We start from the raw sequence: 144179 nt of genomic DNA, 5'->3' as shown, positions 1-144179 counted from the left end.
CCAGCAACTCCTGTATTTTAATTCCAGTCTTGACAGTGACTCCTCTGTGGCCTAGGGGAAGTCAATTCACTTCTCTCTACCTCCATTTCTGTACAATAGGGATAATAATTCCAACTTCATGGGATATTCAGAATTAATTTGATAATATTTGTAAAGAACTTTGAAGGTGGAGAGATTCAGTGTTGATAAAGAGAGGCTATAGTAATGGCCAGACTCAATCTGAATTTAAATCCCTATTCTGCCTGATTTGGAACAGGGACTTGAATGCGGGTCTTACGCATCCCCATGAGTGTTCTAACCACCAGCCCTTTGGGTGTTCCAGGGTGGGGCTCTCCCAGTCTCTGCCTTTGGAGCAGTTCTACTTTGCATTAAATAATTAACTATTAATTGGCCAGAGAGAGAGAGAAAGGGAGTGTGTGGTTCTATCGCCTGTTGGGTAGGGCACTGATGTGGGAGAGAGTCCAGTTGAAGTCCTGGCTCCAAGAAATATTGAATTCCGTATTTATAAAAAGAGGAACAGCTGCAAAAGGAGAAAGAAAGAGACTGACCCAGAATACCCAAGAGGTTAGGGCACTCACCTGGCATGCAGGAGACTTGGCTTTAAGTCCTGCTCTAAATCAGGCAGTGGAAGGATTTGAACTTGGGTCTCCCATATCCCAACTGAGGGCCTAATCACTGGCCGATTGAGTATCCTGGAGACACATGCCTGCCTGAATCTGAAAAATTCCAGACCTGCTTCCCTCAGGCTGTCTTTTCCTGTAAGTGTGCCCTGAGGGTTCCACATAGCTGCTTAGTGAGGGGTGGCATCAGAACTCGGGTGGTTTTGCATATGCCTACCTGTGGAAACTTAGGTGCAGTGGGGACTTTAGATACCTACAGGGTTAGGCAGCAGCTGACCAGTGGGTTTTGAGAATGTCTGTGGCACCTAGGTGTTGGACTAAGGCACCTAAAGACACTGGTAAGGCACCTACGATGTAACTTTGTACATCTAGCCCCTTATGGCTTCCACCTCTCCCCACTCCAGCAGGCACATGATATTTTATACAAACAGCCTAATGCTGTAATCTCAAATATCTCCAATAAGTTTGGTCCCACAAAGAAGTATTGTTAGAGATATTTAGTGTAGGGAGTGAGATGTACATTCTCTGTTGAACCCAACACCATATCAGTAACAGCTTTAATTTAAATTTACTGGGAGTGTTATAATGCACAACCTGTTGTGAAAGCAAGTTCCAGCATGCAAAATGAACAAAGAGGCTGTGTATAAAGCTTTCTAGGAACTGCACAAGCCACTTTGGTTGGTACCATTTGGTTTCCACAGCCAGGGTCAGAACCATTTAGCCAAAAACTTACCCAAGGGAACCTCAGGGATAGCAAAGAAAATTCCCTGCTCAGAGGCATAGGATATTTCAGTAATGTCCCACAACTTAGAATGGTTTTCTGCCTGTCTAACCTGCAGTGTACCATGTGCTCAAGGAAAGGGAACAAATTCCAAGCATTCAGGAGGCCTGGGTCAAGGATACAAATTGGGCATTTAGGAGGTTAGTTTGAGAAGACTATTGGCAATGAGGTAGGGAGTAGGAGAAAGTGACATCGGAGATTTAGGCAGGACCAGAATTGTTCAGGAGTTTAGGAAGGACATTATGAAGGAAGGAGATTGAAAGGAAGAATAAGCAAGAATTCAGATGTCTACAGTATGGTACATTTTATTCTGTAGATTGAGTGGATTTGGGGGAATATAATGAAAATTGGGAAAGTTGTTATTATTTATTTATTATTATAGCAACTGAAGGCTTCAACCAGCTAGGTGGTATATGAACACATAGCAGGAGACAGCCTCTGTTCTTACAAGCTTATATCCTAACTAGGCAAGACATAAAAAGTAACTGAGATAAAAAACAAACGAACAAAAAAAGGCAGGCATATTGAGTTAGATTTCTTGTTCCTAAAATTAGATACTTATCTTACATCTGTGCTTTCAGGTGCAATACTTTACCCATGATAGCCAACATTTTTTTACACGTTTCAGGTAAACTTTTAATTTTTACAAAGTTTGATTAAAGTATGGGAAAGGTATTTCTGCAAAAGGACATGCAGGAAAAAGTGAGTAACTTGATTATGCTCCAGCATCTCCTGCCTTTCATATGCCATTGATGGGATGCCATTCACACTGCACATTTCATGGAAGTCTGCACCCCTTTTGCTTAGAAGAAATTTCCCGGAGAAAGGAACTTCTCTCATCAGAAAGAAGTTTGATCCATCTTTGCAAAATACAGTAGAGCTATGCCAATTTATACCAGCTCAGGTCTGGCCTTTCGCCAAAAGGTCGTTTCTGAACCTACTGCTGATGGAGGTGTCCCGGAGTCCCCAGGCGATGCTCTGGAACTGCTCCCTGCGAAGCCAGGCAGGACTCTGAGGAAGTCTCCTTTCTGTGAGCAGCCTGTCTGCAGGACACACAGCTCACACAGCTTCCACCTTCCTGGGTCTGACCTCAGAGCATTCAGCATCCTCTGCCCCTCCGTGCGCTTCCCACAGCGAGTCCACCCAGGCGGGGTCCTGGGGAAGCCAGAGGGTCCTGCCCCCCAACTCCGCAGTCAGACGGGACTCTCAGCCAGCCAGTAAAACAGAGGTTTATTAGACGACAGGAACATGGTCTAACACAGAGCTTGTAGGTGCAGAGAACAGGACCCCTCAGCTGAGTCCATTTTGGGGGGCAGAGAGCCAAACAACCACGTCTGCACTTCACTCCATGTCCCAGGCAGCCCCAAACTGAAACTCCCTCCAGCCCCTCCTCCTCTGGGCTTTGTCCCTTTCCCGGGCCAGGAGGTCACCTGATTCCTTTGTTCTCCAACCCTTTAGCTCTCACCTTGCAGGGGGGAAGGGCCCAGGCCATCAGTTGCCAGGAAACAGGGTGTTGGCCATTCTCTGTGTCCAGACCTCTGCACACACCTGCCCTCTAGGGCTCTGCAACGATCATACACCCTTATCCCACCACCTAGATACTTAAGAACTGCATAGGGGAAACTGAGGCACCCCCACACTATGCAGAGGAAACTAAGAACAGTCCCACTTCGTCACAGGAGGCTCTCTTGCTGAGAAAAGACAGTCAGTCAGCCACCCCTGGGCAACTGCAGCTACTTCATTATTTGTGATTACTGTACACTGTTTGCACTGGGATTGAATGGGTATAACTGAGAGCAGCATGTGGCCTTCCCAGCCTGCTGCTGGAGTTTCTGAACTGGTTTCTTTGCTTTGCTTCAATGCTGGTTTAAAGTTCAGAGGAAGAATTTTGGGTCAAGACATTTTCCAGTGACTAATAACGTTGAGTGCCTCTGTTTTGGGAGCCCAGCTGGAGATACCTTATAAAGGGACCCGATTTTCAGAAAGTGCAAAGCACCCACTCTCTGAAAATTATGGTCCTTTATAAGAAGTCTCAAGTTGAGCACTCAAAAACTGAGGCAGTCAGAACTACTAGTCACTTCTGAAAATCTTCGCTTTTTTAGTGTTAGGGTTTTTATTTATTTTATTTATTTATTTATTTATTTATTTATTATTTTATTAAATCTTCATTTTAAAAAATAATAAAACAAAAAAGAATCACAGAAAACTTCATCTGCTGATTAAACCAATATCAGAGCCAGGTAGATACCAGTTTCCATTCTCTGACTTCAGGCCCTTCCCATCATTATCTGTGTTTCAGATTTTATTCTATATAGATTCTTATACTGCCCTCCTCACCATAGTATCTGAGTGCATTAAACAACATGACTGACATCTCTCTCTCATCCTCTCCTCAGGAGGTGTGCAGTGTAGTGTTTTGTTTTGGTAGGGTTTTGTTTTTAAATGTACGCAGATAATGACTTCACCAGCAGGAGTCCCAACGTGGATAATTGTAATTTAAATCTTTCCTTTGAAATACATTTCATGGTTGTTTGCATTGAGAACTTCTCTCCATGTGAATTTTTGAGGTATGTTGATGAAGGGTGCAGTTGCCTTATATTATTTAATGCAAGATAAATTTTCTATTGCTTCCTTCGCTCCTTGTTGGTACAAGTTTCCCTACTGCACAGACCCACATTTATGGCATTTGCTGGACTTTCCAAGGAATTTCCCCCTCCCCGCCGTAAATTTTGTTGTTTTGCCAATAGGTAATCCAGCTGAGTATGAAATGCACCTATTGTGAAGATTTCTTAATAAGATTCTTCTTCGTTTAGACTGTGGATGAAATTTGTCCCAGTGAAGAGAGCCAGCAGAAGACCTGTCCTCCACTTACGCTCTTAGGACTTAATTATGACATAAGTTGTGCATAGGCCTTCTTCTGGTTCTCTGCACAGAGGTGCATTTCATGCTGTGTGACTAAATTTTTAAGCAAATAGATGTTTACGAATTAACAGGTTACTCACTGAACAATGATCATATCTCATGTTTCAGGCTGTTGCATGTCATTTGTGGATTCAATAGTATGACATGGATGCAACAGCAGATGGATGTAATAATATGAGCCTGACACTGGATAGTAGTCACAGCCCAGGGTTTATGCAAAATCTAGGGAAGTATGTTGAGTACACCAGAAAGATACAGTACAATACTTCCCCCTAGTGAGTAGAAGCATAATGCAAGGGTGGGGATCTCATTTCCCACAGTTTACATTCCAAGAGAAGTCTAAAATGCTTTTATTATAGCTATGCATATTCTCCCCATCCCAGATTTTGCATCAGTGCTGGGTTGTGACTATCCAGTGTCAGGCTCATATTGTCATAGCAAGCATGAATATCTGATTTGCTACACCAGGACAGACCGTTGGGTGATCCCGTCTGGGGTCTGTTCTGGCAATGGCCAACACCTAATGTTTCAGAGAAAGGCAAAATATATTCACCAGTAGTTCAGTGCTGCACATGGGGCAAACAATTCTGTCTTGTCTCTTAGAATGACCCCTTTCTTTGTGTGTAACACTGCAAATATTGCTAATCATAAAATGATTCAGGTCCTTTTAAAACTCCGTCTTCAGTATCTGACTCTGCCTTCTTGAGGCTTTGAACTCTGTAGGCTCATCATAGGCTGAGTAAAGAATATTTTCACCTGTTATAGACTTGCCTGCTGTTAATTTAATCTAGTAACCTCTCCTGTACCTGTCTTGCCTTTGGATGACAAAATACTATAGAAAGAAGTTGAAGTCAGTTTTCACTATATTGCATCTTCCTCAGTTTTAAATGTCTCATTTGAGCCATATTTAAGACATCCCCTTTGCAGGTTGAATTATCCTAGTTTTCAAGGTCTCTCCTGTATCTCTAATCATCTTCGGTGTCCTTCTCTAGGGAGGTAGGATAATTTTGTGGCGAGGCACACAAATGAGAGTTAGGAGACCTCAGTTTGTATTCTCAGTTCTGGCACAGGCTTTCTGAATAATCTTGGGTAAGTTTCCCTTCTCCATTTTCCCATCTGCAAAATGGGGATGGTAATACCTACCTACCTCACAAGGGTGCTGCAGGGCTAAATGCATTAGTGCTTGTGAAATGCTTTGAGATCCTTAGATGGAAGTCACTGTAGAAGTACAAAATATTATTAAATTTACAGTTAAATATGAGGTCAACAAAACTGGATTTCGTAAACCTAATAATAGTGTAACTGTCTTTCACAGTATTTTCCATATGATCTCTGTTGTAATACACCCAGGCATATTCTTTGTTTCCTTAACTGCTACTGAAACATATTTACTGACAATCCACGGCGATTCCTAAATATTTTCCCTCTGTTCAGAACCACTCAGCATGTACAGTATGTGATGTTTGGACTCTTAGACTAGTTGCAATACCCTTTGAATCACTATCCTCCATAGTTATTAATTGAAAAACTTAGTTCATCAGCAAACTTCACCAGCTCTCTTTTCGCTTACTCTTTCAGATCATAATAATTAAAGCTGGTTCCCAGAATTCTGTTAACTTTTATCATCATGCTAGAATGCACAGCCACAGCTGATAGTCAACAGGTCTCTGTTCTCTTCTGATGTGTGTGGTATCTTGAGGGATTGTGTGTTGTCTGTGTGATCAAGAAACCATTTTACAATGCCATCAGTGGCGTTCTCTGTAGGTACATTTTATTTCCTGATTGTACTGTGCGAAGTAGCAGTCTTCACTCAAATAAATTTATTTTTATGTTCATTGTTTGGTATTTCTGGCAAATGCAACTAAGAAGTGGTGCTTTGGGCCAACGTAGATGATGCAGAATGTTAGAACTCCACAGCTGAATTATGCCATGTACCTAAAATAACCACTTTTAGAGGAATCCTATGCTTTAGTGCTTATAGGTGTCTTCTGTAAAGCAACAGCGACCCCCTCTGGGTATCATCCGATGAAGTGAGCTGTAGCTCACGAAAGCTTATGCTCAAATAAATTGGTTAGTCTCTAAGGTGCCACAAGTCCTCCTTTTCTTTTTGTGAATACAGACTAATACGGCTGTTACTCTGAAACCCCTCTGGGTAGATAAGATTCTTCCCTGCATCTCACAGAGGAGTTAATTGGCTCATTAGGTATTTGTTCCGTTCTAGTGAGTTGACAGCTGGTATGGTAAAAATCAGTTCTACCCAAAGAGTTAACTTGAAAGAGCTGGACCTGTGTTGCATACATTAAAAGGTCATTTAGGGTATGTCTACACTGGGGAAAAAAAAAAAAAAAGAAAAGAAAGGGAGTGTTCTTAACTTGGGTTAGCTAACTCAGGTTAAAATAACAGAGAAGAAATAGCAACTTGGCTTTTAACTTGGCTTAGCAGCTTGAGTTCAACCTGAGGCTTTCACTTGAGCTGTTAATCTGAGTTAAAAATGAAGTTACTGTCATCTTCACTGCTTTTTTAACCCAGTTAGCCAACCCAAGTCAAGAACGCATCTTTTGTTTTGTATTGTTTTTTTCAGTGAAGACATACTCTTATCCATCCAACTTTGTATTACAGATTTTCAAAAGTGATTTTCCACAGGTGATGCCTGTTGGTGACATCCTAGTGCACCTAAATGTGAAAGTGTAAACTCAGGAGCCTGGTCATCTGCCTCGATGGGTAAGAAAAATTTGTAACTCCTTGAAACTCTGATCACTCAGTGAGAGCTACTATGGGCACTAATCATAATTGCTCTTCCAGGCCACCAGTGAAAATTGTGTGGCTCAGGATTTTATGCAAACAAACCTTGTAAGGTATCGCAATGTTTCTGGCTATTTCCTCCAAATATTTTTCTTCTCTGATTTATGCTAAAGAAAATATTCTGGAGAGGAGAGAGGGTGGATCTGAACTCTAAGCCTAGGGTGCTCTGCATCTCCCAGAGAGAAGGAGCTCCAGGACAATGGTCTGACAAAGTAGAGCTGGTTTCTGTGGGAAGCTAAAAGTGGAATTGTAGGGTCAAATGCACCATGTTCTGGTATTACTTGTTGGTGAAAGGTTTTGGGATTCCTAGTACACCTAAATTACCACCTTCCATACCATCAATATTATCCAGCGCGCCACCTGGTCTAATAGTGGCAAGAGTCTGAATGCTTGTGGTTAAGGCACTGAATAAGAGCTCAGTTGTTGGCTCTGCCATAGAACTTCTCTGTGTATTTGTGAATGATCCAGTCAGGGGTGGTCAGATATTTTGCTCGAAGGAATTGAGGAGGAGCCAGCTCAGGTGTTTTACAAATTTGCAGGCAAAAATAGGTGTGTGCTTCTTAGAAAGTCAGGTTATCATAGCAATTACTGCAAGAATTTAAATCAAACATGGTTTAGGCTGATTGATTTTTGGAAAGTAATCTACTGTTTACTGTGATACAGCACCTACATACCACGGTGCTGGCTGCTTCAGAAACGCTAGATGGACAGACAGACAGATTTGGTAGATGACAACTGACATATATATATTTTTTTGTAAAGCATATATATATATATTTGCTTTACAAAAAAATTAAGTGAATTTAGTGCTGGTAAAAGATGCTATGTTGACTGCTGTGCTGACGAAAGCCCTCTATCCACAGAATAGCTTCAGCATGGGCAACAGCAGCACAAGCCGAGAGACATCTTGTGGTTATCCTTTTGGTCCTTTATCGCTCTGTTGAGACTGCCTATACTGGTACCATATGTGGGGGTGGTTTTGTGTTGCAGACACCTGGCAAAGAACTAGACAAAGACAAATTAACTTCAGAGAGGCCTCTGGACAGCTGTCAGGTGGTAACACCTTCTGGTTACTGACCTGAACAAGGTTGAAACTGGAAATCTGGAGGTAAGAACGCTTTTCTAAAATCCCATTGCCAGTCCCCTGAACCATCCACTTTGCTCTGAGTGGTCATCATACTTGTGTTTGTGGATCACCTGTTGCATTGGGTATCAGCTCGCTTATCTTATATATGCAGAACATCAACTAGGCAGGCCCTCATGATTTATAAAATCTCTCCCTGATAAAACATTGTTATATTAATACAATATGTACTTGGGTAGGCCATGGGTTAGGGTGCCCATCTGGGAAGTGGAAGACCCCAGGTACAGTCCCCCTGCTCGAGGAGAGAAACACATGTTCAAATCCTTTCTCTCCTTCTGGTAGAGAGGGGGAATTGAACCTTGGTCTCCCACATCCCTTGCTCTAACCACTGGGCTAAAAGTGATAAGCTATGCACCACCATCTTGTGTGGCTAGATTTTGAATGGCATCTGACCCAATCAGCAGCCTCTGAGCACACTGACCGGATTGGACCCCTCCCACGATTTAGGTGGCTAAAGGTCTATCTTCCCCTGGTTTGTAAATCGCTCTGGGGCTTGGGCAGGGGGAGACTGTCGTCTGGATGCCTAGAGAAAGAAACATAGGCACCTAGGGAAATTTTACCGTGAAAACTCAAGTTGAGCCCTGTGTGGATCCACAATTTATATCCATGGATTTGCAGGAATTTAGGTGTCTGGGAATTAAGTTGCTTCACACAGCACTGCGTATTGAGAGTCACAGTGAGGATGAGGACTGGAAACTAATGGAACAAATGGATGAAGCAGTAGAGGAGAAGAAAAATTAATATACAGAGAAATATTTTCTTTAATCGGTAATTGCCATGTTCCCTTCAGACCTGCTTTGCAGGGAGCTATAACTGCTACATAAGAGTTTGCTCATGCACAAGGGAACACAGGAAAAACACCCTTTTTTTGTGTGTGTTGAATGATTTAAAGCTCATTTGAGTATAATATTTGCAAACTGACAGTGTTCAGACATCCACAGATTGTTCATCACTCAAATGAAATCACCTTTCAGATGCTGAATCAGGTGCTGGTACAAAAGTGAGAAATGAAGCATTGCCAGAATAAATTGACATATGAAATAATGTTGGTGTCTTCCATGTGACCCTCTGGGATGCATGGAAAAGAACACAAAGTAACTATGTTCTCCTGGCAGCTGGAAGCAGGATACCATGGAGGGTGAATACTAACTCATTCTCCCTTATTGTCAGGAGAGGAAGTTAAAAGAACATTTGTTGGTGGGAAAATGTGCTTTGTGGCAGTAAGTGGATGAATGTAGTTAAGGGGTAAATAATTCAAGATTAAATATGAGATATATTCAAGGCAGGATTGGACAACTAGGGACCTACTCCATCTCCCAATTAAACTCCGCTGGCTTTCATTGAAATTAGATTATTACTCAGGAACAAAGCCCAATTGTTCTAAGCATTGTACATATAGTAAAAAAACCCAATCCTTGCCTGGGATTGCAATCTAAATACATAAGATAAAGGGTAGAGGGGCAGAGAGATCCACAGTGATAGAACAGGACAAGGGCAGAGACAAAAACAGATCCCTGGTGTCCCAGTTCCTAGTCCACTGGACTATATTGCTGTAAAATGTCAGTATGGAGTTACTCCTGAGCCAGGGAAGGGCAACATTGATAACCTGCTCTGTTCTCCCCACCAACTCATTGATGATTTATGAAGATTTCATTTTTTAGCTTTTTCCTTTGTGACTTTTAAAACGAAACCAAGACATTGGAGTCCATATTTTGTCATATTTCTCACTTTGATTTCAAAGTCCATACTCTAGCAATCCATCACTAGATGGTGCTATGAATTCAATCAAAGGAAACCTATTAGAAATAAAATGACTATATGTACTTTGGACACATTGAAATAGGAACACTAGTTCTGCAGGGAGTGTTAAGATTCAGATGAGAAAGGAACCTTTTTCTTTTTCTTTGGAAGAGTAAAAATAACAGGGTGGCCCAAACAGGGGGTGTATAACCGCCAGGGGACAGGGACCATCTTTTTGTATGGGCACAATGCCTAGCATAGTGGGGCCCTGACTGATCCCTGGTTGGAGCCGCTCGGTGCTCCTGCAACATAAATTAAAAATACTATAATAATGGTAGTAATAGCACTCAGTGTTGCCACCTCAGGCATTCAAAAATCATGAGTCAAATATCATGAGATTGGCTTTTCTTTCATACATTAGGGGCTCATCTTATTAGCCTGCATGGGTTTTCTTTAGGCCTGCATGGGTTTTCTTTAGGGGTCATGTTTAAAGCTGTTCTCCATAACCATGAGAGCTAAAAACTTTGAAAACCCCACAACCTCCACCTCCTCAGATTCTCACATACTAACACAATTCTAGGAGCTGGGGGATTTAAGAAAAACACCAAATATTGTGGGAGTTGTGATAGAATTGCAGGAGATGGTAACGTCGGTTGCCTACAGGATATGCCTAATTCCATGAAAAACTGAGTAGGTCTTTGATAGGATTGATTGAATGACTAATTTCAGGTGTCCATTTCTTTCTGAAGGAAAGGCTGTCTAGTCAGTGTTCTTTCCAATGGTATTTTCTTGTTCTTTCCCCAGTATTGTTGTAAAGTGTCCACCAGTCTACTGTAGTGCAGAAATAGCATTTTCACTGATATCCATTGTACAATTTGAGAAACAAACTTGAACTGATTTTTTTTTACATTTCTGCAATATTTGGCTTAGTGGCTCTTCACGGGATGTGATCAGAATTGGAAGTGGAGAGGGAAAATGTATTCTGAGAAATGTTGTGATAGTACTTCATGGATATTGGTCACAACACCAGGCCCCAGTTCTACGTAAAGTAATCCAGTTGGTGTATTAAAAGACAATAGGTGAAAAAAGTGAATACTGCAGAGGACATAGGCTTATCTGGAGAAGGTTTTGAACTGTAAATAAATGTCTCTGTAGTATCTTGCTATAAATATAATTGTCACTCTTATTTCTAACATCTTTGCATTTCTTAATCTCCAAATTGAATTATTCTGCCTCCTGGGATTTCAAAATATTTTTTTCAAATGCATCAATTGGGGGTTAGGACCCTCACTTCCATTTGAAAATCCACCCTTTCTTTAGCGGCAGCCTGAAGTAGTAGTTACTAGGGTGAATTTCACCTCTGTGAAGAAGCTCAGCACATGGCTTATGCATCACTTAAACCCTCAAAATGTGATTTAAGTGGGACTTAAGTAATACATCAGCATTTTGCTGGTTCTCTACTGAGGGTGAACTTCACTCTAATACTGCAGAATGAGGGTAAGTATTTTCTGTTAGTGTAATAAAACTCAAATGTATCTAATGTCTCATTCTACACTGACAGTTGCAAATAACTTACTTTGGCATTTCTACCCAAACATTTACTAAAGTAGGTGACTGTTTCCCAGGGATAAAAACATAACATCTTGCTAAATACTAAGCCTGCTATTTTGTGAATTCCTCTTTAGACCAGATATTTTATCTGATGATTTAAAAATAAATAAAATTTAAAAATGACTCTGTTCAGTAGCTATTATAATGAGATTGAATGGCTGGCAGTCAATCAAATTGCTTGAATTCTCCAGCCCCTCTTATAACATTCCTTTCCCACCTTGTAACTCGTATTCCAGGGGTGACAGATGGAACAATTCTCCTGTGCTTACATTGAATAGTAGTTGCTCCACAAGTTATTTCCATAGGAAGCGTGGTGGAGAAAGGGACTACTCCATGAGTAAAGGTGGCAGAGTTGGGCCCAAAGTAATGGAGTGGAACCAAGTGTAATATTAACTTTTTTCTGGCATTTTCTTAATTCTTTCTTTGCCTCCCATTTCATCTTGCCCTGGAAGGCTACAAAATTCCTGATAATCTATTTCCTCCACGTTTCTAGAGGCTTTATCTCAAATGAGACTAGTACACAAGGTATTCAGGGCCATAATGTAACCCTCTGTTGTATTTCATCTCACTTATCCTATTTGGTCGGCTCTTTCTAGCCCTGATTCAGCAAAGCACTGAAGCATGTGATTTTCAATGACAGTTAAGCACAAGCTTAAAGTTAAGGATGTGCTTAAGGCTTAGATCCTCAAAGATATTTTGATGTCTAACTCCCATTAAAACCAATGGGAATTAGGGTCCTAAATACCTTTGAGGATCAGGACATAAATTCTTCGGTGAAATGGGACCACGATAAACTCCTTTTTATGGTAGTTTAATATTCAATATGGTTTCCTGATGCAGCTGCCTGTCAGTTAATGTCAGCCATACACATGAAATAATCCTGATTGGGCCCCAGTCCTGCAAATACTTCTGTATGTGAATAATTTAACAAATGTGAGTACACAACCTATAGGTCCAATTCCATTTTATCAAGCACACAGTAAGATCAAAGCAGAGCCAATAATTCACTACAGGATTGCATATATGGTGGCCTATTGGCATGGCACCATTCATTGGGTTGAGATAACATTGAGATGGGAATGGCATAAGTAAGCATATTTAAGAAGCCATAGAAGCTTTATCGCCGAACTCCTGTACTTAACAAAGGTCAATGGTTTTGGATCATGCCTACAATGCATAAACCATAATCTTACTTGTTGACATTGAAGGCCATTGAAGAGTAGCTTAAACCAAGGTGATGATGATTGGTCCTTGTAGTTGAAAATTAGCATAGCTTTTTAAATGTTTGTACCTAGGGCTGGTAGTATATCATGATTCTGCAGCTGTAGAAAATGCTGCAGGATACCACAGGCTCTGTATACGCAATACTACAGAAAGTCTCCTACCAATATCTGTATCTTTCATTGATTCCCTGCTACCAATGGGTAGAATCTCCAGAAACTTGCTTCCAATACCCCTAGAGAATGTTGACTTCAAAACGTTATCTGCACACTGCATAGCAGAGAATTCAGACAAAGTCCACCTTAGACATTGCTCCGAAATATGAGAGAGAGACAGAAGTTAAGAATTTTTTTTTCATTTGACAAATGGGAACAGCTACATGTAGTTATCCTTAAATTTGCTTTAAAAATGTACATAAAATTCCAGTAAATGCAATAAAATATTAAGGTGAACCACATAATAATAACACTCCTATTAACTGAAACTGAGCTACATAACTTTTAGCTGTTTGCTTATTTAAAGTTAATAATTAAAGCAATCAATATGCGAGGAAAAGGAACTAAAGTTCCTAAATCCATCTCTCTTCTCCTGAACAAATATAATGAAAGTCATGGGGAACAATGGCCTGCAATCTGAGGTTAGGTTTCACAGACTTTTTCCCACACTTTATATTTTACTCTTGATTAAGTCAGGGGGAAGACTCCCATTGAAGCTAATGGGCACTGGGTCAGGCCTATGAAAGTAGAGCAAAGGGGAAAACAAACTCATTTTGACTAGATTTCAGAGTGGTAGCCGTGGTGGTCTGTATCAGCAAAAAGAACAAGGAGTACTAGTGGCACCTTAGAGATGAACAAATTTGTTCGTTTCTAAGGTGCCACAAGTACTCATTCTTTTGACTAGATTGTGACTTTTAGGCACAGCCCATAGAAAGGGGCAGTGATTTTGCCCCCTACCCCCAGCACCAGAAGTCAATGCATCTCAAAGATGCTGCCCTGAGATACAATTCCTCAAGGTTTCCCCTTTTGCACTGAGATTAGGGAAAGTAATTTTCTGTCGCCCTTGAAAATGTGTATGATACTCCCTCCTGCATGTGCAGTCAGCCACAGTTCCATCTACTCCAGAGGTTGGCAACCTGCGGCACGCGTGTCAAAGGTGGCACGCAAGCTGATTGTTACTGGCACACTGCTGCCAGTCAGGGTCCCAGCCGCTGGCCCCACTCAGCCTGCTGTCTGCCTGGGTGAACAGAACCCCAGGCCGGCAGCGGGCTGAACGGGGCCGGCAGCCGGGACCCCGGCTGTCAGGAGCTGGCGGACGGATCCCCAGACCGGTGGTGGGCTGAGCCACTCAGCCTGCTGCCGGTCTGCGGTTCTGGCCGCCGGCCCCTTGCCAGCTGGGGTCCCATCCGCTGACCCCGCTCAGCCAGCTGCCGGCCTGGGTGAATGGAACCCCAGGCCAGCAGCGGGCTGAGCCGGGCTGGTGGCCAGGACCCCGGCTGTCAGGAGCTGGCGGATGGAACCCCAGACCGGTGGCGGGCTGAGCCGCTCAGCCTGCTGCTGGTCTGGGGTTCCGGCCACCGGCCCCTTGCCAGCCGGGGTCCCGGCCGTCAGCCCCGCTCAGCCTGCTGCCGGCCTGGGATACCATCCGCTGGCTCCGCTCACCTCGCTGCTGGTCTCGGTTTCTAGCCACCTGGCCCCCTACCACCCAGGGTCTGGGCCTCCGGCCCTGCTCAGCCCTCCTGCTGGCTTGGGGTACCGGCAGCCAGCCCAGGGCTCTGCTCCTGGCCTGGGCCCAGCGCTCTGCAGCCATTATCAAAAATTACACTAAAACTCTGTATATTACAGTAAATGTTAAAAAATGTATAATGTTAATAAATACATAGGTTTCATGAAACAAAGTAGTTGTACTTCCGTGCCTGTGCTTAATTTGTGTTTTCGATGATTTACCTTCTAAAAAATCTTGCATGTCTCACACCCCCAGAAAGGGCATCTCGCACCCCAGGTTACGAACCACTGCACAAAACTGATAAGATCTGCATTTTAATTTAATTTTAAATGAAGCTTCTTAAACATTTTAAAAACCTTGTTTACTTTACATATAACAATAGTTTAGTTATATAATACAGACTTATAGAGCGAGACCTTCTAAAAACGTTAAAATGTAGTACCGGCACGTGAAACCTGAAATTATAGTGAATAAATGAAGACTCGGCACACCACTTCTGAAAGGTTGCCGAATCCTGATCTACTCTCTGCCCAGTTGCTCGGGCTGGGGCAGGAGGAGAGGGGGAACATCTAGGATGTAGCCCTTGCATTCTCCTGAGAGCCAAGATCCCCATGGCCATGCTGAGAGCTGTGAGAATGGGGGTGGGAGAGACGACTTTTCAGTCCCTCTCACTCCCCTGTATGGCTGTGTATGGCCACAGCACAATATTACCGTTAGATAAATCTGTAATGCTTATTGTGGGCCTGCCCAGTTCCCTAATTTCTACTGGCCATCTCTGATAGTTTATCATATTCTAAGATACAAAGAAAAAGCTTACCCTGGGCATGCACTAAAATCTTTATTGCCAGCATAGAAAAAGGTCCGCGGCTGCTATTATTATAATTTTTATATTAGTTGTCCCCCAGCTGAGATTAGAAACCAGGGCCTTATCTGCTGAATCAGCCTGATTCTAGTAGTCAGGTAATAATAATAATACTTAGGCCCTATGTAGCGCTTATAAATAGTAAATCTCAAGCTTTTTATAAAGGAGGTCAGTGTCATTTATTCCCATTTTACAGAGGTACTGTTCTGTTTACCAAAAATTTTAAACCAGAAACTTCATATAGTTCTGGTTGAACTCTAGATAGGATGCTCTGTTTTGGATATGCTATGATTTCCCACAGACACAAATGGCCCTGTTATCCTGGAGGATGAGGCTCATTACATATGAGATTAAGACTGCGTTGATACATACTTGGCCAAACTATTCCAGTTTAGTAATACATTGAATATCTACATTACCCTGAAAACCATCTGCATACATTTTCACGGAGGATACTAAGCCACTTTATTTGTTCAAGGTTGTGCTTTTTTTAATAAGTAATTGTGACATCTGGTATTTATATAAAAATAAGGAAGTAAACCCTATTAATCAATAAGGCTGAGAAACTTATTCAATTCTTTTGTAGCAGAATAAACTAACCCCTGAAAGTTTTGTGTATGCAAAGCTCAGTTATAATGGGGGCATTAACAACAAAGCTCATACCTACTTTTAAGACCAGGGACCAAATTTATTTCATATATAATACCATTACAACAATGGTGGGATGTGTAAGGGGACTTTATGGGGCAAGAGAGGGATGAATTACACAGGGCTCCTGATTAGGGCTGCAATCCACTATGACATTTAAACACACACTTAACTTTAAGCATAGGAATACTACCATTGATTTCAATGGGACTGCTCACCTGCTGAGAATTTAACGTGTCCTTAAGTGTTTTGCTGGACTGGGGTTAGTGGAGAAACACCAGGCCTGAGTGAAATTATGATTTATTAATTAGTTACAGTGTTTTGAAAATATGAAATGCTAAGCATTATGCTTAGTAGTCAGTTATCCTTATGATTGCTTTAGAATGAGGGTCTCTTTTTGGTAGGGAAAGAGAAAGGCTGAGCTTAGCAGCAGGCAGTAACCACAAACTAAAGAAGATATAACCATCATCAGCTTAGCCTGACAGCCTTTGCAGATGTCTATAAAGCATTTGCTAGAAATAGTAACATTTAGAACTTGAACAGTATTTTGCACATTCAAAGTTATGTTGCGACATCAACTAATTAATCCTCACACCCCTGAACCCCCCACACTTTCTTATGTATGATAAGACTTTTTTTTAATGGAAAATATTCTACACACAGTACATACAGCAAGTAGAATACAAGATCTATAATGTAGTGCACATCCCTCTTCAGATAGAGTCCAGGAGTGCAGCTGCACCCAATGCAATGTGTGCCAACTGGAAATATAATTTATAGGACAAATTTGGAAGCCTTTTCTATTAAGTAGGCAAGTTTTACAGAGATATATTTATTGGTTATATTAAGAGATGTTTACTTTGATTGTTTTTCTCTACATATCGTATAATTTGCTTGATCCACAGATACGTGGTTATGTCACCTTTTGAGGTTTAAACTCTAAGACCAAACCAGTTTAACTTGGTGATTGTTTAAATTGGTTTTTTGCCACATTTTTTTTCTGAACAATCTGTTCCCATGAAAATGCCAGCATCTCCCCATTACTATAAGTTAATGCTGCATTAACATAAATCATTCCCTGTCTTTCAGAGTCTGGCCTGGATTCTTCTACATGAAATATAAATCTTCATGAAACTCTTCTTTGTAATTTGCACAGCCAAACAAATTCCAGTACCACTTCCTTGTGCCGCAGTTGTTTTCATGTAAACCATACTTTTAAAACACTTCTTTCATTCTTCAATGGCATATCTCCATCAACAAGTGCTTAAATCCTCCTAAGCACTTCAGGTACCTACAGAAATGTACACGCCGAGCAACTCAAAGAAAGGATGTCTAAAACATAGGATCATATTGGTGCTCCATTGGAAAACAGGAATCAATTGATGGGAATACCCTTAAGAAAAAGATTATAACAATTCTCACCAAAAAAGTTAAACATATCTCCCCTAAAGACAGGGCTTCTTGTAAAATATGTCCAGACATATCCTCAAGTGGAATAAATCAGCATAGCTGCATTGGCTTCCAAACAGTTACACTAGCCAGCCGGACGCAAATTATGCATGTGGTGTACACCTACAATAGATTGTACAGCATACTCCAAAAATACTCAATTGAGCATCGAGGACCAGGGTTTAAAGATGCTGCAGTTTAGCAAGGTGTTTAACTTCACCAAAGGCGAGTTTGTATAGGGAAATGAGAGAATGCAAAAACACAGGTGTTACTTGAAATTAACTCCTCTTTATCCAGGGTCAAGGGGCTAATTGAAGTCTAACTTGAGCAAGGAGTTCACAAAAATGATTAAATATTTACCCAGTAAAAGAAATCCAGGTCTGCAGAATAAATATGCAGTTCTCTCTCTGTTATCATTCCAGTAATTCCATAACAATAACTTAAAGCAGAAGGGGCACAAAAAATCTGGTACACACCTGAGCAAAGCAGAGAGAGACTTACTGTCTGTAATTCTCCATAGGAGTATGACCCTCTTGAAGTATCATGATTATTTCTCAGTCCTTCGGGTCCCTTTTTTCCAATGCACTTTTAAAATCTTCAGTTGTACTTAGATGGTTTTCCATTTCAGTGAAAATGTTTGAGGTTTCAATTTTGTTTTCCTATTCTGCATTGGAATGAAACCAAGATCTTCTGAAACAGTTCACAAAAAACTGGAGGGGGAGGCTGGCGAGGCACTGAGTTATGGGAGACCCAGGTTCAAGTTCTTTTTCTGCCTGATTAATCTCTCTCTCTTTCTGGTTTTGACCAGAAATTCCCTCCCTGGACCCGAGAAACCTTCCTGACAACAATTTTGCCAAAACTGATATGTTTCCACAAAAAGGTTCGGTTTTGACATATTGGCAGCTCCCAGAAGCAGTGGCATGTCACCCCTCTGGCTCCTATGTGGAGGTGCAGCCAGGCAGCTCTGCACACTGCCCCATCTGCAGGCATATCCCTGGCCACAGTTCCTGGCCAATGGGAGCTGCGGGGGCAGCGCTTGCAGCGGGGGTAGCGTGCGGAGCCCCCTGGCTGCCCCTATGTATAGGAGCCAGAGGGGGGACATGTTGCTGCTTCCAGGATCTGCGCAGAGTGGGGCAAGCCCCCGACCCCACTCCCCAACTGGAGCGCTGGAGCAGGGCAAGCGCCAGACCCCGCTCCCCGGTGGAAGCTCGAGGGCCAGATTAAAACATCTGGAGGGCCGGATGCGGCCCCCGGGCTGTAGTTTGCCCACCCCTGCTCTAGTGGGATCACAGTTATTTTGGTATATAGGTGCCTTATAGCAGTAAAGCTTATTTCCCTTCCTGTACAGGAGGAAGCTATACCAGTATAAGCACATTTATACTGGCATAACTTCAGCCTCTTTATATTGGTATAGTTAAAGCAGTACAACTTTTGAGCATAGGCAAGGCTGAAGTGAACTTATCATATAAGACTTATGCTATATCTACACTGCCGACACAGTTATGTCAGTCGGGTGGGAAGAGCTATGATCCTTGATTGACCTAGTGGTGCTGGCAGAAGTCCCTTGTCTAGACACAATTATACTGGCTAAACTGCACTTTTACTGGTATAGCTTTTTTCTGTCGGGGGAGAGATTTACTATACTGGTACAACAAACAACTTTGCCAGTACAAGCTGCATACATATTAGGAGCGCTTTGTTGGGATGGTATATCAGTATTCCTAAACTGGTGCTAGACTGGTTCTCCTAGGGTAGGCATCGTGCCAGTGTCTTTATCAGCAAGACTCAGTGATCTTATCGTCTCATTTAGCGACAAAGTGGTGCCGGTTTTGCAATGTTGAATGTTTGGGGACTATTTGATCAGGCATGACTCTCTTTCTCTTTGTAGTATCATTGCAAAACCCTGACAATTAACCTGTAAAATGGGAAGAAATTCTTTATGCAGTCTTTCAAAGCAAATATTTGAATAATCTTTGTAATACTTCAGAAAAGGAGGGTTTGAAGCGTCTTTTAGCTCCTTTTGTTTGCTGTACTTTTACCAGTGTGCAGGATTTATTTTTCCTCTTTTAAAGAATTCTGTTGGAAGCTCCGACAATATCACACAAACAAACTGCAGGTGCATTAGTAACCCAGTAAACCACAACAACCAGAGACCTGGGCTGGAGATAATATCCATGGATTAAACACATCAGGTGACAGTGAAGCCTTTTCATCTTGAATAAAGGACAGCTATTTGTTTAGCGTCGTAAGCTGGACATTTCATTGATCAAAAGCAAAGGAAAAACTTCTGTGCTCGGCAGATTAAACTTTAAACGCAGCTGAGAAATCTTCCTGAATTCACAGTGGCTTTTATAGTCCCCTAGTATTGTGCATAATTATATGCAAATAAGAAGAAGAATGACTCCTTCCACACTGAAATTTCACCAAAAAACAGTTATCATTTAAGCCCAGCATCTTTATTTATTATGCGTCCTGTGTTAGCTGCTTGGCCATCTTGGAGGAAGCGGAATCAAAAGGCTGCTGTCTCTGGGTGCTGGCAGACACCCCCTCCCACCAGGAGAAGAAAACCCTATTGTTATGGAACAGGGTCACCCCTACATGGTTCTGTTTCACGCAGGAGTAGATTTACCATGAAACAAACCATTTGGTGGCACGGGGCTCCCAACAACGGGGGGCCCCCAAAATGCAGAACAAATCTCTGACAACCTGCCCCCCAGTCCCAACTGGCGACACAGCAGGGCTCAGGCAGGCAGGCTTCCTGCATGCCGTGGCTGGTGGCCCCACACCGCTCCCGGAAGCGGCCAGCTGCTGGCACGTCTCTGTGCGCCCCTGGCTGCGGGGGGGGAGGCGGCTCTGTGCACCCCTCACCCTGATACAATCGCTAATACCAGGAACAATAACTCTGCAGAGCTGTAACCTGCATTTGCTGGCTTGTTTGTTCTTCCCAGGGAGAGAAGGGCTTGACACTGTGAGATGGACTGTGCCATATTCTGTTGCTTAATAAGAGCACTTCTCTGTCTCTCAGTTTACAAACTGAAAACAAAAGCACATGTGATACCATCACCTGGCTTTCTTCCAAAACCTGTAGTTCCTTAAAATGTCAGCATGGCATAGCCACTTTCTTTAGAAACTGCTGTAAGCATTTACTCTGCATGTTCCAGGGAACACCATAGTCCCCACACCAAAAGGTGTTTTACGGTGAATAGTACCCACAGAGTTTCCTTTATTTAGATCACCCCATTCTGCAGAAAAAACTCACAGGAGAAGAAAAGGAGGACTTGTGGCACCTTAGAGACAAACATATTTATTTGAGCGTAAGCTTTCGTGAGCTACAGGTCACTTCATCGGATGCACTAACAAATTTATTTGAGCATAAGCTTTCGTGAGCTACACACTGAATGCCTCCGATGAAGTGAACTGTAGCTCACGAAAGCTTATGCTCAAATAAATTTGTTAGTCTCTAAGGTGCCACAAGTACTTCTTTTCTTTTTGCGGATACAGACTAACACAGCTGCGACTCTGAAACCTGTCACAGGAGGAGGTTAGTCTAAGAGAGGAAGGATTATCGCTAAGCTGGTCTCAGCCTTTTCTGTTTAAAGCTTGACTCTTCTAAGTGCTCTAAAGGCAGATTCCTTTGAAATTTTGTGTGTCTTGTGAGGGGGTACAGGGTTTTGTTAATTGTCCAGATTTGGAGCCATTTGACCCAAGGGGTTTCCGAGGTACAGCCCTGGGGGAAAAAACAGCTGTTCTTAAAGTTGACAGAATCTGGTGGTCTTTTTTTGCTCACAGATAGAGATCAAACCAGGGCTCCGATCATCACATCAGAGAGTCCAGTGCTCGAGGTTTATCCCCAACAGAGAAAAGGGCATCCACCGGCTCTTTGGGGGGAAATAAATTAAAATGTTATTTCAAAAAGATTTTGCTTCTCCAGGTAGGCACATTGCAAGCCTCACCTGCTTATTCTCATGTCTCACTGATCATACTCAGCATGCTTGGACAGAAGAATTAAAAGGTTTGTTAGCCTTCAGAGTTTCACACCAGTTGGATAGCTCAAGGGAATATGCAGTAGTCCTTTGAACATAACCAAGCCAGTTTCAGTTTTGAGCCCCACCTGGAGCAGAAATGTGGAAAAGGTTGGATGGCATATGGCTAAAATCTGGCTCTGTCCATTTTTTCCCCTTTGGGTAAAATGGTACTGGGTGGTAGGGAAGGTGAAAGGGTTTGGCTCAGGTGTGGGTGAGTGGCAGAGGGACTGGGGGAGAATAGGTGCAGGGGCACCTGTCAGCCCCACATTCTCTCCTGTGCATGTGTGCCAGGATCTAGGGGGTGGAGCGGGTGAGCCCCCTTCCCCGCCCCCAGCAAGCTGGGATGTGGGGTCCCTATCCCTTCTGGTGTCTGAGCCTCACTCCCTGCACCCAATGTGCATGCCAAGATCTGGGGGGTCCTCTCCCAGCCGTTCATGTGTGCTTGGATCTGGGGGTCCCTGAACCACCACTTGCTCTCCTGTATGTGCGAGGATCTGCCTATGCATGGGAGTCTGACTTCCTCTATCTGACCACCCTCCTGGGATCCAGGTTTGGGGCTGGGGGGAGGCTGGCCTGACTGGAGGAGTCATAGCCCCTTTCCCTCCCCTCCCGCCGCCCCCTCCCCCCCCCGCCCAAGCTAGCCAGGATCTGGGGATGCCCTGCCGCTGTGGGCAGGGAGCTTAGAACACACATGCTTGGAGCACTGCATCAAGAACACACTGCTGACATTAGAGTGAGGAGTTGAGAACTGGCATGTTTGACATATATAGAAACTCTCCTGCACTGCAGAGGGGGGGAAGGGAACACCCACTAACATGAATGTAGCAGTTCACACATCTCAGAGCTATTGTTTCAGGCTGTATTCCTCTTCATCAGGTATTCTCTTTCCAATGACATCTCATTGAGCATTAACTCTCTCTGAGCATTAACTCTGCATTTCCTAAAAGAAAAGGACGACTTGTGGCACCTTAGAGACTAACCAATTTATTTGAGCATAAGCTTTCGTGAGCTACAGCTCACTTCATCGGATGCATCGTAGCTCACAAAAGCTCATGCTCAAATAAATTGGTTAGTCTCTAAGGTGCCACAAGTACTCCTTTTCTTTTTGCGAATACAGACTAACGCAGCTGCTACTCTGAAATCTGCATTTCCTGGTTTTCAGAAGTTTGAGTTGTGCTGAACTCGGCGTTCTGGGAGGGTACAAGCTAACACTGGGCAATCTTACCTCTAGGATAACAAAGTTTTTTTCCATTAATAGTCCTATAGTTGAGGCATTGGACTGTGATTCAAGAAATTGGGTTGATATCCTGGCTCTGCCACATAATCCTGGCTCTGTCATCATGTGTGATATTGGGCATATTGCTTAAACTCCATGTCTCTGTTTCCCATCTGTAAAATGGGAATAGTAATGGGGACAATGCTTCCTATCTCCCATTCTTGTTTATTTGGATTGTAATCTATTTAGGTAGAGACTTATTATTTGTATGTATAGCGTCTAACAAAACAGGGGGGCCTTGAGCTTGGCTGTGGCTGCTAGATAGCACTATGAGACAAATAATAGTTTACATTAACCCTTTCGTTTCTGGGGACTATGCCTGTTTTAACTGTATGAATGACCAAGACTCCAGGATGTATCTGGTATGTACAGCTGCACTGAACAAGCAGGTTTCCTGGAGGGAGTTAGAAGAGGTGTGTGAAACAAACAAAAAAAATTAGGCACTGGGAGTGTAAAAAGGTGTTCTGTTTAGCCTTTTATATTCCAAGAACAAGGAGCCTTTGAATGAAAATAAAAGATTATACATGTACAGTTAATGAAATACAATGAATAATTAGCCCATGGAACTCATTGCTACAAGATATCACTGAGCCCAGAAGCTTGGTAGGATTCAAAAACCAATTAGCCAATTATATGGATAATAGGTCCGTGGTCACATTACGTGGGATATTAACCCTCATGGTTAGGGTTGCCAACTTTGGTTGGATGAATTCCTGGAGGTTTCATCAGATGATATTATCTTTAATTAAAGATTCATAGAATCATAGAAGATTAGGGTTGGAAGAGACCTCAGGAGGTCATCTAGTCCAACCCCCTGCTCAGAGCAGGACCAACCCCAACTAAATCATCCCAGCCAAGGCTTTGTCAAGCCAGGCCTTAAAAACCTGTAAGGATGGAGATTCCACCGCCTCCCTAGGTAACCCCTTCCAGAGCTTCACTACCCTCCTTGTGAAATAGTGTTTCCTAATATCCAACCTAGACCTCCCGCACTGCAACCTGAGACCATTACTCCTGTTTTCTGTCATCTGCCACCACTCAGAACAGCCGAGCTCAATCCTCTTTGGAACCCCCTTCAGGTAATTGAAGGCTGCTATCAATCTTTCATCTTCCTTCTAATCATTTGTCAATGCGGGAGACTCCAGGGCAACCCTACTCCTGGTTCAAGCCATAATCCAACCATTAACTGCTTGAAGTTAAGAGGAAACTTCTCCCATCTCCTTTTTTGTCCACTACTGGGTTTTTTGTGCCTCCCTCTGAAGCAGGCGATATTGGCCACTGATAGAGACAGGCCGCTGGACTAGAAGGGGCACTGGTCTGACCTGGTTTGGCATTTCCTATGCCCTATTTTGAGGCTTTAAGTGGGGCCTGGCCTAGTATATCTTGTCCACATCCTTTGCGCGGGGATATGTCACCCAGGATGAGGAGACACAAGAGGGTACCAATGTGCCTGAAGGAAAGGGTCGTGGCACAGTCTAACTACAGCGACCACGTTGTCTGTGTACACAGGTTGCGTGCTTGTCACTGGTTCCCTTGTGATGCCTACAGCATTGCATATATTAAAGGTACTGACATCCATTTCCACCCAATGCCCGCATGAGTCACTGCAGGCCTCATTGCCTTCCTCCTCTTCTACCCTAGCTCACTTACCAGACATGTTTTTCTGCTCTCTTCCAGCCTGCTCCTCTTCTCACGTTTATGTCTCTCTCTCTGGCCACAGCTGTTCTGTTATCTGATGGGCAAAGAGCCAGCCTTGTGGCTCTTGACAGTTACAGAGGGTGGATTAGCAGTGAAACAATATTATTTTGGGGGCGGGGGAAAGCACCCTTCTTTAAACCACAGCTAGGGGTGATGTGAATTATTATTAAATAATATGCAGATGGGGTACATGCATGATGACAAAGTACTTCATGCTAATGGAGAGGAAGGTATAAGCCTCTCTCATGGGATCTTAACCTCCACTGGGACTTTTGCTCCGAAATCACTTAGCACTTTGGTAAACCCTGCACTACATTACTTTGTGGACCTGATTCTCAGTTACACTGTACCGCTCTGGTATCATGAGAAGGGTCTTAAACTGGGCAGAACCAGACCCTGGAGACCCCTTCCTGCACAGAGGGCCTCTCCAGCCTTTGTATACAGGTGGTGTTAGGGCTCTGTGTTAGCTGTGTTCCTACCCCTTGGCATAATGGGTGTGAGACTAGAATGTGCTGCACTGAAGCTATTCTCTGCTCCTCATTAGGGCCATAAGGACGCAGAACATAAATTAGAGCAGTGCTGGGGTTGCTGTTGCTTACAGCAGGGCCTGGGAATACAGAATGGGGAAAATGCAAAGGTGACTTAAAGCTGCATGTACACGCGTGTGCACACACACCCAGAGTCCCTGCCCAAATCTTTAACCTAGCTAATCCCTGTGACCCCCAATCCGCAGAGGTTGCACACCATGGGAAGTTCCACCTGGAGTAATCTGACAGTGGTCATAACGATCCCTGATTGGCCTTGAGCCTATATAAGCTCAGGGGGAGTACCAGGAAGTGTCCCGGCAACAGTGTGGATTCCTAACTAGTAGCTGTGATTGCCTTGCTCCTGAATGTCTGGTACTGGCTTTTGCTATGACTTGGGTTCTCCCTCCCGATCGACCCCTGGAATCCCAACACGGACCATGATACCTGGTATCCACCCTTGGCCTGATTTCTGACACTCTCTGGCTTTGACCCTTGGCTTGGCTCCTGACTCTGGCTTGTCCGTCCGCTTGGCTCTTGACCCTGATGCTGGCTCTCACTTCTGGCTGCCAAGTTCCTGCCATGAGCTGCTTCCTGGGGATTTTATGAGTACTGGTTTTCAGCACATTTCCTGCTGCTGCTGTCCCCTGAGTAGATCATGATGTTGTAATGTGAATTGCAATGACCAATAAGGGCCAAATTCCAAGCCCATCTATTTTAATGGAAATGTTCCAGTTGCCTTTAGAATCATAGAATCATAGAAGATTAGGGTTGGAAGAGACCTCAGGAGGTCATCTAGTCCAATCCCCTGCTCAAAGCTGGACCAATACCAACTAAATTATCCCAGCCAGGGCTCTGTCAAGCAGGGCCTTAAAAACCTCTAAGGTTGGAGATTCCACTACCTCCCTAGGTAACATATTCCAGTGCTTCACCACCCTCCTAGTGAAATAGTGTTTCCTAATATCCAACCTAGACTTCCCCCACTGCAACTTGAGACCATTGCTCTTGTTCTGTCATCTGCCATCACTGATAAAAGCCTAGCTCCATCCTCTTTGGACCCCCACCCCCTTCAGGTAGTTGAAGGCTGTTATCAAATCCCTCCTCACTCTTCTCTTCTGCAGACTAAATAACCCCAGTTCCTTCAGCCTCTCCTCGTAAGTTATGTGCCCCAGCCCCCAATCATTTTCGTTGCCCTCCACTGGACTCTCTCCAATTTGTCCAAATCCCTTCTGTAGTGGGGGGACCAAAACTGGACACAATACTCCAGGTGTGGCCTCACCAGTGCTGAATAGAGGGGAATAATCACTTCCCTCGATCTGCTGGCAATGCTCCTACTAATACAGCCCAATATGCCGTTGGCCTTCTTGGCAACAAGGGCACACTGTTGACTCATATCCAGCTTCTCATCCACTGTAATCTGCAGGTCTTTTTCTGCAGAACAGCTACTTAGCCAGTTGGTCACCATGTAGCAGTGCACGGGATTCTTCCTTCCTAAGTGCAGGGACTCTGCACTTGTCCTTGTTGAACCTCATCAGATTTCTTTTGGCCCAATCCTCCACTTTGTCTAGGTCACTCTGGACCCTATCCCTACCCTCCAGTGTATCTACCTCTCCCCACAGCTTACTGTCATCTGCAAACTTACTAGAGGCTCATTCCAAGCCCAGTAAGGCGCTTGCATTATTCAGTATTGCCAGCCACAATCATTCAAAAATCGTGTATCAGAACTCAAAAGATCTTTTCCAAATAGTAAATTTGGGGTTCTTATAATTTGCTTTCTGGTTTTTGACCCTTTAGCTTGCACTCACTTAATGTTTTTCAAGCTTTTCTCTGCAACCACGAGAGCTAGAAACTTTCATTTAAAAAGAAAAGTAGGCTGAGAATCTCACATAATCACATGACTCCAGGAGCTGGGGCTTTCAGAAAAATGTCCAAATAGCACAAGTCATGAGCATTGGCCACACTGATTACATGGCTTTTCAAACAATGTGGTTAAGCTGAAGGGCAGGAACGATTCCAAAGGGTCTGGCCCAGATGGAATCAAACAGTGATGCCCAAGGTATATGTTGACCTTTTGTTCAGGAGCGGTGAATTTCACATAGAGAGGAAAATGTCAAAAATCTGACATTGCAATTACCCACAAAGCTGTGCTGTCCTGAAATATTTAACTGTTTGTGTTTTTATGGAGGGACAAGGAGATCCTAGCTGAGGCCGTGGTGGATGTTACAGTTTACAAATTGAGTTATTAGCAAGCTTTCAGGCACAGCGAGATCAGAAGATATTTCAAACATATGTCCACAGTAAGTCATGATAGATTGTGCTGCATTAGGCCATTTACGCCTTGAGTGCATCGTGAGGTTAGACAAATTCAACCAGTCAGGAATATGTTACTGCAGGGGTTTAGTGAGGCCTAATTAAATAACATTTTTACACTGGGATTGCCCAACTCCTACTCACAATCACTGGGGCTGGCATTCCAATTCCCTTAGGCATCTTTAAAAATCTTAGCCTTAAAGCTCCAAATAGGGGTGAAGAGTCAAAGCCGGTCAGTGGGTGGTCAGTGACTAGAATTTAGGAGTTCTAGGCTTGTTCCTGTCAGCCCTAGGCTCATTTCACACTATTGTTTCCAGTGAGTTTCTTCACGGAATTTATTGTGTTTTCATGGAAGCTCTGTACATTTTAAAACTAGTGGATTTTTGTAAAAACAACGAAAATCCCAAGAACTTTAGAACAAATCCTTTTTGCAGTAGCCAGAATATTTGCCCCCCAAGACAAACACACAAACAAAAACCTAATCAGAGCAGAGCTTGCTATAACTAGAGAAGTGAGAGAAACATATGATTCCATGAAGTTCAGCAGGAACCTCGCAACACCAGTCTAATCAACCTACAAGTTTTTCAGGTGCTGTGGTGATGGGAAGATTGGTAAAACACAACCTTAAATTAACGTTTTGTCCAGCTGTAGTGCCAAGTATTAGCATTACCACAGATTTAATTTACTGAACACTATATGTAGCATAAAAGGGAATAAAACAAAAACACCCCCCTTATTCGTAGGTGATGCTCTATAGCAATTGCAGCTGTTTGGGTGGACACAACAGACAGATGGCGCTCTATAGCTGCTTTTCCCTCCATCATTGACAGGACGAGCACAGAAGAACACCATGTGTCTGGTGCTATCCCTTGCTGTTTTTTGTAAACCTTACTTTTCTGAAATATTCTTATCTACTACATCCCCCTTAACTGAGAGGACCGTCCTAAGTGGTCAAGACACAGTCATTTCTGGTCATTACAGGTGGTAGAGTGCAGAATGCTTCCAATGGCCAAGAGTTAAAGGTAATTAGAGATACAGTCTGCTAGTTGGATCATACAGTGGGAATAAAATGCACACCAATAAAGAGGCTTTGCATAGCTACATTTGTATGATAGCTTAGCCTGCATGTAGCTACACTCCTTGTTTGACCGCAGACAATACACTAAAACCAATCCAGCAAAGTACTCAAGCATGTGCTTAATTTCATGCACATAGGTAGAGTCCCACTGACATCACTGAGAATATTTGCATGCTTAAAATTAAGCATGTACTTAAGTGCTTTACTGGATTAACATTTAGCGCCTTGCAGGAATGACCCCTTAACTAGAGATGGGTGACATTTTTTCAACCTCAATTCTGTCAGTGAAAAATGCAGATTCAATTACACCAAAATAGTTTGTGAATTTGTGTCAATTTTGCTAAATTGTTTTGCTTGGAAAAAATCTTTAAAAATTCCAAAAATTCAAAACATTTTGTTTTGACATTTTTGAAATGAAACATTTTGGCTTTTTACTTGAAATGACTTTTCATTTAGAAATTTCCTTTAATCTTATCTTTAAAAATGAAACAAAAAATGCTTGAAATCAAAACTAAATGTTTCATATCAAACAAAATGGGCTTCAGTATTGCTTAATATTACAGCTGTTTGAAAAATTTTCCGTGGAACAGTTTTTCATCTAAATCTAAATGCCTCACGGGAATGAGTCTATTTTGACAAAGTTTTCAATGGGAAATTGTCAACGTTTCATATAGATAATGTTGAAACATTTCAACTTTATTTTGTTCATTACATTTTTACCTTTAGGTCATTGTATATAATCTTAACATATTATGGAAGTTGGAAAAAATGAATCAAAATGATAGTCATCACTGATAAGCAGGAGAAATTTCTGGCACTGTTGCAGTCCAAAAATACCAGGTTGCCTTCCTGTTTCTGATATGTTGGTTCCCACTTGTGTGCACATCTATATACTTCTCTTAAACTTTCTTTCTGTGGGGTAATGCATTACTGCTCCCTGCTGTATTACAGATTTTGCTGGATCCTTTGTTTCTACCTTTTCCCCTACCCCTTTGGTGCATGCTATGGATCAGTTAGAGACACCAACTTTGGATCTGATTTTTTTCATTGTTCAGGAACGATGCAGACTAATTAGGATCATAAGACAGGTGGGCCTGAGCCATGCTGTTCAGATCTAAATCCAAACTGTCCCAGACTTTGTATGGTTCAGATCTGGAGTTCCAGGCTGACCCTATCTCTAGTACTTACCCCTGGTAATGCTGGCACACTTTAAATGTTTTCTGTTTCTCTCTGTCCCTGTCACTGAATGGGGAGGACGGAGGAGTCTGTCCCCCTAAAGAAAACGCAAACAAGAGTGTGTGTCCTCTTCTCTGTAGTGCAGGCTCAGTCTGAAGACCTCCCCTTATCTGCAGAGCAGACAGCTGAGACTCTTTGCCACACTGTAAAACATTAGATTGAGCCATGAAAGTCTGGTAAAGGCTGGTTTTGTTTTATCTGTGTTCCTCAGCTGATATCAAGTCAAAAAGCATTATGGGAAATGACATGGGAGTCTGAGATACCTACAGTTTAAATCTGATAGTATGTGCTGTGCCCTGGCATAATCTTGAGGCATTGGAGGGTGATATTAGATCAAATTCTGTGCTGCTCCATCAATCTCAGTGGGGTTTTCCTCATTTCCACCAGCACAGAATTTAGCCTGTTGTATATGTGCAAAATCTAGCGTTGGGCACAGAATTCCAAAGAACCTCTTGGCTTGCAGTGTGGGCATGTGTGGTGTTGCAACGGGAGCGTAGACTGTTAAGGAGGATTCCAGCCCTCAGTCTCGGTGCATTGTTGCAGTGCTGAGAACCAGGTTAAGCAAGAAGACATGCACAGAAAATATATGATCTATCAGCTGAATGCTTTCTGTAGCTTTCTCTGTAGCATCAGTGACACTTTATTCAGAGTTGTGATATATAGATGAACGTGTTGGGTTAGTCATCAAGCCATGTGTACCTCCATTTGGTATTTTTACATTTCTGTGCAGCACACTTGAACTGTAAGAGAACCTAGGCTCTGAGCCCTCGTTACCTGCAATTGGTAAAGCATGAATGATTATGCCATTGTTTAATGTGTAATCCAAACTGTGCTGGGCACTACCCAGTATGGAAATTCTGCCCTTCTGTAAATATCAGAGCAACTTAAAAGTCTTTCTTTGGAAATCACCTGGCTTGGTGTAATCTTAAAAACACAACGGACTCTTTAATGTTCAGTTTTCGATCTTTCAAATACTTACTATTTCAGTTACAAACAAAGTCTAATACAAACGTGAAGAACACACACTAGTTCTGTGATAAGAAAAGGAGTACTTGTGGCACCTTAGAGACTAACAAATTTATCTGAGCATAAGCTTTCGTGGGCTACAGCCCACTTCATCGGCTGCATGCAGTGGTATGACTCAAAGGGGAATTAATGACACAGAAGCTGTGTGCCAGCTGAGCCCCTGGTGTTGTGGTGACAATGAAACTTTACCTTGGCCTAGACTGGTGAATTTTCATGAAAAATACCTGTTTATTGTCCAATGCCGGAAAAGCAAAACCAACAACACTATGTGGTGACACAGCAATTCCATGTGGAGGTGGCGGGGGCTGGAGGAAGTGAAAGTGCTCCAGAGTCAAATATGGCTCAGTCAGCCTGTCATTTGATGTGGCTTGACATCACCAACACCTTATTTCACACACAACATCAAACTCCTGTTAGATGGTAACAACTGTACTCACTTCATGAGTGAGGGCTTAAATCAGATTTAAGTGGTACGCAGGGTTTGGGCCGGCCCTCTGCACAGAGGTGAATTGCATACATTCTGGCATTAGAAGAGCAAGCCTTCATCCTCAGGACCATTTCTCTCCCCCTACAGAGTAGTTATAGTATATGATTTACTACAGCTGTTATCTCATTCTCCAAAAGTATGAACTAACAATCCAGATTACATTTTCACTGAGATGCATGTCGTTTGCATACCCATCTCCAGTTAATGTTACTGGGTGTTGGGTACAACTCCATATGGAATTACAAAGGACCTTTTAGAAATCTATAGTCTCATGATTAATGCCAGTATTTTTTTCAAGTCTTCCTTTCTGTATTGGTAGAAAATGTCCTGCAGGAAAACAGTCCTGCATTAGTCCTCTGAAGACTGACCAGCTGAATCCTAATGTCTTTTCCACCTCTAGTTTTTGAGATTCTGTTAAATCTGATCAGCCAGTGATACTGGCAGCTGCAAATGAGTGCTGGAGCCTAGCTGGAGTCTTGGTGTCATTGCAGAATCAATACCTCTGGTAATACTATAGTTCCTCTGATCTGAGGCTTTCCACTGTCAAGAGCAGACAAATCTTATTACAAAAAGCCACTGTATGTGGAATAACATAGTGTATGATTCATTTCCACGGGTTGCAAAAGCAAGTAGTGACTGGGAAAGAGAGAAGAAAATTTAACAAAGGGGAGAAATGGTCAAATGTCTACTTTAGAATGTTGTATCTATGTTTTCTCATCAACACTTAGGCCGTGATTGTCAAAGCTGCATAGGGGATTTGAATGTACAATCCTGATTAATTGTAATGGAAATTGGGTGTCCAAATCCCTTAGCTTTGAAAGTCTCAGCCGTAAGGCTGTGCTGGTTACGAGAATTTCTGCTGTCATAGGGTGGCTGGCCTCACTAAATGAAGTAGGTCCAGCTGCCCTGTGCCAGAGGAGTTGCTCCCATGAGGCCAATTCATGAAGTGGGACAGCACCTGGGGGCTATAAAGGATCAGGGGAAAGCCAGTCAGAGAGATAGACCTAATGAATCAGAGCCAGACAGGAAAGGGTGGGTGAGAGCTGCCTGGCAGTGAGGAAGAGAGCGGTGAGAGCTGCTAGAGATAGCATGTGTGGTGCCTGGTAGAAGGCAGGAGAATGGTAAGAGGGGTTTGCTAGCTGGCATCCCCAAGTCAGAAAAGACCCAGGGCGAGAGGGCTGTGGGGAGGAGGAGCAGCTTGGGGAGATGCTTGCAGATTCCAAGCCAGAGCCAAGGGCCTTAGTGGGATGAAGGCAGGGAAGCAGTGGAAGATCCTCACCGCTGAAGTCTCCAGGGTTGGAGAGCTGGAGCCAGAGAAACAATGGGAGGCCAGGGGCAGTGAGGGATGCTTACCTGGCAAGGAGGCTCCCCAGCAGACAGGCTGTGAGGAGTCTCCCTGGGAAGAATGGGGTTGCGCTCCATTTGGAAGCATTGGTGTGGCTGACCTAGTACAGGAACAGGACAGGACTGACAGAGTCCAGGAGCGGTTGAAGGCACCAATGTGTGATATATGGGGTATTGTGGGATGAGACGTTGAGTGATCTTAATGACTGCAGCAGTGGGGCGAGAAATGGATTATATGCTTGCCACTCTTATTATGGATTGCTTTGAACTATAGTCTGGCAATAAACTATGTTGATGGACCAGAGGATAAACGTGCATAGATTTACTGGGGACTGGGGAAACTGAGTCAGATGTGCCTGTTGTGGTGTGGCCTGCTGCTTGAGGGTGCTCCAGGCAGGTGCTGCCCTGTGACACTGGCATTGTAGGAGCTCCTGCAAGCACTGAGGTTGAAATGCAACTTCTGTTTATAAACTTTTCCTATTTTCATTTGTTCATACCTTTCTCAGAAATTGTCTTGTAGCTTGAAATTTTCCATGCTTGAGCTCTGCCCAGATGTGACTTTTAAAAAGTGTCAACAAAATCCTTTCAATCACTTTTGAGTTCTAGGTAGTTCAAGGGAAAAAATAAACTTGGCTCATTGAGACTTAAACCACAGATTTGATACACTTTTATCCTAAGTACCAAAGGCTATATAGACTGTACTATAACTTACTGTATTTAAAGTTGTATAATAAATTCCAGCGCACACTATATTTTGTATTCATTGACACGTAATGTATAACAATATAAAACAGACCATGTTTTAAGTCAGAAACACAGTGGAGCACAGCTAAGGTTGAGCTTTCAACATTAACTGCATTTTCTGATTTCTCACTCCTTTCTCCACTTTGCCATTTCCAGCAAAACTAGTTGGTTTGTTGTTGTTTTTGCATGGGATGTCTTTGCTTGTAATGCCATGGTTATTGCCAGATAATCCAGTGCCTCTGGCTGGAAATCAACATCAAAATGCTAATGCATGTTCGCTGCTTGGCTCACTTCCATGCAATCAGGTCTTTTGGACGCTTTTTCTATGTTATGCTTATTATTTTGGGAATCGAGCCAATGGGTGTTTTAATGAATTCAAATTTATTTTTTTAAGGTTGCATTTCTTCATTTCTTTATTGTACTCCATGCAGCAAAGACAGCCCTGCTATATATATTACATAGAAATGCAGCACATTGTAATGTATATTATAATGCTATACATTACATAGTTTGGGGGGTTAAAAATTGGGAAATATCGGGAACTGCATCACTTTCCTTCCTAGCTTTCCATAAAAGCCCCTTCAGTCTCACAGAAAAGTATTGATTCTGCCTTTTGTGGCTCAAAGAAAAGAGCTGTTCTGATGCCAGCATGAACATTGGCTAATCAGAAAAGATTTTTGCAGCCGTCCATTACTAACTAGATAAAGAGCAGCCAGGATAATGAAGCACAGGAGAAGTGCACTCAGACCAATCATGCAGCCTATGAAATACCTGGTCACTGGCTACCAGAGCAGATGTCATAGTTCCAGTGTCACGCCTGAGCCTGGTTCATCTTTCTTGTTTTAAGTACGCTTTCTCCAATGAGACAGGGTGCCTAGTGATTTTTGAGTGCCTACCTTAAGTTACCTTGAAGGAGCCTGATTTTTCGGTAAGTGTGGCTCACCCTTTCTCTTGGAATAATGTCCCTTTGAGGTATCTTGAGTTGGGTACTGGAAATCACTAATCACTTTTGTAAAAGATTGGCCTGTATTTTGAAGCCTTCTGTAGTGAACTCATACAGAAATACACCTTGTGTATTCCTCCTTATCATTGAAATTTCTCTTCAACAATGGAAAAAATTAAGCGTAGAAAGAAGAATATCCATTGTACCATTGCACCTGTGCTCTCCATATCTCATGCTGGGGCTTCTACCATAAAAGAGGATAATGAATTTTAGATGACATAGAATCGTAGGACTGGAAGGGACCTTGAGAGGTCATCTGGTCCAGTCCCCTGCACTCATGGCAGGACTAAGTATTATTTAGACTATCCCTAACAGGTGTTTGTCTAACCTGCTCTTAAAAATCTCCAATGATGGAGATTCCACAACCTCCCTAGGCAATTTATTCCAGTGCTTCACCACCCTGACAGTTAGGAAGTTTTTCCTAATGTCCAACCTAAATCACTCTTGCTGCAATTTAAGTCCATCGCTTCTTGCCACATCTATAATGACAATCATTTATTGGTTCATAACAGTAGATATACCTGTTACCCCTATATCCAGGGGGTAGTTCCAGATTGTCCCATGAGTAAGGATGGAATATTGGCTTCAGGAATTTGCCTAATGACCTAAATATTGAAGGCGAGTATTTGAATAATAGTAGTGATAATTTAGTAGCTATTCTACAATAATGACTACAAAATGAAATTATGATAATTATTTATTATAGTGTTTAGAAGCCTCAACTAGGTCAGAACCCCAGGGTGCTAAGGTGCTATAGAAATCTGTGTTATATGACAGTCCCTGCCCCAAAGAGAACTAAAATTAAATTATTTCTGAGAGCCAGACTAGTTGCTGCAACAAGAGGACTGTTGGTCCCTGCAGCCTTTGCATGGCACACTTTAAATATTGTTCTGATGCTAGTTAAAATGGCATAAGGTGGAATAATGCGAGGAAACACATTAATCTAAAAAGGCAAAGTATGCAAAGCCATTGACAGGAAATGAACAGGAAACTAAGAAGAATGTCAAATATAAAGGTAATGAAGTTACTTAATTGGCATTAGCACCATAATCCTCAGGCATAATAATATAAAGGCAGTCTATGCACCTGCAGTTCTTACAATGAAAATATCACACAATGAGGAATCCACTCAGGAAAAGAAAAGATCAGAGAGTTTCTTGCAACTGATTCCCACAAAAGGAAAGCCCCTAAGTTTCCAGGGAACTGACAATATTTATCAAATAAATTCTGTGAAGCAGGAGTAAAAAATATACTCTTATCTCACTACATTGTGATGTGAGAGTGTCTGAAAGTATGCAGTGTACGAGGAAGTATAAATAATTAGATGTTAACACAACTTTTCAACCGAGGACATCCCTGTTGATTAAAAGCAAAATCCCCTTGAAAATAAATGCTGCTGAATGGTGTTTAGAAAGTCCAATTACTGTCTTAATACTGACATGACTGTCATACAGATAGCCCCAAAGTAGTTCTATATGTTAAATGTCAGAGATCCTATAATTACAACATTTAATTCAGAATTTTTTTGATAAATATCAAACCCAGGTCTCCCATATACTCTGTGGAATCTAGTCAGAATTAAGACAAATGCAGACACACCTGAACATAACCCCTAATAGTGAATTGTAAACATCTTCAGCTATTAACTACAGATCCTAAATGTTATGCCCAATTCTGTGAACTAAGCATGCACTTCACCTCTGTGCAAATATACCGGGTATGTCTTGGGAAGGCCCTCTGCACAAGGGCAAATTTCATCCCAAACAGTATATCATAGCTTTAAATAGATCCCCTCCCTACATCAGGAGAGGAATGCAATATAAGATTAAGGAATCCTGCTTTAGAAACCATCGAAACTAAGACTGTCCATTTCAATTAGGATTATTAAAAGTAAAATAGTAGCAGCATGTGCTATACATACCATGTGACTCAAATGCTGATAACAAACCATCGTCTTTGTATACAAATGTTTCCTTTAACCCCTGTCTATTACATACCTAATTCATACTGGAAGGTCTTTTATACACATTATATACTTTTAATTTCAATATTTATCAGGGTTAAATAAGAGGTTTACAGTTAGATATATTTCTAAAAATGCAGATCAACGAGTATTTTCTCAAATCATCCCTTATAGCAGAGTATCATAAACATAATGGGCCTGGAAATGCATTGGTTTAACTGAGAGCAGAATGTAATCAAGTTGAAGATGTTTCAGGCAGAATGGGCAACCGTTTTTATATCAACATTCAGCTATACCTGTTCTTTTCTTAGCTTCCTTGTAAAATGGATTACTCTAAATCCTTACCGGATGTACAGTATCCTCTCCAGGATTTTGGAAAACAAAAGAGAATGTCTCTAAGTTAATTTTTTGAAGTTGTTCCATGGTTTCAGTGCCTAATTCAGAGCAATAGGGCTCATTGTTTTCCCCTGCAGCAAGGTTGGCAAAGGTAGGGAGACTAACGAGTATGCCTGGGGGGTTATGAACTACAAATCTGCGTCTTCCATAGAAGAGCCTGATTCGTTACAATTGCAAACTCCATTTCCACTGCATTCTCAGATAATTTACTTGTAAAAAGCCTTTTTCTGTGCAAAGTAGATGTTGTTCTTTGCAGCAAGCCATGGTTTGGTGCTCTAACAGGCTGTTATCCTATGCCTCCCGTGTGTTGTGAGACACTGAGGCCAAAAGGCTAAAGGAGTGCCTGTAACCATTTGGGAAGTGCACAGATAGCCAAACAACACACTTACTGGAGTGTCTTATTGCAACTGGGGTGAAATTCACCCCATCTGCTGAAGGCCAGTACAAGACACTGTTTAAGTCCCACTTAAATACTATTTATATCTGACTGTCCTCTGTTCCTTACATTATCCTGGGACCGGTCGATGGTCTTTCCCGTCTCATTCTCTTTATGTTCTTTCCCCTTTTGTTCTGGTTTGTAACAAATTCCTAGAATGGCTTTGCTTCCCACTCTGTTTTTAGCCAAGAGGTTGGGTTCTCTTGGATGCACTTGTATGGCTCTCACTGAAAACAATAGGGGCCATGCTAAATGCAGCTGAAGGAAGAATTTTTGGCCCTTAATGATTCTGTTCCATCCTAAGCTTCCTGAATAAGAAGTTACTAAAAGAAAGGGGAAGCTGTCATTTTTATGTTGGATCTTGGTCATAGATTTCCATTGCCCGATATAGATGTACCCCTCTACTACCACATTCTGTATCAACAATCCAACAGCATGAACTATCTTGGTATCATTGCACTGTCCCCATACAGGAGCTGTCTGGGTGGTATTGCAATAGCTGTCTTAGTGTTATTGTAATAGTAATGTACATCCTTTGACCTAAGACTTGCTGTTGATCTGCTCACTGATTGCCATAAGGGATACTGTACATTGGGAGGAACTTATGACAGCTGCAGTTAATTAAAGTGTAATTTTTTCAGTCGAGATCAGTCAGTCACCAATTATCCTGACAGTCATGTTCTCAGGCTCTTATTCTTTATTTAATTTTAGGATAAGCAGTTTGCAGCTCAGGAAATATGAGGCTATACTAGCTCCTTCAAGGCAAAAATGTACAGAGAAGAAAGCCGGTGGCTTCTGTGCAGTAGATAAAGGTTGAATCCTCTCCCTGCTTATGTGAAACGGATGGTGGCATGCAACAGGTCAGAGATCAGTGGGAGCAGATGGATTAAGCTGTGCAGATCGCAGGACAAATGCACCACGTGCTTGCTCCTCCATGGAGCTTCAGCCCTGTGACAGTGGCAGCATGGTCATCTCAATGACATACTGCCAGCAGTGCCCTGTCTGTTCCTACACACAATCACCCACTGTCTGAGATCCCACAAGTTACTGGGTACCATAAGGTACTATGTCTCTTGGCTGCACCCCCCAATCATGCCCCACAAAGAATGTGGCGCTCGAAATGTACAATGATGCCGTAGAGTGACTGCTGTCAGCTAGTCATTGTGTTGAAGATTATATCAAATAAAAGAGAATTTTGGAAGAGAAACTGTAAAGATTTGTGTGAAACCAGGGAAGGGGCATATAGGGGGCACTGTAAGTGCAGACTGGCATTAAGAAATCAGTGGGCAGCCAGGATCTGAGGGATTAAACAGGGATTAGAGAACTGGCAGTGTCTGTGACGGGCCTAGAAGCCAGGCGATGTGTCACTGACTTTGTGGTGTCTTTCTTTAGAAGGGGCACTCTATGAGTTTTCAATGATATATAAGAAAGGTCACACTGGATGGTGCTGCTGACGAACTTGAGGGAAGACACATAGGCACAGGGCAATGCCATCTCAGCTAGAACATGGATGAGTGCTTGTGGGCCCGGTCCTAAGTCTCTCAGTGAACATGATCCCACAAACACCTGCCCTTCCCTGTGAGTCATTTTCCAGGGCTGACAGTGTCGTCAGCTCTGGCAGGCAGGTGCGGCTTTGGGCTGCAGTTCTGATTGCTGCCACTTGAATACACAGCATTTTTTTAAAATAAACAATTTAGGAGAGGGGTCCAAGGACAAAGAAGAATCCAGGTGTGGGTAGGGGCAGGAAACAAGCCAATAATCTCTCCAAACATAAACAGCTGGACCCTAGGATGGTAAGAGAAGAGTCCACTCTGCATTACGTTCTTATGCCAACCTTTAATAGCACATTCAGCTGAAGAGAAATACAATAGACTGATAGAAATGGGAACTCAGTGCAGCTTACTGGACCTTTCTAATGTGCCTTAAACCCACGTCAGTTGTTTTTCACCACATCACTCAATGCATCCTCTTAACATTTTGAACCTAAGTGGAGTAAAAAGGGAACCTACACCTTGATCTTATAAGGGACTGAGCAATAGGAATTGACAGTGCTCCAAACTTTTCAAGATCAGGTCTTTAAGCAGAACTACTCCTTGTAATGCGTGCTCAACATCTGGAATATAAATGATTAGTGACAGTCATTGAAACAGAGTATACATGAGTTCAAGAAACTTGGTGGGCTGGAAGGCCTTTTCCTAAAGTTTCTAAAGTTTCCTATTCCTTGGGGAACAACTCTAGTAGTATATATATATAGAGAGAGAGAGCCATGTGGACAAGACAAGCAAGGCTAGATTTAGGGGGAAAGAAAACCCCAGCTAAATTGCCTTGAGCCAGTCAATGGACTCTGAATCAGCAGTGTTCAGCTTGAGACGACCTCCAGGGATCCCAGCACAAAAAAAGCAACCATCCAGCATTTATGCAGCATCCTCCACAGTACCACGTGGCCCAGAACCTGTTAAACTGGCTCTAAAGGCAGTGGGGGAGACCAAAGCCAGGTAGCCATTCATGTGGCATACTCTCCCAGTGTGTCTGCCACAGCGAGCTGATAGTGTCATCAGCTGGATGGAAAGTGTGCAGCACTATCCAGAAAGGATTTCTATGATGCAGGCAGTAGTGGGGTGCATGCATCCCATATATCCCTGAACAGTGGTAAGCTTGGCATTTGGTGTACCTTGTTGATCAGCTTATTGGCTAGGATTGGTAACCATACAAAGTTCTGTTGGCTTCAGTGTGCCTGTGATAATTCTCATGGTATGATTAACCTATGTATCTACTAGTCTAGTGTGCGCAGAGTTTAACTAAACTGGGGCACTGTATTTGCCAGCTGAATAGCAGAGAGCAAACCCCCAACTACCCAATGTTTGTGCATTGGTTCCCCAGCTAGACCTATCCATTTGTTCAGGAGACAGTGTCTTCTCTTGATCTTTTGAGCTACTGTAGTGAGATATATTAGTTTTGGATTGTGTGCCAACCGCTTGACCATTCAATAAAACGTTAAGCTGAAGTTGGCTCTGAGCATGGTATAAGTGAAAGCATGTTGACACTGTCTTTGATACACTTGGTTTCAGTTTCCTTTTCTTGCAGTTGTCACCCATGGCAGCCATATCGCTGTTCAGATCTCTTCAACCTTCCATAAGTCACAATCCCTTAAGGCCAAGCAAATATCATCAGGATACAATGCAGCTATGTTCTAGTCATGTACCCTGTGATTACCCTAGGAGGACTAAAACTGCAGCCAGCAGTTGGAATCTATTGGATCATGGTTACAGTGAACATAGACAAGGAGTCTCGTGAAAGTGTCTTCCTATGGTAAATTACTTTATCCATGGTAGACCTGGAGACAGTGAGACTCCATCCACCAATGATTAGGTTTTTAGTCTTTTTCAAGAAATTTAAGAAAGGGGAAAAAAAAGGGAAATCTGTATCCTCAAAGGTATGTTAAACAACAGGCATGGGAAATGTAATGTTAAGGTTTATACCATCCTAACCTCTTTCGTCACAATTTGCTTAGATAACAACACATGTAGTGACATACTGAACTCTGAGATCCAAACACCAGGATAGCAAGTGGCTTCGCTCGTCATTTGGCCTTGTCCTGTTTTCCTCTTATGCATGACTGCCTTACTGGTACTTGAGCCTTTGCATATGTACATTTTATTATCAAACAGTCACAATGTCTTGAAGCAGAAGATCATAGTAATTAGAGAGGGGAAAGATTTTTTAGGTGATGTAGTCCATTTACCCCCTTGGGCCATTTTAGGACTTTTCCCTATAGTACACTTTCTGGAGGAGACTTTCAAAGGCTGGGAGGCATTTGTGCCTTTGCAAATGTTCCCCTATGTGCTTTCTCCAGTCTATTTTTAATAATCTGACTATCCAAACCCAGAGCATGTTAATGGGGCTGTGGAAGGAGACCAGCAGGTGGCAGCTTCATCTAGGAAAATAGAAATACAATTAATAATATGTTTGTAAACATTAACTGTAGAAGTTTGTGTTTAAATATGGCTTTTCCCTCTGCTCTACTGTGCTCTTGAACACTTCTTGTGCCAGTGCTTCACTGATCCTTGCTAAATGGATATTCTGCATAATTGTCAGTCAGGGCCTAATACTTCCATTGGAGTCAGTGGACAAACCCTCATTGATGTCAATGGTGCAGCATCAGACCTTAAATCATTACTAGGGCCTCGATTCAGCAAGGAACTTAAGCACCTGCCTAACTTTAAGCATGTGAGTAGTGCCACTTAAATCAATGGGATCACTTGTACGTTTAAAACCAAGCATGTACTAAATTGAGGCCTCGGAACCCTTTTTTTTTTTTTTTTTAACTTCAGCGGGCTTTCGATCAGGCCCTAATTTCCAAAAGGCAATTGAAATTGTAACATTTCCCCTAAATGCAACCACTTTTCAAATAGACATTTTTTATGGTCATTTCTTTTACGGTGCAGATCCTGGATTGTACTCGCAACAATAACCGCAGAAAAATTGGCACTCTGAAGCTTTTCTGCTCACTGATTATTTTTTTATGCCACCAATGTCCCTTTGCTGAATGGGTTAAAATAATGTTTTGTATCCTATTAATAAAAAAATGGACTGCACAGAGAATTTCAATTAAAGGGTGTAAAACACTGTGAGAAAAAAGATTTAAGTTTTACAGAGATGAATCCAACTGTTAGACCCCTGCTAATCTGTGGATATCTGTGGCCCATGTTTGCGGATCGCAGATTGGACCGAGATTCATGTTTTGTATCCATGTAGGGCTCTACCAACTGTGATTATTTATCCTAGGTAGGAAGAAAAACATAATTAGAGCTGTGTCAGTTTCAGAATACTTTGTCCTTTTTGCTACCAATATATTGACCTCAAGGATTTCTTCAGTTCTGTTCCAGACTCACCCACAGACGTAGTGCATTTAATCTGGGCTTTTAATTTAAACTCATTGTTAGTGGGGACATTGTTAATGGTAACATAGGAATTGCTATATCGGATGATCCAGACCCAAGCTCCATCTAGTCTCTCACAGTGGCCAGCACCAGTTGCTTCAGAGGAGATGCAAGAGATCCTGCAGAAGGCAGTTACGGGATAACCTGCTCCCAACAGTGGCTCAACTTTTAGATACAGACCTCCCAGGCGCAGTCCCTGTGGATGACCCATCAAGGGGTCTTGTTGCACAAGGATGACAAAGGAGAAGCTGCAACCCCTCCTCAAGGTTTCATTCAGTTTAAATAAGGCACTGAGTGGCTGCTTAATCAATAGTTCAGCCAAGATCTGCATGTGACTAAGCTGTTCAATGGACACCCCTGCCTCCTCCCTTGTGTCTGGGTTACAAGCCTCCAAGGACTTCAGAGCCAACCCTACCTTAATGATTGACTCGAAGGTATATACGGGGAAACCATGGAAAAGTTCATACAGCCTTAATCAGTGTTAACTTTCTGGTGGATCCTCCATGACACTTCACACTCCACCCCACCCAGCCCCTGATCCTCTCTCTTCTGTCTCATATACACTCTTGCCCAGCTGCAGATCTCTGATTTCAGAGGGTCTCTGTCCTCAGGATGGCTTGGAAGCAGCTGAGTCGCTCCTTACATGCAACCGGGGACAGAATTCTCAGTATGCATCATCTCAAGGGACATGCTAGGTGCTTGTGGTTCTGTCAGTATTTCCCGAGGGGCAGCAGCTCGTTTTCTGAGACATTCCTTGTAGGAGCCACGACAAGATGCATGTTAATTCTGAGCAAGTAAGAAACAGCCCTCTAAGGAACATGGGTGGTATCTGGAAGAACAAACCATTGCATTTCCTGTTAGCAGAACATCAGGTACCTACTCAAAACGTTTTAGTTTGGAGAAGTGCCAGTTACTGTATTTCCTATTTAAACCTGATCTAACATAATTCAGCACTGGTAACCAGGATGGGCATGTGTGTGAATGTGAAAAGGGACTGTGTACATGCCTGGTTCACACAGCTATAGTGACAGTTCAGGCATGTTTCTTGGATGAATGCAACTTGTGTATGCATGGTTAATTCTTCATTAATGTGGGTTGTTTCCACTGTACCAGTTGCACATAGGTTCATTTGTTATTAAGAAAACACCACTCTGGGACTTTCCTTAGCCTGCATCCAGCCCTATGAAGTATTTTTCACAAAGTGGTTTTCACTCAAAATTCATATGAACAGTAGGATGAATTTTGGATGAAAACCACTTTGTTTTCATGTAACGTATAGTCCTCTTACTTTCATGTCTTAATTGTTCTACTTGTATGCTACAAAAAAAGTCCACACCTGTTAAAAACATATTACAACAGCTACCCCACTGAGTGACATAAGTTACACCGACCTAAGCACTGGTGTGGACAGTGCTATATCAGTGGGAGAGATTCTCCCACTGACATAGCTGCCGCTGCTTGTTGGAGGTGCATGAATTAAATCAACCTGAAAACTGTCTAGTGTAGCCATAGCCTGAAGAGTTGCTTTTCCTTGGAAATTGTACCAAGGGGGCCTGATTTCTCTGTTGCAGTACTGTGGCTTTTCTGCATGTACCATGGCAAAAGCAAACTCATTTGAAAGACTCTAGGGGTAACCTTGCATGAACATTTCTAATTTTAATGCATCTTGCTTTACAACAGTTTCTGCAAGAAAGTCCCACAGCTCATAGAATCATAAAAAGAAAAGGAGGACTTGTGGCACCTTGGAGACTAACCAATTTATTTGAGCATAAGCTTTCGTGAGCTACAGCTCACTTGTAGCTCACGAAAGCTTATGCTCAAATAAATTGGTTAGTCTCTAAGGTGCCACAAGTCCTCCTTTTCTTTTTGCGAATACAGACTAACACGGCTGCTACTCTGAAACCTATCATAGAATATCAGGGTTGGAAGGGACCTCAGGAGGTCATCTAGTCCAACCCCCTGCTCAAAGCAGGACCAATCCCCAACTAAATCATCCCAGCCAGGGCTTTGTCAAGCGGGCCTTAAAAATATCTAAGGAAGGAGATTCCACCACCTCCCTAGGTAACGCATTCCAGTGTTTCACCACCCTCCTAGTGAAAAAGTTTTTCCTACTATCCAACCTAAACCTCCCCCACTGCAACTTGAGACCATTACTCCTTGTTCTGTCATCAGCTACCACTGAGAACGGTCTAGATCCATCCTCTTTGGAACCCCCTTTCAGGTAGTTGAAAGCAGCTATCAAATCCCCCCTCATTCTTCTCTTCCACAGACTAAACAATCCCAGTTCTCTCAGCCTCTCCTCATAAGTCATGTGTTCCAGTCCCCTAATCATTTTTGTTGCCCTCCGCTGGACTCTTTCCAATTTTTCCACAGCTCTTCCTGCTCCATCCCATAACCTTCCAGATCTAATCAAATGATTCATTGTGATTAATATTAATTACAAATTTAGCCCTGTTTTTTGTTCCTGAATCATTTATGATCTGATCCTGATTTCTGCCAATTTGTGGGTGGGTGTTTTTTGTAATTTCTCACCGGATAGTTTGGACTAACAATTTTCATTCTGTTAGTTGTTCACAAATTGTGCAAATCAATAAGGCATGTGATTGGTCACATAAGGTGTTGTTTTGGCTCCCAAACACAATGACAGAAACTTTTAGGAGCAAATAACAAAGGTATTCATCTGAAGAGAACTGCTCTTCCCTAAATATTCATACCAACAGTAACCTGTTCAAACTGATGTTTGTGAGCAGCATCTGTCAAGAGGGCATGTATGTGGCTGAATAGAAGAAGCAGTAGAGATTTGACTGAGCACTTGCAAACACTGTTCTGCAGTATTTTACCGAGTGGAGCAGGGTCGCTACACAGAATGTGTAACTTTTCCTTGTTCCAGCATCCAGAAATATCCAGGTACAAATGAACCCTGAATGGTGCATTGCCTCACGGCTTCAGAGGTTTAGGAAGTAAGCTGGGGCACTGTGTAATTTCTTGTTCCTCTGCAGAGTGACACATGAGAGGGTGTGGTTCAGTCATGGAATCCCTGCCTCAGCATCTGCTTTCACCTTCATGGGAAACTCTCATTTCAGCATGTGGGTGTGTAAAGGCACAAGACAAAATTGTCTCAAAGCACAAAGTTGCTTTGCCAACTTTTTCTACCGTAGACCCCCAGCATGGGAAGCTTTTACAAGTGCTGGGAAATAGTCTCATGTCAAGCTGGTTGGTGTGGGAGCCTTGCAGTGTTTCATGTTATCTAATACAAGGGGGCTAGTGGAGTTGTGACAGATCACCAGTGAGTAATCTCATCCTAAATTATATGGGAAAGTGCCCCCTTCTCTCAATATAAAATGGGTCTGCAGTGCAAAGAACTCCAAAGTGGCAGCTCTCCACGTGCGCTGGTATGCAGCAACATTGGACCTTCTGGGCTCAGATCCTCAACTGGTGTAGATCCATTGAAGTCAGTAGAACTATGTTAATTTACACCAGCTGAGGATCTGGACCCTGGAGCTGAATAGACATAGACTTTGTGTGCTTCATTTGTTAGTCATGAAAGCTGGAGTGTGCATCAGAACTGATTGTTTCAGAGAGTACAATGGATGAATGAGACATTGTACAATACTATAGGTCTTTATAGAGTTTTTCACACAAGCTGTGTTCTAAAATGAATCATGGATGTAAAAATGCAAGATAGGACAGAATGTGATATAAATCATAGGCAGGAAAAGAAGGGGCGACTTTGTGGTTAAAGCACTGGACTGGGACTCCAGACATCAGGCTCCAGTTCCTAACTGCTACAGCTTTCTTGTGTGACCTTGAGTAAGTCACCTGATTTCTCTGTGCCTCCATTTCCCACCTTAAAATGGGGATAATACTATTTCCTTTGTCTGTCTTGCCCATATAGAGTTTGAACTCTTTGGGGGCAGGGGCTGTCTTTTACTGTGTGTTTGTGCGGTGCCTAGTGCCTAGTGCAGCGGGCCTGGGTTGTAGTTGGGGCCTCTAGAAAATATTATAAGAAGAAAAAATAGGGAGTGTGTGTGGAGGGAAGCGGGGGGGCTGGCAGGTTTTTATTCTTTCTTAGATAAATTCTGCAATCCTCACCTGGTCCCTATGCAGGCAAATCTTCCAAGGAAAACAATGGGAATATTGACCGAACGTGGGCTGCAGAATTTGGTCTGCTTTTTCTTTCTGCGGTATGCAGGTCAGATGGTATGTGAGGCCTTTCCTGCCATTTCTAGGTCCCCTTTCCGGCAAGAGTACAATGACATTTGCTTTTGTCACCCTCTCGCATTTCTCGTAGAGGGCATGGAGTTCAGTACCCAGTAAATTCTGGCATTGTCCAGACAGTCATCGTGAGATTTATTACAACTCTCAGAACAAGTCTCTGTGTCCCTGCATAGAAAATGGATCTCAGTTGCATGTGATGATCTGGCTCCTACCTTGACTCATGCACCATAATAACTTTCCCAGCCCCAGGCTTCTGCTGAAACAGGACGATTTCATTTTAGATTTTTGTTTTAAGTAATATTTTGCTTTAAATGCTTGTACATAGTTTTGGGAACTTGCCAGCATTATCTGTTAAACTGTCACTTAATGTAGCATGAAAAGTCACAGCACTTTAAAGTGCCTGACAGTCAGCCTTGTGTTTCAGATTGCTCTGAACAACGATTTGATCGTGTTCCTGCAGGAATTAGACCTTTGCTTTGTTTCCAGGACAAGAGCATTTTTGGAAGGCTGATAGCTCCCATTTGGGAAAGCATTCTTTCTGCACAGTGCAAATACCGCGAACCAAATTAACTATAATAGACTGGAGGGGCTGCTATGTTGTGCCCTTCACGCTGCAATTCTCTCTCCACCTTGTAATGCAGGAATCCTAGTCAGGGCCTTCCTTAGATTTTGCTGGGCTCTGTGTGAAATAAGATGTGTAGAGAACTGTCCAGATCACCTCTTTAAACTGTCCCCCCACCTTTGTATACTCACAATAGCTCTTAGCTACCTGTGAACCAGATTTCCTTCACCTGTCTGTGAGGCTCCATTGGCTCTGGTGACTATGGATACACCTGCAGAAAGTGACTGAGAGCGAGGATTGCCTGGTGGCTCTGGTCTGGGATTCCAGAAATCTGGGTTCACTTCATTTCTCTGTGCTTTGATTCCACTTCTATAAAATGGGGGCAGTAATTTGGTCCTGTCTATTTAGATTACAAGCTCTCTGGAGCCTCAGTTGTCTCTTACAGTATTTTGTACAAAGCATATAAGTGTTACAGTAATAGAAATAATAGACACATAAATAATAGAATATGCCATCTGAAATGCCTATTATTAGTCAATCAGATTTCTGCATTTATTTTGTTCGAACTAGGCTCAATTTGTCATTTCTTCAATCTTCCCTTGTGACTGATGAAAAGAAGTATGTGAATTGACCTTTTATAAGTGTAGCAGTCCTTAAAATACTCACCCGGCCTAATAAGTAGGTATTCCTTTATTAAATTAGTTATCATATCCTAGGAGGCAGCTGTTTGTGTTTTTTAGCCCACAAGACTTTCTGAAATATTGAAATACTATTTTTATATTCATACTTTTTGCATAGTACTTCCGGGTTAGAGTGCTAACACTGACATGTGATTTTAAAAACCTGGACATCTGTCAAAAACCCTGGCAATTTTCTTTCAGAAATGGATTAATGAACTCAGCTGTCTTCCAGGGAATACAACAATAATTAAAGCACGTTTTTGCCTTTACTTCTTCTTCGGAATAATGCTCAGGTTCAAAGGGCAGAACAAAAGCTGACCATAGCATATCCCCATGTTTCTATAATGTTTGGATAGCCACCATTTTCACAAGGCTGTTTTGCTGTGTACTGCGCTGGCACAGCGTGTACAGCTCTGTTTTTTTAGTTCCTCTTGTTTTTCTCTCTTCTTGGCACCTGTTAGAGTAGCAGTCTAGCAGGCGTCTAGGCTATGGGTACATATTTCTTGATGTGTTTTGGTCTGAGATCACCGCACTCCTGCCTCCTGTCAAGTCATTTTATCCTGATTATATGAATTTTTTTTTAAAAAATTATTTAAAAATCATTGGAATAGTGGTAATTTTAGAACTGGGGATACTGTGTGAAGTTTTGTGGGATCGTAGCCTTAGCCATTCAGAACTAATTTTGGCAAAGCACTGACATTGTTCTTGTGTTGTCCACAGACCTAGCAATGGAAAATTGGAGTCCTTGTCATATCAAAGACTTTGTGTCTTGGCAGATGGAGCTTCCAGGCCGTGGGTGTGCATCCTTCTTCTCTCCCTCCTATTCCCCTGCACCACAGCATTCTCTGTGCACTCACTGTGTACTCCCTCTGTACACCTTTGGCTGGGATCTTTGAAGCTGAGGCATATCAGATCTGTGTAGTTGTATCCCTGAGCCCAGGCAGAGCCCCACGGAAGTCAATAAGACTCTGAACAGGTGGCAAGGAACTGCCCAGATAGAGCTGATTGCAAGCCTGTGATGGGTTCTTGGTGTGCACTGAGCAATTCAATATGCTGTGGAAGAATGCAATTCTCAGCCCATTGGAAAGTGGTATTCTTGCACTGCATATGATACATTATTAATCGAATATATGCATTTGATTATTGTTTGGGCTTCTTTGCTATAATATCTACTTATTGTGTTGCCTGTAAACCTTTCAGTCTCTGGAGATGTGACTCAAAGCGGTACCCATCAGCAGAATGAGAAACTCCACTTTGCAAGTGAGCCACCAAATTTAACTTTTTGGGTGATTTTAAGGTGTGGCTCCATGTGGAGCTCATTGCAGTAGTCTAATCTTGAGCAGACAAAGGCGTGGCTCAGGAGAGCAAGGTGTGCATCCAAAAGAAATGACCACTGTCTTCAGGGTCATTGCTGTTGTGAACTTGAATAGGAACAGTAGGCACGTGTCTTCTGTTAAAGTGGAAGATGTAACCCTGACCATATTTTCTGGTTGCTTCCCTTGCAACCTGTATTACTTTCATTTTATCTGGTCAGTTAACTCATCCTTATCCAAGCCCCACTCTATACCAAACACTGGGTAAAATATTCAACATGAAACCAAGCTATAATTATTAAGAGCAGCAAATTGGCAGATCCTTTATTTTTCTTCGTAATGGTATTTTTCCATCAAACTAAAGTAAATTCTCTGTTAAAATGTGTGAAACTGTGTTTTGAGGAGTGGCTCTTTGGTAATACATAAAAGGCTTATCTTATAACTGTGTGTTAAAACATGGAAATGGATGACTGACTATCAAACACCAAAATAGTTTGGGCTGTTTTTATCTGTGGATAACATGCCCTTTGCAACTTCCTCATTTTAGATATTTACTATAACAAGGCTTTAACTGTACAGTTTCAGATATTTAAAGTATTGATATAAAGATGTTTTTAAAACATTTAACTTTGAGTAATTTAGTTCAATGAGATTTTAAAATTAGATTATATCTGTATCTATGTATGAACGTTGTGTGTGTGCATAATATATATAATTTGCACATATGTACTATCCAGTACACTTATGCAAGCTGCATAGGCACATCAGACTGTGTGCAAATCTCAGAATCAGTCATGCACAATAGCTGTTGCATCAATAACTTGGGTGTGCGCAAATGTGCATGTACATCTTAAGTGCATACTTTTGAAAATTTGGGCCATGTATACTCCTTGATTTACTCCTTGAAAGGGACCTGCATATGAACTTTATTTACCATGACATTTAAAGCAGTAATACAATATCAGAATGCAATTTCCTTAGACGGACTGGTCAAGAATATGTTTCTTAAAGTACTCTGAATTTTTTTTTTACTGTTGTTCGAACCGGCTCCTTACTCAAGCAAAACTGCAGCTGACTTCTCCTGGCAACTTCTTGAGCCCATATTATACCATCAGGTTTTAAACAGAACTCCTAATGGCTTGTGTGGGAACAATCTGGCCCACGTTTTGAAAGGGTCTGACTTGTTAAGAAAGTGGTTACTGTTGTTGTGAACATATATTTTGATGCACATTACAGAGTTAAGTGCTGTTACAATTATATAAAAAATTCCATTAGGTGAAGGGGGAAATTGCTGACTTTTTTTGGTAACAGAAACATAACAGTGTGTGGGAATTTTTCTTACTATGGGCCTAAGCAAAACCCCACTGAAATTTAGAGAAAGTCTTCCATCTTTTCATGTACTGTGTATATATATCTGCCTACTGTATTTTCCACTCCATGCATCTGATGAAGTGGGGTTTAGCCCACGAAAGCTTATGCCCAAATAAATTTGTTATTCTCTAAGGTGCCACAAGTACGCCTCGTTGATTTTTCATTGACTTCAATGAGCTTTGGACCAGGCCCTATCTTACATGTCTATCTATGCAGTGTTAGCCTACTGTTACTAAGCATTAACAGTAAAGAGGATATTACACTGCATGATTGCTAGTGAACACTAATATAGCTATGCAGAATGTGGCTAAATAATGCCATCAGGACTCTTGGAGACAGAAAACGTGATGGATCCTATTTCTGCATTTAGCAGATATTCTTTTTTTTTTTTTAATACTGAGAGGTCTTAGAGAAAATGTTTGAAAGAGATAGATGTATATTAATTTATAATCTGCATGTGATTTAATCCTCAGTTCTTGTTAAATTTAAAACCAGTTCTACATTGGAAAATGGTACAAGATAGGGTCCTGATTCTGTGAGGTGCCCAGCTTCCTTAAATTCCCGTTGAGCTCATGCATCGCATTCCAGGATTGGGCCCCAGACTAGATTTCAGGACCCCAACTCACTTACGGTAATCAAGTATCAGAGGGGTCGCCGTGTAGTCTGGATCTGTAAAAGTGGCAAAGAGTCCTGTGGCACCTTATAGACTAACAGACGTATTGCCGTATAAGCTTTCGTGGGTGAATACCCACCCATGCATCAGACGAAGTGGGTATTCACCCATGAAAGCTCATGCTAATGCTCCAATACGTCTGTTAGTCTATAAGGTGCCACAGGACTCTTTGCCGCTTTTAGGGTAATCAGTAACTCATTTTCTGTGGCCATCTCTTTTTTAATAGGAAATGATATATTTCAACAAAAACAAAACAGAAAAAACAGGGTTTCTTTTTTAAATGAAGGATGTCATCGTTTAATGAGGCTTGAAGTGTTTACAGGTGTTTCCTCATGAGTTCAGATTTAGTGACCCCAGGGAGTTGATTCTCGGAAGGCAGGAGAAAACACTGAGCTCAGGCTTGTATTTTAAAACAGTTGAGCACTAAAGGGCCAGATCCTCCTCTGGTGTAAACCAGTGAAGCTCTGTTGAAGTCAGTGGAGCCATGCAGATTTAGACCAGGTGAAGTCTGGCCCTACTTATGCTCCTCCAAACACAACAGATCAAAAAATCATATTAAAAGATTCTTGTGTGTTTCTGCTTTAGAATCTTGTGGGCCAATCTTGCAGACCTCGCTCAGGCAAAACTCCTATTGACTGTAGGTTCCAGACCGTAATGTTTGTTTAAAAAATGTTTCGGTGATGTAACGTATCTTTTATGCATAATATCTTCCAGCGCACTCTAGCCTTGGAGAAACGGCATAATGTGGCGAAGAACAAAACATAGCAAAGGAAAATATAAAGTATTTGTGGTTGGAGGATGTGATGACATCACGTTGCTCAGCGGGAACTTAGGGCTTTTAAAAAGCTGAAGGAAACATTCTGACAGCCAGTTATCACATCACTTGTAAAGGAGTAAAACACAGTTAGCGATTAAAAAGCCACACTATCTTCTTCAAAGAGAAAAGACTCCGTTCTGCCACAGAATATGCACTGGCAAAAATGTAAGTGAGTTCTGATTGCCTTTGTTTTTCATAACTACAGTAGATATATGAAGATCACCTGAATAATAGCTCTAAGTCAGTATTATAATAGCATAGGAGATTTTACTATACCCACGTACTGAGAGGTGCCTGGTTTAGGAGAGACAGTTACTAAATGTGTGATGCTAATTTTCCAGCATGGATATTAACACAAGAAAACATCACTGCTTTGTTGGCATTAATCACTTTGAATCAAATGGCAGACTGATTCATAAAAACAGTAACAGGATGCAAACTATTATGTCAAAGGTTACAGTGGTTACTTGCCAAAGAGTTTTCATTTTTAAAAGTGAAGGCTGCTATAAATCTTATTTTTGTATCTGACTTTACGTGGACACGACTTTTACCAAAAATGATATTGGGCAGTCAAAGGAGTATTTCAACTTCCTTTACATCTCGGTTTATGAGTGATACATTTAGGGTCACATCCTCAGCAAGTGTAAAGCAGCATAACTCCATTGCAAATGGAGCTATTGACATTCCAATGGAGCTATGCTGATTTACACCACTTGAGGATTGGGCCTTTAGTTACTAACCTTTTATTAAAGATAAACACAATCGTTACTGTATGAGTTAACTTCTTACATAAGTATTCAAAGAGAGAGTGACAGATATAAAAGATAAGGGACTAGAGCAGAGCTGAGGCAGTAGGGGCTGAAAGTTACCATACGTATACATCTTGTTATATCCATGGGTTTTTAAAATCATTTTGTTCTATTTGGGCCATCTGTCCTCAAATAGTTTAGTTCTTTCTCTAATACACGTAGAAATTTGTATTGTTTCTTTTAATTCTTTTATTGTCTCCAGGCATATTTCTATAGATGATGTTTGTTTTTGCAACCATGGTAACATCCTTTACCTTTCATTACACTATTCACTTAACCTACAGCACAACATACCTGAATGGAAAGGGTTAATTTTTGAAATATTTTCCAGTGAGTTGACTAACATGGAACAAAGATGAACCCTCTTTTCCATTATGATAGAGATCAAAGAGTAGACAAAGATCAGTTTTATCTGTACCTATTATTCTGAGATAATCAACAGTTAATCATATTTTCTTTGTAACAGATTTAAATATTTTTCCTTTGTTTGTTTGTTTTGTTTGAGACTTGCATCGTCATTTTTTTCCTTTAGGTAAAAATGTGGATTTTCAAAGTTATGTTGTGGACTGCAAAATCAAATAGCAAGAAGCTCCAGCTATTTTTCGTTCATGTATTTTGAGTTTGCATTGCAACATGACAGATCGTAGACTATGGTAGCAGTATAGCAACGTTTTTCTCTTCATGATCTTCTTCTCTTTTCAGAATCAAGAGTGCATATTATATAGCATCAGCAATCTCAAAAAAATTGCAGCCAGTTCAGATTCAAATGTAATCCAGTAGCTAAGAAATCTGTGAATCTTAGATTTCAGCAGCAAGGACAGAGACACATGATCAAAGTTTGATGTCTTTGGTACAGTTAGAATGATAGTCATACTGAATATTGCTAGGGTGTGTCCTTCCCTTAACACACACACAGCTTCTTTAAAGATTAACAAGAATTACAGGCCTATGTTGGGAATGACTGGGCTGCAGTACTAGAGGTTGGTTGTCCCCCCAATGTGACTGTATGGATCCCATTTCAAACACTGCAACTCTTGTGCAATACCTTCCTGCCACTTCATCCACAGGGCACCCCTCCAGTTTTCAATGCAAAATCTATTGTAGCAATTCTTACTGGACATTTCAAAACGTATCACGAGATACAGCAACTGCCTTGACTGGCTTCCTCAGTGGAGAGGATTTTTACACCAGGCAGAGTGAGCAGTGGAGATATTGTAGTTCTGTTTGACATCTGTTCAAGAAGGTTTTTGGGCAGAGTTGAGGGTATGTGTCTTAGAACAATGAAGGGGTAACAAGGAGATTTTGGTAGGTGGCTGACTGGTTGAGTTCATGTTTGAAATGATTATTTTTGGAACTGAGGTTTTATTGTATGATTAATTACATGTTAGGATGCTAGACCTTAGGTGTCATTTTTTATTTTAATTTAAATCTAAATAAATACTTTTTAGATATTAAAACCATTACAACACTCTTAAACCTGCCTTTTTTCCGAAGTCATTGTGATAAATAGCTAAGTGCTTTAGCTTCCTGTGTTGAGAGGAAGGATGATCTAGTGGTTATAGCACTAGATTGGCACTCTAGAGACCTGGATATATGTCACCTTAGGAAGGGATGCAGACACAAAATTTCTAGACACCATAAATAACTGGTTATTGGAGCAGCTTGTCCTGAAATCCACAAGAGGAGAGGCAATTACTGATTTACTCCTAAGTGGTACACAGGTTCTGATCCAAGAGGCAAATAGAGCTGACCTGCTTGGTAATAGCAACCATAATGTAATACATTTTAACATCCTTGTAGAGGAAAAAAATGCCAAAGAAATCCGCCACAGGAGCATTTAATTTAAAAAAGGAGAATGACACAAAAATGAGGAAGCATGTTAAATGGAAACTAAAGGAATAGCCACAAGGGTGAAATGCCTGCAAACTGATTGGAGACTATTTGAAAACACCATAATAGAGGCTCAAACTATTTACCCCAAATAAAAAAAAAAGTAAGAGAACCCAAACAAAATTCCACCAGGACTAAACAGCAGAGTAAACGAGGCAGTTGAAGCAAGAAAGCATCCTTTAAAAATTGGAAGTCAAATCCTACTCAGAAAAATAGAAAGGAACATAAACTCTGGCAAATCAAGTGTAAAAAGATAATAAGGCAGGCAAAGAAAGAATTTGAAGAGCAACTATCTAAAGACACAAAAACTAACAACAATTTTTTAAAGTACATCAGAAGCCGGGAGCCTGCCAAATGATCCGTGGGTCCACTGGATGATCAAGGTGCTAAAGGAGCGCTCAAAGAGGACCAGGCCATTGCAGAGAAGCTAAATGAATTCTTTGCATCAGACTTCAGTGCAGAGGATATGAGGGAGATTCCCACATCTAAACTGTTCTTTTTAGGTGACAAATCTGAGGAACTGTCCCAAATTGAGGTATCAGTAGAGGGGTTTTTGGAACAAATTGATAAATTAAACAGTAATATGTCACCAGGATCAGACAGTATGCATCCAAAAGTTCTGAAGACTCAAAGATGAATTGCAGAACTACTACCTATGGTATGTAACCTATTGCTTGAATCACCCTTGTACTGGATGACTGTCAGGTACCTAATGTAACACTGATTTTTTAAAAGGGGGATCCAGAGGTGATCCTGGAAATTATAGGCTGGTAAACCTCACTTCAGTACCTGGCAAATTGGTTGAAACTACGGTAAAGAACAGAATTATCAGACACATCGATGAACATGATAGTTAAGTCAAAAGCTGACTGCAAAGAGTTACAATGGATGTCACTAAACTGGGTGAATCAGCCTTTTTTGTATTAAACCTGTCCAAAGTGGTCACCTGACTGGAGAGTCCTGTCACATTGGGTTTGCAAGTCAGGTGAAAGGCATTGTGCTGAAATGTCCCTTAGAATGTTTAGGTCAGAGACATAAATGTTTGCTCAGCCTATATACCAGGGTGGAAGAAAACTCAAACAGAATTCTGGACAACTATCCCAGGGTTTTACAGGGAATGTGGGAAGACTCAGTTTAGATTGAAAAGATCTTCAAGATAACAGGAAGCGCCACTAGAATAGTATGATTCCCATCCTGGTAAGAAGAGACTGCAAGAATGACACAAGACATCAGATTTGAATGCACATAGCCTGACTGGAGGGAATTTGCTCATTATTACTATTGATATCACAGTAGCACCACAGAGAGAGGCCTCAATCCTGTCAGGAGTCCTTCCTGCTAGGCACAGTACAAACATATAGAAAATGATTAACCTTGCCCAAACCAGCTTACAGTCAAACCCTGATCCTCCGAAGACTTATGCATGTGCTGAAGTTTGTGCACTGGGAGTAGTTTCCATGAAGTCACTGCACTCTGCATGGGAAAAAAATCTTTTCAGGATTGGGACCTCAATGCATCAATCCTGCAAAGACTATTTAAGCAGTGCATTTTAGTATGAAAGTCATACCCTAACCCATGCCACCGCCCATGGGAAAAGATAAGTGACTGCTACGGGCTTCCCACATCTTTGGAGGGTTTTAGTTAATGGAATCCAGCCCTCATTGCAACTATTTTTTGTTTATTAATGGCAACTGCAAGTTTCTAAAAACGCAGCACCAAATACCATTTTGTCACATGCATTTGAAATGAGAGATGATTTTTATGACCAAATGAACATGCCTTTCATGCAATTGATTTCTGTGTAATAGCTTATAGAGCTGGTTGAAATTTTTCAAACATTTGAAATTTTGATGAAATTTTTGGACCATCTCAAATAACTTCTTTGATTTAAGGGTCAGATTTTCAAAGATGCCTGAGAAAATGAGGCACCCAACTCCAAGTGAAATGAAATGGTATTTATGCACACAAGTTAAGAATTTCAAAAGCATTTATGTGACTTAAGACACTAAGTTCCACTGACTCCTTAGGCTCCTAAGTCACTTAAGTACTGTTGATTGTGTGCCCAACTCCACTTTGCACCTTTGACAATCTTGCCTCCACCAAAATGGCCTTTAAATCATGTAAAGCCCTTGCTGCACACCACAACAGATGTGAGGGTTTTAGCACCCTTTCCGAAAGTATCAAATAATGATACTGAAAGCTGAAACTAAAATGTGTTGCATCTTGTGAGTCTTAGTTTTGGTAACACCACTCTGGGAAAGGTGGATAGCACAAGAATCAAGCACATCAGTGCTTCACAAACCAGGTGTCAGGCTCTATGAATGACCACATCAGAGATTAAATGGAAAGCTTGTTTCACTAAAATAGAAACAATATTATGGGCTGTAGCTAGGGATTAGGTCGGGAGGGTGAGACCTATGGGTAAATCTCTTCCCATCAGTGTATCTCAGTTCCCCCATCTGTAATATTCGCTCCAATGTTCTGAAAAATTGGACTTATTTTTTACCAATTCCCATTGACTTCAACGTACATTGGCTTAGACCTTTGATATCCTCATGCATGATGTTGCTGCCCTCTGCAGCCATTACAACAGCAGGCCTCTTCAACAAGCTCTACAAATTGCATCCTAAATCTCTTCAGAGTTTTCTGTAGCTTCAGACTCTATCAGTGCAAAAGAAAAGTTAAGATTACTTTTGTTAGTCTGCCTCATCTTCCTTGTATCCAAGTTAAATGTAATCACCATGCAGGATTCTTGCAAATTAGAGCATTCAGCATGTTCAGCAGACCAAAGCAGATAGGAAACAGTGGTATGTACATCCTTTAGAATCCAACGCCCATCTTGAATAGACCAAATTTAATTCTTACCAATCTTCACAGTGCCTGTAATCACTTCATTAAAATAACAACAAGAAAACCAAGATATTGCAGATGACACCAAGCTGGGATGGGTTGCAAGCACTTTGGAGGACAGGTTAAAAATTCAAAATGACCTTGAAAATTTGGAGAATTGGTCTGTATTCAACAAGATGCAATTCAATAAAGACAAGTGTAAAGTACTTCACTTAGGAAGGAAAAATCAAATGCACAGCTACAAAATGGGGAATAACTGGCTAGCTGGGGGTTACTGGTGACCACAAACTGAGTAAGAGTCATCAGTGTGCTGCAGCTGCAAAAAAAGGCTAATATGGTTCTGGGGTTTATTAACTGGAGTGTTGAATGTAAGACACAGGAGGTAATTGTCCCACTCTGCTCGGCACTGATGAGGCCTCTAGCTGGAGTACTGAGTCCAATCCTGGGCACCACACTTGAGGAAAGATGTGGGCAAACTGGATGGAGTCCATAAGAGAGCAACAAAAATGATAAAAGGTTGAGAAAACCTGACCTGTGAGAAAAGGTTAAAAAACTAGGCATGTTGAGTCTTGAAAAAAGAGGACTGAGGGGGGACCTGAGACCAGTCTTCCAATAAGTTAAGGGCTGGTATAAAGATGATAGGGATCCATTGTCCTCGTGTCCACTGAAAGGAGGACAAGAAGTAATGGGCTAAATCTGCAGCAAGGGAGATTTAGGTTGGATAGGAAAAACTTTTTAACTCTAAGGATAGTTGAGCACTGGCACAGGTTACCTAGAGAAGTTGTGGAGTCCCCATCACTGGAGGGTTTTAAGTGCAGGTTAGACAAACACATGGCAGGGATGGTCTAGGTTTACTTGATCCTCAGCACAGGGGTCTGGGCTTGATGACTTCTTGAGGTCCCTTACAGCCCTGTATTTCTAAGTTTCTGTGATTGGCTATGATTCTGGTATCACTTGCACTGGCTTTACACTAATATAACTCCATCAACTTCACTAGTTACTCCTGATTTACACCAATTTTCAAGAGATAAGAATCAGACCCAACCAAAAACTGTCAATAAGTACACTGTTGCTTTTAAGGTAGGTCAGATGTTTGGGCTATTGATTTAGAGTGCTAATTAGAGTGCTCAGAAGTCTCCAAAGTTGGTTTCCTTATACTGTGCAATGAACCAGCACTCTGGTTCCTTCACTCTTGCTCAAGGTTTTTTGATTGTAGAGCAAACACTCTGCCCAGATGTTTGCTTAGCACTTTGCATTTAACTACATTTTTATTAAAATATCCGCCCGTAACAAGGAAAACAGTACATGGTATAATCCACTCCTATCCAGCTCTAATTGTCAGCATTACTTACAAAAATAATTTTAGTGCTTCATGGGAAAGCTAGAATGTGTCAGACGCACAGAAAATGCTGCTTGTTGACTCCCACAGACAGGCTGCAACACGCAGAGCTGCAGCTGTGATAGTCACATTATCCCAGCATTCCAGGAGAAGCAGAAATGTCAACTTCGGACAGAAAGCCCATTGGCAGGACCATAAATCAATTGATAATCAAATGCAGCACAGATGAGTAATCTTCTGAGTGACTTCATAATTTATCAGATGACACAGTTCTGTCGGTCAATTCGATGCAGCAGGGCTATTCCTGCCTGTTACTCTCTGTTATCTAGTAGGTTTCAGAGTAACAGCCGTGTTAGTCTGTATTCGCAAAAAGAAAAGGAGTACTTGTGGCACCTTAGAGACTAATCAATTTATTTGAGCATGAGCTTTCGTGAGCTACAGCATCCGATGAAGTGAGCTGTAGCTCATGAAAGCTCATGCTCAAATAAATTGGTTAGTCTCTAAGGTGCCACAAGTCCTCCTTTTTTTTGTTATCTAGTAGCACATCAACGAAGGAGCCAGGTGTTGTTTGTTGAGGGCAGTCAGAAAATCTCCCATCAGCCCAGCACAGCATGAGGGTTTACACCTTCCTCTGAAGAATCTGGCTTGGTCGTCCTACTACAGCAGTCTCAAGGGGCAGATCCTGATCCTCTCTGATTCTGGGAGCAAAGAGTGCAGGGTGCTTATTAGTTCCCAACTCCTGAATATTCCTAGCAGATCGTGAGGCAGAATAAGACACTCATGAAACCCCTCAGAGAAGAAGGGAGGAGAGTTTAACTCACTAAACTCCCTCCTGAGTGGCCCTGCGAGGATGCCTGTTCTCCCTATTGCAGGGGCGGGCAAACTTTTTGGCCTGAGGGCCACATCGGGTTTCGGAAATTGTATGGCGGGCCGGTTAGGGGAGGCTGTGCCCGGCTGTGCCCCCGCTCCCTATCCGCCCCCCCCTTGCTTCTCACCCCCTGACGCCCCCCCTCAGGACTCCTGCCCCATCCACCACCCCTCCCGTTCCCTGACGGCCACCCCAGGACCCCTGCCCCATACACCACTCCCGACTCCCTGTCCCCTTACCGCCCTCAGAACCCCTGCCCCTGACTGCCCCCCACCGCCCCATCCACCCCCCCCCTCCTTCCTGACTGCCTCCCCCGGGACCCCTGCCCCCATTCAACCCCCCCCATTCCCCGTGCTCTGACTGCCCTGACCCCATCCACACCCCTGCCCCCTGACCACCACCCCAAACTCCCCTGCCCTCTATCCACCCGCTCCCTGCCCCCTTACCGCGCAGCACAGAGCACCGGTGGCTGGCGGCGCGACAGCCGCGCCGCCCAGAGCATTGCTCTCCGTAACTGATACCAGTAGCACATTCCTACGTGGAGCAGTTTAATACACTACACCCGCAGCATGGCGCGCTGAGGCCGCCGGGGAGAGGCCAGGGGAGAACCTCCCAGGCCAGGAGCTCAGGGGCCGGGCAGGAGGGTCCCGCTGGCCGGATGTGGCTGTAGTTTGCCCACCTCTGCCCTATTGCCTCTTGCAGCTTGTAAAGATTACTGCATTTCTGGGGCTCCAGTAACACCACAGACCAGCTGACCAAGAAGACAGAAGAATGAGGATGGGCCCCTAGAATTTTTACCCCCAAAAGTGTACCTGGGCTAATTGGCTATGGGTTCACCAGAGGGGTGATATTTTCCCATCACCGCAGGGGAATCCTTGTGCTGATGCACGCCCAGGCTGACAGCTACATTGTGGAGAGGACCTGATGGAATTTAACGTCTCTTTTTCTGACATTCCATTTATTATTATTATTTTATGTGCATTCAAATGGGTCTAAATATGCAGGTAGGCACCTAGTGAACCCAATGGGAGTTAGGTGCCTAACCTGCTTTGATACCTTTGAAAATCTCACCAATCACCTATCTGCATCTTTAGTCATGTAAATATCTTTTGAAAATCTGGCCTTTGTTGACTTGCTCAGCATCACACAAGCCGTTTGTAGCACAGCTGGGATTTGAAGCTGGATCTCAAGAATCCAAGTCCAGTGCCTTAAACACCAGCTCCTTATTGGTCCGTAATTGTGGAGGGTTAGGAAGACTTTATTTAAATACAAGAGGAGTTGATTCAATAAAGCCGTAAAAAGAGTCACCTGCCTCGCTGTTTAACTTTTAGGAGAGATATTTTTATCAGTGTAAAAGTCTTTTCTCTGAGCTCCACTGGAACAGTATGGCCTTTTGTTAAAGTAGATACATTGCAAAACAAACTATCGATAACCCAGGGGAAAAAATTTCAACTCTGACAGAACTACTGTGTGAGAGTTAAAAGTATACTAAACGCAAAGCAGCAGCAAGTAGAAAAATTGTATTCCTGGTTTGAATAATTAATAGTATTTTTAAAAATATGTAAAGGGATTCAATATCTAAAACCAACATAAAGTGTGGACATGAACAAGTGTGATGCTTGTTTACCCCATTATATACAATATACAATATTTACCCCATTACTTAAATACTGCTAAAGAGGTATCGTTATATTATTGTAAGCAGATTGTGATTGCAGACAGAGCAGAAAAGTTGTGTATCCAACGCTAAGCGTCATTTCTTTTAAAAAATTAAAATTCACAGTGTAGTATAAAGGTGTCAGCAGCCTGCATTGTGCAATGCAGTTTTCAAGATTCAAGCCAAAAACTCAGACTAGTTTGTTACTTGAAAGCCTGGAATTTTTGGTTATTCAGTTATTGTTTGCTCTTCTGTATTACTGCAAATAAGAAAAGATTGCCATTGTATTTCTCTGTAGTTTTTTGATTATATGGGAGAGGCAACAGGAAAGAAGAAAAATATTTACACTGGTTGCTTTGATAAATTGATAAGCTTTTCACATGCCAGACTGTGAGTAAAGAAACACTAAATCTTCTGAAATTGTGAGAAGTGTGTCATTTGCTGTTGCAGTCAGTCAGGCATGCAGTATATTTCAAAGTGGAAATTGGCTTGATGGGAAATTGTACTGAGTAGTCTGAAAGGACACAGGTTTACATTAATCTGTAGTTTATGCGTGTGTGCAGGGCAATAATATTCATCTGAAATTCAGAGAGCTAAAACTTTTCATGCTTTTTGAGCTTTGTGATTTTTACGCAGCTGTCATTAATTGACTTCACAGCTTGGAACTGATTAGAGACAGGATGCTGGGAAACGAGTTTTGTTTCAATTTTTAAGAAAAAATAATTTAAAAAATCAAGTTCTCAGTGCTGGTTTCAAAGCACCAATATGCATGTTAGCATTTAGCATATGTAAATTGTTAAGAAGCAGAACTGACTGCACAGAAAAACTCTTGCTGGTACTATGGCATAGACAAATCGTAGGATATGTCTTCACTGCAGAGCTAACTTGGCTCTTATTCAAAGGCAAGTTTTAGGACCTCTTATTCAGCACTGCGATAATGTGGTGCTAGGAGCTATGGAAATACCTGAGATAAATATTCCAAAAGACAGGGAGCCAAAGGAACTGAAGCCCAGAATTTTACAATATCACCGCTTGAGATATTAATCTGCTCAGCATTTCTCCCTTCTTTGCCAAGCTGTCTTGCACAGTATGTTCTCTGAGCTCCTGTAACCCCATGATCTAAGGCCTGATCCTGATCCGAATGAACTCATTGGCAAGATTCCTACTGACTTCAATGCCAAGACTCACACTAGAGCCAGATTGGGCCCTACTTAGAAGGCAGGTCTGATTTCCCCCCAAACATAAGTCCAAAAAAGGAGAGGAATAGGTAGAGAAGAGATAAATATGTTACCTGTAACTATGAGCTCATATTAGTCTGCAATAAGAACCTGATCCAAAGTCCATTGAAGTCAATGTGAATCGTTGCACTGACTTCAAGCTGCTCAATTGTTATTCTTTTGGAAACCAGTCCGGGAAGATTCTTCAGAGATCTGTAGTAAAACAGTATTATCATTGTTTTCTATTGTCAGTCTGTGCAAAGGTCCAGCAGGGTTAGTGGGTTTGGTAAATGTTCTCATTAGCTGAGTCTGAAGTAACTGTCAACCATTTTGAGTGACAGCCCAGAACCCTGGGATGTGTGTGTGTGTGTGTTGGGTGTTTGTCAGCATTAATGCCAAATGTTCAACAAAATCGTGAGTAATAACTTTGATGAAAGGAGCTCTGATATACAAACACATAGTAGCTTCATAGTAGCTGGTGTAAGAATAGGCTATTGAGAATTGCAATGAACTGAGATATATTTACATTCAGAAACCTTGCAAAGCTGTTCAGACATGGAGAGGTTCCCATTGACTTTGCTGGGCTCTGGGTTGGATTGACCCTAGCTGGTTTGCACTGCTCTGACCACACAAAGCAGCTGCAAACCTGGCTTTGCTGTCTGCATCAGCAGGATTTATGGCTGTTTTCATTACAGGAGTGGTGCAAAGCAGCTGGAACACATAGTGAATCTGGCTCATTGTTTGCACTCATCTTGTTGCCACTTCAGTGAAGTATTTTTATTTGTTTTAAAAGAATTTGTTCATGAGTGTCTTTGTTCATTTACAGCATGTCACAAGCAAACAATTAAAATGCTGCTTTGTCTGGACACGGTACAATGGGGAACATTTGTTTTAAGATAAACCTTGCACCAAAAGGTGAAGAATGAAGTGCCTAGGTTTGTTTGAATCAGGAACTTACCTGAATCTGGGGAATGTCATTATTCCTCATGTCACTTTTAATTTGTAATGATCAGATTTGTTTGCTCAACAATGAACTGTGCACCAAAGCAGAAAGTCATTTTCCTGTGGGTATGTCTGTAAAGCTCAGACCTGGTGTACACTTGACTAGTGGAAAAGCAGCTGCCCTAACATTATTTTTGTTTCAGCTCTGGGGGAACTGAAATATGTTCTGAAGACTTAGTTATATTTTTTCAGGTTTTTGGTTACCCTGCTGACACAGGAAACTGTGAATAGGTATATTTATCAGCTTTTACAGTAAATGCCATCTTCCCCCTTTCACCCCAGCCCCCAGAAAACCCCCAAAAGTTTGGGGTCAGATGGTGCCACTCTTACTCAAGTTGATTATTAACCTACTTTGCAAGTGGACCCACTGAAATCAATGCACTTACTCAAAGAATAAGGTACTCTCCTACTCCCGAGGTGAAATCCTGGTTAAATTGAAATCCATGACACTCCCACTGACTTCAGTGGAGCCAGGATTTCACCCAGCATGAATAGTGGTAGCAGAGTCTAGCCTGTAATTAAAATTCATTAAAGTACAAAATAAATCATTTCATATGTAAATGAACTATATAAAACAAAAAGTGCTATTATAATTCTCTTAATTTCAAATATATTGTTTAATATTCAGATCATTCTTCAGGTTATAGCTACCGACTCCTCAGTTGACAGGGGCCAGGAGCGTCTTCTTTGTTAGAGTCAGGTTCTGATCCTTAAGTGGGAATCTAGGCACTTTCATGAGTACTAAGAATAATGAATCCGTACTAACAGAAAATTACAGTCTGAGTCTCTTCTCAGTTATGCCAATCGAAATCAGGGAGTGGTTGCATTTACTCCGCTATTAAATTGATGTAAATGAGATCAGAATCTGGTACTTAGTCTCCAGTTAAGAATGAAGAGAACATTTTATACACATGTTTATAGTCATGTCTGGTAACACCATATTTGTAAGGGCCTTTCAGCATTCCATGATTAAGTGGTTCAAAACTAGGCAATTAATATTCAGACTGAAATGCAACAGTTGGATTAGATTTCCTTTAAAAAAAAGGTAAGACATTAATAATGCACAGGAGGGTAAAAGAAGAGACATGAGTAAGGCTTGAATATGTTTCTGTAACAAGCTTAGATATTTAAAAAAATATTGCTTGGCATTAACTTCCAATGCCTTTATTTAGGTAGCTTTACAAAAGCTAAACAATTGAAAAAATTGCTACATATTGAAATTTAAAAGCACCTGCCATGGATCCATAATATGCATTACCTTGTTGTCGAGCTTTGCAAGATTTGTTACTGTACAGAGGATCCATTCAAGTCAGTGCAGCTACAGAAATTTTCACCAGCTGGAATCTGGGCTTTTCTGATTCTCCTTAGGACTAACAGGGGAAATACAGTTAAATTTATTAGAGGCAGCAGATTTTTAGCAGGTGGAAATTGGTATAATGCCTTTGAATTCAATGAAGCTTCAGAACTTGAGCTGAGAATCTGACCCTGGACCCAAACCCACAGAGTGGACCGCATATTTATTCACAACATGCTCTCCAAAGGAAGCAAAGGGTTAAGAGAAATATAAATTAAAATATGTTATTTATTTTGGATAAGCAAAAATATAACTATATTTTAACGGGGTTTATGATGTGATATTATCTTTTAAGGGATGTCAGACCGTAGAGCAAATCAGGTTTTCCCCATCTATTGTTTCTTTTATTTGCAAGCAATTAATAGCTAGACACTCTTGATACAACTATCCAATTACAGCAATTTTCAAGAAAGTAAATCGTGCATTGGTTCACTAGTACACCCAAGGGTGGGATCCACTAATGTAGTTTTCTGGATGAGGATCTACACAAGGCTTATACATTACTTAAGTTCCCATTTAAACCTTATTTTCAGGGTTTAAGTAGTACAGAGATTTCTTCCTGGCCCTCTAGATGGGGAGAACTTCATCTACAATGAATATCTCAGCATCACCTTGATGATCTCAATGTGTGTGTGGGGGGGGGGGGAGGAAATGTATTAAAAATATTTAAAACGTCTGTAACCGCTGAACCATTTTAATGTCTTAAAAACATAAGAATGATGAATAGCCTACGTAGACATTGACTCTGCTGGTTTAGAGTAGATCTATATTTTAAAATTCTCTAGCACACACACAAATGAATTAAAATATCCAAATATTATATCCATTTGTATATAGAAGAGATGAACAGAAGTATAATGAACATTTGTTTTATCATATGAAGAATTTGTTATATCTCTAAATAAATGATCTCTAAGTTTAATTATATTTTAAATTCAATATTTGATATGGTTTCAAGAAATATTTAGTTATACTTAATAAATAGAAGGGCCAGCCCGGTACTTTAGAAATGGGAATTTATCAGCTGGTATATTTACAAATCAAAGTTCAGTGAAAGTACGGCAGCTAAAGTGTTGATATCAATGGTTTTATAATGATCAGAGCTTTCTGAGCTTTGGTACACCACAGCCTCCTTCTGTCATTAATTGCCCCGGATACTTCATGTAAGATAAGGCTCAATAATATCACCTACTGAAGTATTGTACTTCCCTCCGACTCAAAATGTCACAAGACTTTTATGATATGCATTTTAGCTGGCTGCCAGCTTTGCTTTTCAAAGTGGATCTTAGCAGTTTTTTTGGCTTAAGCCCTGGGATCTGTCACTATGATAACTGGCCGCAAAGCAAGAAAAATCAAAGGAGTGTATTGAGAAGTGGGAATGTTCAAAAGAAAAACACAGTTAAAGTAAATGAATTGTGGAAGCAGTTAGCTGCCATATCTCACACTCCTGCTAACCAATTTTTAAACCCCCTGGGACGGCAATACGCAAAACTTGATTTAGAACTGAATGTGGGCCCGATGCAGGATAGCCCTTAAGTATATGCTTCAGCTGAAGAATTTGTTTAAATGTGTTTCTGAATTGGGATGCTTTCCTGAATTGAGGCCTGTGCTTGCAGTGTACATGCAGCAATAGGTACAACATATTCCTATTCTATATTTTGGCTATATCTATATATAGATCTATATAGGCTATATGTGTATATTAGATATATAAGAGGAATGTTATTGTATATCCAATAGATAGATATAGATTATGTAGATATAAATTAGATATATAATAGGATACTAGTAGCTAAAAGCCATCTAATTTGTAAAGTCATGGATGTAAAAAGCTGAAAACGGCTGCAAACTTAAGAATTTGCAAAATCACAGTGATGACTGAACCTGGTGATATTCTAAATTAAAAGAGACCTCAACCATACTTGTAGTTATTTCCATCACTTCACACTCTCAACAGACATTCTAGGTTCAGAGTGATTTGCGGGGATATGGTGCAGATGGTTGCGTTGTGCTGGGAGAGTTCTGTGGATTTGTGCAGGTGGCGAATGAGGGGTGTGTGCTGCGGTGAGGGGCCATGTGGGTTTGGGGATATTGTGTGTGTTGGTTGTGCGGTTATGTGTCTGGTTGTGTTGATTTGTGTCTGGGGGGGTTGTGCTGAAAAGATTTGTGTTGATTTGTGCGAACAACTGCTGAGCGCATGGGCAAGACAGTTAGGCCAAATAATGCGCCATCTGTGCAGTCTCCTTCATACAGTCAATGAAATTGTGCATGTAAATTAGCTCCAGAGTGAGAGTAGTGATTGCTTGTGTTCATTCTGTTATTACAGTGACTTGAGGCTCTTGGTATGGCATAGATACATGCCTTCCTATAGCTGTACACCACATGGGTATAATTCATAAAGTCAAAATGGCGGAAAACTTAAAAAGTGGAAAGAAACAGACTGTGAAACCCAGGGATGATCCAACCTGGTGATATTCTAAACAAAAAGAGCTCTTTACCATGCTTGCAGCTGTTTCCATTGCTTCACACTGACTCAACAGATGTTCTAGGCCAGGGGTTCTCAAACTTCATGGCACCGTGACCCCCTCCTGACAACAAAAATGACTACTTTACCCCAGGAGGGGGGACTGAAGCCTGAGCTTCTGCCCTGGGCGAGGCGCATGTAACCTTAGACCCCCTGCCCAGGGCTGAAGCTTTGGCCCTGGGTGGTGGGGCTTGGGCTTCGGCTTCGGCCATGGTCCCCAGCAAGTCTAACGTCAGCCTTGGCGACCCCATTAAAACGAGGTCACGACCCACTTTTGGGTCCTGACCCACAGTTTGAGAACCCCTGTTCTAGACTTCAGAATGACACAGAGTGACATTCCTGGAATCATATAGACTATGCCTATTATATATGTTCATAGATTCATGGATTCTAAGGCCAGAAAGGACCATTATGATCCTCTGACCTCCTATATAACATAGGCCATAGAACTTCCCCAGAATAATTCCATATCTTTCAGAAAAACATCCAATCTTGATCTAAAAAGTTGTCAGTCATGGAGAATATACCACAACCCTAGGCAAATTGTTCCAATGGTTAATTATTCTCACCATTAAAAATTTACACCTTTTATTTCCAATCTAAATTTGTCTAGCTTCAGCTTCCAGCCATTGGATCGTGTTATACCAGGGGTCTCAACCTCAAATGACCACGAGGGCCACATGAGGACTAGTACACTGGCCCAAGGGCCGCATCACTGACTCCCCCCCCACCTTGCCCCAGCCCTGGCCCCACCCCCACTCCACCCCTTCCATGAAGCCCCGCCCCGCCCCACCTCTTCCCTGCCCCCATTCCAATCCCTTCACCGAAATCCCCACCCCAACTCCGCCCCCTCCCTGCCCGCAGGGGACTGGGGTGCAGGAGGGGTGTGGGGTTCGTCAGGGGGCTCAGGGCAGGGGGTCGGGGTGCGGGGTGCAGCAAGGGGCTCAAGGCAGGGGGTTGGGGTGCAGGAAGGGTGCAGGGTTTGTCAGGGGGCTCAGGGCAGGGGGTCAGGGTGCGGGGTGCAGGAGGGATGTGGGGTGCAGCAGGGGGTTGGGGTGTGGGATGCAGCAGGGGGTTCAGCTGCAGGAGGGTTTGGGGGGCACACTGGGGGAATGGGGAACCGCGGCCAATGGGAGCTTCGGGGGAGGTACCTGGAGGCGTGGCCAGGGCAACACACAGACCCCTGTGCCCCCCCTCCCCCAGGTCCTGGCCGCTTCCCGGAGCGGTGCAGGGGCAGGGCAGGCAGGCAGGGATCCTGCCCTGCCCCCAGTGTGCGCCGGGCTGGAGCCGCTCTAGGTAAACGCTGGGGGGGACGGGGGGGTCGCGGGGAGCTGGCGGGCCGCAGAAAATAACCCCGCGGGCCGTGTGTTTGAGACCCCTGTGTTATATCTTTCTCTGGTACATTAAAGAGCCCATTATTAAATACTTGTTCCCCATGTGGGTACTTTGTAATCAAGTCACCCTTAACCTTCTCTTTGTTAAACCATAGATCTCCTTGAGTCTATCACTATAGAGCAGGTTTTCTTATCTTTTAATCATTCTCGTGGCTCTTCTCTGAGCTTTCTCCAGTTTCTCATGCTTCTTCAATTTTGGGCACCAGAACAGGACATAGCATTCCAGCGGCAGTCGCACCAAGTGCCAAATACAGAGGTAAAATAACCTTTTTACTCTTGTTCGAGATTCCTCTGTTTATGCATCCCAGGATCTCATTATCCCTTTTGGCCACAGTCTTACAGTGGGAGATCCTGTTCAGTGGTTATCCACCATGATCCCCAAATCTTTTTCAGAGTTGAACACAGTGGGCCTGATTCCTCTCTTGCACTTTCTCTGAAATAGCTCCCTTGCAGTCTGTGGGATTAAACCTGGGTAAAAATGATGCTAGTGAGAGGAGCAGCAGGCCCAGTAAAATAAACCATTTTTTCCATGCTACACCCACCAGGTACCTGAAGAAACCAATATTCCAGACCTAGGGATTATGAGACAAGTAGATTATAGTTAAGGGCCTGGTCCAAAGCTCATTGAAGTGAAATGAATTACATGAGATTGATAGATCATTTTATGAATTCCAGCTTTTTGTTACTTCCCATTCCATTCCTGTGTTTGTATTTTATCTACTAAGACTGTAAACTCTTCAGGGCTGGGGCCTTGTCTTCAGACCTGTCTGTAAAATGCCTAGAACTCTGTTGATACTTTTTGATTGTTTATAGTGTGTGCCTATATACATGAAAAAGAAATAGTGTCAGAGTCCTGCTAATATCCATGCCCTTAATGAACACAGCATAATTCTGCAACAGTTGTTGATATTTAAGGTAGGGCATATTGTACTACATGATGGCGGTAACTTTTCATTAGTAACCATGTCCTCACAGGCTTTAAATATGACTGGACTGATATCACAGTTTATTTAATAGAATCCGTTCACTGTATGCTGAGCCTGATGTAACACACCAGACTGCTCAGATTACTAACAAGCCTAGTCTTGGGGCAAGGGGATGGAGGTTTTGTTTTGGGGGGTGAGGGGATAACAGCTGGGTCTGGCTTTACTGTCAAGTCTGCAGTATTCTGCCTACATTTTTCCATACATATATTTTTAAAAGAATTTTCTTAAAAATGTACAAATATTGGGCCCAATCCTGTGGCATCTCTGCGGGTGATTGTAGCCAAATGGGAGTTCTGCATGCAGACCTGCTCATTTCATTTTAGCTTGCCCTGATGCTATGCAGATTACCTTGCTGAGGAGCAATCCCAGGGCTTCTGTTCCATGAGTTGCTGGAGAATGAGTGCATTGCCAGCATGATATGTACGATACATAAGGAACACAAATCTGGAGGCAGACTGCACCTTTTTAGTATCAAGGAGCAGCATTAACTCTGAGCTCAGGAGAACCTGTTCTAGGAGGCAAAGAGAGTCATATTGACAGGGCAGTCTGCAAAGAAGGGATTTTCCTAAATGGCGATTATGGCCTAGCACTGGTATAGGGGTGAAGGAAAATAAATGTCACCAAAATATATTTCTCAGCTTCTGCTTCAGAGCATCAGCAGCAGCCACGACCCTATCAAGGTGTCCGTGTAAAAGAACCAGTGAAGGAGCTACTGAAGAGGAAACGTGGCAACATTCATAGTGTTAATGCAGCTGCAGCGACAACGGTAAGAAAAAACACAGAATGCATGAGGAAAGCTCTTCCTTTCTGACTGAATAGGCACTCAGTCCCTGTCTCCATCATGTGCTCCTATCGATTTTAATGGAAGTTGAAAGAACTCTGTACCTTGCAGGATCAAGCCCTTAGACAGGAACAAAAGGAGGCAGAGAAGTTAAGTGACTTGCTCGAGGCCACAAGTGAGTTCAGTTTCAGAACCAGGACTAAAACTCAGTAGAGTGATGCCCAGTCCAGTGCTTAGATCACGTATCTTTCTAGTGCTCATTTATCAAGACAGCAGGTTACACTAGCATAATCAACGCATTCAAGACCATGAAACTCAGCAATGCTGAAGTTGTCAAAGGAGAGAGTTAGGTGTCCAACTCCCATTGGCTTTCAGTGGGATTTGGGCACCTATCTTCTTTAGGATTCTTTGAAAATCCCAGCTTAAAATACCCAAATCAGCAAAATAAGTCAGAGGATTCAGAATAGTTGCCTTATGCAGATGCACTTTGTATCATCTGGGATACAGAAATGTCTAGTTCTTAAAAATCCACTAAAACTTTGTGGAGCTATTTCGCCATGGAGTCTAATTTCCTATTTTGTAGTGTGCTGAAAACTCTCTGTTATACACGTGACCTGCTGTGTATATACTGTTCCAGCCAAAACGTGCAAAGCTACCTTAAAAGCTACCGAAGCTGTCCAAAAGAGCTCTCTAGCCCCTCATTTCCTATACTTAGGGTATGTCTACACTATGAAATTAGGTCGAATTTATAGAAGTTGGTTTTTTAGAAATCAGTTTTATATATTCGAGTTTGTGTGTGTCCCCACAGAAAATGCTCTAAGTGCATTAAGTGCATTAACTCGGCGGAGCGCTTCCACAGTACCGAGGCTAGCGTCGACTTCTGGAGTGTTGCACTGTGGGTAGCTATCCCACAGTTCCCGCAGTCTCCGTTGCCCATTGGAATTCTGGGTTGAGATCCCAATGCCTGATGGGGCTAAAACATTGTCGCGGGTGGTTCTGGGTACATGTCGTCAGGCCCCTCTTCCTTCCCTCCCTCCGTGAAAGAAAAGGCAGACAATCGTTTCGCGCCTTTTTTCCTGGGTTACCCGTGCAGACGCCATACCACGGCAAGCATGGAGCCCGCTCAGCTCACCATCACCGTATGTCTCCTGGGTGCTGGCAGACGTGGTACTGCATTGCTACACAGCAGCAGCAACCCATTGCCTCGTGGCAGCAGATGGTACAGTAGGACTGGTAGCCGTCATCATCATGTCCGAGGTGCTCCTGGTCGCCTCTGTGAGGTCGATCAGGAGCGCCTGGGCAGACATGGGCGCAGGGACTAAATTTGGAGTGACTTGATCAGGTCATTCTCTTTAGTCCTGCAGTCAGTCCTATTGAACCATCTTATGGTGAGCAGGCAGGCGATACGGATTGCTAGCAGTCCTCTTGTACCATCTTCTGCCGAGCAGCTATGAGATGTGGATGGCATGCAGTCCTTCTGCACCGTCTGCTGCCAGCCAAAGATGTAAAAGATAGATGGAGTGTATCAAAACAAGAAATAGACCAGAATTGTTTTGTACTCATTTGCAAATCCTCCCCCCCCCCCGGCCCCCCCATCTAGGGGACTCATTCCTCTAGGTCACACTGCAGTCACTCACAGAGAAGGTGCAGCAAGGTAAATCTAGCCATGTATCAATCAGAGGCCAGACCAACCTGCTTGTTCCAATAAGAACAATAACTTAGGTGCACCATTTTTTATTGGAACCCTCCGTGAAGTCCTGCCTGAAATACTCCTTGATGTAAAGCCACCCCCTTTGTTGATTTTAACTCCCTGTAAGCCAACCCTGTAAGCCATGTTGTCAGTTGCCCCTCCCTGTGTCAGAGCAACGGCAGACAATCGTGCATCTGAGTTGAGAGTGCTGTCCAGAGCAGTCACAATGGAGCACTCTGGGATAGCTCCCGGAGGCCAATACCGTCGAATTGTGTCCACAGTACCCCAAATTCGACCCGGCAAGGCCGATTTAAGCACTAATCCACTTGTCAGGGGTGGAGTAGGGAAATCGATTTTAAGAGCCCTTTAAGTCGAAATAAAGGGCTTCATCGTGTGGACGGGTGCAGGTTTACATCGATTTAACGCTGCTAAATTCGACCTAAAGTCCTAGTGTAGACCAGGGCTTAGGCTAGGTCCATTTATTCTGGTATTTAAACTCCTGGAGGGAAGCAGTTTGACTGTATCTTCACTAACAATAAAATTCACTCTGAGCAGTGGAGCCACACAAGGTCTCAATTATCATTTAAATCCCACTTAAGCTTCGGTGGAGCATGGATCTTGTGCTGACACACTGCAGAGGGGTGAATTTCACCCTGAGACAGTTTTCGATAACTGCTCTCATACCTGTATAACACAGGCATATGGTACCGTCTACCAAGCAAAATCTAAGAGGCAATTGATGATAATATATTTATTGCTACTTCAGCTCCGAGCAAGAGTTTCTCAAGATATGTTGAGTTTAAATCTTTCAGGCATAACTGATATCTGAATATTCTTCTTTGTTCTCTAGGTTGTTTTGCCCCATCAGCCACTTCCATCCTATTCACCACTTGGTAATGCTTCCAAACATTTATTTCATTTGTTCATCAGCTCCGTTTCAGCCCATGCTTTGGCTGACATTTGGTACAATTCTCTTCTTATTTTGCAGGCCAGCCTTGCATTGATATGGATGTTACTGCCTCTTCATTGCCAGTTACCGATGAAGGGGCATTATGTTCTGGTTGGCTCTCTCAGCCTTCTCCTGCTACTCTACAGCCCTTAACCCAGTGGACAACATACCCAGATTATATGTCACATGAAGCAGTCAGCTGTCCATACACAGCAGACATGTATGTTCAGCCTGTGTGTCCCAGTTATACACTTGTTGGACCCTCTTCAGTTCTGACTTACGCATCCCAGCCGCTGATCACCAATTTTGCGGTAAGCTAAAGATACCCAGAAATAAAGGCAAAACTGTTTTCCAGTAGGAACTATGAGAAGCCCCATGTATCTAAATTTATCTTTATACTGTGAATTGCTTGACATCCCTGCCTCACATTATAGTGTCAAGGATGATGTCTGCAGTAAAAGGTTACACAAGTGGTGCTGAAAAATCAGAAGTAGTTTCCTTTGCCATAATTGCGTATGCAGGGTGAACAGTCCTGAGAAGTGAGACTGAGTAGAGAGACATGCCTTAGTGACCCTCTTTACAATCGTCATGCAACTGTCTCTTCCTGGTGTGAGTCTCTCGTATGGTTTTCTACGTGAGCCACAAATTCCTGTTATTAACCTAACTGTCTAATATGATGGCCTGATTTACTCTCTGCCTGGGCCTGGAAATTAGGGGGATTGTTCTGAGAATCCTTGTGGTTTGAGAGGGATTAAAAGATTTGACTATGTTGAAGTCGGAGTGAATCCAATTTTCTTAACAAAGCTTCCCTGTTCCATGCGCTCTCAAACCCTCCAGCACTCACCACCTAATTAACTCCTGAACCATTCTGCATTGTTCTCATGAGACCCTCTCCAGCTCCCATTGAAGTCAGTGGTAGGACTGCCATAGACTTCAGTGAGAGCTGTATCAGGCCAGTGGGCAGATTTTATCTTAGGAGAGTATTGTTTGCAGCTCAGGAAAAATAATGCAGAGCAATAAAGTCATGTTGCTATCAGCTCCAACTTAACAAGGAATCCTACAGCTTTGATTCATGGTGTTCATGAAGTTTCCATTAGAGTGGATCATAAATTATAATCTTCTGTCTAGATGTGAAGAATATCAGATATCAAATATATAATAGGCTCTGTTGTTTGGACAAACAGCTAGGACAAAACTGCACTTGAGAATCCTAGTGTTTTAGATGCTGTTTCTGAGTTTATTTCAATACAGTTTTTTCAGTAAGGATGTGGTTTGTTTGTTTTTAAATAAAGCCTCCAGGGAACTTGCTTTCACTGAGAAATCTTATGGTGTTTAAACATGACCTTGACTTAGCTGACATGATGCTGACCATGAGTGACTGGTGGTCAGTGTAGACAAGGACATGTTCAGCATCATATCAGCTTACCCTGACACATTCCATCCGTGTTGAAACATTATCAGAGAGCCACAGATGAGGATAGAAGGTCCAAAATACAATTTATAATAATCTTGAAAGGGTGCCTTGCAGGCTTACAAAAGTGAAGGCAGGAGGGAGACCAGAAAGGTGATGGGAATGTGATATGTACGAGTATATTAACCACTGCAAAAACTTTGAGATTGCACTTGCTGGCTTGCTGGCAGCTGGGGTTTTAACCAAGTTACATCCCTCTTTCTGGTGAGCTTGTGAACATTTTCATACTGGACATGAAACTTTATGGAGCCAGGAAAAGATGTTTTAACTGTGATAGTGAGTATCCTTATTCTGGTATCTTTGTACTTAACAGCCAAGAAGCACCACTCCAGCCGTTGTGCCGCAGCTGGAGGTGACAGACCAGCAATCCCCTCTTACCTATTTCCCATGGGCTCAGCCCATTTCTGCATTACCAGCGTCTACCCTGCAGTATCAGCCAGCTTCATCCTCGCTTCCTGGGCCACAGTTCGTTCCACTTCCTATTTCAATTCCAGAGCCAGCCCCACAGGAACTGGAGGATGCAAGAAGAGTGATCAGCACTCTGCCCATTGAAAAGCTACTTCTAGAAGATGAAGACAATGATACGTATGTTTTAAATCACACTCTCTCTGTTGAAGGGCTTTAAAGTCGTATATATGGGGCCTGATCCTACATTTCTTGTTCACCCAAAACTCCAAGTGAAATCAATGAGAGTTTTGAGTGTACAAGAAAAACAGGTTTGGGCTATTTATTTTCTTAAGATTTTTGTTGTCAATCACCACTAATGTTCTCTGAATATGAGATTTGCACTCAGGGTGAAATTTACCTGTGTGCACAGGACTAGCACGAGACTCATGTACTGCTAAAGTCACTTTTAGTCCTTTGTAGTAGAAATTTTGCAGTGCATAGTTCTTGTGCTGGCCCTCTGCAAGGAGTAAATTTCACCCTCATATGTGGAACATGGGCTCAAACTGACCTGGGTTTTTAGTAACATATTTGCTAACCCTGTAGTGTCTGACTGTAGCATCTGGATACACATATCTTAAGGGTGTCTTAGAGGGTTTACTTTACAAGCCATATTTTCTTGAGCTGTGTGTAACGGTCACACAACTATATCTTTGCTTTGCTCAGACAGAGGAAAAGACCTCACTACCTGTGCTTAATAAATCTTTTTGAAAAAGGCCAGCTTAAGTGTGGGGCCTGAAATGAGATGGTCCTTTAATTGATAACGATTGAAAAATTTCATTGTATGGTTATGAATATTTTTACTCCTGTGATAGCACCAATTGTTAGCCAGTCGGAAGACCAGTAATATAAACAGAACTGGTGAGATATGTGTTAGTGTGAAAAGAGGTCACCAGCCAGAGAGGAACACAAAATTACGTAGGCAAAGAATTGTACAATTGCTTCTTAATTTCATTTTACTGATCATTCTTGCAAAATGTACAGACTTGTCTTCATGCAGAGCTCTAGCTCAGTGTGAGAGGGGTAATTGGACTGATGCATTTTCAGCAATCAGTATGTGAAATGTTCCCCTTTAAAACTGGGAGAGTCATATTTTACGGCTGCCTCATGATGTTGTGTGTTGCACTAAGAGACAGAACCTGGTCCCAATGGGATTACAAGATATGGCCCTATGTCAGGAGATCACTGAGAAGACTGGGCCTTCCCAAATTAGGATGGGTGTCTGGCAATACTGGCAGCACTGTCATTCAGTCTCTTGTTCTTGGGCCTTAGTTCAGTTTACAACGATGATAAACAATCCTAAAATTGGAGACAGGTCATGTTAAATTAGAGACCTTTAATGTACTTTATTGACATTGAAAGTTTCTCTGTATTCCAGTCTTTTAGAGTCACAGGCATATGCAGCATAATTATTGCATTTTGTTTTTATTCACTGGAAAATGAATAGCACATACTGCCCCTTCTAAAGCTATTGTAAATATCACTACTGGTGTTCCCTGGCATCATGCCACAGAAAAAGATATTTGCATGAGGACATATCCATTTTTAACATTTGTTAACTGTTTTCTTAATAAACAAGGGACTCCTAGATGATGAACACAATTTCTCTGGATTTTTCTGCTTCAGAAAGCCCAGGAGCCTTAGATGATTGTAGCATTTAGAACTATTTTTGGAATTAATTGATTCAAAGCGTTGTTACCTTGCATCGGTTAACTAATTGGTGCCCACTACTCCTCCTTCTACCCAGGCAATATTCCAAATAAGGTCACAGTTTTTGCCTGAGTGAGGACTGCAAAATCGGGTCCAGTGTCTATAAGACTTTCAAAGCAGGTTTCACTATTGACAAATCTAAAGGATTTAAACAACAGATCATGCAAATGATCATGAAGTTGTCTGAAAACTGCAGTAGTTTAGGCTTACTGGTATTAGTGGCTTAAATTTGCAGAAAAACCCAGCAAAGAAATTAATTAGATGAGGCTTGATGTACCACTGTGTTACTCCAGTTTTATGCTGGTAAGAGAGTGACACCAGCATAACACCGGGGTGGTGCAGTTGTGAATCAGGCCCAATTGTTTGCCAAGATTTACTTGAAACTTTTTTTTTCATTTCACTGTATGTAAAATCTCCCAGTTGTATATAAAATGATGATGTGATGTCTATGGATTTCTTTCTGGGTTGTTCTGTTAGATTAAAAAAAACAATTTTCAATAAAGATCTACAGTAACTTTCCTACGCCTAGAGTGGTTTTTTCATACTCAGAGAGGTATCCCATGGCATTTGACACAATATAAACATACTGGCTTGGAAATCAATAATGTTAGTTTGATAGCATGGTTACCAGACTATAACCAGCGGTTCATTACATGGCTTTGTGTTGATTTAATGTATGCTAAAAGAGACTCTCGTGAGCCAAATATGGGCTCAAAACCTTCCTCACTCAAGTAGTCCTTTCTTATGCAACTGGTCCTGCAGTCGTGTTGTTATTTATTTGTGTTACAGTAGGGCCTAGAGAGGCTTCAATTAAGAGTGGGGACACATTGTGCTAGACACTGCACAAACACATGCTAGGAGATAACCCCTACCCTGAAGAGCTTACAGTCTGAGTAAACAAGACAGAGTGACTTGTCCAAAGTCAGAGACCAGGCCAGTGGCAGAGCCAGGAATAGAACTGAGATCTCGTGACTCCCAGTCCAGTGCCCTAGCTAGTAGATCACATCACCTCCCAGTAAAGATGTCCATGATCATGCTCTATGGACCAAACTCTCTGCTGGTATAAATGGCTGAAGTGCCAGAAGTCAGAGGAGCTGTACCCACTTATATCAGCAAAGAATTTGCTCATACATATCTGCCTGCACTTTGGATGCGGGTTTGTTTGCACTTTGGATGCTGGTTGTTTGTTTGTTTCCACAGCTGTGCATCAGCATTTCAGAAAGCAGATGTATGTTTTTTTTTTATTAATTTGGCCAAGCTAACAGGAACTCTAACCCATCTAGGTATTGTGACTGTTAATTCACATATCAGCACCTTTTATTATTTTTCTCTTTATGTCCAGGGGTGTGGTCTACCTGCTTTAGCTTATATACGGCCTAACATGGCCCAGGTCCCACAAAGCTTCATTCTGTGCACATTTGTCCTTATTTTGGGAGAAATAATCTAGACAAAAGGCCAGGGTGAGTGGGACTGCACTTAATACTGAGGCTGGCTGGAAATCAGATGCTCAGTTAACATTGTACATGTTTTTTAGAGTGCAAACTGTGCCCTTGAGGCAATAAATTTGTGGCCATTACGTAGGACAGAACAGAGTTGTCTAAGAAAACAAGCATTTGTCCATCACTATATTATTCTAAATGAAAAATATAGAACAATATTTAATAAGGAGAAGGATGCCCAAGTGACTGACATCACAGTACTAATGCTTACAGGGTAAAATTCCCCCCTGCACACAGGGCCAGCACAAAATTATGCACAGCTTAAATCCCACTTGAAGACCTCAAAGCAGGGTTGAAGTGGGACTTAAGTGATGCATAACTTTGTGCTAGCCCTCTTCAGAGGAGAATTTCATCTAAACTGCAGAATTAAGTGCAGCCTAGGTGTAGAATTCTCCCCATCATTAGAGACCTCATCTCCAATGAACCCTAAGCTGTAAGGAATATTTCTGCTGTTATTTTATAACTTGATTGCACTGTGGACTTAATAGCATCAACATAACATTCTTTCCTTCAAGCCACTAGCTTCGAAAAACATGTAGAGCCACCTTGACAAGAAATTCTGGATTTATCCTAGAGATTAAATCATTTAAAAGAGGATCTTTGTTACTTTTGATGCACAGGTATTACCCATGTGTCCACTGCATATACATGGGATAATGTAATACTATATATATATTACTGGACCACTGCAAGTATAACGTTGTGGTTCTATTAAGTAGGACTTAAGAACTGCCCAGTGCACAGGGGTGAATTTCAGTCCCGGTAGAGAGCATTCATCTGAAAGAAAGCCTGTAACTAGGCTGTACAAGAATTGAGTAAAACTGCATGCTATTGAAATCAATAGGTTTAACTCATGGAAGTTAGCACTATGTCTGTTTTCAAGATCAGACCTTTAAATGGCTCCTCAATGCACACCATAGGCCCTTTCTGTGGAGTCCAACTCTCATAGTAGAAAACCACAGACCAGATAGTGCTGCTCTGTAAAACTGTTAATCTCCAGGATGATTCGTGGATAGACAATGATCAGTGTCTTTATTTACTGTCTTAGAATTCTACATATTTATGCAGCTAAAGGTATGAGGGAATACACACTGGCAGCTGCAGAGCGTATGAGAGAGCTGCGAAGACTAGATGCCAAGGAGCACAGAGGAAAGGTAATGTAGGCACTGTACCCCGCTCAAACCAGAATAGCAGCATTTAATTCACCTCTGTGCCAGCACTAAGCCTGAGCATCATTTCATTCCCACTGAAAAACACATCTCCCATACATGACTCATAAGCCTTCTGAACACGGGTGAATTTCATCCTGGGGACAAGTACAGGATTTATTTCAGTTTCATGCAAGGGCCTTATCCAGGCATGTTTCTGTCTCTTTCTATGCTCAGAAGGGAACACTGTGTTTCTCATAACACTGCCCATGACAAGAGTTCCATGCCTCTCTAACAGGAGCATCCTTGGGCAACATGAGGGCTCAGTCTTCCCATGAGTCCAGCATGGAGTCCCTCTTCCTCCACATGGCCTTTTCTTTTTTATTAGTTTCACTGTTGCCAGTGTCTTGTATTGTATTTGTTTTGCTGCTATTTTCAGACTCCCCTGTTGGTTGCTGTAACTGCCAGACAACCAGCCATAGTCTATGATTTGATACTGACAGGGGCTGATGTCAATGCTGTGGACGATAAAGGGCAATCCGCTTTACACCTCGCGGCAACTTATGGATATGCACAAGTCATCCAGGTAGGAAGAGGGTCCTTATTTTAATTGCAAGCAATATAAAAGTGCAAAGAAATCACAGTATGGAGTGCTGTATTGAAAACCATGCTAAAGTTTCAGTTCTCAGGGGTTTCCTGGTCCTGCTTGCTGGCTAAGGGGCTCTGTAGTGAAATATGCAATCTGGGTCTAGCAGCGGTAAGTCTGCAAAGAGCCAGTCTAGAGCAAGCTGGGTGAATTGTGCCTCTGTGCCTTAGGGAGCAGCATGCATTGTCCCTCTCTGTTTTTGGTTCTCATGTTGTGAAGGTTCTGGATTGCAAGAAATAGTGTTGCACTGCAACCTTCCAGGAAGAGGATTTTGTTTTTATCTAACTTCTCAGTTTGTATGCCGTGACTGTAACAATCGATTGAGAGATGTGTTTCCAAAATGAACATCTCAGAAGTAAATATATCCTTAAGTAAAAATCTTTTGGCTTGATTTCATTCTTTCCAGTCCTTTATTAGGAGTCTTTTTTTCCACTTGCACCTAATATGTCGACCCTTCACTTCAAAGGAGATGGCTGTATCATATCACAATCTTGCTACTCGTGTTGTGGATGCTAGCTCCAAACCTGATAGAAGAAATCTAGGCATATTATTGTTATTGTTTGTTATTTGCATTACAGTAGTGCCCGGGGCCCCAATCAGACCTGGGCCTTATTGTGCTAGGCACTGTACAAACACACTAAGAGACAGCTCCTGCCCTGAAGAGTTTGCAATCTGAAGAGACATCATGGAACAAGTGGGTGTAAAACAGAAGGAGTCACAGGGAGGGAGACGGTAACAATGAGAGGAGCACATCAGGTCAAATTACGCTTTCATTTACACAGGTGTAAATCTGGAGTAACACTACTGAAATCAGCAGAGTTACTCCAGATATATATCGTTGTGAATGAGAGCAGAATTTGGTCCCTGGATACATAGACTAGCTACCTACACAGTTTGCAAAATCAGATATATTTTTAAAATTCTGAATAGAGACAAGAGCTACTGATGTGGATTTTCAAAGGCACAAAGAGGAAGTAGGCATTCATGGCAGACTCTCAGCTGCCATAAATTGTCATAGCTCTATTGACATCAGATTGATCAGCTCCCTGGCTCCAATGCTTACTGAAAGTCAATTACACCTGACTGCCCTTTGTGCCTTTGAATATCTCTTCCGTTAACGATAGCAGTAAACTTTGTGGGCCACCTGCCGAGCCATTATTTCCTTTGTGTTTCAGCCTGCCTTGTTTATAGCCAGATTCTGATCCACTTATCACACTGAATAGTGCTTTATTTCGGGTGATCATATATCCCATTTTGGCCGGGACAGTCCCTTTTTTAAGCCCTGTCCCAGCCGGCCCGACTTTTTTTTTTTTTTTTTTTTTTTTTTCAAAAGTGGGCATTTGTCCCATTTGCTCTTGCTGACTCGATCAGTTGGCAAGAGCATACGGGACAAATGCCCACTTTTGTCAAAAAAGTGGGGTGCACGGTGGAGGAATGAGTGGGGGGAAGGCAAGCAGAGGTGCCAGCCCTGCATGGGGCAGCGTGGCAGTGTTCCAGCAGGCAACAGTGTTCCCTTCCGACTGGCAACAGTCTCACGCAGGGGGAAGGGGACTCGGTCGAGCGGCTGAGGGTGTCCCGTTTTCCTTTGGGGAAATATGGTCACCCTAGCTTTATTCTACCAGAAATCCTATTGACTTGAACAGGATTTCTCGCAGAGAAAGGTACTACCCAACATGGGTGAGTGTATTGGAATGTGGCCCTTTAGTAGATCATCGGTTGCTAATAAACTTTAAAAAAGCCTTTACCTCTCTTTCTATTCATACCAGCAGACACCGTAGGCAGCTTCTCTAACAAAGTTCTGGCACCCACAATGCTAGGATTAAGGTAGGGCTGTTCCTCTAATGATGGCTGCATTGTAAATGAAAGAATGTAGCAGGATCTCCTTAGTTCTGGCCGTTTGAATTCCAGCACTGGTTAACCATGCCTTATACACAGCCCTAAATTAATTCATAAATAGGAAGTTAATATGTAACTTTCAGAGTGCTTAAGCCTACATTCTTTTCACTCAGCCTCATAAAGTGCTGAATATGACAGGGAGGATTCCGCTGAAGGGAATGTTTGTGGGGCACTTGTAAAACCTACAGAACCCTTTTTCATGGAAATGCATCTTTTTCACTTAAAATAAATGCTGCAAAATACATTCAGGCTCCCCAGTCTGTGAATTTTTAAAGTTTAATTCTGAACTTTTCTTCTCCCCCTTAATTAACCGAGATTAATAATGAGGAAACTCAGAGCTATTTGTCAATATTTTGTCTAGATAAATCATTCACATTATGTAAAGTTGGCTCTGATTCCAGGTGTCTCTGAAATTGGGGCCAAATTCAATGAAAGACTTAGTGTCTCATGCCTGTATGTTAAGTATTAAGGGTTCTGAATGAGTCATTACAATACAAGTATTTATATTTGAAAATCTCAGCTAAAATGCTAAGCTATGGGGAAATTAGGTTATTCAACAAAAGTAGGGAAAATGTTATACTTTCTAATATTTTAGATAAAGAGCCTGTATGAAGCGTCACTTCAAATCACCACTATCTGGGAAAAAAAGAGCTGAATGTTTTCAAATTAAATCCAAACAATGCTCATTTCCATAGAAATTCTTAATGGCTTTTACTAGTTTCATTTGCATACGGCCCCAGATATTACAAGCAGGCATGTTTGCTTCAGCCTGCCATATTGCTACACATGAAAATTTTACAATATGAACATTTCCAGTGTCAACAGAGCTTTAGGAAATGAAGTTATGCTGTAAATGATAATGTGTGGAGACAGCTTGTTATTTATATTTTTCTAAGATAGCTCTAAATAAACGTGTTCACGTTACAGGGAGGGTTAAAAGGCCTGAGTTTATATTGTTTGTTAACCCAGTACAGCGTGTGCTAAAGAAAGTAGGCTGAAGTACTTGACCATCATTGACATAGATGCACTGACTAAAATTTATAGCTGTTAAAATAGAACTCAACAGAATTAATATTAAGACCTGTTGTAAGGGCTTAAGTGGGACTTTAGTAACACAACCTGGGTCTCCGGTGTCTACGATGCATTATGCAAACCCAAATCCAATCACCCATATCCCAGACTTCCGAGTGCACTCCCAAAATGTGGTCACTTTAGCCCTTAGTTCGTGGTGCAGTGTGGGAAACCTTGACTGTCCACAAAACTTAACTGTCCAGAGGACAAAGAAGGGCAGCCCATGGGAGGGTGGGATACTTTTGGTAGGCTCCTGGAGCATGAATCCCATGGGGCTGCGTCTAAACTGCAAAGCAACAGGATCCCAGCTTGACTGAGGCTCGGACCCTCCACCCCAATGGAGTCCTGGGACCCTGGGTCCGCACGATTTGTGTGTTGATGGAAGGGGAGTTATGCTTGAGCTTGAGTTTGAACTCTGATATAGCCATACCCACATAGATAGGCTTTGTGCAGCTTTGTGGATAGGATTCACAGCCCAGTGAGTGAGTAGTTTGAAATCAAACAGTAGTTACCCTGTCTTTTGCTCTGGCAGGCATGTTCAGTATCAAAGTCCAGTGCCTCTGAATCTCTCATATACAGGACAGTTCAGCTTTCCTTTGGGCAGTACGGGTCAGTACATCAATGACCAAAGTTCAAGTTATGGCCAAGGTAACCGGCAAAGGGGAGAAATGGGTTGATGCCCTTCTTTGCTCCTTTGTGACGGATAAAGAAGGTCTGTAAGGGCTTGGCTATTACTAAAGGGAGCAAAAGTGTTCTACATGTTTTTTACATTAGAAATTCAATTGTTTCCCTCTGTTTTTCTTGGTAAATTCTATGATCCAGTAGGATTATGATATCATCAATATCCGAGGGGAAACGACATTTACCCAGCCGATTTGTGATCGTGGCTGGTCTCTCAGTCATGCCCAGTAGTGACCTTTTATACTGTAAGCCCTTTGGGGGAAGGTCTTTCTTTCCATAATCATAGAATCATAGAAATATGAGGCTCCAAGGGACCTGGGCAGGTCAGCACTGCCCTGCTTTGCAGCACGGCCAAGTAAACCTAAACCATCCCAGACAGGCGTTTGTCCAACCTGTTCTTTAAAAGCTCCAGTGATGGGGATTCCCCAATCTCTCTTGGAAGCCTGTTCCAGAGCTTAACTACCTTTATAGTGACAAAGCTTTTCCTAATATCTAACCTAAATCTCTCTTCCTGAAGATTAAGCCCATTATGCGTACATACAGCGCTAAGCATGAAAGGGCCCCTGATCTCTGCCTGTAGCTTTTAGTTGCTACTGATGTACAGATTATTATTAGAATTATTCCTCTCTAAAGTTATTTGAATTAAACATATTTTTAAAAACAAACACCCTGTATGCGACAAAAAGAAAAAATCTGTTTGTTAATGATTCAGCCCCTGCCATATCCCTTTGGTTAAGGATTGAGAAAACTCCCAATCCACAATTCTGCATCCTCCAACTAGACATCCAGCAAAAACAGGTAAGATTTAACATTCCTGATATTACCAATTAAAAAACAAGCAGAAAAAAAATCCCTTATCCTGCACAAAATAAATAAAGAAATTAAATAAAAAATGGCCTTCTGTATCCATCATAAAGAAACAGAAAACGTGCACAATACTGTTATTTCTCCTACTCCTGCCACCTTTAATACCTGAAAGCATTTCCAGACAAGACGAAATAAAGGACCACCCATAGTTTTACAGTTGGGACAAAATAATTGACAGGTTTGAAACAATTGCTAACTCCAATACGTAGGCTAAGTGCATGAACATATAATTGGATTCATCTGTATTCTGGCATCAACAGAAATTCTTGCCAATCAGTTGACTGGGAATATTACAAATGTTTATGAATGCTTTGACTGGTTTTTGCTTTAAACAGCATTTTGCTGAATTTAATTTCTCCTGTGCTTTTGTCAACTCTAGGTTATTATGTCACTAGGTTTCCCTCACGATTTAGAAATGAAGGATTTTGAAGGTAAGATAATTTGAGTTTTAACTCTTTCACATTTGGTTTTGCAGATTTTTATGTTGGCATTATAACAATGAATAATAATTATAATGAAGAGATGAGGTGGGCGAGGTAATATTTTTTACAGGACCAACCACTGTTGGTGAAAGAGAGAAGCTTTCGGGCTTACACAAAGCTCTTCTTCATGTCAGAAAAAGACAAGCTCAAATGCTTCTGACCTGAAGAAAAGCTCTGTGTAAGCTTGAAAGCTTGTCTCTCTCATCAACAGAGGTTGGTCAAATGAAAGCTATTACCTCACCCACCTTGTGTCTCAAAGATCCTGGGACCAACATGGCTACAACAACACAGCAAATAATAAGTATAATGGATATTTGGGGCTCAGATATTTGAATTCAATGAGTTTTGCGTGTGCAAGAATATCAAGGAGAGTGTTGGCATCATAGGCTTTGTTTCAGCAAAGCACTTAAGCTATAGAATTCAATCGTACTTAAAACACATGCTTATGTCCCCTGTCTGAATAGGGATTTTTTCCTGAACTGGGACCATAATGGATAACAAAGTCCTGTATAATATATAATATAATGGGTTCTAAGGTTTATGGGTCTCTAATTACGTCTCATGTATTCCCAAGCAATTTGCCATTCATCACTTTGAGTTAATTGTACACAAAAATAAGGTGCCACAAGTACTCCTTTTCTTTTTGCAAATACAGACTAACATGGCTGTTACTCTGAAAAATATTCCTGGAATTCTCTCAGAATGGAGGGAACTGTGTTGGAAAAAGAGCTGAAAATAAGGCAAAGATTCAGAGCTAGTGCAAATGACCGATGATGATGATGATTTATTTACTTATTTTTGTACAACGGTAATGCCAAAAGGCCCCAATCACAGATCAAGGCCCCAGCGTGCTAGGCGCTGTATACAAGTCGAGAGCTCACAATCTAGGTTTCAGAGAAGATGCTGCACATAGATGAAACAGACAAAAGAGGGAGCCCTGACTTTACCGAACAACTTACATTGTTGTTTGCAGTGCTGTTGTAGCTGGGATACGGTGCACTGCAGACCAGGTGAGTGAGGTAATATCGTTTATTGGGCCAGCTTCTGTTAGTGAGAGAGACAAACTTTCGAGCTTACGCAGAGACCTGAAGAAGAGTTCCGTAGAACTCGAAAGCTTGTCACTTTTGCCAACAGAAGTAGGTCCAATAAAAGACATTACCTCACCCACCTGCTCTCCCAGAACCACTTAGGGAGCCAACTCTTCTCAATATGTAAAGATTCACTTTGGCTCCCGGTGCCACTGGCATTTAAAATCTGTGTTAGAGACACATTCTGTGATTTCCCTCTCCCTTGAGGCCAGTGTGTCTTTGTGGCATCTCAAACTATATGTGTGAGACCCGTGTCTCTCATGAAACCTCTTTTGTCATAACTGTCACTCGGTGAAAGGGGGCCAAAGTTGTCTTATTTATTTATTTTCCCCTTTATTTAAATCAACACTTTATTGAAACCATTTTAACCTTATTTCCTTTTTTTTTTTTTTAGGCCATACCCCACTTCACTGTGCTGTTCTGTCCCATAATTCCCTGTTCCGAGAGCAGCAGTGTCACCTTACACTAACTGAGGATCAGAAAAAAGAACTTCAGTACCAGAGTGAGGAGGTGCTATCATGTATCCACCTTCTGGTGCAGATGGGAGCCTCCATCCACAGCCGAGTAAGGAGCAAACTTTGTTGCTTTCTGTGGCTGAATTACTGATAACACTGTGTCATGGAGCAAGTGCGCCCAGTCTCTTCTTGGGACAGGGTGGGGGTAATGATGGTCCCGTGGCTGAGTCTATACAACCATTGCTTGTCTTGGAATAGCTTGGCCTAGGGGTAAAAGTCCATATGGTTTCCCTCTCTCAGGGCTGTGTGGCCTGGCAGCCAGAGTGAACAGGGATGCCCCGTCAGCAGGACTGTGTGACCCAATGACCAGAGTCAGTCTAACTGCTCTCTCTCAGGGCTGCGTGGCCCAATGGCCAGAGTCTGTATAATGGCCCTCTTCAGTAGGGCTATTTGGCCTGACTGCCAGTTAGGAGAGAGGGCCGTCACCTGGGGGAAGCAGGAGTGTGGCGGCCGGGTGGGGGACCTGGGCCCTCCCTTCTCCACCAGGTCCCAGCTCAGGGCCCTGTCAGTAGCAAGTATGCCCGCCAGTGGGGAATCCACCTGAAACACGCTGACCACACACAGCTCAATAACTAGACCCCCTGAGCTACTTCCTACCTTGTTCTTGATGCAGCGTCCCCGGGGTCTCTGGGCTCTTCGGTCAATGCCGCTCCCAGCAGCTCTGACACTTCTTGGGTGTCCTCCGGAGTCTCAGCGTCCCTGGCTTCCACCGTCTGGGGCTTCCACGGTTCCCAGGCTGGAGCTCCAACATGTGTCCTCCCTCTTCAGCGGTCCACCCTGAATGAGCCAAGGTGCTCCCTTTTATATCTAGTCTCCAGCTGGAGCATGCCCAGCGGGGGCACAGGGGCAGGGCCTCCTTGGCCCGGAGAGTAGAGCTAACCCTTGCAGTACCAGTGCGGGGCACATGCGCCCTGTCACACACTGTAATATAGCAGTAGCACTTGGGAGTCGGATAGATGTCTCCAAAACAGGAGTCCAGTTCTAGAATGTAACATTTCTGTCAGTTCTAGTTGTTAAACTCTCTCCATTATGTTCTTGCTAGAGCTGGCTGAAAAATTTCAATGAAAAAATTCTGGAACAAAAGTACTGCAGAGCCAACAAACTCTAGTTCACACATTGAAAACTTTAAAAAATAGCAATAAAAGTGGGGTAGACTGAGATGGTTGTAAGATGCCCTGACGCCAAGAAGTTGAGATGTAATTGCAGTAAGATTGACTTTTTCAATCAAGTCAGTATCACGGATTTCATAGTGAGTGATGCAGTGTGTGATGCAGCTATTTCATGTGCAGTATTTAGTAAACAATTAGAGTATTCCTACCCAGATTATTCTATGGCAAAAGGCTGCATTCTTCTTCTTCTATTATTATTATTTTATTTATTAAACTTCTACAACATCTTCCTTTTCACAATCTCAAAGCAGAGTAAAATTCACTCCTGTGCAAAGGTCCAACACAAGGTCTTTGCATCACTTAAACCTCACATAAACCCTATTTCAATTAATATATAAAAGATAGGTATTATTAACATTTTTATTATTTGAGAGAGAGATTCCCCGGTCCCTCAAGTTTCCTCTCTGCATTCATCTCCTCCTCCCATGGTACACAAGGCTTACTAAAGGGCAACTGAGGTAATTCTTACAGGACCCTTTCGGGGAAGGTGTTTTTGTATATATAAGCTGAATGGGATGGCAGTACTAAATTCATATCACAGAGATTAGAGCAGAGATGTGTTGGCACTATATTACCAAGTGAAATAAGGAGCCTCATCCTTTTTCAACTACATGATCATGAAATGTTGGCCAGTGGCATACTGGCTGAGCATTTAGGGGCTTTCAGATAATTTATTCTACAATTACTTTATTGTTGCATGTTCAGGACCAAATCCTGTATCAGCATAATTCTCCGGGAGTCAGCGCTGATTTACCCCAGTTGAGGAGCTAGCCTTTAGTCTTCTCCAGCGAATTTACATAACATGCTAAGCTCTTTGGCAAAAGCTTTGTTGTTGTTTTTTTAACAGGATGTTAAAAGCAACAAGACAGTAGTTCATTACACGGTACAGGATGGGAACATCTCCCTGCTCAAGTACTTCTTGGAACTAAATACTTTCATGTCTGAGGACTTTATCAACAGTAAGGTGAGTTAGGGCTGGCACTGGTGCATAATTTGAATGAACCACAACACATGGGGTATTCAATGGAAATGCAATATAACAACTGGATTTCACAGGAAAAGATTTTTGCATGCAAATATAGCAAACTATCCACACTAAAAACAGGAAAATCAATGAACTGTGCAACTTTTCAAAGCTACCTTGAACCTGTGTATCCTGTTTCCATTTATAAAACGTATTGCAGGTAATATTTTCTAGAAGGCATCATGCAGGAAGCTAATGTGAGAAACAGAATATGGAGCTTTACATTTTGACCACGAATAAAATAACATAATTTGTATTGCTGTTGTAACACTCACATACCCAGATTGGGTTTGGAATCGCATTGTGCTAGGAGCTGTATTAACAAAGATGAGCGATACTCCCTGCTTACAGTCTAAGGCTCTGATTCAGGAAAAGCAGCCCTAGTCAGAAAAGCATTGAAGCACATGTCTAATTTTAAGCACATGCTTAAATTCCATTGAAGTCAAGGGTGTTTACCCGTGTGCTGAATGTTAAGCATATTCCTCAGTACTTTCAGAGTCCGGGCCTAGAAGACACAAAACAGATGAATGGTATGGGGATGAGGCTAGAACATACAAACAGGTGACGGGTATGGGGATGAGGATAGAACATACAAGCAGAGGAATGTGGGGAGGAAATGCCACTGCTTTGTTACCTACGTGTTTTGTTGCATCTTTTATTTTATTTTTTTAAAATTGGGAGTAAGGTAGGGTGGCAAGAACAGGGGCGTTAGGAGAAGTGAGGAAGTAGAAAGAGAAGGAAGGGAAGAGGGACAATTATAGCTTGTCACCTTCTTAGGTATAAACAGCAGACAGGTTTTTGTGGGCATCACAGCAGAGGTAAGCCTTAAAGAGGGATTTGAAAGGAGGATTGAGGACTGGCTGCATGGATTGTATTCAGGAACGTTTTGCATTGGGGATCACTGCCCCATTGTGCTAGATGCCCTACACACACATCACAAAATGGCAATCCCTGCCCTAGGAAGCTTTGGCCCGAATTTTTAAAGGTATTTAGGTGTTGTGGGGCTAGGTGTTGCAATGCCTAAATATTTAGGAGCCTAAATCTCATTTTCAAAAAGGATTTAGGCATTTAGGAGCCAAGATCCCATAGACAGTCAATGGGATTTAGGCTCTCAGTGCCTAATTCCCCTTTGAAAATGAGATTTAGGTTTCCACATTTTTTAGGCATTGCAGTGCTAAGTGCTGCAATGCCAAAATACCTTTAAAAATCTGGGCCTTACATTCTACATGGAGCATCGAATCTATACTGCATTGCAAGGAGTAGTATTCAAACATGGATCTTTGGCTAAGCAGTGAACAGCTGACACAAGGAGTGAGGGAGATAAGCAGAGAAGGGGTTGGGAAGGAAGGGGAAGGACAAGAAAAGTGATTACTCAGTGAGGATGAAGATCATTATTGAGTCATGTTGCAAGCTGAGCAAAGAGGCCTGAAATGATGCATTGTGCTGTTCCGCTTCCCAGTGCGATACCATGAGTGAGCAATAAAATGCAGTGCGTTTCAGTCTGCGTCTCTCCCCCATCGCCTGTGCCATCCACAGTATGGAGCCAGACTCTTGGAAACAGCTCTGCTGCTTAGGGCTCATTCCAAGGACCACCAGCACAATCGTTTCCGCTCCAAATTATTTACACCCTTGAAGCAGGTCCCAGAACCGTGTGTCTATTTTGTCGGAGATCAGTGAAGTTGTTCATCATCATGACTAGCTGTAACTTTGGGCTTGGAGAATGTAAATATTTTACTGTACATTTCCAGTTCCTGGAAACCATAAGGAGAGCTAAGGGGAGATAAAGAAGTGACATACAGCGGCCGATGAAAGCCGTGACCCAAAGTTGCATTTCAAGAGAAATAGAAGGAAATCAGCCTGGTACAACTTGCTCTGTTGCCAAGCCTCTAAAAGGATGTCTACACTGCAAAAAACCCAAACCACCCACGGCAGTGAGTCAGAGCCTGGGTCAGTTGTCTCAGGTTCACACTACAGAACTAAAAATAGCAGCGTAGATGTTCCCGCTTGGGCTAGAGTCTGGGTTCCGAAACCTGGCGAGGTGGGAGGGTCTCAGAGCCCGGGCTCCCGCCCAAGTGCCAACGTCTACACTGCTATTTTTAGCCCTGTTATGCCAGTTCCCCGAGCCTAAGCCAGTTAACCCGGGCCCTGGGCAATGGGTATTGTGAGCGAACTTCATGACATTTATGCTTTAGTAGAGACCGTCCCCCTGACATATTTTCTGGAGTTTTTACTCATCGTGGCTTGCCTAGCAGCTAGACATAATGGGCAGACCCTCAGCGGATGTAAATGGGAGCTGTTCTTTCGGCTTCAGTGCAGCTACGCTCCAGTCAGCAATCTCACCATCTGTTCAAGCTGCCTCAGCCTTTTTTTTCAAAACCTTCTTATTTATTATTTTTCACACCCTGCCAGCACATTTATCAGCCCAGCTGAACTTAGCATTGCAACATTTCTCGCCACAGAGTGACATCTGGGACAACACCTAACACCAAACCATCACCACGAGTGGTAGATTTGTTGAGACTGGATGTACATTTTTCAGCACCTGTCATCAGCTGTGAAGAAGGGGGAAAGAAAGTTATTCATCTAATGTCCAGAAATGAACATGGTTTGATACAGAGACTGAGAGAAAGCTGTACAATTAAATATTATGTAGCTCCATTTACCCCAGCTGAGGGTCTGGGCTTATAAACACACAGATCCAACAGCAGAAATTCACTGTCATATGTACTCTGAAGTGTGGCTTCCTACCCTCATGTCAGCCTCTGACTTTTCAACGTGGCCTTATTGAGGAATCCTCCTTGTCTAGTTTACTTAACCGTTCTCCATTGGATTCAGCAGGAGAGAAGATGTTATTCAGTTCAGTTAACCCTGGTGCTCAGTTTTGTGGATGCACAAGTGACACTTGCATGTTTCTTCTTATAAAGTTCTATTTGACGGGGAATGGCACGTGCCTTTTGCTCTTTGTGGTGGGACAAAGATCTGTAAAGAATAGTCTCTCTCCTTACCCTTAATTTTTTGAAACACCCTGGTCTTTTTTGCATCATTCTCTCCCTTTATCTCTTAGGACCCATTGTACGGGCAATAACTTGTCCATGGGGTTCTGGTATCTGACACTGTCTCCTGATAATAATCCTGTAGGCTCTTTCTACATTGATAGGATCATCTGGAGTCTTCAGCTGCTCTACTGTGTCTCTTGTAACCATTATTTCCAAGAAAAAAAGATTACATCGTTGTCCTCTTGTCTTTCCTGTAGTTGAAGAATGTGAAGAATTTGAGCCTGCACCCGGCCCTCATTTTGCTCTAATTTCTTTTCAGCAAGTTTCAGAAGTTTCTGCACGCTGTTCAGCGTCTGCTTGTATTTCTTCACAACTGCATTGGCCTTGGCCCATGGGGCAGTCAAGGCCTGCTGTGCTCTTTCTAAAGCACCCAAGAGAGAGTCTAGAGAGTCCCATTAGATTCCTGTCTGACTTTCTCCCATTTATGTTTAGCAGTTTACTAAAAGAAATATCCTTGCAATATTTACTAGCAAGTGAGATCCGGGGCAAGACTTCTTAAGGGAATACTCAGATAGTACAGGCCAGAGGCCAGATCCAAAGCTCAGTGAAAGAAGTGGGAATGTTTCTACAGACTCTAATGGGCTCTGTCTTAACCTTATATATATAAATTGATGGATGGATGGATGGGGCGGTGAGGGAACAGGTGGGTAGATAGATGGGAGTCAGAGGCCAAGAAAGTGGGTCTTGGATCAGGGAATAAGTGCACTGGCAAGTTTTTAACTTGTTTGCTTTGCTTGTTGGGATCCTGGCTATGATTCAAGATCATGCCTATGTATGCAAATACCAGCTTCATTGGGATATTGAGTAAAATCTGACTGAAAGCTGCCACTTTCGATGATCTCCTGCCTCGATGGGTCTGACTCTTTACCTGCTACAGTGTGGAAATTCAGTGATCTGCCCAATACAAAGTCATTAACATTAACAGTTTCCCTGGAATCTTGGAGGAGTTCTCGAAAGTGCAGAGGGGCTTGGAGACCCTGAACTCCATCCCAGGGCCGAGTACGCAGCAAATACTGAACCACAGCGCAGTTTGGAGGAGGATGAGATTATGAGCCCACTGTGCCTCGAGGCTGCAGCCTGAAGTACTCCCCAGTAGGCGTGCTGGCGAGATGGGCATAATACCTCTGGGAATGCTGGAGGAGAGCACATGGCAGCAATTGCTGGTGCACCTTGTTACAAGGTGTGTGTGTGAAATCTAGTGCCACAGCTGGCACTAAAGTCACCAGTCTCTTGTGCACCAAAAGCCTGATCCTGCATGCATTGAAGTGAATAGCAATGCTCCCTCCATGAAGCCATAAGATCATGCCCCTGTGCAATAGGAGAGACGGCTCCCTGTGTTCTCTATCCCTTGTCCCCCGGCAGGACTGGGCATCATTTAGCCTGTAGTGTCCCTAATCCAACTTCCATTACAGCGAATGCAAAGGCTTTAATGAGAGTTAGCTCAGGCTTTATAAGATTAAGAGTCTTATTTGCCTAGCTTAATGCTTGGTTTCTGAAGATACCAGGGTTTCTGCCTCAAGACTGTTGTCAAAGATACAACATATAAACACAGATGTTTCATTTTTTCTTGAAAAGCCATATAAATAGCTAAGTAACAATAATTTTGTTTTATGGGATGGTAAAGTTGACATAACAGATTTGCTGATTCAGAACGTGTAAAAATACCTTGTTTCCCTAAAAAAAGCTTTTAAGAATTTCATGTTTGTTTGCTATTTAGAGGTGTGTTTCAGAGTATCCTCTGCATCAGAGGTGCACGTGGAACAAAAATTACTAACCACTCCTTCTAAAATTGGTTATCATTTGTGTCCCGTACCTTTTAATGTCATCCCCTTTCCAACTGAGCTCATAAAATAACTGCAACTGCATATCAGTGTGTAAGAGCTAAGTAGTATTGTTTGTTATTTCATCAGTTAATAAATAGAACAGAGGGAAATGAATTAGAACCACAGCAGGTGAAATGATAATACAAAGCTCAACAGAGCACCGTCTGTGAGGAATACATGATGATTTGAAAAATAAAAGTTATGGGGCTGGTTAAATATATTATCAGTATCATAGAATCTTTAATAAATTAGTCCCTTGCCCTCTATATTTCTTTTATTAATCCTTTGTCACCAATCCTATTGACTCTTCTGGCTGTGCAGCATGACAGGTTTTGTCCTGTCCTGTCAGATAACAGTGATAGAGTTCCTCTCCGGTTACAGAACGCAGTTTCAGGCCACCTACCGACCTGGCGAGGAATTACATTTTTTTTTTTTTTCATTTTTAAGAATGGTTATGTTGAAGGACCCAGGAAAGCACTTAAATATGTTCTTAAATCCCATTGCTTTTCATGGGACTTAAGCACATGCTTAAAATTAAGTACACGCTTACATGCTGTCCTGAATAGGATGCTTTCCAGAGATGGGGCCAATGACAGGTGTGATTTCTTTCACCTGCCCCAGTACTTGAGCCCCCTTATATATACAGTCCTAGCATATATTCTTAATAATATTACATAGAGATACATGGACAGCAGTAACCCTTCGAAAACTGGACACTTTCGAGGTGGATCACTTGTTATCTGAGTGTTTTGCAGTAAGTTCCACTAAGGACACTTGCCCAGTGATCCGGAACTTGGAAGAGCTCTAGCAGTAATAGGCAAGGTGGCTGGGACTTGCTTTTTTTGAAACAGGAAAGGCCCAGTGGCCAGGAAATCAATGTATTTTAGCTACAAATATAAATAAATATTGTTCCTGATCCTCATTTACACTAAAGCCCTTTTACACTCTTCTGGCAGAGGCCTTAATGTGCATGTCAGAGCCGTGTAAAGCGGTGTTAGTGCAAATGAGAATCAGGCCCATTATTTTCAGCTATGATGCCCTACGTGAGCTAACACATGCCATCGCACAATTGTGTGTAGTGCATCCACGTGCCACCAGATTTTACTTTGTCTATGTAAAGTTAGTTTCTTGATAAGTGACTTTTCTTTAGCCCTTCAACTTCCTTCTACAAGGCACTTTATATGGACTGAGCCCTTCTCTTTTTGCTAACAGCTAATCTGGTCCCTGCCACCTAACAAGATATGGTTCTGCAGACATTTGCAGGCTCGTTGGGCACATTGCTAGTCAGGTGTCTTTTGCTGGCCTCTGAGGTACTGCTACAGCCAGGTATCCATTCTTAAAGCATCAAAAGCCACCAACTCTTAGAAGCAAAGCTTCTCCAACTTTGTAGCAGGTCTATTGAGCTGTGGTGTTTAGAATAGGCATATATAAGTAGCAGATAATGGAGATACCCTAAGGTAACCAATATTTTCTGGCCTCTTCATCTCTAATTGAGAGTTTTCCATTTTTTGTACCCTTTTAAAACTGAAAATATTTTTGCGGGGAACTGAAAGATACAATTGAACCATGGACTGTAAGGTGTTGTTGTTTTTTTTTCATTGTGCTAGGCTCATGGTAACACTGCTTTGCACATGGCAGCTGCTCTTTATCAGGACAAAAATCAGGAAGAAATTATCAAATTGCTCCTGGACCATGGGGCAGACCCAAGCATCCGAAACTTAGACAACGACCAGGCAATTCACATGGCACAGTCAGGAAAGGCTGGCGATCGGGTAAACATTACATATGGTTTATACTCTATAACTCTCCCTGCCTATTAAACATAGACATCATGTATCTTTATCGAAAGAAAGAAATCAGTTATAGGGAAATTTTGCTACTGAAATTCCCCGATTGAAAGCCTCTGAAACAATGGACCTTCATTCCATTCATAGTGGAGTCTCCACTGTGCTAACTCTCCAGATCCCCAGCAATTACCATCCATCAGCTAGGCATTAAGGCCCAGATTTTCAAAAATGACTGTTGATTTGGGGCACTTCCATCTTCAGGGGTTCAACCTGAGACCTTTTAAAGGGCCCTGATTTGCAGTAAATGCTGAGCAACCACCCTCTGAAAATCAGGCTCCTTTAAGGTATGTCAAGTTGGGCACTGAAAATCACCAGTCACTTTTGAAAATCTTTGCCTAAATACAGTATTTCAGTGGGATTCTCCCGTCCCCCTCCTCCTCTGTTCTATCTAAACAGGGGAGGAGGAGAGAAATTGTCACTGCTCCATAAAGAGTAAGAAGAATTTCCAACTCCAGTGTTGTTGTGGTTGTTCCAAGCTGGAGTAAAGAAGAACTCGTTTTGCTACAGTGGCTTCCTACAGTTAGGACCTAATCCACGGCCTATTGAAGCCAATGGGAGTCATCCCAGAGGCCATCCTCTCTCTCTCACACACGCACAGTTCCCTCTGCAGCTGTTTCAGGTGAAGAAAGCCTCTGTCACCATTCCCAAGTGAATAGGGCTAGCTATTATGCCAGATAGGCTCTCCTCTGTTACAGCGAATTTGGGTCTCCCCTGTACTGGGGGGTGCACACAAAGGGCAATGCCTACTTTGGCAATTCCATAGCCAAGGAGCATAACAGAAGTATTAATGGATGCTCTGGAGATCTTAGAGAACTGTCAGCACATTGCCTGCTGTTTACAGTGCCTGCATTTGTGAAAAGGTCACTGGAGCCCATTCTAATTGACAATGGGATCATATACATCCGCCATGTACGCATCCACCCACAATTTTACATGAGGTATATTAAGTCTTTATATCTGTTGGCAGGTCAGGCATTTGCTGAAGAAAGGGAGAGTCACGTCAGCATTTGTTACCTGCCGTCGAAACGCGAGATCCTAGATCACCTGCCAATTCAGACAGGGTTTTGCCTTGGTTTCCTGAGAAGGCACCTCCTTTCAGAAAAACTTGAAGTCTTTAAATCAAGACTGAATGACTTTCTAAAAGATACGTTCTAGTTTTGCCACAAATTGTTGGCCTCAGTGACAGCGATTACTGGGTGAAATTCTGTGGCCTTTGTTATGCAGGAGGTCAGATTCTAACTGCCCCTTCTGGCCTTAAAGTCTATGAAAATCCAAAGGTTTCAGTGATGAATTGTATGGTGCAAATGTGCTGTAGCCACTAAGTTGAGCTCACCATCGTATGAATCACTTACAGATTTAAACTAGTTTAAATGGTGGATTCTCTGTCACTTGAAGTCTTTAAGTCATGATTTGAGGACTTCAGAGACTCAGCCAGAAGTTAGGGGTCTATGACAGGAGTGGGTGGGTGAGGTTATGTGGCCTGCCATGTGCGGGAGGTCAGACTAGATGATCATGGTGGTCCCTTCTGGCCTTAAAGTCTATGAGTCTATGGCATTGTCATAGTTCACCTGTGTGACCACCAGTGCGTCTGAACCTAAGACATCTAAAGTGAAAATTCCTCTTGTCCATGAAGCTACTATCAATTCTGTTCTTCAGTATTTTGCATGAGAATATTGAAGTAGCCACACTTGAAAGCTTAGGTATCGTGCTTCTGACTCTAAGGGGGGAAAACAAATGCTCACAAGGATAAACATGCAGGACCAGATCCTCAGGTGGTGTAGGTTAGCATAACTCCGCTGAAGTCAATACAGTTGCACTAATTTACACCAGCTGAGAATCTAACCCACATATTCTATTTAGCATTCAGAAAAGTTAATTTAACAACAGTTCCTGTATGTAAAAATAACAGACCCGGCTGATCATTTGAGTTCTTCTCTTCTTTTAGGACTGTCCTCCTACAGTATGTGCAATGACTAATGGGATTTTGCAGCTCCAATCATGTAGTTACAAGAGTGCAGGAAATCACTTTGTCCTACAGAAGACAGGTAATGATCACTGGCAAACATGGTGACATGTTATCTAATCTGCTTAATTAGTTTAGTTAGATTAATCACAAAGGCAAAATCATCAGCATCAAACCTGGACTGTCAGTCATATGCCCCCAACTGATGGTAAAAGTAACCCAGAAAATCAGATGTCTGAAGAAAGGCCTGCTGGGTTTTGTTTTCAGGCATCTATTTCATTTAAAATGTGTTATAATTATTCTTTACAAAACAAATTACTTAAACCGAGGAAATTACCCAGAAAAGTGACCAACATTCAGGATGCTCATTCAATATTTCCAATCAGAATAATCTATACAACACTGTCAATCATAGCAGGAATTATGGTCCTGAAAGCATTAAAATACAAGAAGCTAGATTCATCTCATCTGCAGCCAATGAGCACGAGGTCTGGGAGGAGGGTGAAAAGGTGGCGTGAGCTCATCTCTGTAGTCTCTCAAATCCTCAGCTCACTCTGTGTTATTCCAGTCCCATGGTGTAATTTAGAGCAGTCTGAGGGTTGCCAATGGTCCCAAAGGACAAACATGGCATTGGGGAATGTAGGGAAGCCCCAGTCTGCCCATTCACTGTGGGCTTCCACTGTGGGCAAAGTGGGATTCATTGCAGGAATAAGGCCCAAAGCATGAATGGAGAATATTCATAGTAACATTCTTAGCGGAATGTGTATTGTAGTAGATTCTTTCTATGGAAAGATTTGTGGGTTGCTATGCAATCGTAGACTGAAAATAATGCCTCTCATGAGTCAATAGAAATGAGGGGGAGTAAAGGTGACATTCTGACAATCAGTACCACAGATGGTAATTTTCATTAATTATATTTAATAAGTTGACTAGAAAGCATGTTGATTGTACCTCACTATTTCTCATTGTAGCACAAATGAATTTTTAACCAGTGTAAACAGAAAGGTAAAGGATACTTTTTTAAAAATTTTTTTTATTTTAGTTTTTTTGCAGCATCTATGTGACTTAGGAGCCTAAGTCCCAGCATCTTAGCTTTTGGAAAGTGACTCAGCCTTCGCTTTTTGAACATTAGCGCTCAGTGTGTCCCTCTTGAATGATGCTGTTGCATTGGGAATCACTAGTGATTTGCACTGAGACTTAGGCTCATAAGTTACTTAGGGGTTTTGAAAAAGAATGTTTAGCCAAATGTTCAGCAGGTTTAGACTAAAGCTCTTCAGAAACACTGCTATAGGTATTGTAATTACAGATTGCTGTAACTCTTAGCCTTCCTCAAACCTTTCCCTCCCTACTACTTGGCTACTTCCTTTCACTGCATCACGTCTACATACCTGCCAACATCCTCTAACCAAAAAAAAAAAAGAGTAGCTTGTATATTTGCATATATTTGCATACATTCAGGCACAAATCAGCCAAAGCACATGCCTTCTCATTTTGAAGCTATGCTGTAAGAAACTCCAGCGTGGGAATGAATGCATGCACGAGTGAATGTTCAATGGGTGACACGTGTAAATGCAAATAAATAAATAAATGCAGTTGTTTAACTTGCTACCATCAGAAATCTGTGAATAACACTGAGCATTTAATACACTTTAATGCAACCACTCATGCAGATTTTTATGTGGCAATCCTTATTTGTGAAATGAATTGGATACCATCATACAATACATGGAATAAACCATTCTTGAATTAATGAGTGTATAAATTATTAGCTCCCCTAATTACTTTCTTTAACATGTTTAATATTTAACCCTTAATAACAACAACACATAGCTCTTGTATAGCACTTTTCATCTGTATAGTTCAAAATTCTTTACAATGGAGGGAAAATTTCACTATCTCCATTTTACAGATGGGGAAACTGAGGCACGGGGAGGTACTATGACTTGCCCAGTGCCAGACAGTGAATCAGTGCAACAGCTGGGAAATAGAACATAGGTCTACCGCATTCCAGGCCAGGGTCTTATCTATTGGAGCATGCAACTCTCAAAGTGCCTCTTTCAGCCATTCTTTTCTGAACATTAGTGTGTGAAATGTCCCTCTGGAATGATGATGTTATTGGAAATCACTGCTAGTTGCTGAAAGCTATACATTGGTGTGTGTGCATAACATGATGACTGCTAAGAACAGCAGAATGTCAAACAGGCCTGCTTCTTTGTTACACTGAGGCCCTTTTACACAACTCTGGCATTGAATAGAAGCTTTAAAATAAGCATAACTGTAATTTATGTCCATTTTAAGGCCCCTTTAGATGGACAGATAGGTGCAAAGTGGTGTTAATGTAATCCGGTCACATCCAGTGTTCCTGCAAAATAAATATTTAAAAGGAAAGGTTATTTTTTAAAATGGTACGCTCCACTTGTAATAAGCTTTTCCCTATAGGAATGTGGGCATGTCTTAGGTTTTCGATGCACGTACTGATCCAAAGCCCACTGAAATCAATGGGAGTGATTTCATTGATATCAAAGGCTTTGGATCAGGGCCCGAGACACTTGGCAGCAAAGCTGTTGAATCCAGATAACAGGTAAAGAAACCATTTGAAAATAAAGCACCTTTTCCTCTTCTAGAGTGAAAATGACCACTGTGCAGAGAAACAGCACTACGCCTGTGCACCATTTAAGTCCCTCTTACGCCCTCAAAATAGGATTTATGTACTAGTGCATAGGCTTCTGCTGACTGCACAGAGCTGAATTTCACTCATTCAGTAGTACCTTACTCTGCAAGAGAGAGAGATTCCTGTTGATTTCAATGCAATTGTTCAAGCAATAAGGCACTATACACCGTGAGAAAGGATGGTATAATTTGGCCCTCTGTTTTGTCCAGGTTTATCCTTTCCTACCTTTGACTTAGCATAGGTTGTTACTCAAAAGGCACTGTTACCATTAAACAAAGGCATGGAGAATTAGCACTATGGAAAATCTCCAAATGGTCTGTAGTTGAAAGCAAGGAACTATTATTTGATGGATTAAACAGGGCATTAGCAGAAAGCCCTAATTTAAGAGGTTTTGTCTTACCTAAATCTGCACAGTGCAGTTTGAAATTGGGGTCCAGACATTAGGTTTGTTAATGGCTTAAGTCTCAATTTCTTATAAGAAGGGAATTATCTTAAAATAAAATATCAATATTTTATATGCAAACTATATAATCTATATTTATTATATAAACATTGGCCAAATTCTCAGCGGATGCAAATCAGTGTAACTCCAGTGGTGCTTTGCCAGTTTATATCAACTGAGGACCTGGCCCAAAGTGTTTTCTTTTAAACAAAATTGAAAAACAAAAAACACAAAAAATAAAAAAAAATTTTGAAAAAGTCCTGCATTCCTTATTGTTGAAAAAGCCCAGGAGCAACCTTTGATGAATTGTCTCCTTCTGTCATTTCTTTCTGATGTTAATAGACAGTCCATCTGTGGCTCAATAATCAGCAAGTTTTTACTTGCACTGAATGAATCATCTGAAACGAATGAAAGACCTGAGGACCTGGAAACATAACAACCCAAAACACAAACAAAAGTCTGTAACATGTTTGCCGTCCTAGGCTTGGACTCAAAAATAATAGACAAAATTGCAGAAACGCATGACTGATGGCATTATTCCAAAGGTCGATGAAAGACCAAAAATAAAAAATAAAAAAAAATGGTGTCAGTTCTGAGCCCTGAATTTGTAAAGGACAGGGACAGAAACATGGCCTGTGATTGCCATGCCTCTGGCCTTCATCTGGGCTCCAACACCACGTTCCACTCCAACAGCTCTGCTGCATTGACCCTGGAGTGATGCACAGCATTCTTCCTCCAGAGGCCCCCTCCAGGAGCAGCGAGGGGTGAACCTGCACACCCTGTGGCTCTTAAGTCTCTGAGGAGAAAGCAGAGCACATCCCTGGGGATCCCTGACAAGCTGTGGTGCTAACTTTCCCCTTCACACTGCTGGCTACTCTGAAATCCTTCTCCCTAACTCACAAGCAGATGTTTTTTTCTAAAAGATCTGCTCTAGGAATTATTGTGGGGCAGTTCTCTGGCCTGTGTTATACAGGAGTCAGACTAGATGATCACAATGGCCCCTTCTGGCCTTTTAGTCTATGGATCTATAATTCTCAGTTATGCTAAGGCCTCTTTACACCCATCATAGGTGACTGGCTCCTTTAAGGAGAGATGAGATCGGCCACCCCTGTGCCATAATTAATTAGCTGTTTCCCAGCCTGAGGAACAGGACTAAGGAGGGTCAGGTGAGCCTTGAGCTAGGGTCTGCTGGAGGCTGGGTGCTCTGTAGTGGAATGGAGTGGAACCACAAGGAGTGGGCAGGCCCTGAGCTGTAGGAAGCTGGGTGCTTCAGGGGCCCAGTTCCTCAGGGGCCTGGCGCTTCATACCAGCGTGGGGAAGGATGCAAGGAACAGAGCCCAGAAGGGGCTGTGAACAGTACTTCAGGGAACCAGTCTGGGGGCTGAATGCTGTGTCCCAGAGCCAGAAGACTCTCCAAGGTAACCCAGGAAGGGGCTGGGAATAGGGCCCTGAGAGTGGGTTGAAGAGAAACGCCTGAATGGCAGAAGGACCGTTTGTTTGTTGGGACATTTTTAGTTGCCCTGTTGCTATCGCAGAAGGGATTGTTTTGCTTGTCACTTGTCTGGAGGGCTCAGCTGCATCTCTAGCACATCTTCAGTGTGTGGAGAGCTGAGACCCAACCTGGTGAGGGTAAATGGACCTTAATGTGAACATTATTTGCAATTTCCACCCACTTCAAGGGCTGAAACTCTGGCAGAGTAAAGTAAAAGGGTACTAGTGTAAATGACAATCAGACTTAAAAAGTATAATGGTCACCTAGGGTCTGGTTCCCTGCTGCCCTTTATCTTGTACAGTTGTTTACAGCTATGCAAAGGATAGTAGCGTTTACACCCCCTTGTGAATTCACTTTGCACAAGGTGCAAAGCCGCAGGAATCAGAATCGGGCCCCTTGCCTCTCTGCCTGTCAAACCCTGGCTGCAGCGGTGCATGGCCCTCATGCCAACTTCCTGCACAAGGGATGAATTTCACCCAGTGGAAGGTATTTATCCAGGGCCTGCTTCTCATTTATATTAAGCTCCCTTTATACCACTTGGGCAGCATAAGGGTGCCCTGGAGCAGTGGTTCTCAACCAGGGGTACGCCTACCCCGGGGGGGGTAGGCAGAGGTCTTCCAGGGGGTACATCAACTCATCTAGAGATTTGCCTAGTTTTACAACAGGTTACATAAAAAGCACGAGCAAAGTCAGTACAAACTAAAATTTCCTACAGACAATGACTTGTTTATACTGCTCTATATGCTATACACTGCAATGTAAGTACAATATTTGTATTCCAATTGATTTATTTTATATAATTATATGGTACGAATGATAAAATAAGCAATTTTTCAGTACTAGTGTGGCTGTGACACTTGTTTCTATTTTTATGTCTGATTTTGGAAGCAAGTAGTTTTTAAGTGAGGTGAAACTTGAGGGTACACGAGCCAAATAAGACTCCTGAAAGGAGTACAGTAGTTTGGAAAAGTTGAGAACCACTGCCTTGGAGTGAGTGTTAAGGCACCCTTTCTGGTTTTTCTATTGGACAATGCCAATCTGTTGGAAGATAAATGCTTTGTGGAAATATATTGATTTCAGCAGAAGTTCATTTTGCAAGAGAAATTGAAAAAAGCGCTTTGCTAAGGTCCATTTTGGAATGGAACACTTTGTTTCTCTATTTCACAATGACCTTTCATTTCAATTTTTAAAAATTGGATGTAATGTAAAATAAGTAGAAGTTGGAATGAATGACTTTGATTTTATTGAAACAAAATATTTCAATTGACCGGAAACAAAGCTGGGGATTTTTAGTAGGAAGAACTTCTGTTGTCTTATGCCAAGTCTCCACTGAGGAGCTATGCTAGCATAACTATCCTAGCAAAGCTCTGTACTGTGGACAAGCCCCCATGACTCAATTCTTCATCTGTAAAATGGGGAAAATACTCCCTTTGTCTGTCTTCCTTACTTAGATTGTGAGCTCTTAAGGGCAGAGACTGTCCCTTACCAGATGCTTGTAGAGTACATAGCCCTGATCTCCATTGGGACCTCTAGGCGTTAATGCAATACAAATAACAAATGCCTGTGAATTAATAACAATGGGCTCTTGATCCTACAAATGTTTACTACTAGGTTTAGAGCTTATTGCTATGAATAATTTCACTGACTGCCATGCAAGTGTAAAGCAGCACTCGTAAAGTGTAGTGTGTAATCGTTGTTTATAGAATAGCCAAGAAACATAATTTCCCTGGTGCACGGCAGCTAATCCTTAGCTGAGAAAAAGTATTTAATCTTTATTATTTAAATTCCATGCAACTGCAATCAGATAGGAGAGAGACACGGGCATGTCATAAACATGTAATAGTCTGGCAGGGTGTAGCCCTGGGCCATATGCCTACCACTAACGCTAGAAAACACACTGTGCCTCAGTGCACCTGTCACACTGTCGCACTGAAATGCAGGCGCGGATTTCCTAGCAGGCACTGGTCGTCTGATACTTGGCTTGAAGTATGTTAATTGCAAGTTGTGAGTCCTTATTAATTGCATTCCAGGAAGATGACTCAGCGAAGGATGTTTTAGTCTCCGTATTTTTACATTTTCCTCTTACTTTTTTGTGCATTATTTTATTGGATATAATAAAGACCGTTTGACTAGTCCTCACAAACTCAGGCTAACACTTTCAAAACGGAGGAGCAGATTTGGTCACCTTATTCCTATACATTTTAATGGGAATTGAGCATCTATGCCCTGGGTTGGCTTTGACCATCTCAATTCACCCTTTAGCTCTTCAAACTATTAATTTCTACAAGCCTCTACACACGTAACTAAATCTGACCAATTTCCATGGACAAGTGTGTGGGGCCAAGAACTGCAAACACATAATCAGGTGCTCAGGTCATACGGTGATGGGCACAGTATAAAAATCGGCACAGACAGAATGGTAGATTTTAGCCTAAATTGCCAAATTTTTCAAGCCAAGGTTTGGAAGAGTTGCTGCTGCATTTGGTAAACCAGCCAGCAGAAGGAAGATCTTTCCCGTGTATCAGAATCTTGGTTGTCGCTATGTAGCTTCACCTAGCTGAAAATTCGAGCAGTAACACATCAATCTACTCCAGTCCCCAGGAAAGGAAAACATGCCCTCCATAGGTTGTGAAAAGTCCGGAGACAGCGTATTCTGTGGCTGACCAGCAAACAATTCCATTTCATGAACAGCATGTTTTGATTCGAAAAAAGCTTTGTTGAAAACTTTTCAACCCACGCTAGTTGATTCAGTAGGTTTCAGGAGGTGACAAAATAATAATGCTGGTGGGTTTCATTTAGCATGGAGGAAAAAAGACAACTCTGAAAACTACCATCTCTAATCCCACAAGCAATCCAAGGGTACACAGGCACCTTCAAACTTTGCATTTTTTTAAAAAAACTTCCTGGGGAATGCTCAACCTTAAGCTTTTAAATTAAAATTCCAAGTGAAAGAGGCCAGAAGGAAGCACTATTAAAGTTATGGCTAACACAGCTTGTTAATAATGGGAGCCAGCAGAGGTCATTGTTTTACTGAGCCAGCAGGCAATCGCTCTCTGTTTCATTTACTAATATATTCAGTGCACCACTGCGGTAAGGCTGAGACTGCAAACAGCAGGAAATTCTCAGTTACGGGTTCTGCAGCTCACCCCGCTTCCCAGGGCACACTTAGAATTTTGCTTTACTGCATAAACAGCTAAATATATACCTGTGTGACGAATATGGCCGGAATACTGTTACTACAGTACAGAACCCTGACTCTGATATCCTGGACCAGATTCTAGTTTGTTCTCTGTCCCTTTGACACCACTAAGCCAGTGTGAGGGGGATGGACTCCGGTCTTAGCTGATCAGCAGACAAATGTCCTTCTGTGGTGAAAAGCAGGCAGAGCCAGCTTCTGTACCAGCCCCCTCTACTCACCACCTCAGCAGGCTTGCATCACAAATAATGATACAGTTTCATGATGTATTCTTGTGATATTGTTAAACATGTGTGTCTAATGCCATAGGTATGTGTGGCTCTCTTTATAGAGAAGACAGACGCCATTCCTGCCATGGGGCATATGAGATCTGGGTGGTGCAGGGAGTGATGACCAGGCACAGGGCAGGATGGGTGGTGAGAGAGAGGGAATGGGCTTATTTTGCATGGTATATATGATATTGGTGCCTGTAAGTGTTACATTTATTCACTAGCATTGTTCTTGTACATCATCAAACAGAGTGTGACACAGCAGAGTGAGACTGTGGGGAAAAGCAGGATTAGTCAATAGAGGGACAAGTTATGTGATGAACAGGGCCAGGCAGGATATTTCAGGCAGGTGGTGGAGGGAGCCGTCTGGGAGAAAGAGCCAGTGGAAATGAAGGAAAGTGAGACTAGCAGAGTGAGAGGGCAGGAGAGGGGAGAAAAGCAGGGGGTAGAGTCCGGAGGGCAAGAATGAGGATTTGATGCAGAAGGGGGTTCAAAGTGGGGAGATGCCCTGGATGGAGATGTGGGAGGGAAGGAGGAATTTGGCAGCAGACAGGCTGTGCTGTCACTTCCCTGCTATGCAAGGAACTGGGAGTTTGGGGGAGAGGGGTGGAAATTTCAGAAGAATCAGATGTTTATACAAATGGGTCCAGAGCCTCAGCTGGTGGAAACTGGAGTCATTCCACTTCACTCAATTGAGCTTTCCCAATTTACAAAGTCTGAGGATCTGGTCCATGTTCACGTTGGAAAATCTCATCCTTAGCCTTCTGATGCTTACAGAATCCTATTGTGATTCATTATGCTCCATGCAATTGTCACCCCAGTCACAAACAGAGGGTTCTATCAACATCCAGTGAATGGGTCGCTTGTAAGACCTCCACCCTTCAGTGAAGGTAAGCTAGTGAATGGCATTAGACCCTATAGAGCGAACTGGAGGTTGCAAGGTGAATGGAGATTGAATTGGTAGGAGAGCAGGGTCAAAGGAAGGAAATGGAAGAGAAAGGAAGTGGGATGATGATGACAGAACAACAGGCAGACTTTCAGGTAAGTAGGGCTCTACCAAATTCATGTCCATGAAAAACGCATCACGGACCATGAAATCTGGTCTCCCCCTCCTTGTGAAATCTGGTCTTTTGAGTGCTTTTACCCTATACTATACAGATTTCATGGGGGAGACCAGCATTTCTCAAATTGGGGGTCCTGACCAAAAAGGGAGCTGCACGGGGGGTCGCAAATTCATTTTAGGGGGCCGTGGTATTGCGACTTTTACTTCTGTGCTGTCTTCAGAGCTGGGTGGCCGGAGAGTGGCAGCTGCCGAGTGAGGGCCCAGCTCTGCAGGCAGCAGTGCAGAAGTAAAGGTGGCATTGCATGGCATTGCCACCCTTACTTCTGCGCTGCTGCTGGCAGCGGTGCTGCTTTCAGAGCTGGGCTCCCGGCCTGCAGCTGCCCCTCTCCAGCTGCCCGGCTCTGAAGACACCGCCAGCAGCAGCGCAGAAGTAAGGGTAGCAGTACAGCACCCCCCCACAATAACCTTGCCCCCCCCGCCATGAATTCTTTTTGGGTCAGGACCTCTACAATTACAACACCATGACATTTCAGATTTAAATAGCTGAAATCGTGAAATTTAGGATTTTTTAAATCCTATGACTGTGAAATTGACCAAAATGGACTGTGAATTTGGTAGCGCTACAGGTAATCGAAAGGATGGAAAAGAGGTAATATTCACAGCTTGTGAAGGAAAAGATGCTGTTTTTAGAACAGGGCTAATCTTGAACCTGGAGTGGTGAGTTTTACTTGGTACTCATGTTTTTTTCTTACCTGAGAAGATATATTTGAATGGTCCATGGAGATTGTTTTGTTGGTTTGGGTTTAATTTGGGGAAATGCTTATTCCTTTCTAAATTCTACTTGTGGCAGGCGGATTAATTGAACGTGAATCTTACTCCTTCTGCTCTATCAGAAGAGCATGGGGACACTGGCTAGGAAAGAGCTGAGATTGTGCGAACATTGGGGTAATGAGGCTTCCGACATGAGAATTTTCTCATTTAAAACCCTGGCACTTGGACTGGCAATTGTAATGAGAGCTGAAAGTGTGGAGAAGCAAGAAGGCTTGGCAGATCTAACCAGACAATAACTTATCCACTTAGATTAAATCATCATTAAAGCGCTGCTTTTTTGTTTCAGCTGGCTGTCCTTTAAAGTGACAAATGGTTCTGAGCAGACTGTGACATTTCAGGAAGATGCATTGCCCTAAGGAGATGTCATTTCTACAGTGACGTAGGGAGCCTGCAGTTTGTTAAAACACCATTGGCAAGCTCCTCAGTGGTGTAAATCAGCATAGCTCCAGTGAATTCAGACAGAGATGTAGGGTCTGCATGCAACATCTCTTGAAGTCAATTTGTTGATTTACACCAGCTGAGAATCTGTCCCCATTTCTCCTCGTGCAGTCCAAATCCCAAACGCCAGGTGTTGCTCCAATGTATAGTAGCTAAGATGAAATGTTCCTAGCTCACACTACCACATCTTCACTACTATTGTTACCTGGGCTAGCTAGAATAAAGCTAGCCCTGGTATGCCTACCCATTCCACAACTGCACCTTCACTTGCAGAGTAGATACACCCTGCAATAAAACTCCCTTCGGCTCATTTTGAAAATTCCACCCGAATGTTTTCCTCTACACATAGGTGAAAGAGCACTAACTCTGTGTGGTAAGGATTCCTGGTGGATGTCTCCTTCTGAAAGCCCAGCCCTGTTGTGATATTTAGAGGTTCCATGATTTTTCAATGGTGCAGAAAATCTAACATTTTGCTTGTTGTGTATCCAAGATAAAAACAACCACCTGGGAAAAGTTCTGTCTTTGATTAGTTTGACCAAGGGGAGTGAACAATTGTTGCAATGACAGTTGGTGAGACTGGGAGGAGAGTACTTCAGTGTTGGAAGGATGCATGTATATTCAGACATGTGACAGAGGTACCGTGAAATGGACAGCAGGTGTTTATTGGCTAATCGTCCCACCCTTCACAGCAGGTGAGAAATATAAGAAATGGATTGGAAGAGAAAACATTGGTCCTGATCCAGCAATCACTTACACAACTGAGTAACTTTTCAAACCCCAGGAGGCCCGTTGACTTCATGTGCAAAGGCCCCACTTTACTCACATAAATATGTATTTGCAAGAGCAAGACCTTTGACTATAGCAGAAGTGACCCCCTCCTACCACCCGGTGGCTGGAAAAAAAATCAGATTTCCTCAGAATAACCTAAAGAATCTTTTATAAACTTAACAAGAAGGAATGTGCTCCAGGAATCTGTACAAAATTATTTATTTGTAATAACAAAAACTTGTTTAGTGAAGCATTCACTGAAAGCTAGTTTGTTTTTTGTTTTGTTTTTTTATGAAATACAAGACAGAAGGACAACTGGAGCAATGTTGTGAGTCTTAAAACATTGTTACTCATGAGGACTAAATTAACACCTGGAGCATACCAGGTGAAGTAGTGTAGAGTAAACTGAACTTTGTGTTAGACAGTGATGTTTTGCATAGTTCATAGGCAGTTAGCTGATTTGGATACCTGTACGTATGTACATATATATAAAACCATCATCTCCATTAACTGTAGCAGATGTCGTAGTTTCTATCCCTTCTAAAGAAGTCATCTGCCATTGTCATGGTGCCAGGATAGTCCATACAGTCTGCACTTGGATAAGGGAAATACTCTGATACTCTGAATGTATCCAAGTGCTCTGAGGCACAGGATGAGCAGTAACAGGCAGAGGGGGAGCAGCTGTACTGCGGATGGGAGCACTCCTCGAGAGGATAGCCGTAGTTCGTGGTGTCTAGAGGACAAAGAGGGCTGATGTTCAGTGGAGCAAAAGGAGGCAGTTGAGGTGGGGAGTAGCTATAGTCTAATGGGCTGGACAGGTCAGACGAGGCAGGAGATCCAGGAACCTAAAACAATGCAGAGAAAAGAAAATGTGGTGGTAAATGAAGTCAGTAATAATGGGTGTTCAAATAACTACACAGACCAGAAAAAATACACTCTTAATTGCAAGGCCCTGAATGCATGACCACATCACACCCCATTCTGGAGTTACCCTGGTCCATTGATAGTTCCAGAGTTTTGAAATCAGTGGGCTTCACAAAGTGACTGTGAACTCATCAAGATGTCAGAATGTGTGTGTGGTTCTTCTGGAAGCACCGCCCTGATCCCGCAATGAGCTCTGTGCACGAGGACCTCTGCACCCACCCGGAGTCCCGGTGACTTCAGCGAATGTCTGTGCTGACAGAGGGGTCCATCTGGATACAAGTCACTGCAGGATCAGCGCCTTAGTGCTCAACAAGGGAGCATGCTAGAGAAAAGTCCCAGATATGCCAGCTGATAGCCCTGAACAGGGGCTGCTCGGCCCCAGTTCTGTTCTATACAAGTTTGTGTAGAATAACAAATTCCAGCAAGACATCATTGGGGTAACTGGCTTTGCCACAATTTTTTCTGATGAATAACTGGGATATCTGAGGACACTGCACTCTGTTTGGTGTTGGTCCTTTAACCCTCCTGCCATGAGCAAGTAGAATGCATGTCACTAAATGACATGTTATAAACGTAGCTGTTTTCTAAACTGCTAGTTACATGCAGTTTTAAACCCTCCTGTTTCACAGCATAAGCCAACCTCTACCTGAGGAGGGTCAGGAAGGAACTTTGTAGTGGGCAGGTTATTCCATTACTGCCGACTTCAGGGGTTCTTGCACCTGCCTCTGGAGCTATCAGAACAGAATACTGGACCAGGTGGAACAATGGTCTGACCTGGTCTGGCAGTTCCTATCTTGCTATTCATGAACATATCAATGGCATTAATTTAACCCTTAGGATCCAGGGGGTGGATTGGGGTTGTCCCCTGGCCCCTCCCTAAAGAGATTCCATGGATTACAGGTAGGGGAGAATAGTGTATTGGAAGTGACACGCCTCAATTCTGCAACCTCAGGTCAGGATCAACAGGTTCCTCATGCCCTCTCCCAGGATATGGGAAAGCCCCAATTCTACATGGAATCCCAGACTCTCCCCTCCAGCTGTGGAGTTGTTGGAAATGAATCATGCTCATGAAACCAGTTCAAAACTGGCCCAGAGCCTCAGGGAGTGGGGATTTTTATTTTGCCCATTTCGTTTCCCTTCTTGATTTCCTTGCTGGACGTGCTTAGGTGATTTCGCTCAAGGTGGTGCAAGCTATAACTACAGACACCACCAGTCCAGCTCAGTAAAGAACGCAACCAACTTACCAGGCTCTGGTTAAAGCAGAGAGGGGTTGACAGGAAGGTGTCTGGGTTATAGTGGGTAGAAGTCTGTAGAGCACTCAGGGATGGGTCCATAGGCGGCTCTGTCTGAAGATAGGTATCAACCAGTTGCTCCAAATAACTTGGGTTTTCTTCACAGGAAATGCAATTTGGAAACTGCCGTGGCTGGAAATAGTTGGGGGCAGAAGAGACAGGTTCTGCATCAAAATAAGCTGCTAGGAGAGGAAGAGGAAAAAAGGAGAGTGTTCAGTACTTGTGCTTACAAAGAGAGGCTAAGCTAGCTGTATGTTTCCTTTGGGTCAGGCTGGGATACCCTGGTCTGTGCTGAGCAGCATCTTGTGCGGCAACCAGTCCCATGGAACACAGTGAATCTAGACATGGAGGAAAGGCTCTTCAAGTGTAGACTGAGATTTCCAAAGGGTTCTATGAGAGTTAGGTGCCTAGTTCCCATTGAAAGTCAATGTGGGCTGGGGGGAAATTTTTCAGAAGTGCCTGAATGACTAGGGAGCTTAAGTCCTCTTGGTTTCCCATGGGGACTTAGGCTCTAAGTCACTTAGTGCTTTTGAAAATTGTGGGATCCAACTCCCTTAGACTCCTTTGAAAATTGCAGCTTGACTCTGAAAGTAAATCCAAAGCAACCCTGAGAGCATGTAACGCAGCGCTGTGCTGCTGCTATTTTAACGGTTGGGTTTTGCCTTCAGCCTCTGCTAAACTCCGTGTTCCAGGGATGCATGTCTCCTTTAAAACAAAAAATAGCTTCTCATCTTCATAAGCAAGGACAGAGGCAAAACACTCAAGAGAGACCAGAGCTGTCCCTACATTACTTCTGAAAAATTTGGCGAGTATGTAGATGATACAGACCTAGATTCAGCTGGTGTCATATGGAAGAGGGCAGGGGTTGAAAAGGCTCTAGGGCCAGATTTTCATTTACACCAAGACCTCTTTGCACTGCAGTACTCTGGTACTGGGTATCAATTACCAGAGCGGTGTAAATAAGAATTTGGCCCTCTAGGCTTGACTGCATTTCATGCTAAATTCAGCTGTTCTCAAACAGTTAATAACAAAGCCCTGATCTTGCAAACACTTACCTATGCAGGTAGTCCTGTTGATCTCAATGGGATTGCTAGCATGTGTAACATTACTCTCATGCGTAAGTGTTTTCAGGACTGGGACCAAAGTGTTTAACTGGACCGTGGGGCAAAAAACATGCACCCAAAAGAGAGAGAAAGATTTACCAGCCTGAAAAAGGTTATGTGCGTCTCAAGTTTCTATATTAACATAAGCAAATTTAAACCCCAAATATTTATTATTTAAGCATTTCCTTGTCCATGCAATGTATACATGCACACATTTACAAATGAACGGGGAAACTTTCTGGATCTCTTAGCTACCAACATCTAGAGAATAAAAGATCTGAAAAGTCCAAACTAATATGTTTTTCTCCCACCTCCTGGATATTGGTGTCAACCAGGAAGGAGCTGTTTATGCATCTCTGTTGAAAAGACTGACACCCCTTCTGAACTCTACAGGGAGAGGGGGAAAGAGAGAAACTGACTCTGCTGGAAGCTAAATGATTGGCAAGACAACTAACGCTTTAAAACATTCTGGTCCCATCTGACAATCAGATGAAGGCAGTACCAAGAGATAGAAATCTTGATGAAGGCACCACGGCAGTGTTATTCTGCTGGTAATAAATATTACTGACTAATTGGAGCTTTGATCCTCTGTAGAAAAGGCAAACTACATGGATATGAAGACAAAATTTCTGCTAGAGTGAGGGCAAAATGTACCCTGCTTGTCTTACCGCATCCTCATCTGCATTTAGTGAGCATTTTTCAGGTTCTGATTGGTTGGATTCCTAATTAAATGGTAGCGCTTGCCTCAAGCCTTGCACCAAGGGCTAAAAAGACTTGGACTGGAGGAATAGGTGGGGGGAGGGGAGAAGGGGGATGCTCTTTGTACCAACCTGTGCAGGGAGGAGAAACAGATTCTGGAAACTGGACACTGCTGCTGCCTCGGGAAACCTGACAAAACAGAACAGAAGGAAAATAGCAAATGCAAGTGTTTCTGTTTTAAGAGATCAAAGGAGATCTTTTTCCTGAACATTGAGGTAAGTCACAATTACCTTTCAAACTTACTTATGCAAACATTAATGATTGTTGTTTTTATTACCTGTGTGTATTACATTCAGTTGTTCTGTTAGTTATGTAGCACTCTCAATCTGTGTAACATTGTATTGTTCCAGAGTGCCACCCAGATAACAATAGATGTGCATTACACTGAATTGTTCTAATGTTAAATATGTAGCTACTCTGATGTCCATTCCATTGTTCCATTACTATTAATTCACCATAGATGTGTCTATACTTGTTCTGGTCATGTTTTTAACATTTGTTAATTAGCAGGATTGTAAATTCTAGTGTGGACATGACACAAAAAAACCTCTAGGGTTCAACACGAGTAGGAACAATTTATAATCGTGTTAGCTAACGCGTTTAAAACGCAACTAAAAAATCAAGTGCCGCTTACCCTGTGTAGCACCACACATGCGCACCAGACTGAATTGTTCCACTGCACACTTCACTTTGCAATCTACAAGTGTGATTACTCTAATACTGCAACACTTATAAGAAAACTGATAATGTTGTTTTCCCTGAGGATTTGTAAACTGAAACTTACAAATCAATAAGCCTATTAGAAAATCACATCCAACATTATGGGTGAAATCCTGGCTGCACTGAAAACAAAGGTGAGGTTTGCCATCGACTTCAATGGGACTTCACTCTAGCTATTCAGACTGTGGCTTCTTCTAATCAGATGGTTTTAACTTATGCTGATCAGAGCTTCATTTCTTCCATTCAAAATGTTCCTGAGTTAGAGTGGCTGATTTCCCTATCAAGAACTTCCTAACGTTTGCCCAGTTATTTAACACTTAAACTGTAATTATTCTCTATGGGAGGGGAAAAAACATTATTTAAATCCTGGCAGTTCTGGAAGAGTTGGCAAGATTGATATTCTCTGTTTGGTCTATACATACACAATATGTAGCCTCTGTAACCTCCCCACTAACAGTAGAGTGGGTTTTAGTTAACTTGCAGGTTCTGTCCTGCAGAACGCTTTAAAGTCTAGCTTTCCATTACACGTGTGTACAGTACCTAACACAATGGGACACTGATCCCTGGGGCCGACACGATGCTAATAAATAGTAACTAGTATAAATTCTGTTAAGCACAAAGCTAATCTCCTGCACCACCAGCTTTGGGTCTCCTTAGTGGATGGAACAATCATAGTGTAAACATTGTGTGAATAGCAAATTAAGACTAGTTCAGTCCAGCCTCTTAACACCCAGCTGGAACATTTATAGAGTATGTAAGTCCTTAGCCATTTTATAGAGGAAGAAGGAAGGGGTGACTTTACACTTAAGAGACAAGTACGCTGCAGCATTTCAGTGCTAGAGGGCTCCATTCACCAACCCTCTTTATTTGTGGTTGCAGGTTGCAGTCTGCTCAGCTTCTTGTGCAATCAACCGCTGCAGAGAGCAGGAGGTGGGAGATTAAATCTGAAAACCATCCAGGCTGTAATGTCACGAACCAGGAAGCAGTAATGATTTACCAACCTCTTTATGCAAAAACACAGGGCAGCCTGAGCTAGAGGGCTCACTTACAAGAGAAGTGGAGTGTTCTCTGTGTGTCAAGTCTGCAACAGTATATAGGTCTCCTTAACCCTTTCCTTCTCTCCAAATAGTTTATGGTTTTGAAATGCATTAAAGGCCCTAATTCCACAAAGCACTTAAGCATGTGTATAACTTCAAGCACACACTGGGCCTATTCACATGCTTAAGTGCTTTACTGGATTGCAGCCAGAGTGTCCTGCATTAAGGGCCTGATCCTGCACCAGTAAAGTGTTTTTATTTATTTAAATGGGAGTGGGATCAAGCCCTATTTAAATGGCTCTTTGCTCATACTCACTTTCTAACTTTCTTTCAAGACAAAAGCAAATACATCTCTGGGGTTTTCTTTTTTTTATTTTTTTCTTTTTTTAAACATGAACAAAGTTGCATTACCCATTATAAAAATCCCAAATTTTCAAACACCTTCCAGGGTTTTTTTTAGTACAGGTTAAGAGATAAGAGTCAACGTTTCCATTGTTACCAGCCTTAACAAACTGAAAAGAAAAATGTTAAAGGAGAAAATTATCCCCTTAAGACAACAAAGATAGAAGATGCATGCACAGTAAAACAGGGCACCAGAAACTACCTTCTATCAGGCAACACTGAACATCAGCTGCCAGCCAGCTGCTCATTCACCAAGCTTGGCTAGGTCCCTGTGAAATTCCTCACTGTAACCTCCAGTGTTCAGTAACCTAACTAATTTTATGTCATTACAAATTTGGCTACCACACTGTTCACTCCTAGTCTAGATCATCAATAAACATCAGTCCTGGTACAGAACATTGGACACTCAATGTTAACCTTTGGTCACGTTGAAAATTGACCGTTTTTCCCTGTTCATGTCTCCTGGCCAGTTTCTCACCCCTGACAGCACTTTGCCTTTCACCTCAGGGTGACTAATCTCTTGTGAGGCACTTTGTGAAAGGATTACATGATTACCACATACATGATGTTTTCCTGCAGGCACGGTTTTGCTAACACGCTCAGAATTACAACAGATTACAGAGGTGTGATATTCCTTCACAGAAGCCAGGCTGGTGTGTCCCTGTGTCGTGTTTTGTAACTTCAGTTTTAATTATCGTTTAGTTTGATTCACTTGATAATGAAGTAAGGCACGCTGCTCTACAAATTGCCAAAATCACCCCTCATGCCTTTTTTTTTAAAAGAGTGGTAACAAGTTCACTCCCCTCCAGCTCTCTGGTACAGTAGCTGATTTTAATGAGAGGCTACCAATTCTTGCTGACAGATCAGCCTCTTCGTTCTTAAGTTTCCATATCAAGAAAGAAAATAAACTCTTGAGTTTTGCCCCCTGGGAAAATTCGTGTCACGGAGATACTCCCTCTGCACAGGATAATAGCTGCTGCAGTGGCAGAACAATACACGGGGGATCTGAGCTCATTCCTGGGCATGGATCCAGCACACCTGGAGAGAGCTGAGCTTGGCCTTTCGCTCTTAGGCCACCAGTGCCAGAGAGTTCTATGGAACCACTGCTTTTGAGACCGGGTCCAAAGTCCATTGAAGTCAATGGAAAGACTTGCGTTGATTTCAACTGGTTTTGGAGCTGGCTTCTAGCCCTTGGGGATCCAAGCTAAGACCCTCCTTCCTAGGCCAGCAGGAGTTAGGAACAGTATGATGCCAGCACATTCAGCCCTGGGAGGATTTGGTTGTGCACCCTCCCCAGGGGCCAGCAGAAGCTGGACGCTGTGCAGAGCTGGTGCCTTCAGTCCCTGGCTGATGACTGAAGGAGCCCCTGAACAATGGAATGCCTTTGGGGGTTTTTGTGGGGGGAGGAATGACATTCTTTTGGGCTCTGAGCACTACCTCTTGGAGAGGAGAACATGATGGGAGTCTTAGTACAACTGAGAGCTTTACATGGGAGGGTCCTCAAAGCAGGCAACAGGGGCTTTGGCTGAGTCAGATAAACAGACATTTTCCCCTGCTGCTCCGTAGGGATTCTGAGCAGGCCTGTCTGTCAAGCCTTGTCTACACAGGGGAAATTGACCAGCAGAGTTATTCCAGAGCTGCTGTTCCTGTATAATTGAGCTATTCCAGAATAACTCCCTTGTGGGGATGGGGGCACTCTCTTCTGGAATAAAAGTGAGCAGAGTAACTAGTCCAGAGCAAACTAATTTTTATTCCAGAATAGAGCATCCAGTTGGGGGAGTTATTCTGAAATAACTAAATTGGTCAGTTTCCTCTTGAAGACAAGCTCTCCGTTTTGCCTGCATCAGCAGCGTCTGCTCCTATGGCTCTGAGTTCATTAAGTAGATGGAAGAGAAATAGTTTCTTATTCTTAAATTACAACATAGAAGAAGCTAGTATTTTGTCCTTACAGTGGCATCAGTTGCTGCTTGTCGTGCTCTCCTCTGCTGCAATAACTCTTTCACGGTAATCTTTACTCGAACACCTTGATACACCTTGGGTTTGCCTGAAAAATGAGTTTAAAAACAAGGTTGTATGGATGAGAACAACAAAGCAGGCACTTTAGCGTGGTGATATTTAAAATATCAAAAAGTAAATTCAGTGTGTTCTTGGTCACACTTTATATAAAGGGTATATTTACAAAGAGTTTGTAAAGGGTTTATAAATTATGAATAGACTTTTTAATAAATGGTTAATCAGTTATTACAGAATGCCATAGGTCCCTTGTAACCATGACTTATACCCATTTCATGATTGTAATATGCTTGTAACATTTATGAACACTTTGTAGACTATTTGCAAATGTACCCTTAATATATAATAAATATAATTGTGACTACGTTTTCTTTTTCCTTAAGAGTTTCTTTTTTTCTTAGTAACAAAGGCTGGAGAAATGAATGTCACTTAGCTCTTCACCTGAAATTCAGAGAACACTTTAGAAAGGAAGACAAGTACAATTATCTCCACTTTACTGATGGGAAGACTAAGGCAAAGAGATATTAAGACCCCAATCTTGCAAACACTTACACGCATGCTTAACTTTTAATATTGTGAATAGTCCCACTGACTTCCATCAAAGTTAAGCACATATGTAAGTGTTTGCAAGATCAGGGCCTAAGCAACTTGCATAAAATCACATAGTAAGTCAGTGGCAGAACCAAAAACAGACCCCAGGTACTCTAACTCCCAGCCTTGTCTGCTGGACTATAATGTCAAATTAATTTGAATCTGTACAATAGCCTGAAGTTTTCAATGCAGGAAACAGACATGGGCACTGCGTTCATCCACCATGTTAAGAACAGGAATAAAAACAATGCAAATATGTGGGTGATTATTCTTTTATAGGACTAAACAATACTATGAATAAAATGATTGCGCTTTCAAGAATCACTCTCTGTGAGACCCAGTTTTCTTTCTTTCTTTAATGAGAGGAGTCATTCTCTACAACTCGTTTGTTTCAGACATGCATGTGGGCCTCCATCAGTCAGCAAAAACAATCACCACACACTAGCTTAGTCCGAACTTTGTATTTGGAGTAGTTAAGAATTTGCCTATTGACAAGAAACCACCCCAGACCCTCTTGCTGGAAGAAATATTTAACGCCCATTGCAGTTTAGTTCAGTTTTTAGAATTGCTTCATTTTGCACTCAGTATATTTCTCTCTGAAGTGATCCTGCAGAGGCTCAGTAAAACAGACAAACACATTGTAAACCTGGGATTGAATCTTGTAAACCCTTATTCACGTGGCCCCAGTTCTGCTATCAGACCTGGCACTGAAGCTCTCCCTGGGCCCAGAGATCCACCCACACAGATCTGATTGCAGGATCCAGCTACAACTCCTATTGTGTGCAATGGGAATACTTATGAGTAAGGGCTTGCAGGATCCGGTTCACAGCTAATATTCTGCCTTTGAAGACCCTGCAACATTACCTGGCCCTTGCTTGGACGGGTAATAGAACAGTCCCATGGGGAGCAATTATCTAGCTATGCACTGGTATTTATAACATACCCATCTATTGCCTGTTTGATCCTCTAACAGCAACTTTCAGCCTCTGCTGTGCTGTGACATAGGCAGCGTGTACACGTTGATCCACCACTGGCTGGCACTTGCCACCTTTCACTCCTGCTCTGCCAGGGGTGCTAGATTGACAGTGGAGCCTGTCCCTATCCTAGTGCAGATAGTGTCTCTTCTTAGCGCCACGGGCCTGTTTAATGACAGCCTGCCATACACAGTGACATTGTCTTTAACCTGGTGCCTGGTCCTTGCCCCTCATTGCAGACCACAGGCCAATCAGTTTTGTATCCAGAGGAGGGGGTTCTATTGAGCTGCAAACTCAGCTCTCTGGGGATTATTTATTCTGGTCATTCCATTTTATTTTTGAAAACTGCAAAGTATGTTTCCTTGAATCTGAAGGAGAGAAACATTTAACAGGAACCCTCTGCTCCAAGCCTCTCCTGTTACAAGGGCTGACATCTTCGGCCCTGAGCCAGCAAACCTGCTTAGATTTATGCATGCAAACAGTCTCCTTAGCGTTATCCACACTGGGAATATGTATCACCTTCGGAAATGTGTTAAACAAGATGGCAGCTAGGAGAGTTGGAGCCTGCCCTGTTTAACACATGTTAACTGGTCATGGTTACTCCCAGACAAACAGCTAACATGACTGGCCTTGGCCACACTAAAGTCAAAAACATATTTAACATCATGATAGTTTTTGGATGTTGCATCTTCCTACCCCAGATAGTACAATTATCCAGCTGGACAAGGGTTTTCAGGATCAGGGTCTTCTACTGACCAGTCTAACTAAACAGATACTGACTATTCCCATCAACCGGTGGCACAGAGCACTAGGGACACAGGGCCTGGGCCAAAACCCACTTCAGCAGGTTCTGGGTCAGGCCAACAGAGAGGCAGGGTCCTGCCTGGGCTAAGTGGAGTTGTGACAGGTCCCCAGGTCAGCAGCCTGGGACTGACCCTTCACTCCACACTGCCTGCGGTCTGCACCTGCTTCATTTCACCTTCCTGGCAAACCTCAGCATCCATGGCGGGGAGAGCCAGTCCGAGCCTCAGGCCAGGCTGGTCCTTCCCCTGCCTCCCCAAGCTGAGCGCTGAGCTAGGGTTAAATCTGGCCCAGCGGTAGGCAGCTGACAGTGTGGGAGACAAGGGAGGGGAGTTCCCACCCTCCGGCAAGCTAGCCGGGTCCCGTGGCCGCCCAAGGACCCCAAAGTTCCTCCCAGGCGGGGAGGTCGGGGTGAGGTGCGCAAGGGGCCCCTTGGGCAGGGCGCCCCGGGGAGATGGGGGGCGGCAAACGGCTGCGCAGGGCGCCCAGGGGTGGGAGCTCGAGCCCAGCGGGGAACTGCAGGGGGGCGCGCCGGGATTGGGATGCGCAGCGCCCCGTGCGCAGCTGCCTGCGGCCCCCAGCCAGCTCCACTCCCGGGCGCGGCGCGGAGCGGGAGAAGCCGGGCACCTTCCTTCCGGAGGCGGCGGGTCCCCGCTTGGGGTCTGGGATCCCCCCCCCCACCTTGGCCGGGAAAGCCCGGCTCTGTGAGTAGCTCTGATCGGGGACGGGGGCAGGCCCCGAGCCCCATTGCGCACCCCCGGGCTGCCCCGTTCCGCGTCCTTTGCGCCGGGGCACCATGCGCCTTGCGCCCCCTGCCAAAACTCCGCATGCCGTGCGCCCACCACCCCCTGGGCAGGGAGGGGGCCCCTCCGCAGTTCCGTATCCTGTGCGCCCCCCAGCCTGGCTGCCCCACGCCCTGTTCTGCACGGACCCCGGCTCTCCTAATTCCCCCGCAGCCTGGCCTGGGAGCCCCGCCCTACACCTGCCGGAGGTGAACACGGGGGCTGCCCCCCACCCTCATCAGTCTGGGACCCCCCGGGGCCGGGCTGTCCCCCATCTCCCCAGGATTAGCCCCCGTCGATCTGAGGCTGTTTCCCCAGGTGTCCCCCCACCCACCCCGCATAATTCAGCTGCTGGCCTCTCCAGGGCAGGCGCAGAGCCAGCTTGAGCTGGCGCAGGTGTCTGGGGAGGGGAGTTAGGGGTTGCGCTGGGGTGGGGGCTGGAGCTGGGGGGAGCAGCCCCACCTGACACCCTCATGGGCCGCGGGGAGTTTGCTGTCCGGCAGCGCCACTTCTGGTCACAGCGGCCGTGGTACCAGGACACTTCGGGGGGCTCCCCAACTGGGTATCTAGTGTAGGAGGCACGTTTCCCCTTTTCAGCAGCCCTAAAGGGGAGATCTCTCCCTGCCTGTGCCGCATCTCCCCCGGGGGCTGGCTCAGGGGAGTCCTGGGCCTGCCGAGTCCCACTCGGGTCAGATCGTCCCTGAATATTAAAATCCACAACTAATCACCTGGGAGCGCCGAGTTACGTTCCCAGAGTTTAAATTGCACCCGCGATTGGGCGCGTTAACCCTGAAATCTGCAGCGCCCGAGTGCCAGCGGTCCCCGGAGCACTGGCTAAAAGTGCCCAATTTGCAAAGCAGGTTAGGGATGAGCAGCATGTTTTTAAAAGGCTGAAATACTTTAACTATGGTTATTTAGAGCCCCTGCATTCCTGTGCACAAAACACCTTTGCTTTTCCCTGTACCTTGCGTTGGGTGTGTGTATGATTCTACATATAATGTGTCCTGCATATGATCAGTGTCCCTTCTAGCCACTTAAAAAACTGATTTGGTTGCACCTTGGGTTATACAAATATTAACTTTTTCTTTCTCTCCCCCCCCATCCCCATTTTGAAGGTAAAATGACCAAAAATGGAGGCTAATGAAAACATCTCCCAAATTCTTGAAGAAAAGGTTTAAACTGAACTTACCGGACATGCTGACCTGAAAGAATAAGCAACTTTTGTAACAGCTGATGTTGCAGCAGAAGAATCAACCACCTGGGCTCCTAGATGCTGGGGGGAGAGGGAACAAAAAAAACAATAATTTTAAAATTTAAAAAAAAGAATACCCAAGACCATTGTGAAAATTCCAGGTGGAGACCAACAATATTAATGTTTTATACCTACAGATATAAGTTTGAGTTTTTCTCCCCTAATGCCAAGTATTTAAAACCTCTAGAAACCAATGATTTGACAATCAATGATTGCGCGATACTTTCAATTTGAATATTCAAAGGCTTAACAAAATGGGCTATCTTTTTGTGAAACCCAGCACATCCCCATGTAGCAGAGGGTCTTGGGGAATAAGATTTGGTGGGGAGGCCTTCCCCACTCCTTGCTTTTGGGACATTTTGAACATTTTATCCACCTTTCCACAAACAAAGCGGATGCCCCGAAACCTGGTCAGTATTTTCATCTCAGATACACACACTTGGCTCCAGTGCTCTCATATTTCACTTGCTAGCTGCAAAGGACTTTCTGCAAGGGAGCAGGGTGATTTTTGCACAATTTTTCACATTTTAAGGGTAAATTTGAGGATTTTTGGTGAAAATGGCAGTTGGTGGGCGTGGCATAATAGAGACACTGTCTAGGGCACCAGAGTAGCTGTCACTGACCAAAGTGGGCTTTTATTTCATTCTGTTCCCCTCCCTCATCCCCCCTTTCTGCCTTTTGTTGGATTTTATTTGTATTTTCCCCAGTTCATGATCTTCACACCTATTCCATAAAGTGGCCTCTTTCAGATTAGATCCCCCAGAATTGACCTGTGTGGGGATCCTTGCATGGACAGCCAATTTAGCTCGAGCAAGGGTAGCTTGACATGTTTTTGGCCAACATTGGACAATCAGTATAGAATCCCCATTTTTTTTACACTGTATGTAAACATTCCCTATGCCCTGCAGTTAATACCCTCCACCAGGAATAGTTGCTTAAAGCAGAAAGCAGGATAGGCTGTTAATCATCTACCAGCAGTTTAATTTAGCTATTGTTACTCTTTTTTTCTTAAGTTCAACAAATGTACTTGATTTGTGTTAGGGAGTGGCACAGAGGTGGTCTCAGAAAAGTCCCTATTCCAGCCCTGAAAAATTTTCATGCAAAAACTGATTACTTTTGCTGGGCCAACTACTGGAGCAGAATATCAGGAGAGAAAGCCCCTAACTTCAGTATAAGTATAAAACATGTAATGTCCCCATAGTAATAATTCTGTTTTATATCTGCTTTTCACCATAACGTACACTCACCAATTTCACTGTTGGTGGATAAAAAAACAACATGCTCTGCTTTAAGACACAACTTGAAGGTGGATATTTTGTGAAAGGAATACTAGATAGATGTTTCCAAATCCAGTATAAACCCTCCTGCAGAAACAGACAGATTTCCACTCATGGGACTTGATTTTAAAAATTAGGAAATCTCTCTTCCTCCAGCTGTGACACTGGCTTCTACTTGGCGTGAAATATACATTGTAATAGCTAGAGGCATGGGAGAATCCTGTTTATGTTCCAAGGGGGTTTACCTTGGAAAATGCTCCAATAAGTCTGTAGTTAGATTTACCTTTTGCAACAGGAAAATGTAGGCACTTGCTCATAAAAGCTGCCAAGATCAAATAAGAATTGGTTTATGAGTCTTAAGAAAAAAAGGATTTTATCCTAACAAGGAAGACCAAATGTTTTGGGTGTTAGTTTGTATGGCCCGGATCCTCAAAGGTATTTAGCCTCCTAACTTCTATTGATTTCTTTGAGGATTTGAGCCTTTGTGCCCAGATTTAGAATGGCTTCCACGGTTAAACAGTCCCTGCTCTGTTATTATCTGATTTCCATGAAAGGGCGGCTGATCAGATACTCACTATTCTTTTAAAACTTAATGGCCTGAGCAGTGTAACAGAGGGTCTGTACCTCCTTTTCTTTTCGCAGCATTCAAGATAGATGCTGCTAACGCAGCATCACCGGGTGATTTTTCAGGCGCATTCAAGAGGGGTGCAGCTAATGTAAAGCAACCTTGGCCTCCTTTCCAAATTCCTTTGAAACCGCACATCAAATACGAATACGGACTAGTTCGCCTTGCAGCCAAAATAGGGAGCGAACAGAGCGATGTAGCAACATATACGTTCAATGGGTGTTGATCTGAAACACGGGCACATGCTTTGAGGTGCAAGAGGAGCGACTGTTTTGGCTCGACTGCGGCTTGCCCGGCACTGGCAGAGCCACGGCCCGGGGGAGTAAGGGGCCGGGGCAGTCTGTGCTGCCCACCGGGGGGGGGGGGGGTGAAAACTGACGGCAGCATCCCGGCTGCGGGGGAGCGAAGGAGCAGGGATGCGTGCGGCCGGGATGGGGGTGGCAGGTCTCCCCCGGCAGCTCCGTGCTGGCGGGATGCGAAGGCTGCTGCTGTCCTCGCCATATTTCCACCAGCCCCTCCGTGGTCACGAGCCAAGCCACTGGCGACTCCCCCGTCCCGGGGAGGGGCCCCTTATAACCAGCGTTTGCACAGCCCCTGCAGCTGGCCAGCGCTGGGCCCCCTGCTCCCCTGGCACGTCGCCGGCTTTTACAACCCAGGGCTCGTCGCCACCGGCCCAGCGGCTGGTCCCGGCTTTTGCTCGCTCGCCCCGCACCGGAAATTGACCGAGGTTTTTATGGGAGGTTGTAAAATGGCTGGAGTCGGAGCTCGTCAAAACCACCCGCACGTGCCCCAGTCGCCGGGGGCTTCAGCGGTGCGGGGCGTTCCCCCAGCCCCGGGGATGCGGTGCTTTCTCCCGGGCGCCTCCGCGCTCGCACCAGCGGGAGGCCCCGGGAGCCCAGCGGCTGCAAAGCCTGGGAGCGACAAGCGGGGTGAGCGGAATCTGCGCCCTGCTCCGCTTCCTGCCCTGGGCTCGTGTGAACCTGCTGCGCCGAAGGCCGTTTTCCCGGGGGGGGGTCAGGCGCAGTGCTCCCTTCCCGACTCGCTTGAGCAGAGGAGCCCGGCCGGGAGAAAAGTGGCCACCGCCCAAAGTAACCAGAGGCGAGCGGAGCCGGCGGCGCAGGACGGGGAGTTTACACGCCAGCGACGCCTCGGGGGTTTGTCTCCAGACAGGTCTGAACAGGGCTGGAGAATCAGGAAGTTCCAGGAGGGAATTTGAGCCACTGGAGCCGGGGACCAGGGCGGCCCCCCCGGCTGCAGGGTTCCAGCTCCGTGGGCCTAGGGGGTTGGTTTTTTAACCTCAAGGGCAGAGGAGTCAGAGGCGCGAGAGGGAAACCTCGCCCGGCTGGAGCCCAGAGGTGTGAAGCCGGGGCCATCTGCCGCCTAGGCTGCAGGGGAGGGGCGGGCCCGGCCCGGCCCGACTTGCAAAATAAAACCTGGCCAGCCCCCGGCGAGCTTCTGGCCCTGGGACGAAGAGCGCCGCCTTCAGGCCGAACCCAGAACCGGCCGTTCCACGTGCCCCCTCTGGGGCAGGAAGACAGTGACTGTCCGCGCCCCTTCTGCAGGGGGGTGGCGCTGGCCCATAGGCAGCCCAGCACCCAGACAGCTGGGTGCCACCTGGGCAGGTGATGCACTGCAAAGTGGGGCAGGGGTCACAAAAGTGGGTTTTGCCAAGGGAGCAGGGCTTTCTAAGGACCGGTGAGGCAGTGGCAGGGTATGCCCTGGTGCTAGGGGTGGCCTTCAGTACTGCAGCCGCACACAGGCCCCAAACCTGCCCTCAGATGCTTGTGTAACTGATACTCCCACAAGAGGGATACTAGAGACTGGTGTGACAGAGGGCACAAAAACAAGCCTACACTCAAAGACAGGTCAGAAATGGAACCTGTCTGGAGAAGGGCTATGAACATCATCTCAGCTTTGGGTGGGAGGGCTTTCATAGAAGAAAGACTTGGCCCTAACCTGAGATTTTTTTTTAAAACTTGGAGTTTTATTATTAGATGGATTTAAATAATCCTTGCAAAGGAAAGTGTAGATTCCTTCACATAGATTCCTTTCCCCCCCTTCTAAATTTGTGACTTTTCCTTTTTTTTTTTTTTTGCCATGACAACTAGCCAATCTTAAAAATAATGCGTGGTACCAAGAAAGATGATCCAATTGACCCTTTCTTATCTTAGGCGGGCAAAGGGGTACCTAATAAACTCTCATGCATTAGGGGCATTGCTGGGTATGAAGGTGATTAATCACCAGTTTGCATTCTGGATGGTCATGTGTAGCTTGAGTAAAGAACTGACAAGAGCTACCAAGCATTTCAAAATACCTAATTATTGGGGACACTTTCTAACATGCTCTGCATGTGTAACTGGGGCCAGATTTTGAAGGAGGGCAGCGCTCAGCAGCTCCCAGTAATTGGAGTAATATCCGCATTCTTGGGGCTGGGCTCCCTTAGGGTTTATTTTTGTTCCCAATGGCTATTAGCCAGGATGGGCAGGGATGGTGTCCCTAGCCTCTGTTTGCCAGAAGCTGGGAATGGGCGACAGAGGATGGATCACTTGATCATTATCTGTTCTGTTCATTCCCTTTGGGGCACCTGGCATTGGTCACTGTCAGAAGACAGGATCCTGGGCTAGATAGACCTTTGGTCAGACCCAGCACTGCAAACACAGTACCAGAGGCTTTGGTTGTTTAAACTAGCCATTGGTGGTTGTGCAGCATATTGTAAAAGGCAGAGAGGTCTGTGTTCCTGGGTCAGTCAGGGAAGATCCCTTCTTCCCTTAGGAGGTTTGGAGAAATCCTTGAGAATGCTTTACACACCTTTAAAGGCCCCGATTTCTCACTGCCTGATTGAAATGTGTGAGCCTGCTGTGCTCATAACTGATTTCTAAGAAGCCGCTGAAATGACCACTGATTGTGTGGGGCAAATCCTCAGTTCCATCTTGGACCCTTTGGCATTGCTGCCATGTGGACAGTCCCCCATTGCAGAGGAATCCCTCGCTGGTATCGTCGCCTCTACACAACCTCCTCATGGTCCCATCCCCTCCGGGTTAAGTGCATAGTTGGGACAGGAGAAGGTGTGGCGGGAGTACCTTTGTCTCCTGGGATCCCACTGACTGCGTAACAACCCCTGGATTGCTGTTACTAGCTGGTGGAGATTAGAGCAGCCTTGATGCCCCTGGCTGCCCCCAGGAGCTAATCGGTCAGGGGAGAGGGTGCAAATATAGCTTTAAACCACCTTGTCTCCCCCACACTCCTCAGGCCTTGTGCAGAGCATAATTCAGACAGACCTGAGGATTTACCCATGATAATCATGTCTGATGTCTTCTAAACTAAAACATTGCTTCTTTCCTGTTGCCACGCTAAGGGAGCATTCCCCATCAAAGGAGACGGCATCAGCTGCTCTGGAAACAAAATTGCTACTAACACAAGAAGTTAACTAGAAACCTAATAATTGATGTAGGTTCTGGTTTGTGCTTTGTGCAGACAAAAGGGACAGGCCTGGTTCCGTGTGTGTGTACAGCTACCTCTAGTGGCCACACAGAGCTCCTGGCGACACACATCTTTTTTTCAACTCACAGGGCTCTTTGCAAGGGAGCGAACAGCTGGCTTTGGGGGGTGTGAAGACATGAACACACATTGGTTAAAGTTCTGATATGCTTTTTAAAGGGACACAGCTGAGGTACTTTGTAATCAGTTTAAAAATGTATTTTCTCACTTCTGTTTCTATAATCTCTTTGGAAGCATGAAACTACCATTTGTTTCCTTACAATTGTTTTTTATCCATTGCATATTGCTCCCACTCCTTCCTGGCTGGCTGTTGTAGGGCTGCTTGTGAGATCTAGGCTGCTGAATTTCATCACATGAGAAAAAAAAAAACAGTAATTAAGTGTCGTCTTGGCAAAAGAGTAGTATGATCCAGTGGACAGGACATTGGCCTGTGATACGGAGACCTGGGCTCTATTCCTGGTTTTGCCAGTATCCTGCGGTGGGATCTTAGAGATGTCATTTTGGCCCAGATGCTCAACCGTATTTAGATGCCTAACTCCCAGTGAAATCAGCAGGCTTTCCCCACTGTACTTAGTTTTTCTTCCCACCTTTTTGTATCCCTTGTCTAGATTTTCAGATCTCTGGGACAGGGATTATCTCTCACTGTGTTCATACAGCACCTAGCGTAGCGGGGCCCTGATATTGGCTGGGACTGCTAGGTGGTACCACAATGCAAATAATAATAAAGGGATATTTTGAGTTTAATGGACCTTGCCATTAGGGGAAAAAACAAAGTTAGGGGTGTAAAATTATGGGCCTTCAAAATATGATCGTATAATTTATATACACACACCTCTTCCTCTGTGCTTCTAGAAATACTCATACAGCTCTGATTTAGAATGGCTTTGGGAGAAACATTGGCCTTCAACCTGCAAATGAATCCATACAGGCAGACCTCTGCACCCCGGAGCAGTGTCTTTGAAGTCAGTGGGACCATTTACATGTTTAAAGTTAAGTCTTTGCAGGATCTGGGTTTTAGATTACAAGCTCTTTGGGCAGGGACTGTCACTATGTATTTGCATAGCACAAGGGGGGCTTGGAGCTGTTTGGAGCATTACACACAATAAATGAATAATAACAAATAGTAATTATTTGGGTATGAAAACCACTGTAACAGATAAGCACTCGTATACAGCAATCTTAATTTTCCTTGAAGCAATCCATTGTGGCGGATTTCAGGTTACAGAAGTTTATTTGTCATAGCCTGGTATGCTGTCTGTCCAAGTTCACCATGTATTTACTATCCCTTCCATAACTATCACCCTAGGACAATGCCATATTTACATGTATGTAGTATATAGTAAGATATCACTATACAGAACTTAAATTATTTGAAAAGGCTTCCATCCTACCCCTCCATAATTATCTTTTTGTAGAATCACTTTCTACAAATCTTCTGTTGTTTAAATAGACATGGGGTCTAGAGCACATGACTTATGAAGAGAGGCTGAGGGAGCTGGGATTGTTTAGTCTGCAGAAGAGAAGAATGAGGGGGGATTTGATAGCTGCTTTCAACTACCTGAAAGGGGGTTCCAAAGAGGATGGCTCTAGACTGTTCTCAATGGTAGCAGATGACAGAACGAGGAGTAATGGTCTCAAGTTGCAATGGGGGAGGTTTAGATTGGATATTAGGAAAAACTTTTTCACTAAGAGGGTGGTGAAACACTGGAATGCGTTACCTAGGGAGGTGGTAGAATCTCCTTCCTTAGAGGTTTTTAAGGTCAGGCTTGACAAAGCCCTGGCTGGGATGATTTAACTGGGAATTGGTCCTGCTTCGAGCAGGGGGTTGGACTAGATGACCTTCTGGGGTCCCTTCCAACCCTGATATTCTATGATTCTATGGTTTATCAGCTAAAAAGATGAGGTCCTGTTTCTTAAGATTGCTTTCCGAACTAGGACTGATCCAAAGACCACTGAAGTCATTGGACTTTTTACGTTGACTTTCTCTGGGCATTGGATTGAGACCGTTGTCTACAAGCTACACAGTAACCCTAACAATTACATTGTTAAACAGAGTAATTAAGTAATGTGCTGATTTTAGAAATGAATATTTCCTTCATAGCATTTTTGCCTCCAAGTATGTTATCACTGTCCTCAATTTTCAATGATTAATTATAGGGAAATATCCTACAATCAATTCAGCTGTCTGAGTGAAGGTTAATTCTAATTTGTCACCAACTGTGAGCTTTCCTCAATAAGTTCTTCGGCATTCATATGTCCCCCAGACTGGACTCCCATCTTCTTTTGCCCAAGAGGAGTTGTCATGAAGGGAGGCTGTATCTAAGGGTTCCTCTGATGAGAGGGGGAGAGTCTTGGGAGGTAGGTCATTTGTTACAGCCGTAAATGGTGAAAAGGAATAGGATGAGGTGGCAGGGTAACTGGGTACGTAGTGGACATCTTCAAAAGCATGCAAAGGGTAGGACTGGGCTCCTGGGATGGCAGAACTCCAGCTCGAGCTTCTATACTGGGAAGTGCTTCCAGTCTCGGGAGAGGTGAGGCAGTTGGTAGTTGTGGGCAAGGTTTGTAGGGAATCTGAGCACACGGCATCTGATTGGTTGAGGCTGTCAGGCATGGCCTGCTCCCAGGAGTCTCTCTGTTGGAAAGAGGGTGAGGGAGATCTTTGAGAATAATGCCATGTTCCAGAGCGAAAAGACAAATATGTAATCTACTGGGTCTTCTAGCTTCCGAGTTTACCAAGCTAAGCTATTCCTGCTTTCTAACCTAGGCCCCACACAGTGAGCTCTGTGTTGCCCTGCGACATTAGCAGAGTGTGTAAAAAGTGATTAAGGAAAACAGAGCCAGAATTTATGGCACGAGTAAACTACATTGCACCCAGTTCCAGATCAGACATGATTGTCTTAGGCCCTGATCCAGCAAAGTACTTTAACTGTAAGCCCACGAGTAGTCCCAGTGAAGTCAATTGGAATTAAGCATATCCATAAGTGCTCAGCTGGATCAGGGCCTTACTTATCATTCCAGTGGGGGTCTGAAGAGGGAGGGTGGAGCATACAGATACATGCCATGCCGGAGCTGTGGGTGTGGGACTGAGCTTGGTTCTTGCTCCTTGAGGTGGTAGGGGCAGGAGAACCTTGTGACACTTCCAATCAACTCTCCTCCCACAAGCAGAAATGATAGGTCCCAATGGGACAGCCAGGGAGGCTTTGCTAGGCAGCAGGAGACAGGAACACAGCAGCATAGGAACGGTCATAATGGATCAGACCAAGGCTCCATCTGCTCTAGTGCCAGGCCTCCAGATGTGGTACACCCTCTGCACAATCCAAGCCACCATTTAACCCTGGATACCACATTCAAATCAGTACCCAGACTCACTATTAAGAAATGTGCTGAATCACTGGGGAAGGGCGGCAGGAGCGGGGGCAGCGAGGAGGTGCTGAAAAGGGAGCTAGTGCTGGGTGTTACAGCAGCAGCACGATAGTCCTCGGTGAAGTAGGGGTCCAGTAGCGGCGGGTACCCTTGAACGGCGGAGGAGTCACATGGAAAGGTCTTTGCCCCCAGGGATGAAGCATAAACATCATTTGAAAGTGGCTTAGTGTTGTGGAAATCCAAATCAGACATGAATGGTCTCCGAACTCCATAGTAACCAGGCATGGCCGTGGAGCCTGCTGGCGAGAAAGATGGAAGTCATACCAATGAAAGGTCATGTCAAAGTCACCATCCACTGAGTCAAAATTCATTGGGCAAATCAACAGAGCTGAAACCCACAGAACTCTCCCCTCCATCTGTAACAAACATCTGCCCACTTCCCAGGGCAGGAGAGAATCCTGTTGTTAAACAAGTGTCCCCACACGGCAGATTTTTACTCCCATGGTCATTACAGGGCCCTTGGTGGTTTTTTTTTTTTTTTTTTTTTTTTTTTTTGCCTTCCTCTGCAGCATGGGGCACGGATCACAAGCTAGGATCTTCTCGGAAGATCTCACCTAATCATTTCCCTTCCATTGCAGGGGGCTCAGGCATTGGTCACACCTCAGTTTCTTCTGTTCTCTGCTTGTGGCACACACCAGTTTAGTCTCCTAGGACTGAAATTTAACGGCCTGCAATATTACAGGAGGTCAGACTAGATTATCTAATGGTCCCTTCTGGCCTTAAACTCTATGAAATTACAAAATTATCAACCCAAATCACAGCATGGCCTTCCCTTTTCTGTCAGTCTTGGGGTGTGTTGTACCAGAACTTGACAAACTCTCTTTATTGAAAATCCAGAAACCCATCTCCCATAGACTCAGGTAAGCCCAATTCAGGTACCAATTAAACCTCAGCAAACCCAGCATTGTCTGATTCAGCAAAGCACAAACGTATGTGTTTAGGTCAATGTCTGTTCAGCAAAGTAAATCACGTTTTGCTGAATTGGGGCCTTTGTTGGGATGCTCTGCACTGAACTGCTCTGCCCATGGGCTGGGGACCAGCTGTTTTGGCCTCTGCCCTTCCCCTACTTTTCGTCCCTTTCTGTTCCCCTCTCATACCTTGTGTGTGGGAGATGGGGGGTTAACCATCTGCCCCCCAGCTCCCATCCATCCATCTACTACGCCCTCCTGAAATGAACCATACCAGCTTTTGCACTTTCCCCATGTATCCCAATGGGAAACCGCGATTTCTACTACAATGTGGAGCTGTGTGAGGCTGTACATTAGCGGCAACCCCATGTCCACTCTCAGGAGGCATCTCTCAGCAGCACTGCTGGCTCCTCCTGGGCCATTAGCACTAGGGAAGTATCTCCCTTAGGCAAATATGCTTTCGTCTCTGCTTGTGTAATAACATGTGCAGAGTACATCCCAGCATTGTTCTTCATATTACAATAGCACCTAGAGATCCCAGCTGAGATCAGAGCCCCACTGTGCTAGGCATCATACAAATGTAAGAACGGCCATTCTGGGTAAGACCAATGGTCCATCTAGCCCAGTATCCTGTCTTCCACCAATGGCCAATGCCACTGAGAGTGAGAGACAGCTGCTGCCCCAAAGAGCTTGCAGTGTAACTAGAAAAGATGGACAAAGGAAGTAGTCTTCTCCCCACTTTACAGAAGGGAAACTGAGGCACAGAGCAATTTAAGTGATTTGTCTAAGGTCATATAAGGAGTTGGATACAGACAGAAACTGAGCCTCGTTCTCCGAGTTCCAACTTAGTGCCTTAACTTCAAGACTGTCCTTCCCCTCTTGCAGTCGGTTCACCCTGTCTCCCTTCTCTTGGAACTTCAGGGAAGGGACTGAATGTCATTAGGATACTTCTGAGTTAATCCTTCAGTGATTCTCCTCTCTGAGTGGTGGGTGGCACCACTACAGATCTTCATGGTAGTATTTTCAAGGCCCTTCACAGGAAGAATGAGATAGAAATGGCACTGGATTGCCGACACTAAAGTCATGTATGATTTAGTGAAAATACTCACCTGACATTTGGACAAATGGAGACGGAGGGGTGCTGGCACTGCCCTAAAAAATAAAGAGACATTGAAAGTGTTTTCTTCTGCAAGCCAGAGCGTAAATGTGTAGCTTGGAAGTGGGTTTTGCATCATTTCAATGTAGTTTTGGAATCTCAGTGAAGCTACGAATAAGAAGCAATTAGGCACAAGATTGCAAGGTCTGGAGAGAGAAAGTATTAGTAGATGGAGGCTAGGAAGAGATTTCAGAGCGCTCAGACAAATGCTGATAATGGCAGGAAAATCAAGATAACAGAGCTTGATGCTCATTTACATTAAAGTTCCTTTACACAGTCAGCGTGGTGTAAAGTGGCCTTCATGTGAGAGTCAGCCCCAAACGATTCAATGTCCAGGATCCTCTGTGTTAAAACTTGTGCCTGATACTCCATAGCCCTGCACCATCGCAGTCATATATACCAGTGGAAAGGGGGTGTAAATTGTTTTGTTCTGATTTGTAGCATTTCACACCTACTCTGCACAGGTGTAAATTACTCTATGTGGGCAGTACAAAGGAAAGCCAGGCTCTATATGTGTACCACACTGGCAAAGTGTATGTCATGTCCCCCTCTAGTGGCTGGTCTGCTAGTGAATAACAACCAACTGCTGCTACCAGCGAATGGAATTGCTCATTTAGCTCAAGGAATCGAGGTCTGTTGTATCAATTTAAATGAATAAAGGAGCCTAAAAAGTCAAAGTTGTTAACATGCCCCAATTACTGTCCAACATTAAACAGTTTTAAACAAGGTTCAGGATTTAGCTGGAGCTGGTGGAGGTAGCAGCGTCATCTGGGCCATCTGTGGCCCAGTCTGGGCAGTTTGATGATGATAATGGGCATCCTCAGGATCAGGATGATGTAGGGCCATGGTCCCAGAAGACGGTGGGGGGTGGCAGCCATAATGTTGAAGCTCACACCAGTTGCTAATTTTTTCTCCCTGAAGTCTTTCTTTAAGGACTCCAAAGGGGAGTGATGGGCAGAATAGTCTGTCCTGTCATTATTTTGTCCATCAATAGACCTAATTTCTGGCACACCAATTATGGTTCATTGATTTTTTGGTCTGATGTTGTCTCGTTTACCAAGCATGATCTAAAACAGTCCTTGAATTATATCAGGAGGCCTTTCTGTTTGCACTAATTCAGTCTGTCTCCCTTTTGTAACTTTTCCCATCAACTTTTATTATTAATGGTTATTGTGACACTTTATGAACTTTCACTCGCTTCTCACAGCTGAGCTCACAATTCAGCAAATTTGTAGGACCAGTTATCCCAACAGATCTGTGCTTTGGGACTAAGGGTCTGGAGTTCAAACCCCACTGATGATCTCTGAAGGTGAGTCATTGCACATGCACGAGGTGGTGTTGTCCTGCACAAAGAATAGGGGGGAATATTTATGGATTTGTAGCAGAGTTTCAGTTGCGTATTCTAATCACACACTCCTTCTATAGAAGTCATTAACAGATCAGCCATCTATAGTGCTTGCAATGTGAGCATGGTCATTTTCCCACAGTTTTATTGCTTCACCTGAGGCAGAATTAAAAGGCACCAATATCAGCAAATGGAAGTAAAGGGGTGGTGGTGGTGGAGGGAGGGGTATAAGCTGTGGCAGATTAATCAACGAACATTAGGCTGTGAAAAGCCACAGGATTTATGACATGATAGTCCTGATACTGTAATTGGATCCACACGGATGAATTCTTACACCTGTGCAGAGTCCTAGTGGGGTTCCATACGAGTGCAGGGATCATCCCACAGGGATCTGACTACAGGATTGGGGCCTATGTGTGTATGAATTCAGTTTGTTAACCATGTAACTATCCAATTAACGCAGGCCTGCGTGCTCCCCTCCTGCAGAAAAGTGAGCAGAGGAGAACAAATGGGGGGCAGAGCTCTGTGCATTGCAGCCAGGAGTTCCCCTGCAGCTCCAGTCACAGAGCATGGGATGACTTAAGTGGGGGCGGAGAATCTGACTCATGAACTGGGTGCTCACATGCAGGGCCAATGCTTCTTTTTAAAAACATGTTTTAGTTTTTCAAAGAACAGGTAAAATATTGATGCAAATGCATTCTAGAATGCGAAAGTTTTGCAACAGTTATTTTATTTTTCACTAAACATTGTTTGTTTGTTTGTTATGCTGGCCATGAGTTTTCGCTTAACGTAGAAAGCAAAACACTGAATACCAGTTTTATCATCCAGCTGAGAGATTTAGCCATTCTATTAATATTGTGCTCTGAATCACTATGCATCACTTTGCTCCAGGAGGATCTCGCCTCCTTGGCATCTCAATTCAAATTCCTATTAGCAGTAAATATACCTTGCTCAGAGTCATTTCTACTGTCATTTCTAGGAGTTTAGGAAGCTGCATTTTCTTAGTCTTGAGTTTCCATAAAATATGGCCCAAATGAGAATTATTTGACCCATGCTCCAGGTATCCCTAAACCTCCAACTGCCAGAAGCTGGGACTGGATGATGAGATGGATCACTCGACATCCCTGTTCTGTTCATTCCCTCTGTAGCATTTGGCACTGGCCACTGTCAGAAGACTGGCTACTGGGCTAGCTGGACCATTGGTCTGACAGAGTTCTCCATTCACTTCTCCGAGATGCTGAACTGGGCCACCTGCTTGAACCCTCTTTGCAAATGAAATGAGTGGCACCTCCGAACACCTAACTCCTACTCCTTCAGCACAGCTGGAACACAATGTTAAAAATATATCACCTGGCACTTGAAGTTCAGCAGAGGTCAAGCAAGCCCTGAATAATATCTCACGTCTCCGCCCTCCGTTTCGGATTACCTCCAGAGCATCATACAAATGCTGCTACTCCAACTGCGTGAGCAGGTTTCTGCATAACCTGTAACCGGCAGCTTTCTCTATATGGAAAAGCTCAGACGCCCGTCGCTGTGAGCACTGACACCAATATTTTCTACTGAGGTCTTTCTCCAAACTTCTAAACCCTATTTGAAAACAAAACAAAACAACCCCACCAAGAGAGATTTTTAACTATTCCACTGCTTTTGACCCTGTAAGGTGGTACAGTATACAATTTCCAGTTTGCATAGAGCAAACAGGAGGTTCCTGCCATGCCAGGCAACCAAATTTAGAGGTTTATATTTGAATTAAATTTGCCAGTGTTAAGACTTCCTTTAGCTAACATGGTAAGTTCACAGCTGCCTATGGGCTCCCTCATGAAAATGAGCTCATTCGAACTAATAGGTGACACAGTCTGCAAAGATAAGAGGTTTGAGGAAAGAGTAACCCACTGGCAGGACTGCCCAGGGAGTTTTATGGGGGAGTATTTTACAGAATTTACCCGACTTGTTCAGAGCTGCTTTGGGGAATATACTAAAAACAGAGAAAAGAAGTGAATCAGCTCTTTTTTTCTCTTTTACTGCTCCTACCTAGTCAATCTGGGGTGTTTCTTGTTTTAGACATAAAATACTTTAAATCACAAAGTAAAAGCAATGGCTAGGATGTCAAAAAGAGAGAAATGATTTTAGCTCTGTCAGTATTTGAGGGGCCCAACTTCTGTCCCTTTAAAGGGTCTGGATTTTCACTAAGTGCTGAGCACCCACCTGTGAAAATCAGCTTCCCTAAGGGGGGTCTGGCTGGGCACCCCAGATCACTAGCCACTTGTGAAAATCCTGGCCCGTGAATCCTGATGAGCTTTGTCAAAGAGAACACACTATATTATATCAGGTTAGAACCTGACCATGCAAATCTTATTCAGACATCCTTCTCTCTGCATGTACGTACCCTGAGTAATCTTTCTCTAGGATATAAAGCCTCCTGCTACAGGCTTAAACCAGCATCGAGCTATTGAGGGCAGAGGCAGAAACTTTCCATGGGGTCAGGTTATCTTATAACTGCAGGGTTTCTGGCACCTTCCTCTAAAGCAGCTGGTACCAGCCACTGCAGGAGACTGGGTGGAGCCCTGGTCTGATTCAGTCTAGCAATTCTTGTTTGTTCTGATATAGTCCTACAGAGTTTACTGGGACAGTTCATGTGAGGAAAGATTACTCATGTGAGTAAGGGTGGGTTTAAGACTAAGGGCCCAGTTGGCAAATGAAATGGAGAGACCAGCATCAGTTTCAGGGGAGTTCTAGCCCAGAAAATGAGGGATACCTTTCCATCAGACTGGGAAAGAGGCAGTAACAGGTAGGGGAGAAATGCAGCTGCTGTAGAGACAGCACTTGGAAGGAACTAAGGGCCAGCCAGGGGTTGGGAGAAAAAAGAGCCAAGAGGCAGAGAGACGCAGGGATAGTTGTAATTTTGTGACTCTTAACTGCCCACTGCTCCTCTACTGCGTTGCATGGACCGAGACACCAATCGCATGGGGCTAGGACAAGCATGTCTGAGTCACTAGTCAGCAAATGCACGCAGTCACTCTTCTAATTACAGCCTAGCCTTCAGCACCAAGCTAGGGTGCTATTAAACATACACGTTTGCCTCAAAACTCTCTCGTACTGCTGCCAATTTAGCAGTAAACCCTGGCCACTAGCTGAAGTCTTGTGTTCTCTCCTCCAGTTCAACAGGTGCCTGACTCTGGATGGTATGTATTTTTTGGCAGGCAGGAAACTTTTTTGTAATCCGAGAGAGCGAGAGAGAGTTCCAGGTTTACTGAGTTCTTGCATTTTAGACAATGCAGTCAAGTTTTATGGTGCAAACAGCAGTCTGCCAGAAACTCCTTTAACTTGTGTGATAGCACTCCCTTTTTTTGGACCATAGGACCCAGGTTCAAAACCAGCTGATACCCCATGGTAGGGTTTGTTACCAGGAATGCAACCAGAATTTTGCTAAGGAGGGGGCCCAAGTTACTTATCTGGCCGCTTCAAATCTGAGTAGCGTTGCGACCCCATGTCCCAAGTCACAACGCCACTCATGCAAATTTGGGCTAGCCTCCCCTCCATCATGACGGGGTGGACAGGCCAAATCTGAGTCAGTTGTGTTGCAATCCAGTGTATGGAGCCACAACACCACTAACTTAATTTTGACCAAGGCTGCCCATCCATCATCTGGTATGGGGCCAAGGTGGGGGCCTCGGGCCCCAGATTCTCCCTCGTTTCACCCTTATTTTACATTTTCACTACTAAAATGACTGTTTTGCCCTCTTGTACATAAGAAATAGAAATAAAAAATGTTTCTACACTAATAAACAAGCACTTTGAAATTTAAGGTAAGAGAGACTTCTGCTAAGCTTTGAATCAGTTGCTTTAAACTGCACTGGGCCAGCATTAGACCACCACCGCAAGTAGTTTAAAATTTAAAAATGCCATTTTACAAAGGCATTTGAGTAAACGCTGCAAATGCGCTTAGTGGGCTGGACACTCAGACATTCATCATGAGCATTAGGAACTGTAATACGCTGAGAATATTCAGCATGCTGATACCCTCTGTTACTTTTCTACCTGCTTGGGCTGGAGATCTCGCCTCTATTCATTCATTCCTATGATCTAGATTGAAAAGAAACTCCACACCAACATGCCCAGCCAAAGCTCAGGGTGCCCTTATACTTCAGTGAAACAATTGGACTGGCGTTACAAAACAGTCCAAGCAGCACTGCTGCTTCCCACCCGGCCCTCTTATTAGTTAAGCGCCAGTCATGTGACTTATACAGTTTAATACCCCCCTTCCTCCCAGGCAGAAATTCCGTACCACTCTCCCCTGCCTCTGCCCTGCATCAATGGCAGCTTTGCGGAGTGCTTGGGAGCTCAGCAAATGTGGGCTATGTCAGACCTTGTGGGGTCGGGACAGAGGTCCTAGGGAAAGGGACTCTGATAGAGAACGTGTTGACTTTTATATGGTGTGGGGGCCTGGGCTTATCCTCTCTAGGGCAGTATCCTGTGGAGAGAGGGGGTCTCTTGGGGTAGGTGGGCTTAGTACATATTAGTCTTCTGGTCTCTAATGTAAAACACCTTGGAATATTGGCATACGTGAGCCCTGCAGATTTTTTTATTTTTATAGTTAAAAATCCCCTTTTGAGCTGTAATTCCATATGCTGCAGATTGTCGCTGCAGATTGATCTCATTGACTGCTCCAGAGAGCTGGCAAATAGCACCAATTGCTTAACTTGGTTTTGGATGTTAACTCCTCTTGGAATGGGCATTGTAGCATATTCTCCCTGGCAATTAATCAGAACAGACACTGACATATTTGCCTGGGCTTAAACTTTGGATTTCATTCTGCGTTTCCTTATCAGGTGGTGAGTGGCTCAGATTATTTTAAACTCATTCATCTATTTCCTCCCTGCATTATTTCTTTTCAGCACTGCAGGATTATGATAACTGTATCTTTCACACAGCAGGAGTTGGTATAGATCAGTGAGTCTGTTTAACATCACCAGGGCTATAGTTTGTAAAGCCATTAATAATCTTGGTATGGGCCCTGTTCTCCAATGATTTACATTACTAGGCAATGCTTCCTGTGAGCTGCGAAAGAAAGTGCATAGAGCACTGCTGCTGTTTCAGTTTACCATCATTATTCAGCAACACGGCTCGCTTGCATTATGAAACAAGCCACGCTCCATCCACTGAGGGGAGAGCGGAGTGTGTGGCGGGGGGGGGGGGGGGCGGGGGAGGAGGATCCTGCGCAAACAATAAACAGATGGACCTTGGTTATGCAACTGTATCTGCATGGGATGATCCTGATTTCAGCAGATCCAACCACATGGATCCAGTTGCAGGATCGGGGCCTAATTCAATAACAATAATAGTGATGCTTTCTCCTGCACAGGATCTGGTTGTCCTGCTAACGAGGCAGGTCAGCTCACTGTTCATAAAACCCTCAGCAGAACTTAACAAAGCTGCAAGGCCCTTCTCGCCTCTAGTGGAGCTGGTCAAAAATGCCAATTGTTTCTTGCAAGAAATTTTAAAAAGTGTGATGGAGGGAGTTGGTTTTTTTCCTTCCCTAAATTTCTCATGAATTTGTTTTTTCACTGCAAAAATACCCAGAACTGTTTTTCAGATTGAACACTTTAAATTTTTATCCGATTTTTTTTTCTTGGGGGTTTGTTGAAAAACCAGAAAATTTCAACTAAAATATACAATTTCAGTGCATTTTTTTTTCCATTTAAAACATTTTGATGAAACAACTTCAGCTAGCTCTAGTATTTAGCAAATCTCTGCTAGAGGGTCTGTCCTTTGTGGAGATCCATCTTTGGGTAGCGAGAACATGCATCATTGGAGTGCTGCCTAGTGGATAGAGTTCTGGACTGGGACTCAGAAGACCTGAATTCTATTCCTGGCTCCGCCATTGGCCTCCTGAGTGACCTCAGGCAAGTCATTTTACCTCGCTGTGCCTCAGTTTTCCCATCTGTAAAATGAAGACTATGATACTGACCTGCCTTTGTAAAGCATTTTGAGATCTATGGATGAAAAGTGCTGTATAAGAACTAGGTGGTATTTATTTACTAGGTGTCCCTCTTTTTTTTTTTTCCAGAGAGGAACACTTGCTCTCTCTGCCTCCTCCTTCCCAAACACCCAGATAGACCAGAAGAAACGGTAACATGGCACAGCAATTCGTGGGAAATCAAAATGCAAATCACCTGTATATCATCACAATGCAAATTTATTTTATATCATTTGGAGAATAAAAGACCTACTATTGCAGAATGTTGACAGTTTTAATGTCACTCAACAGACCATTAGCTAACCTTTCTGACAATGATCAGGCCAGCCTGGGAGCACACATCTCTGACCATGAGCTTTTATTGGCTAAGGAAGGGTTTACTGATTTCTGAGCAAAGATCAGATCCATGCAAACGGTGCAATGTAATTACACTGCATCATAAATATACGTTATTGTGCTCACTCGCCTGCTGTTCACTCAGATTCCAAAATATTATGTTAGCTATTTATCTCTTCTCACAGCAGTTATTTTCCAAACTAATCAAAGAATTGTCCCAGCAAATAAGGAAGTTTGCCCACCTCCATAACTTTTATTGTAAGGAGCTAGCTACAGAGTAATTTTGTATTGTCTACATACACACAAACTGTTCTGCTTTTGCATACAAAACAAACATGGCAAATAAGGCGGCAGGAAACATTTACAATACTGGCCTATCTATCTAGCATAGGGCTTCCTAGAATACCGACCGTCATAGCATCTAAGTACAGAGTAGAGGGGCATCTGTATATTCAAGAGTGAAGAGTGGATAAAGCTTGACAGTCCTGAATCATTGTCTGAAGTTTCATTTGGTTTTTCAAAGCATTCGTGCCTTTGCACAAGTCAGGCCTGCTCAAAAGCCGCTGCATGAGTTAGGCATGCACAAAAGTGCATGTGCCCAATGCACTTATGCAAGTCAGGTGTGCACAAAGGTGTGCATGCTCTTATGCATTTTGGGCCTTTATGTCAAGTCTCATAAGCTGGCATGTTTGGTGTGGCAAATTCTTATTTTACGTAATTTATGGGCTGAATTTTTGTTTGGTTGGTTTTTGTGTTTTGCCACATGCAGCTAATGGATGCAAATGTGACGGAGAGAAAATTAATTTAAAATCTGTTTGCCGCCTAATTTTGCTAACAGTGAAAACCTGACTCAAAAGGCTTGGAAAGGAAAAAAAAGTTTCAAATGCTCTAAAATGTCCCTCATTCTGCTCCTAATTCCAAAACTGCTTCCACCATACCCTGAGAAAATCAAAGACTCAGTGATTTGATAATACGTTACCATCCTCATCTATCACAATTATACCCAGCCAGTCAGGGATGAGAAATAATGCCACTTGACTAAGGTGATCAATCACATAACCGTAATACAAATAGCAAATGCCTCCAGGGAACAGTTTACCAACACAGTCATCATTTCAGATGTGATTACAGCTGGAATACTGTGTCCTGTTCTGGAGACTGTATCGTCTCCAAGTTGTCAGTGTCTTTCTGGTAGTTCAGAAAAGAGAAACAAAATTTGTCAGCGGCTGGATGATGTGACTTATGGTGAAACATGAAAATGAGATAAATCTGTGGGGCTAAGAGACTAGCTAGGCTAAGATTTGCAAAGTCACTCACGGAAATTTAGGCACTTTGCATGAAATCCTGGATCCACTGAAAACAATGGCAAAACTGCCATTGAGTTCAGTGAGGCCAGGACTTCACCCAATGGGAATTAATCATTTTTCAAAATCTCAGCCTAAGTGTGTATCTTTGGGAGGGCAGGAGCTATCTGAAGAATATAAAGTCCAACTATTCCAAGACTCTAAACTCCAAGGAAATTATTTGGGGTTCTGAACAGGAGTATAACTAAGAGTAATTGGATAGAATTAAGAAAGGCAAAATGTAGCCTGACATCGCGTTACATGGTTAAATTAGTGCCAGAGACTTGGTCGCATGGGATGATTCCCAGAGTGTATTCTAAAGGGTTAAACACGAAGGGCTTGATGCCGGTTTTATGTCTGTGTAACTGCTGAAGTCAGTGGAGTTAAACTGACACAAACACATTGTGTCTGAATGGAGAATCTGCCCGAGTCTATTGCTGACTTGCAGTGCATGAAATAATGGATCCATGCCCATGTATAATCAGCATGTATAATGGCAGCTCCATAAATAATGCATGAGTGACAGTGATTGATAATCACATTTGGAGCATCTTAAGTGTAGCTCTGAATTAATTTTCTTTAAAATGGAAGAAAAATGGAAAAGTCTTTGCAGTAAGAGGTGCTGCAGTTGCTTGTGTTACAGATTACTTAGTCAGATGCTTAGCTGATGCAAACTGGCCAAGACCACTGAACTCGGTGCCTTCAAAAGGGTATTCGAGTGCTTTCTGCCACAGATAACCCTCAAGAGGAATTTGAAGAGCTAAAGTCCAGGGTATAGAATTTGAGGTAGACACTAGTGACTGAATCTCAACTAAGAAGTTATTCAGAAGAGACAGGAGTTTAGTTGGGTTAAGACAGAGTCTGCTGTTTCTTCTAATTAGTTCTTCCCTGATTTGTAGAGTTTCTCCTTTAGTAAGTATAGCCAAGATTATCAGAAGTGACGAGTGAGCTTCTGTTTTTGGGTGCCCAATGTGGGACACCTTAAAAGGGTCTGATTTTCAGAAAATGCTGAGCAACTACCTTCTGAAAATCAGGCCCCTTTAAGGCATCTCAAGCTGTTAATCGCTTTTGGAAATCTTTTAGTGCATACGTATGACATGTCTAACTTGTATGTAGACACAGAAATTCCAAAAGGGGAGATTAAATTTAAATTCTGAGCTGTTCAATATCTCCAGTGGTCAGCAATTCTTTGTCACGTTATCTTTTACGATTAGCATCCCATCCAGGGAGACGGCTGCATATCCAGGAAGTCAGCGAGAATTCTGGCACTGTATCAAACTGTTAGTCTATTTTTTTCAGTATTTGCAGAGTACGGGAAACAAAACCTTTTCTGGGGATGGTCCAAGCTTGAGGACTCCCCTAAAGACTATCACAAACCTCGCCAATTTCCAGTCCAAATGTAAGGCGCATTTCTTCGACCTTACCTTCTCTAGTATATAAACATATAGCAAAAGGTATATGTAATAACAACAGCCAACCAAAACAAAACACTTTTCCACGTGCTTTTCCCTCTTGGGAGAGGATGAGAGAACAAACCACACCTGATAGGTGTGTAATCACGTTGCTCAATGCACTGTTGGAAGGTGCTCAGATAAGCATGGTATAAAAACATCTATAGCATTGCATAGAACAGAACAGAGTGGTCCCTAGCATAGGATGTTCCCTGACTTCCCAAGGAAACCAAGTGTCTTTGCCATAAATCAGGTTAGGAAGAGTAAAAGAAAAGTAATAGGTAGCTTCAATGCTTTGTCATGTGAGGCTATTCTCGGTTTCTGTAAAATTCAGCAATTTCCAAGTCTATTGCATTACAGCTGCCCAGTTATAGAATTTCCACTGGGAAAGTTAATGCTCCTTTTTTGTTTTCTGCCTTTGGATCCTCAGCAAGCTGATTCTCTATCTCTTTCTATTACTATAAAACACCCTCTCCCCCAAATAGAATTTGTAGTGTGTATAACGTTTGGGGTCGGACATTCATTTTTATCGAGTTGATTTGGTCAGACATAGATGATGGTAAATTAATCTGTCCTTGAAGGCCATAACATAAAGTGTGTGAAAGGCACTGAAAATTTAGTGTTATCAGTTTAGCTAAAGTGGGTGAGATTTGTGCCTCCTGGGATTCAAAGCCCACAGGGTTTCACTGACATGAAAAATTAATTAGATCTTTGGATCAGACCCTAACTGCACAAATATTCCTGCTTTTTGCCTTGACGATGGTGGTTTCTGACATCCCACAGTAGCTCATCTTACGTTAGACTCCTGAAAGATCCTCCTGGCTCTTAATCCTTTTTTTAAACTCCTATACCAAGAAGGCTGCCTAAGGACAAAACTTTGTGAAGACTTCGGTGTTGCAGGTACATTGTGCTCAGTGCAAATCCTCTTAAAGTAAGAGGATTATGTACAATGACATTTCTGTTTAAAACATGACTCACGCTGAATCGGGAGCCGCTCGTCTGTCTTGATCGTTTTTCAGCAAGGAGATCTTTGACTGTGTGTTTTACTCTCACTCCTTGGTAAACTCGTTTGCCGTAGTCTGTAGGAACTAAACAAAGGGAGCATGTGTGAGCAGAATTCAGCCAGTAAGTAGAATAAATGGAGTAACTTACCAAGGTAAGGATAGCCAAATTGCCACGTGTCTTTAAATCAAGATGGGATGTATGCCTAAAAGATTATTATTTATTATTTGTATTGCAATAGTTCTTACGAATCCCGCTTGTGGATCAGGACTCCATTGTACTAGGGACTGTACGAACACAGAACAAAACGACAGTCCGTGTCTTATGGTCTTGTTCATTAAGAAGTTATTGGGTGTGATGATGGTCACTGTGCAGCGAGAAAGACTAATTCTCTCTGCTGCAGGAATCAGTGGGTGAAATTCTCTAGCCTGTGTTACCCAAGCGATGACTAGGGGATCATAAGTGACTTACAATTGGTGGTTAAGATTTTCAAAGTTAACTAAGGGGAGTTAGCCATTCGGCTTCCATTCATCTCAGTCGGAACTGTCTGGTGAAACTCCTATCTGACTTTGAAAATTGGTAATAAGGTGCTTTGGAAGCCCGGGTGTTGATATTTAGCACAGACATTCATACTCTGAGGCAATATTACTGTCAGTGCAACACGGACAA

The 144179-nt window shown here is 43.1% G+C and overlaps 4 protein-coding genes across 4 annotated transcripts; 2 read left to right on the top strand and 2 right to left on the bottom strand.

Annotated features, from left to right (window-relative positions):
- The first annotated feature begins 69942 nt into the window (after positions 1-69942).
- Positions 69943-75193, top strand: POU2AF1 (POU class 2 homeobox associating factor 1). Its single transcript, XM_074936530.1, has 5 exons — positions 69943-69949; positions 70168-70295; positions 72851-72893; positions 72989-73260; positions 74734-75193. Exons 1-5 carry the CDS (start codon positions 69943-69945, stop codon positions 75043-75045), a joined length of 762 nt encoding a protein of 253 aa, XP_074792631.1. The 3' UTR covers positions 75046-75193.
- A 3956-nt stretch (positions 75194-79149) lies between these two features.
- LOC141975864 (NF-kappa-B inhibitor delta-like) lies at positions 79150-96425 on the top strand. Its single transcript, XM_074936529.1, has 7 exons — positions 79150-79227; positions 79661-79807; positions 84762-84813; positions 86347-86516; positions 88484-88600; positions 95147-95311; positions 96354-96425. The coding sequence occupies exons 1-7, from the start codon at positions 79150-79152 to the stop codon at positions 96423-96425; spliced, it is 801 nt and encodes a 266-aa protein (XP_074792630.1).
- Positions 96426-109025: 12600 nt separating this feature from the next.
- On the bottom strand, positions 109026-120078 carry POU2AF3 (POU class 2 homeobox associating factor 3; the record flags this gene model as incomplete). Its single annotated transcript, XM_074936528.1, is given in 7 exon segments — positions 109026-109364; positions 110688-110917; positions 112669-112726; positions 116706-116800; positions 119817-119973; positions 119976-120033; positions 120035-120078. Coding segments are annotated over 7 exon segments (981 nt in total), but the record flags the coding sequence as incomplete, so codon positions are not given.
- Positions 120079-128799: 8721 nt separating this feature from the next.
- POU2AF2 (POU class 2 homeobox associating factor 2) lies at positions 128800-143518 on the bottom strand. The gene is made up of 4 exons (XM_074936633.1): positions 143487-143518; positions 132010-132052; positions 129939-130228; positions 128800-129201 (listed from the first exon to the last, which is right to left on the bottom strand). The coding sequence occupies exons 2-4, from the start codon at positions 132014-132016 to the stop codon at positions 128800-128802; spliced, it is 699 nt and encodes a 232-aa protein (XP_074792734.1). The 5' UTR covers positions 132017-132052; positions 143487-143518.
- Between the last annotated feature and the right edge of the window lie 661 nt (positions 143519-144179).

This window comes from Natator depressus, chromosome 22, assembly GCF_965152275.1.
Source record: "Natator depressus isolate rNatDep1 chromosome 22, rNatDep2.hap1, whole genome shotgun sequence".
In the NCBI taxonomy this organism is placed as follows: domain Eukaryota; kingdom Metazoa; phylum Chordata; order Testudines; family Cheloniidae; genus Natator; species Natator depressus.
The sequence above is the reverse complement of the archived record's forward strand: the minus strand, read 5'-3'. Positions and strand labels throughout refer to the sequence as shown.

What these genes read in the sequence shown, in the direction of transcription:
- POU2AF1 (XM_074936530.1), top strand. An exon ending in ATGCAGCTGCAGCGACAACG is followed by an intron (nt 70,296 to 72,850) that starts GTAAGAAAAAAC and finishes TTTGTTCTCTAG; the next exon opens with GTTGTTTTGCCCCATCAGCC. An exon ending in CGCTGATCACCAATTTTGCG is followed by an intron (nt 73,261 to 74,733) that starts GTAAGCTAAAGA and finishes TGTACTTAACAG; the next exon opens with CCAAGAAGCACCACTCCAGC.
- LOC141975864 (XM_074936529.1), top strand. Translation starts at nt 79,150, where the DNA reads ATGAGGGAATACACACTGGCAGCTGCAGAGCGTATGAGAGAGCTGCGA. An exon ending in GATATGCACAAGTCATCCAG is followed by an intron (nt 79,808 to 84,761) that starts GTAGGAAGAGGG and finishes TGTCAACTCTAG; the next exon opens with GTTATTATGTCACTAGGTTT. An exon ending in CAGGAAAGGCTGGCGATCGG is followed by an intron (nt 95,312 to 96,353) that starts GTAAACATTACA and finishes ATCTGTTGGCAG; the next exon opens with GTCAGGCATTTGCTGAAGAA.
- POU2AF2 (XM_074936633.1), bottom strand. An exon ending in ATTCAGCACATTTCTTAATA is followed by an intron (nt 129,202 to 129,938) that starts GTGAGTCTGGGT and finishes TCTTTCCAACAG; the next exon opens with AGAGACTCCTGGGAGCAGGC.